The 113,387-nt window shown below is 35.5% G+C and overlaps 6 protein-coding genes across 16 annotated transcripts in view; 3 read left to right on the top strand and 3 right to left on the bottom strand.

The window, feature by feature from the left end:
- Window positions 1-11,382: 11,382 nt before the first annotated feature.
- LOC130221235 (uncharacterized) lies at window positions 11,383-40,781 on the top strand. Of its 11 annotated transcripts, none has more exons than XM_056453616.1 (26): window positions 11,383-11,531; window positions 17,994-18,038; window positions 18,159-18,185; window positions 18,271-18,324; window positions 18,821-18,838; window positions 20,734-20,799; window positions 20,908-21,072; window positions 21,152-21,184; window positions 21,463-21,498; window positions 23,934-23,990; window positions 25,996-26,046; window positions 26,626-26,673; window positions 26,881-26,931; window positions 28,268-28,312; window positions 28,853-28,912; window positions 29,025-29,075; window positions 32,432-32,491; window positions 32,592-32,645; window positions 34,791-34,871; window positions 36,526-36,675; window positions 36,897-36,929; window positions 37,005-37,061; window positions 37,143-37,217; window positions 40,209-40,262; window positions 40,354-40,404; window positions 40,488-40,781. In XM_056453616.1, exons 1-26 carry the CDS (start codon window positions 11,465-11,467, stop codon window positions 40,490-40,492), a joined length of 1,494 nt encoding a protein of 497 aa, XP_056309591.1. In that variant the 5' UTR covers window positions 11,383-11,464; the 3' UTR covers window positions 40,493-40,781. The 11 variants fall into 11 exon arrangements, with proteins under 11 accessions (XP_056309591.1, XP_056309588.1, XP_056309590.1 ...); XM_056453613.1 differs by having other exon boundaries at window positions 20,728-20,799; XM_056453615.1 differs by having other exon boundaries at window positions 18,271-18,327; window positions 20,734-20,796.
- A 561-nt stretch (window positions 40,782-41,342) lies between these two features.
- On the bottom strand, window positions 41,343-52,912 carry prf1.1 (perforin 1.1). Its single transcript, XM_056453608.1, has 5 exons — window positions 52,891-52,912; window positions 49,072-49,627; window positions 45,798-45,936; window positions 45,472-45,689; window positions 41,343-43,797 (listed from the first exon to the last, which is right to left on the bottom strand). Exons 2-5 carry the CDS (start codon window positions 49,581-49,583, stop codon window positions 42,930-42,932), a joined length of 1,737 nt encoding a protein of 578 aa, XP_056309583.1. The 5' UTR covers window positions 49,584-49,627; window positions 52,891-52,912; the 3' UTR covers window positions 41,343-42,929.
- Window positions 52,913-55,186: 2,274 nt separating this feature from the next.
- prf1.9 (perforin 1.9) lies at window positions 55,187-65,704 on the bottom strand. The gene is made up of 4 exons (XM_056451204.1): window positions 65,119-65,704; window positions 64,683-64,821; window positions 62,092-62,309; window positions 55,187-56,801 (listed from the first exon to the last, which is right to left on the bottom strand). Exons 1-4 carry the CDS (start codon window positions 65,646-65,648, stop codon window positions 55,922-55,924), a joined length of 1,767 nt encoding a protein of 588 aa, XP_056307179.1. The 5' UTR covers window positions 65,649-65,704; the 3' UTR covers window positions 55,187-55,921.
- A 4,431-nt stretch (window positions 65,705-70,135) lies between these two features.
- Window positions 70,136-90,941, top strand: paqr4a (progestin and adipoQ receptor family member IVa). The gene is made up of 3 exons (XM_056453607.1): window positions 70,136-71,829; window positions 79,642-79,860; window positions 85,782-90,941. The coding sequence occupies exons 1-3, from the start codon at window positions 71,664-71,666 to the stop codon at window positions 86,213-86,215; spliced, it is 819 nt and encodes a 272-aa protein (XP_056309582.1). The 5' UTR covers window positions 70,136-71,663; the 3' UTR covers window positions 86,216-90,941.
- Window positions 90,942-92,779: 1,838 nt separating this feature from the next.
- Window positions 92,780-110,406, top strand: coro1a (coronin, actin binding protein, 1A). The gene is made up of 11 exons (XM_056453605.1): window positions 92,780-92,900; window positions 96,295-96,498; window positions 99,925-100,047; window positions 104,466-104,595; window positions 105,184-105,365; window positions 107,214-107,333; window positions 107,420-107,524; window positions 107,609-107,754; window positions 107,856-107,913; window positions 109,739-109,954; window positions 110,053-110,406. The coding sequence occupies exons 2-11, from the start codon at window positions 96,301-96,303 to the stop codon at window positions 110,140-110,142; spliced, it is 1,368 nt and encodes a 455-aa protein (XP_056309580.1). The 5' UTR covers window positions 92,780-92,900; window positions 96,295-96,300; the 3' UTR covers window positions 110,143-110,406.
- Window positions 110,407-110,446: 40 nt separating this feature from the next.
- The window catches only part of cldni (claudin i), a 4,462-nt gene continuing 1,521 nt past the window's right edge, over window positions 110,447-113,387 (bottom strand). Inside the window, exons 2-3 of the mRNA XM_056453606.1 lie at window positions 113,133-113,265; window positions 110,447-111,841 (exon numbers count right to left, since the gene is read on the bottom strand). Of these exons, the coding sequence (XP_056309581.1) occupies window positions 111,338-111,841; window positions 113,133-113,264 (636 nt within the window). The 5' untranslated portion in view covers window position 113,265 and the 3' untranslated portion in view covers window positions 110,447-111,337. The remainder of the gene's footprint in view (window positions 111,842-113,132; window positions 113,266-113,387) is intronic.

Raw genomic sequence — 113,387 nt, 5'->3', positions numbered from 1 at the left:
GGTAGCTTAAATAACATATCTGTGCTCTTTGAGCAAGAGATTCATCAGAATAAACAGCAAAAATCAGTCCAAGGCACTCTTGAGATGTGGAAATAATATTAAAAAGCCTTTATTCACATGGCTTATCCTTAAAAAACCTACATGTTTCGACAGAGAGCTGCTTCATGCGTAACCACACATATTTGCTGATTAGGAACAATGTCAGTGTCAGTATAGGGAACAACAATTATACCAATAATCTCTCCTTTTTGGCAAAAATGTCATTCGTGTAACAAAACACTGTGATTTTGTTTAACAGATGTATTTATTTAAAAAAATATTTTCACAAAAGTGTCAAAGCAGCTTAATTACACTTCAGTGGGTATCTTATGTGAGGCATGGTAAAAAAAAGAAACAAGGTATTTTCTAATTAGGGCTGTGCAATATTGTAAAAACCAGTGTTACAAGTAATGCAAGTTACGTAATTTATAGAAAACCAATTACTTTTAAAAAAATAAGTAATAATATTTAAGTAACTTTTTTTTGAAAATTTAACGCAAATTACTTTTTAAGTTTTAATTCCCTTTAAAAAAAAAATAAATAGTGCGTAAAATATACAGTGCGTTGGTTTTAATTGCAGAGCTCCTTTTAAAAAAGGAAAGAAAAAAAGTTCTGAAAGAGATCAAGCCTCAGCTAGGTAATAAAATGCAGAGTTACTCAAAAGTAATGTAACTTTGCATTACTTATCATAAAAAAGTAACTAAGTAAGTCAGCTAGTTACTTTTTTAGGGAGTAACTCAATATTGTAATGCATTACTTTCAGAAGCAACATTTCCCAACACTGCTAAAAACTGGCATTATTTTGTACTTTTCTGGGGTGCCTAACAGTATTCAGGTACAGAACTTTAGTAAAACTTTAAATTTCACTGCATAGGCTTCACTTTATACATTGTAATTACAATTATCCTTTTTAGAGCTATACACATTTAAATCTGCACATTTCAATACACACATTGCAATTTTGATGCCATAGCAATATACTTGCAGTCCTAATTCTTATGGTTGTAAAAAAACTAAAGCTCTTATTTTAAAATCATGCTTAAAAGAAAAATCTGTTCTTCTTTGACCCATAACAAAATCATTTAACACACTCCCGTTCTTTCTCTGTGTGAAAAAGAAATGTCTTTTGGCCTCCATTTCCATTTCGTGCTGTCTCATTTCACTGTATGTCTTGGAGCAGGGCAGGACTGCACTTGTCTGTTTTTAGTAAAGGCATCTTGCTGTAGACTCTTGAGCAAATCTTTGACATGGTAAAACACACCACCAATATTGTCTCTGTCTGACTGTGTCAGCAGGACACTGGAAAGAAGAAATATCACTGCATGAAGATTATTTCTAAGGAAAAATCGGTCTGTCTGTCTTTCTTTCTACTGTTTCTGTCTGCATGCCCATCTGTTTTTATCTATCAATGCGTCCATCCATGTGGCAGATCAAATAAGAATAGTAGTATTGTAAAATATATATAAATATTAAAATATTAAATATAAATATTATATATAAATATTTAAAATGCTTTGATATATTCTAAAACGTGGTTTATTTTTCAGTCATGTGAAATCTGAATGATCAAAATCATTATAATATACTGATTTGCTGCTCAAGAATACATAATCAATAATCAAAACAGTCTGCCCAAAAGCAAATCCAAACTTCTTTTGGGTAATTACACTATATTCACCTGTTTGTAAAAAAAAATCCTTAAATTTTGATAAACAAGCCAGAATTACTTTGTAAGTTAATGTGAAAGTCAAAGTGTATTAGACATCACTATGTTTCTGTGGTTCAGTGTGTGTTCCCACAGTTTATGATACACTCCGTGGAGCGAAACGCCAACACAGCACCAGCACAGGTGCAGCAGTGAGACTGCCATACCCAAAAACATGGAGGGCTGTGCCACAGAAATACTAGGTGTGTATGTGTGTGTGGAGTTACATTGCAATAGTTTATTATGCAACATGAGCGCAGAAGACTCATAAACACTCGTAAGTTTGTCAATTACACTAAAACGCACACATTCCTCTGCGCACCTCAGCTTTCAGAGAGAGTAAATGTGCTGGTGATTATTTATCTTCACATTTTCTGTAGCGGTAGCACACGGTCCAACTCCTGTGTGCCTCAAACTGCGTGTGAGGTATATTTAGAAATGGAAAATTTGCTTATTAATGGCTCTGACACCAGATATCAGGTAATATGCTGCGGTACAGTATGTGTTCATTTCTGCTCCAAGCTTCTGGGTGGCTTGTGGTTAATTTCTGGGTGTCCATTTAAGTGGACAATAGAGGCCACAGATTCCCTGCTACATCAGACGTGTCCGTCTCTAGGTCTATATTAAGGTTGTGAGCAAATAATCTCAGCGCCTCCATCTTAATCTTCCGTTGTTTGTAACTTTAACAACTTAACAGTGTTTTTATCAGGATTTACTGGAATTTTAGATCATTCACTGTTGATTACGTATGTAATGATGACGTTTAGTCATTTAATGATGGCATTTTACATAAAGAATAAGTTCACTAACATATTAAAACATTTGCGGTTACATTAATCATCCTCATGTCAGCTGTTTTTGTTCTTTGGACAGTGGTGATTTATAAAATGCAAGTCAAAGGCTAATAGCACTTTGAGAGTCTAAAAAAAAACCCAAATATCAAAATGAAAGGTGTCGTTTAAGTTCAAAAGTTCTCCAGAAGTAGTTTTGTATGCTCAATTATAACCATAGGAATTATACCAAAATAAAAAACAACTTTGTTTTGACCATATTTAGAATTTGTGATCGACGCTCACAAATACACACACATGTATTTATGGTTTACGAGGACTGTCAGTAGTCCTCAAAAAACCATTTGCCATATGGTCTTACTCTACCCCTAAACCCATCCCTCACAGGTAACCTGTGGCAAAATTTGAATGTCAAAAGACCCCGTTAGGTATAATATTTAAGCATTTTTAGTTACTTATACTAGGTCAAACCCATGTCATTATACAAGTATAAGTCCTCATAAACCACATAAACACCCACACAGCGTGATTCACTCTAAAATGCACGTGCAATCAAATCATTTTAGCTAGAATTGGGTGTATGAAATGAAGTTAAAGTTTTTTTCAGAGTTTTGTTGTTGATGAATTATAAGTTTATTAAAACAGAGGCAGAAAATAATATCAACCTCCTCCTAAACAGATGAGTTTTTAAAGTTTATTGGCCTCCTAAGCTGAGACTAGATTTGTTTGTTGCTTCATTATAAATATGTGTCAAATTTCACAATATACACATTAAACTAACAGAAGATACAGTTAAACAGACCTTATGTCTCTTTGGAGGGCATTATAAATTTATAATCCATATATTCTGGATTTTGAGATGCTCCGTGCCTGGTTGCATTCACTGAGAGCTTTATAATGCCAGTCTCACTTTTACAATAAGTGTCTCGCATACAAAGTATAATGTAAGCTTAGATAAACTTAAAAATAGGGAGGAAAATTATCATTGTGTGGCTGGTGTGATGGTGCAGTGGGTAGTGCTGTCGCCTCATAGCAAGAAGGTCACTGTTTCGAGGCTCGGCTGGGTCAATTGGCATTTTTGTGCGGAGTTTGCATGTTCTCTTGTGTTCACGTGGGTTTCCTCCAGGTGCTCCGGTTTCCCCCACAGTCCAAAGACATGCGGTACAGGTGAAATTGTCTAAATTGTCCGTAGTGTTTGAGTGTGTGTGTTTGATAAGTTGGCGGTTCATTCCGCTGTGGTGACCCCAGATTAATAAAGGGACTAAGCCGACAAGAAAATCAATGAATGAAATTGTCATTGTTGTAATCTCCTTATAAGCATTGTGGCCAATCAAACACTGAACGGGGCATGCATATTAATGATCCCCAGTGGATCGCAAGAATCTTTTATATTCTGATTGGACTGTTTTTCCACTGGAGGATTTTTTATTTATTTATTTATTTTTACTGCGGACTGTTTTACAGTCATGGGATTTACATGTGAACGAAAAAACAATGTTGTTCGAAGCTCATGGTATGTCATTTCATATACTGAACTTGATACATTGAGGTGTAATGAACTGAACCGATCATTCTGTGAACATTGTTTCAACGTAAAAATTACTTTTAATCAACTTAAGTGTGAGCTTTCTATTGTGTAATGAAATATATTTTGATTTAAACTCTCACGTAAGCTGATGATGTTAGTTGATGACCTTTCTATTTTACATCTTTGCAGCATCCGAGAAAAGCTCAAAACCATTAAGATAAACAATACCAAAATCATCTAATGTTCTACTGAAGAATAAAACGTCGCTGACGTCTTTGATGGCTTGAGGGTGAGTAAACTGACAACAAGCAGACTCTGTTAACTTTTTGCTCTGACCTTATTGCAAATGTATTTGTTGTTTTTCTTTCACGCACAAAATTATTAGGAGAAGAGTGTTTGAGAGGAAAACTGAATTACACAATGGTAACACTTTACAATAAGGTTCCATTAAGTTAATGTCAGGCATGCATTTATAAAAATGAACAAACAATTTATTCATTTTTGTTGACTAAAATAAAGTCGTTCATTGTTAGTTCTTGGTAACCCAATTTAGTTTAATGCATTTAAAACATTGACAAGCACAACTTGAGATTTTAATTATCCATTATTACATGTTGAACTATATGATTCATTAATGCTGTATAAGTCTTGTTCATGCTTAATTCATGTAATTAAATGCATTGACTAGGGATGCAAGACACAGTGCATCCGGAAAGTATTCATAACGCTTCACTTTTTCCATATTTGTTTGTTACAGCCTTATTCCAAAATGGATTCTATTCATTTATTTCCTCAAAATTCTACACACAATACCCCATAATGACAATGTGAAAAAAGATTTTTTGAAATTGTTGCAAATTTATTAAAAAATAAAAAAGCTGAAAAATCACATGTACATAAGTATTCACAGCCTTTGCTCAATACTTTGTTGATGCACCTTTGGCAGCAATTACAGCCTCTAGTCTTTTTGAATATGATGCCACAAGCTTGGCACACCTGTCTTTGAGAATTCTTGCCCATTCCTCTTTGCAGTACCTCTCAAGCTCTATCATGTTGGATGGGGAGTGAAGTTGTATAGCTATTTTCAGATCTCTCCAGAGATGTTCAATAGGATTTAGGTCTAGGCTCTGGCTGGGCCACTCAAGAACATTTGCCGAGTTGTTGTGAAGCCACTCCATTGATATTTTGGCGGTGTGCTTTGGGTCATTGTCCTGCTGGAAGATGAACCGTCGCCTCAGTCTGAGGTCAAGAGCACTGAAGTAGGTTTTCACTCAGGATGTCTCTGTACATTTCTGCATTTATCTTTCCCTCTGTCCTGACTAGTCTTTCAGTTCCTGCTGCTGAAAAACATCCCCACAGCATGATGCTGACACCACCATGCTTTACTGTAGGAATGGTATTAGCCTGGTGATGAGCAGTGTCTGGTTTTCTCCAAAAGTAACGCCTGGCATTCACTCCAAAGAGTTCAATTTTAGTCTCATCAGATCAGAGAATGTTGCTACTTATGGTCTGAGAGTCCTTCAGATGCCTTTTGACAAATTCCAGGCAGGGAATGGCTTCCATCTGGCCACTCTACCATACAGACCTGATTGGAGGATTGCTGCACAGATGGTTGTCCTTCTTTAAGGTTCTCCTCTCCCCACAGAAGAACACTGAAGCTCAGACAGAGTGACCATCAGGTTATTGATCACCTCCCTGACTAAAGCCCTTCTCCCCTGATCACTCAGCTTAGATGTCTGAGATATCTTTTAAGCCGATAGATTATGTAATTGTACAGAACTGCCTGCCTTGCGCATGCGTGGGTTGAACTTGTTCAGCTTTTTTCAGTGCACTATAATGGAGCTTACCTCACATTGTTTATTTTTTTCAAAGTCCGTCCTTTCTTTGTATTGCTGTGCGTTAATAACTCTGTAAGTTACCATATTCCTTATCATTGTTGATATGTTTAATAGAGTGTAAAGTTGTTCATTGTATAAAAATGTAACATTTTGAAACATTTATATTTATCAGCTAATATATCGATTATTAGCCTCCAAATCTTAAGTGTTATCGATATCAACCAAAAAAAAAAACATATTGGTGCATCCCTAGCATTAACCAATGAAAAATTTTTGTAAGTGTTACCCAATTATTACATTTTGAATAGCCAATTTACTGCTATTAGTAACACCCTAAAAGATGTGCTGTTAATAGATTAATTTAATTTAACAGTTAATTATGTCCAATTCTTCTGCTTCTTCTGCTTCTGCGTCTTTTGATTATTACTATTATTAATATTATTATTTATTAGTTTTGTATAGAATTAAAAGTACATAATTTATAATATTGACTATGCCATTGCTTTATGCTTCTTTTTATTTACGCATTCTGAAATTGCATTACATTGCTGTCTTAGAACTGGAAAGATTAGGAGGCTGCACAAATAAGGATTTCTAGCTTTTTAAAACAGGACTACAGTCTACATTTGTTAAAAATACACATTAAAAAATAAATAATATTAAATGTCAGTTAATAAAGCGTCAAACAAGAATATGCCTGTACAAAATTAACTGTGTGAAAGCATATTCCTGAGGGAAAATATTTTCCAAACAAACACATTGAGAGTTTAATGAGCATATTCATCATTCATCACACTTGAAGTCGGCACAAACACACAGACACCCATGAGACAGGACACTCGCACAAACAGATTGAAGATGGATGGATGGTTAAAAAGTCATTAGTCTAGTCTTACCTTGTAATGTGTGCATTCTGTGTGAAGGGTGTCTGTGTTTGTATTGAGTGGATGTGCTGGGAGTTGCTCAGTGCAGGTTCTGTGTTTGGTGCACAAAGGTTTGTCGTGCTAACAAAAAAGCCGGAAAATGCCAAAAGTCCCAATAAACCGCAGATGACGTAGTGCTGAAGGCTTTAAATTGCTGTTCAAATATGATTCACTAGACTGATTTTTTTGCCAGCGACTGTCCTCCTTGAGAAAAACAAACTTTTATAAATGCCTAATGTGGAACTTTGCATCACTACATCCTACACTGGTTTGTATCATTCAGAATGGTATATTTACAGATTTTAGCTAGAAGGACACGGTTTGTAAATAAAACAAAGTTGCACAAAGGTTAATAGCAGGACCTGTCTGGACTTTTTAAACCTTGGGCTCTTTTTATCACAATATACATACTGTCCTAAATCATTCAAGCAAACTCATTAGTCTGCTTAAAGGGACAGTTCACCCAAAAATTTATATTTCCTCACCATTTCCTCACACTCAAGTGGTTCTAAACTTTTATGCATTTCTTCTATTTACCAAAAAAAAAAAAGAAGAATGTTATAATAAAAAGTCTAATGATTTCCATTTTTTCCCCCCTTTTTTCCCTCCTACACTACCTGACAAAAGTCTTGTCGCCTATCCCATCTTTAGGAACAACAAATAATAACTTGACTTCAAGTTGATCATTTGGTATCAGAAGTGGCTTATATGAAAGGCAAAGTCCTCTAGATTATACTTATTATACTAAAATAAAATATGATCATGCCTTGATTTTTAATTATTTAATTAGGACACTGACATCTGACTCTGACTTAACAGAAATATTGTACAGTATAGAATATGAAGTCCTGGTGCAGTGGAAAAAAATTTAATATTGTGTCCAACTTCCATGAGTTTGGAGGACTGCATCCATACATCTCTGCAATGATTAATAAAGTCATTCTGAAATGGCAAAGAAAGCTGTCTTGCAGGACTCCCAGACTCTTTAGATTCATATTCAATGCCTCTCCCTTCATCTTACCACAGACATGCTCAATAATGTTCATGTCTGGTGACTGGGCTGGCCAATCCAGGAGCACCTTGACCTTCTTTGCTTTCAGGAACTTTGATGTGGAGGGTAAAGTATGAGAAGGAGCGCTATCCTGCTGAAGAATTTGTCCTCTGCTGAGGTTTGTTTTGTAATGGGCACCACAAATGTCGTGATACCTCAGGCTGTTGATGTTACCATCCACTCTGCAAAGTTCTCGCACGCTTCCATACTGAATGTAACCCCAAACCATGATTTTTCCTTTACCAAACTTCATGCGGGTTCCAATAGGTGGTCTTCAGTATTTGTGATGATTGTGATGCAGTGCAAAATTTGATTCCTCAAATAAATCTACCTTCTGCCACTTTTCCAAATGATCAACTAGAAGTCAAGTTATTATTTGTTGCTCTTACAACTGAGGTCGATGACGAGACTTTTGTTAATATATGTCAGTGGTAATATTCTTCAGAATACCTTGTTTTGTCTTCCTAACAAATTCCTTAAAGGTTACAAACACTTAAGTGTGATAAAAAGATCAAGAAACATATCCATATGAAACTCATAACTAGGGGCGGATTTTACCAATAAGTGAAGTTAGCAGCCGTTTAGGGCCCCAGGAAATTTTGGGCCCCCAATAAATACCTAGAAGTATAAATTATACCTACAATGTTGTTTTCTATCATATTTTGTATGGTGAGGGTCTAACAAATAAAATTTTTATATAATTATTACATCTACGCAAATTCGTCTTACATCCCCAATCATGGAGCAGTCCAGCACTCAAATCAAGATAAGATTTCGTTTTAAAAACATTTATTATTTTTTATTATATATTCTGCATTAAGATAAAACATAGAAAAGCACATTGAGTGATTTAAAAGAAAAAAAAAAAACATTTTTTTAAATGATTAAATGTAGAAAGGGTGCATTTTAGGACTGTTTGGCCCTCAAATCACCAAATCAGCCCCTGCTCATAACCGTATGAAATTCATCGTAACTGAAATGTATGTTTTTTTTCTTCACAAAAGTGTGTGCTTTTATATCCTCCAGAGCATTTTGAATGCTTCTAAATAACATATTTACACATGATGTCTATCAGTAAACATTTGAATTTATTAGGTCTTTCGGGCTAGCTAGAGTATTTTGAGGTCTCATAGGGCAAGTGGTGGAACATCTGAGGACAAGATTTATTCAAACAAAAGGAAAGCCTGTATTTTTTTCTGAATCATTGAAAACGGGAGCGACTGCAGTGACTCACGTTGTGTTTTCACTGCTATAAATCATGCCACTCGATTCTTAGTGTGAGGTAAGGGCCTCATCTCCAGTGCCATGTGTGAAAGCAGACCCGCCTAAAGTAATATTTTTAGACCAATGCTTAGTCCCTATAAATAAATATATGTGTAGATGTTTCATATTGTAATAATAATTGAATATCCCGTCTGTTATCAATAGGCTAGCACATGTTATTTATGCGATCAGTGTAGTAATGTAATATGTATTATTGTGATATTGCTACATAAAAATATCTTTTAATACACTATTTTTATGTATTATATATTTTTCATTTATGTACATGAAGAGCTGATGGCAGGGCATTTAATAATTAGAATAATACACACCCTAAATAGTGATACTTTTTTTTTTTTTCGAACAATTCAATGGAAAGGAGTCAATATTACACTTGTATAGTTACGGCTCTGCAGGACGTTGTTCAAATGATTTAGTTAAAGACATACAGTTTAAGTCAGAATTATTAGCCCCACTGCTTATTTTTTTCCCCCCAATTTCTGTTTAACAGAGAGATTTTTTTTCAACATATTTTTTTGTCATAATAGTTTTAATAACTCATTTGTAATAACTGATTTATTTTATATTTGCCATGATGACAGTAAATAATATTTGACTATTTACATATTTCAAGACACTAATATACAGCTTAAAGTGACATTTAAAGGTTTAACAAGGTTAATTAGGTTAACTAGGCAGGATAGGGTAATTAGGCAAATTATTGTATAATAATGGATTGTTTTTTAGACTATCAAAAAAAAAAAATTGCGTAAAAGGGGCTAATAATTTTGACCTTAATGTTTTTTTAAATATTAAAAGCTGCTTTTATTCTAGCCGAAATAAAAAAATAAGACTTTCTCCAGAAGAAAAAAATATTATCAGACATACTGTGAACATTTCCTTGCTCTGTTAAACATAATATTTAAAAAAGAAAAAAAAAAAATTCAAAGGGTGGCGAATAATTATGACTTAAACCGTATGTCAGGTGTTGGCTCTTAAAACACCTAACTGAACAAATTGTGGCTAATTCTACATCACATTAGACATTGGAGACTAGAATCATTGGTAGTAGAATACACAGTAAAATGAGGTTACTTAAGAAAGTGGGTAAACTCAGTGCCTTAAAAGCAAAATTGAGTGAGTAAATTGCTTGTAACTTAGAACGGTTAAGTTGACTTAACTTTCATAATTATGTGCATAGTTCATTAATTTAATTTTAAGGCAATGGAATTACTCTCTTTTTTTTTTTAAGCAAAGGCAACTAATCGCTTTAAAAGCAATGTTTTTTTTTTTTCTTTTTTTAGAAAGGTTTACATTTGTACTTTTATATTGGTACCTCAAAGCTTCTACTATTGCCTAAAATGTCAACTTTTGTACTTTATAGGTACTAAAATGTTCCACTGAGGTACCAAAACAGACCCTTTAGGTACAAATGGGTACTAAAAGGCACTGCCCCAGTGACCGCTCATGTACCTTTATTACTGAGACTGTGTATGTGCCAGTGTCGATCTTGTGTGTATATGAGAGAGAAAGAGCAATACAAAAAGAATTTTTGTATTGAAATGTAATCTCATTGTAAAAGGACAGAAATAGTTACCCTGAAAACAGCTTCATGTTAAAACATTCATCAACCAATCAGAATCGAGTATTCAGCAGACCTGTTAGAATGGCAGAGACTAGTAGTCATTGACTTCCAAAGTATTTTTTGTTCCCTGCTATGCATGTCAGTGGTTACCTGTTTCCAACATTTTTTAAAATATCTTCTTTTGAGGTTAACAGAAAAAGTCAGAAAACTCACTCAACAGCTTGAGTGTTAAGAGTGAATGAGTAATTTTCCAATATCTCTTTAAGCAAATTAATGCAGTGTATTATGTTAAAAAAAGTTTTGTAAAAAAGAAAAGACCACTGCAAAGTACAAAAGAAATGTGCCAAAAACATCAAATAAATAGTTTCTACAATTAGTTTCACTACAATGAAAATCAGTTACTCAGATTACCCAGCATTGCCATGTGTGATGATCAGTATTATTAAATCTCTGTCCATCAGAGTCACCGTCTACAGGAGAAAATCAGAAAACTCTGGATGAAGTTGGCTGTGGTCTTCAGGCTTGTTAGAGCATGAGGAAAGGAGGTGTAGACTGGGATGAGGAGCAAGAGAATGGGCAGGTGATCAGGTGCCCAATAGCACAGCAGAGGGAAGGGCCGCTCACAAAACACATGGACGTCCAGCAAATAAATAAAGGCCAGCAGGCAGATTGACCAGTGGTGCTGCTTGACTCTCACTTCACCTGTTTGCTGCCACTAAAACTGTCTGTCTGTTGGTCAACATGCTGGTCCAGGCACTCCTGCAGACCTCTCTGGTCCTGTGGCTGGTACAGAGCACCATACAGGGAGGTAAGACACATGTTCTTCTGAAGGACTTGCTGAGGAGGTTTTATGGTGGATGGAAAAAAAAAAAAAAGAGGAGACTTTGTGGATGCTGGAGAGGAGCAAAATCATTGTAATTATGATTAAAAAAACAAAATTAAACCAGATGCACAAACCTTGTAATCAGTGTTAAGTACAAAGTAATTGAATTCTTTTCCACTGAAAATGTAAATTAACTTTTAGGTCATTTAATTAGTTACTTAATATATACTTGCCTAAAATACTGCATTTCTGTATAAATCAAGAGAAGCAGAGTAATTGTAAATAAATATAATATGTATTCTACAAATACACTACCGGTCAAAAGTTTTTTTTTTAAAGAAAATTATTTTGTTCATCAAGGCAGCATTTGTTAAATGTAAAAAAAATAGTTAAATTGTTAAACATTTATTTAAATTTTAAATAACTGCTTATTGTATTTATAGTTTCAAATGAAATTATTACTCCAGTCATTATTGCTTTGATTACTATTACCATAATAATAATATTAATAATAACAATAATAATTAATATTAGAGTGATTTCTGATCATGTGCCTCTGAAGACTGGAGTAATGAAGCTGAGAAAAAAAATCTATGGAATAAATGATTAAATTAGATGATAAACTACTTTTGAACAGTTATTTTATAGTGCAATAACATTTCACAATTTTACATTTTTTACTGTATTTTTGATGAGATAAATGCCGCCTTGGTGAGAAGGATAAGCTTATTTTAAAACATTTAAAAAAACCTACTGACCTCAAACTTTTGACCGGTAGACTGGTGGACTTAATATCTAATAGTAACTTTATTAATCAATTTAAAAACAGATGAATAAACATGCTTTAGGAACAATAAATTGAGTAGAAAAGTAAATGTCAACATATCGTATGTCTAAAATTTGGTGTCATTATTACTTTATAAGATTTTTTGATTTGATATATACAGTTGAAGTCATAATTATTAGCCCCCCTTTTAATTTTTTTTCTTTTTTGAAAATTTCCCAAATGATGTTTAACAGAGCAAGGACATTTTCACAGTATGTCTTTTTTTAATGAAACCGTATTGTTTCATTTCGGCTAGAAAAGCAGTTTTTATTTTTTTAAATACAATTTTAAAGTCAAAATTATTAGCTCCTTTAAGCAAATTTTTTCCGATAGTCTAAAGAACAGACACACAATAACTCGCCTAATTACCCTAACCTGCCTAGTTAACCTAGTTAAGCCTTTAAATGTCACTTTAAACTGTATAGAAGTGTCTTGAAAAATATCTGGTAAAATATTTATTTAGTTAGCGTTAAATGACTTATTGAGTAATTGTTACTTTTCAAAGTAATTTAAATACAGTTTTAATTATGTAATTAGTAATAAATTACTCTTTTGAAGTAAGTTACCCAACCCTCAACACTGCTTGTAATACTTGTAATGCGGTCTTAAAAGTTTTGTCTTTGAATTATTATAACCAAGACGCACAAAACTCAGTTGCACAAAATGGTCAAGGCGGTGGCTCAGAATCTCACTGGTATAAGTCGAGACTGGGTCAGTCAGTTGGCATTTCTGTGTGGAGTTAGCATGTTCTACTTATGTTCATGTGGGTTTCCTCCGGTTGCCCCCTAAAGACATGTGCTATAGGTGAATTGAAGAAACTAAATTGTATGAGTGTGTATGGGTGTTTCCCAGTACTGGGTTGCAGTTGGAAGGGCATCCACTGCGTAAAACAAATGCTGGATAAGTTGGCAGTTTATTCCACTGTGGTGACCCTTGATGAATAAAGAGACTAAGCTGAAGGAAAATGAATGAAAATTTTAGACTGGAGCAGTTTGAACCAGAAAAGACTACCTGGTTAATTAAGCTAGCTCTTAAGGCAGACTCTTAACATTGTGTTTTTGCAATTGACACCATATTAACTTAAAACTGGACTAATTATGATGGAAAAAAGTATCAGTGTGATGATGCAGAGGTTTTGAGGGTAATTCCAGGTTGGTCTGGCCCATGTACTCAAGCCCTTGAGGGAAGCCCTCGGGTTCAGCTTTGTGGTCTTGGCTGCTTAGAAAATTACTTTTTTATTTAAACTGGCACTAAAACTAGAGCACAGAGTAGCGTGAATTTATTATAAAATCAGAGAAAATAAAAAATGGTACAATCTCTTTCTTGATAAAGCACTTTGTGTTGGTTAAAATGAAATAAAGAATGAATCCTGAAAATGTAAGCTTTCTTAGAAAACAAAGAAAAACATCTATTTGAAAATATTTAATGATTTGTTTGTTAACCTGCAGTCCACCAATAACAAAACTTAGGAATTCTCTATCTCTCTCTTTTTATTGTATTTTAATTAAATATTGAAAGCTCATATGGGTTCAGTTGTTGGGTTCAAGTTTTGTTGTGAAGCATACTGAGATAACATGTATTATACGGTATGTAACTGAGAATTAAAATAAAAGAAATCTTTTTCTCATTAGATTTTACTGTTATTTTATATTATACGACTTTGATTAAATGCTCTGTTTTATGCTGTCATAGTGCAGAGCTGACCTGAGATCTGTTTGCATTTGTTGCATGAGTTGGTTTTCTGAACTGAGGCTTTTTTGTTGCTAAAGTTAATAGAATATTTTAAGCAAATCTAGCCTCTAAGTGTTTATTTAGATTTATTTATGCTGCTGAAACATGTATATATATTTTATATCACACAAAGTTATGTTCTGAATCTTTAATAGTGCACTCAGGTTTAAGTGGGTTTAATCACACAATGGTATACATTTTCAGAAGAACATTTTAACTAACAATTATTAAAATAGCAATATTCTGTAAGTGTGAAGGACATTTTAATAATTCAAAGCACTTTTTTTCTATTATTAACAACAGACTTTTGTTTTTTTTTTAATAAAATTTTATATGGATTAATATGGTAAAATGTTCTTCATGGAGTCTCTGATGACAATGAAAGACCTTTACCTATAAGAGTGTAGGGTTATTTGGGATTTTACATGTTTTAACCAAATTTAGTTTCATTTCTGTGTATATTTATAACTAATAATTATATAGACATACAAATTCTACATTTATAACGTGTATTATTAATTTAAAATAAGAAATCAATTTAATTTCAACTGAGTAATTAAGAGATAAAAATCATGAGGAAATATGAGTAACTACATTTTGGTGCTTTGACAAATAATAATGAGTGAAGCCAAACAGTTAAGATAACAGGGATATTTTGGAATAAAAGAAAAGCCATTATTTCTGATCATTTTAATATTAGGCTAATATCAACCTATTTCCTACAGTAAGTTCTGATATAATACGCCACAAAACCGATTGCAAGTCTACAAATTTCTTAATGCTGCATATTTTACGTTTTTATATGTCTTAACGTGCATATATTTTGCCTACGTTTGAACTCTTTAAAAAAATATACAGTCAAGCCCAAAATTATTTATGTCAGGTGTATATACAGTTAATGTCAGAATTATTAGCCCCCGTTTTTTCTTTTTTAAATATTTCCCAAATGATGTTTAACAGAGCAAGGAAATTTTCACAGTATGTCTGATAATATTTTTTCTTCTGGAGAAAGTCTTGTTTTATTTTGGCTAGAATAAAAGCAGGATTTAATTTTTTAAAAACCATTTTAAGGTCAATTTAAGGGTCATTATTAGCCCCTTTTAAGCTTCCAGATAGTCTACAGAACAAACCATCACCTATACCAGTGTTTCCCAACCCTGTTCCTGGAGGCACACCAACAGTACATATTTTGGATGTCTCCCTTTTCTGACCCATTCATTTCAGGTTTTGGAGTCTCTTCTGATGTTATAAGATGATTCAGGTGTGTTTGATTAGGGAGAGGTTGAAAATGTGGACTGTTGGTGTGCCTTCAGGAACAGGGTTGGGAAACACTGACCTATACAATAACTTTAGATTAGATTCGACTCAACTTTATTGTCATTACACATGTACAAGTACAAGGCAACGAAATGCAGTTACGGTCTAACCAGCAGTGCAATAGCAGCAAGTGCAGGATACAGGTATAAGTTATAAAGTGCAGTTATAGAAAAACTATGGTAATATTTACAGATGGATGTACTATCAACATTATATACAGGTTGTATTAGCTATGAACAGATTTACAATAAATGAATATATGTACAGGATGCTATTAATAATCAGGAGTGGCAGATAGATAAACAATTACAAATGTCCATGTGCAGGGGGTATGTACAGTTCAGATAAGTGAATCAGTGCAATGTAGTGCAATGAATATGTGCAAACTTTAAATGTGCAAATGTTAAATAGTGCAGTGATTGTGAGGAGAACTTGCCAAATTACCCTAACCTGCCTAGTTAACCTAATTAACCTAGTTAAACCTTTAAATGTCACTTTAAGCTGTATAGAAATGTCTTGAAAAATATCTAGTCAAATATTATTTACTGTCATCATGGCAAAGATAAAATAAATCAGTTATTAGAAATGAGTTATTAAAACTATTATGTTTAGAATGTGCTGATAAAATCTGCTCTCCTTTAAACAGAAATTGGGGAAAAAATAAAGAGGGGGGCTAAAAATTTTGACTTCAACTGTATAACTTTGTGCTTGATTTGTTTATTAAAAAAATTAAAACCTTAAGTTATTAAACCGGTCTTTATTATTCATTGTTATGTTCACCAAGACAGCTGGTTCTTGTGGAAATGCGACACTGAAATGTGATGAGAGTTTGTGGTGAAGCAAAGCACTGAAGTGTGCCATTTTCTCCCTCAAGTTTGTGCCAGGAAGGACAAATCAATACGATGAGAAAAGTAACAGTGAGGCTGACAGATATGAATCATAGTTTCCTGTGCTGTCCATATCAGACACAGTCTACTGTATAGACAATCAAAAGTCTCCTTGGTGCTCCATGGTAAAAGATTTCATTTAGCTTAGCACTGTCTGTATGATGGGATTGCGTCATTTAAATGTTCAGCCAACAGTATCTAGAGTACATCTAGAGAATTACGCAACAAGATGCACATAACGACTCTACGTTAAATACCTGACAGCTCTGCTAAATGGAGAATAAACACCTCTAGTTGTGAGTCATGTCTGAATTTGCCTGGATCTGCTCCAGCCTCTGTAACCCTGACCACAGTTTTAACACTCCTATTTCATGTCCGAAGATCAAAACCTGCGGCCCATAGGTGACAGGAGAGCTCAAAATCTGTCAGCTTTCTGTCAGTGCTGATTTCATTAAACCGCTATACAGTCTGTCCGTCCAGAATCAATGGAAGCCTGTTCCAAGTGTGTGGAGGTGGCGGTTAGTTTGACAAAATCCACACTGCTAAACTTTTATTACATCAGCTCAGCTGTGTGGCTTCTCAACCATGGATGCGGATTTTTAAGAATTCATTCATGAGGAGTCTGAAAGAAAAAATAAATCCAGCAGATTTGGATTCACCCATTGGAAAGTGACAGTTTATTACAGTATTTTGTTTTTGTTTGTTTGTCAATACATGACAGCTGATATTAAAATAAATCTACTGTAATTTAATCAGGTAATGTTACATTAACCAAAATATGAATGAAATCTTTTTTCTTTTTTTTTCAAAACTGCATTGTATAAGCATAATGAAGCAATTTTAGAGCACTTCGGTTAGTGTGCTTTCACGAAGTAGGACATGTTTCTGGATTCTAGAACATCTGTGTTGATCCTGGAACAACAATCCAGTCACATCCAAGGAATAAATTTATAGTTATACACATCATTGTTATCTGACTATTAATCGCCTTTGATTATGGGAATAATTTACAGTTATGGTTAGGGGTAGGGCTAGGGATTAGGTATGGATTAAAACTCTGAACAGGAATGATGTTCCAGGATCAACATGTTAATCATTACAGTTGCATCCATATTTGGAAATTACTTCATGAGAGTTTTGTAAATATATGATATGAAATTTCTATAATATGAAACTGTATATAAATTGTGTACAACATTCACCACCTTTTAACTGTCATGTGACCTGTAGCCCTGTAATCTAAAAAGTTTATAGCCAAATATTTTGAATGCCCCCTGATAGCTGGCTGGACTAGGTATTAAACTCTCCTCTCTTAATTTAGCAGTGAGACGTAAACTAAAAGATGAAATGACGAACTTTCATATAAATCTGTTGAAAATTTGTCTAAGAAGTTTACAATCAGTTAGTTAGTTGATGCTGTAAAATTAGGGTGAGGTGTGATGATTGTGTTCACATTGGCCTTTTGCGTGAGCTGAGGCGTGCCGTATGGGTTGCTGAGACCTTGTGGACAAACTAGTGTTATGTTACATACATTGTACATGAGGTTAGATCTGCATGCTTACAGTGGGCTTGTAGTGTGTTCAGGACAAAATAAGCATGTGAAAAGTATGGGTATAGGCTATTGTTTCTTACTATGTTCTTTTATGCTGAATGAATTCATGCATGTTTGTTTGCCCTGTTTTAAAGGAGTTAGGCCACAGACTGGAGCTCTTGGAAGATTGGCAAGTCGAGGTATATTCTACTTATTAATATTTTGTATCTGAAGTGTATTTCTGAAATATTTATGACAGTTAGCGCTGATAACAATCATATATTTCATCACCAGTTCTGCTTTTATGTTTATTTCAATAGGGCCTGGTATTGGTGCAAAAACTGGAGGTAAGTGTGATGGATGCTGTGGAATGCAGTTTACTTAATTATTGTACATCCTCTTACTTTCATTTCTGTGCTGTCCTGTGTTCAGTGGCTGGAATTCTCGGAGCTCGTGGTTATGGTGCAGGCAAGCCAGGGAAGACGAGTGGTAAGTTTCAACTGATAAATAAAGGTTCATAATTAAGCGTTTATTAAACCAGAGCTGTGGCGAAAAATAGTTAGAAATGTCCACTGCATCGATTTGGAGATTTTCCAAATGCATAGCTATTCTTTCTTGTATAGATTTTGAGTTTAGTTTTTAACAGCAGATGGCGCTGTAAGCTTTACAAACAGCAGAAAGCTGCTTGCATCTAATGTCTTATACATACCACGTAAACCAAAATAATCATTACTAAATTTAGGTTTAAATAAATTACAAATATATTCAAAGTGAGCTGCATTTAAATTAATCTCATGAAATAAAATCCAGATTACATGACTCGAATGGTTAATCTGAATCGATTCAAGAGAGAATAGCGATGCATTTTGGAAATCTTGGTATCAATTCCTTAAATGATTTTTCACCACAGCTCTAAATTAAACTTCATATTAATCTAACATATTGTGGACTATCTAATTTTTTTTCTTCTTCTTCTAAACAGCGGGCCGTTACCTTGGAGGTGAGTTTATCTGCTTTTAAATGTTAAGCTTTTTATTTTGTGTCTACCACCACTCAAACGTTTGGGATCTAAAAGCTTTTTCATATTTTTGAAAATTCTTAATGTTTCCCTTGCTCACCAACACAGCATTTGTTTGATTGAAAATACAGTGGTAATCCCCCCTTTTGCACGTGTTTGTTGTTTATAACGAAGTGAAATTAAATAACTCCGCAAACGGAGATAAACCAACTCTGCCTTCACAGTTCAGTCTGCGGCTGCTTGTGTAAGTTCACTACACCGCTGGTGTACAAATCACAAATGATCAGTGTTTTTAATCACAGGAGACTTATTGTAGGTCTCAAATGGCAAAATACACATTAGTAGTAGCAGAACAACGCTTTACAGTTCATGAAATACACCACGGTTGTCTGTGAAAAGAGTAATAATCATAAGCATGATCTGACAACGTGCTTGCTTCACACAGTATACACACTGTGTGCGTAATTAGACATTTTGTGCTGTCCGTATCTGTACTTTTGCACATACGGGTCAGTTTAGGAACAGGATCTGTTCACACTGCAAATCTGATATTGGCCACATCAGCAGTGAACAGCCATGCAAAAAAAAAAAATCAGATCTGAGAAAACATCAGATTTCAGCATTAAGCCTCGCAGTGTGAACGTAGCCTTTTTCTTTGTATTTGACTCGTTTTATATAATAAATATTCAGACATTCTAAAGTAACATATAGATTTACTTGTGAAGTAAAATGAGTTAATGTATTGATTTCAAAAACATCAAGCGAAGTACCTGTTTTAAGCCTCAAAATATGAGCATTTTGTGTGACAAACCGCCAATCTTAAAATATATAAAGGCATCTGTATATTTTTTTTTTACATCTATATGTTTTTATTTTTATTTTTAAAAATCCAATTTGTAATGAGAAAATGTATATAATAAATGTATTTAAAATATTTTGGAAAATATTTAGTTTTATATACGATTTTATAGCCTTTATAGTTCTGACCCTTTTATATGTTCTAATAATTTTTATAGCATTTTTGTATAATATTGCTCATTATTTTGCAGTTGTCTTTGTTTTGCATACATATTAATGTGGGATTATTTATACATCTGAATACAATAAGATTTTTAAAAATGTTTTTGTTAATTATTACAATATGCAACAATTAGTTTAATGTATTTTTAGATATTTTACTCTCTTCAATCATTTCCATTAATTATATTATATTATATTATATTATATTATATTATATTATATTATATTATATTATATTATATTATATTATATTATATTATATTATAACATGTCAGCTGAATACACAAATCTGCAGCACAAAAATGTAAAATAACTCTATGTTCATTGTAATGACTTTATTCATCAAGTATATAAAGAAAACATACAAATTTAACATAAATACATAATAAGATTATTATCTTGTAAAAAGCAGCTAGCTTTATTTAAAACGATCGAAAGCAATTTTTTTCAGTCGTTGTCTGCAGTACCTCAATTTGCCACTGAAAGGCGCTACAGGAGAGCGTACTCCTTCAGGAGAAGATCCTCAACTCCTCAACGGCTTCAGCAGTTATTACTCCAATATTCAGCGTTACATGATCCTTCCTAAATCCATTTCTTATGCTGATTTGGATCTCAAGAAACATGTATTAAATATCAACACTGAAAACAGTTGTGCTGCTCAAGCTTGTTGTTGAAATTGATACATTTTTTTATTTGTAACATTATAAATCTCTTTTGACACATGCCATAATTTATCTTCACTAAAAATAATCTGCCCAAACTTTTGAACAGTGGTGTGAACGATATGTGCGAGTGTCTGCATGCATTAGTACGTGTTCTCAAAGCTGTTTCATGAGTATGATATCTGTCAGGAGCAGCATACAGACCCACTGCCATGAGAGGAGGCCTGAAACAAGGATATGGGACACTGGGTTACGGAGGGGGTAAACCTGTCTTTCATAAATAACCATAATAGTCAATCATTTTTAATATCTGATGGTTTCATTATTCTTGTATTCAATGCCACGTTCTCCTGCTATTTTGCTCCCCAGCTGCAAACCTGGGTGCTGGTCTTGGTGCTGGCCTTGGTGCTGGTCTTGGGACTGGCCTTGGGACTGGTCTTGGGCCAGCTGGACTGGGACTTGGAGCAGCCTATGGTTTAGGCAACGGGCTGGGAGCAGCTTTGGGTTATCCCGGTGGAAAGCTTGGAGCTAGAGGTGAGAGCTGCTCACTTGCTTTTCATTCAGTATGAATAACGAGAAGATGTGTTCACTGTTTGATTGTCACCTTTTCTAGGTTACACTGGTAATGGCTATGGAGCTCAGCTAGGTGAGTGTGCTCATTACAGCCACACAGAAATCATTACACTTTATATGACACAATGCAACGTCTGTCCTCTCTGAAGGTTGTGTAGCAGATTGGATCTGATCTAACCAATCAAAGTTTGACCTTGTGCTGTGATTAAAATCTTTCACATGTAGTGATATATGCTACCCATTGGCCATGATTAGGTGTCATATTTTTGATGAAGCGGTGTGGGATTGACTATGAGAGTGGTTTATTTCTTCATCCCTGTAGCCTTGACATCTCTCTTGTGTTGTTGGCAGGTTATGGTGCTGGTGGATACCCTGGCGTTGGACGCGGTATGTAACCTGTCCCCGCTCAAGCTTTAACTAATGTGTGTGTGTAAATGTAAGCGTTTTGTCATTTATTCAGGTTGCTGCAGCAGCTGTAACTGACCATCTACAGTATATATACTTCATTTCAGAAAGTGGTTGGAGCATTTTATTGTCATTATTTTTTTTTTTTTCAGATTTCCAGTGTAATGATGCTCTAGAGATACAGCACTTTATACAGCGGTGATGTTTTGATATACTTTAGAGGACAGATGAGGACACATGACCACTATCATCTACCACTACCATCTACCCATCCTCAAATTCAATTTCATCAGCCCACAAGATAGCAGTCTTAAGTAAAATGTGTACATGGCTGCTTCTGAGGTTAGATACACAGTAGTGGTAGGAAGTTCAGATCTTCAACGCGAGCCAGGGCTTTTGTGACCATCCTACCATGTTAGGAGTCAACACACCAAAAATGTGGTCAGCAATCATAATTTCAGTCAGTTTAAAACCGTAATCTGAAAAGTTTGTTAAGCACGATTCGCTTATTTAAATTTCATTGCAACTTTCTGTTATGAAATACATTTAAGTTTTGCCAGATCCTCTCATTTAAGCCCTCGGTTTACCCACGCTGAGGTTTATTTCAGTCACAGCAGGCTGTCATGTACTTTTTTTCCAGTAACTGAATCACGCATACGCAGTGTTATCGGTTCACCGCTTCTCAAATCTGATCTCAGTGTACTGTTCTAATAACTGAATAACTCAGTAGATATTGATTTATTTCGAATCAGAGGGGGAGCATGTTAAAAAACAAGTAGTTTGTGGATAAGAGTGCTTACTGGAGACGCAAATCGTTTTAAAAGATTCAGTTCAATTTGGTGAACTAGTTCGATTCGAAGAACGAGAAGAACGATTCAATCACGATCACTAATACAGAAATAAAACCCACTATTGGGCACAAATGTGTTAAATGAATCATTTTAAGTCTCTGTATTTAATGCTGTCAGCTGCTGTCATGTCCATTCGTTGTTTTTGTCACGGGAGCAAAAGGAAGGATGACTGGAGGGAGGACTGGCTTGATCTTGCAAATGGCATCAGGATTACAGACTCTGAAGTCCCATACGGGCAAACACCGGGCAGCGCAAAGTAAATAGGTTTACTTTTAAATAGGTTAATGTACAGTGTGTATTAAATAGATTTACAAAGACAAAACAAAAGACATTTTTGCTATAATTTTAATTAATTTCAGTTAGTTTTGTATGTACACAATACAGTTTCAGTTCTAGTTTTTTTTTTAAAAAAACTTGTTTTTATTTCAGTTAATGGAAATTATTTTAAATTTTAGATATACCATTTATACCTTTATGGTTCTGACCCTTTTATTTATGTTCTAATTGTATAATATTGTTTATTATTTTACAGTTATATTTGTTTTTTTCTTCGTAAATATTAATGTGTGATTATTTATCTTAATGCAGTAGGAATAATTTTCTTTATTATTTCTAAGAAATTTTACTCTCTTACTCCAAACATTTCCACCAACTTACTGTACTTCTGGTCTGAAACCCTGACTTGTGATGGAATAATTATATTATATTATATTATATTATATTATTTGAAAAATATCAAAGATTCTGACTGACTACATAAATCTGCAATACAAAAAACTCAGTGAAATGATCAAGTATATAGATAAAACATACAAATTTAACGTAAACAAATATTAAGATTACTATCTTGTAAAAAGCTGCTAGCTTTTTGTTTTAGTTGTTGTCTGCAGTATTTCAATTTGCCACTGATAGGCGCTGCAGCTGCACTCCTGCAGGAGAAGCTCTTCAACCCGGTAAAATCTACTCACTCAGATCTTTGCTGCGCGTTCATCCAATAGTATCTGCGCCTAATAATTGTTTGTAGAAACATGCTTTTCCTCTTGTTTTTGCATGTCCATGTTTTCAAATCCCCTTTAGACTGCAAACAGTGACATTGGTCACGTGATTTATTGTTGTGGAAATGTTAGCGACTGTTGTCTATATGGTGCTTTCAGTTTCATATTTGTGGATGTGGACGCTAGTTTTTACATGTACACATATTTATCATGGGTGCAGTCGGTCTGGAAGTGATATGTGTGCTCTCTTAAGTTAAATGTTTACTTTAAGCAGACATTAAAGTACTGCTGGATAAACTGAGTCTTTTGTTTGCTGTTGAGTTTGAAGGCGTTTTAAGTTTGCTTAGCATCTGTAACCTAATTAGCATTCTGGGTCACATTACTAGATTTTCATGATATGGCTTAGGAGAAGCAGGTGTTTCTGTCGGACAGTAGTGAATTGTTTGCTGTTATTGGGATAATTAGCTACCGTGATGTGCTTGTGCTCACAGAACATGTCCAAAAGGCTCTTCCTCTTCCAGATTTAAAAGCTGTGAATCTGACATTAACTAAGTGATTTTGTGGTCTTCAGGATATGGTGTACCAGCTGGCACATTCACAGGGCAAGGCTCAAAACCAGCAAAACTGGGTAAACCCTGCAATCTTCAGTTGCTAACTCATTCTTCCTTCATTTCTTTTAGGAAAAATTCTCATTTGCAGAAAACATTGAGACATTGATGCATGAATGACTACACTGATCTCATGAGAGTTATAATGAGAAATTTTAACTGAATCAACAGATTAAAATATTAATATGTACTTGAAAACACACACACACACACACACACACACACACACACACACACACACACACACACAAAACACGTTCTTCTTCAGCATTTGTATTGTTTACACTGCAAATATCTAAACAATATTAATTTAATCTGACATTTTATAGTGATTTTGTACTAAAAATAGGATAAAACTGAAGTTGCAGGGGAAAGAAGTTTTTTTTACTCGATTGGCTTATTGCTTTTAAATGTAAAGTCACTTCATTTTGATCACTTTTTCAGAAAACTAATACTGTTAGTTGGCATGTTGTTACTTCTAGATCAGGGGTGTCCAAACTTTTTCTTATGAAGGGCCAAAAACCTAACTTGATTGAGGGGGTGGGCAGAAGGTAAATATACTAAACTATTACATTTAAAGCTGCCAATTTGCTAATTTATTAATATAGAAAAATACATAGAAAAAATACTTTATTCCAGAAAAATGCTTTACAAGATAAACATAAACAAACACATTTATAACACAGTGGTGTCCAATGAACCTGCCTTACCTTGATTTGTTCGTTGATGTCTTGTGTATTATCCTCTATCTTCGAGTGACAGTATTTACATTTTTTAAAATTTGATTCATGCACAACATTTAATTGAAACATTTTATTTTCAGTTGACTTTTGTAACTCAACAATTAAACAAACAAACAAACAAACAAACAAACAAAAGGTTACGTTAAATAAGAAATTACAATTTCTATTGACGTTTTTACCGCAACCTTCATCTCTTAGATGGGATGGCGGGCCAAATCAAAGGTATCAACTTTGGGCATCTCTGTTATAGATGGTATAAAATAGTCTAACAGTGACATTCAAAATACATTTTAATACAGTTTGATTAAGAAAAACTTAAATAGTGGTTTAAGTTTTTATAATGTTCCTAAAAAACACTGTGTGAAATCTAAATTTACAATGCTAATTTTGCTAGAGCACCATGTTAATCTTTAGGTGAAAATTAATCTGTTTATCCACTGAAAAAAAAATTTTGGTAACCAATCAAAGTCTGACCATTTGCTTCTGCATTTGGATTGGCTGCTGTCTTACACTATTGACGTCAGTTTGACGACTTCAGCCACGATATTCTTAATCACACCCCTCTTACCGTTAGTTTGGTATGATGCTCAAAAGCAAAGCTCTGCCTCTACTAAATATTTTGTTTCAGTTGTAAGTACATCAACATACTGAAATAATAGTCTCAGCAACTTCCATTTCTCACAGACTTTAAATTGATCTCAGATACTCATCATAAAAAAGTTAGAGGTCATTTATGTTTGTATAATTCAATAGAATCAGTGATTTATTATTTGTACAAAAGGTTTCAGAAGTGGGTTTCAGATTTCAGAAGTGTTGATCTTGAAGTGAAAGTTTTTATTCAGAAAGGTAGCATTCTGTTAGCATAGGTGTAACGATTTGTTTGTCTTATTTTTTAACAATTTCCTACAAATGTGCACGACTACTCTTTTATTATCTTTTATTGATAAATTATTGTCTATTATTGTCTGTCCGCCTTCAAGGTTCTGTTGTACTATTCCTTTGTTGTTAGCTGAGACATACAGTAATTAATTATACATACAGTTATTAAATAACAGTAATTAAGAGTTATCAATTTGTTGTTGCGTGTTAGATATTTGTTGTGCTTTATAAATCACTATCATAAGCAAGTTAATGTGTTTGAAAAATCTGGATGCATGCTGCTGCAATATTCAGTCATGATCATGTTAACAATCTTATACATGTAATATGCTATTATGTTGCTTTCCCCCCTTTTTCTCACAATTGAAATCATTGCTTCCAGCTGATGTGTCTGTATTCACAGGTGTTGGGCCTAGAGGTGGCCAGCCCATGTCACAGGGACAGACGGGTGATGGTAAACCTCACATCCTCCATGTGTGGCTTTCATGCTTTCTTTTTTTTTAATCTTCTGAATTTACTTTTTTTACAGCATTTAAAGTCCGTGTTAAGCCAAAATGTACTAAATTATTTTGCTAGCGCACATTGTTATTCTTTAGGTGAAATATTGATCCTGACAAATAATCCACTGAAAAAAAAAATGTTTAGGTAATTTTCAGTCAAAGGCTGACCATTTGCTTCTGCGTTTGGAGACGTCAGACACAATTTTTAGACCATGCCCCTCCTACCGTTAGTTTGCTATGAGGGAATGATGCAAAAACAAAAACAAAGCCCCCTACTAAATATTCAGTCTGGTCCACACGGACTTTAAACCATTTGCATTGCATGAAGCAACTAATGTCACACAAAACCATGCAATTACATGAAAAGAAGAACAAATTGCTGCTTTGGTGACATATTGATCTCTGTAAGCTCATTATTCATGACTTTACAGATTTTATTTCTTTGCATTCCATCTCTGAGAATCATCTCTTATGCTCTTGTGCCATTGGCAGACACTGCTGTTACTATCTTTAACTGGTGTTGTGATGTTTAGGTTACGGTCCTGGATCATTCCCTAATGGGCAGAGTCCTATAGGCAATGGTAAACTTTATCCTAATGTTTGTGACTAAGTGATATTTGTTGTAAATGGTCAGTTGTATGTTGTAAATATATAGTTGTAAATATATAGTTAGTGAACAGTCATGTGGTTTCTAATGGCGCAGGCTAAGATTCATTTTAGGTAGTTTTAAGTAATAGTCATTGTTTTCTGTGGGACTGGTGCATAGTAACTGTAGCTGCGGTTGATAGGTTTCCCATCGGGACCAGGATTGACCAATGGAATGAAGGCTCAAACTAAGGGTAAACAAACTCCCCAGCTTTACAGTCTGTTGATTTACCAGAGTCAGAATTGTTGAAAATGTTATATATGCAGTTTTAAATTATTTAGTTTGTTCTCATGCACAATAACATTCAAGTGTAATTTATAATATTACTGTGTCTGATGTTCAAGCTCATTATATTTATATTTTTACAGAAGCAATGATATATTTCATAAATGGATTCTATGATAAGTTCAAAAGAACTTTTTTCCAAAGTAAAAAAAAAACCCAATCCTTTTGAATAAAAATGTATTTCCAGCCACTATTGATAAACTTAATCAGCTCAGGCTCTTTGGAAATGTGTGCCTACGTTTTTGCAAAACATAAAATATGTTGCTTCAAGTACATTTTATTGCATGTTTCAGATTACAAATCTACTAGAGGGCGCTTAGGATATTTTTGCAAATCTGAAATGCATTGCTTAGAGTGCATTTTGTTTACATTTCGGATGTACGTTCTTCTTGTACACGTCCATGCAAAGGCAGGGTTTGTTATACAGACCACCTAATCCACTGATCTAAAACCTTCCCTAAACCCAACCAATAGTGTTAAAAGCACTTTTAAAAGCAACGGTAAGATACGTGCGCTTCAACCACATAGTTTTACCTTAATTTCACATTGCTTTTATTTCTTTTGTGAATTCATGCTTCAACAGACTCAAACCAAAGCATCTCAGGTACAACACCGTACAATGTAAGCTACTGAGCAAACTGACCATACCAGAAAAGTTATCATATGGAGATAGACAGGTGAGGCAAATTTATTTGATTGGTTTTGTATAGTTGGTGTGGTACAAAGAACAGCATGAAAATAATTCTTAATTCGTCAATAATATGTCTCTGTAAATATCAGTAGTGAGACAAGGATCAAAAGTTGTTGGAATCATATTGCTGCACAGCGTTCATTTAATCTAGAGAACCTGCAGGTATGTTCAAGTATGTTTTTGTGGTTTCACAAAAAAGTAGGCTGAAGCATGCATTTCTAATGAGCCTTTATTTTAGCTAATAGTTAATTGCTAAATAATAGTGTATAAATATAAATGTTTTCTCTGAAATAAATTACTTGATAACCCAAAACGTTGGAAGCATGAATGCATGAGTGTCTAAGTTTAGGATACAAAATCCAGCACTTTATGTAGGTCACTATTGTTGTGTCTGTTTTGGGGACAGAGCACCTGTAGTTAATCTTACTGTTTACTATGTGCATTGGAGAGTGAAAGTGAAAGTCTATGATTGCTAAAATACATACAGAATAGGTTATGGGAACTATAATGGCCTCTCAATGTTCATATAAACCACTGTTGTGATACAATACAGGAGCTGTCTTGCCCAGAAGACAGGGCACCAAACCATCCAATACGGGTAAACGTCTTCTGTATGAAGCTGTCATTGGTTTTGCATGTCACGAGGTGGTGTTTTCCCCAGTCTGAAATCAATATAGTTCTCCAACCGTCATCAAACGAAACTATTATGTGGCACATTCGAGTGTTAGTGATTGTGGACTGGAAAAATCCACCCCTCATCATGGACTTGCTGCAGCTGCAGGTCTATGAATAAATGCTGTTCTCTAGCACAGCTGTTCAGATGGGTGTCTATGTGTGTGTGTTTGTACCAGACTAATGCCTCATTTGTTTCTTGGGGCTGTTCTCTTTTCTTTTTGTGTGCTCCACCTGAGCCTTTGTCTTTGTTTCTATCTAGCTCTGTGCTCAATGCATGCTGCGTTGTTTTTCTCCTACAGGCCACATGTATGGAGCAGTCACACACTGTCTTGCATGATCACTTTGACCCACAGGCCATTGAACAGTCATATCGTTCTGTGATGACTGTTCATTTTGTTACCCAAAGGAGAGAAAGAAATGCTATAGTGGCCATAGTTTAACAGTTAGCATGCTTTGTTCACAGGGTATGGGCTTGGAGCTGCTGGATATCTTGGAACTGGGCTTGCTGATGGTTATGGAGCAGGTACAATAAATTGATTCAATATTGCTTATTTCCCAAATGCATGTAATTGTTATGATGAATGCATGCTATAGTGTAGACTATTCAAATACCATTTTTTTTTTTGCTGATGCAGGTCTGGGGGCAGGCTTATATCCACAAGGAGTTCGAGCAGGAAAGCAGATTGGTAAATAATGTTTATTTTGTAATCTTTTTTTAGGAGGCTGAGGCCTGGAAGGGTTTGAGTTGAAAGTCTAATTACATATATGTTGGTTTTCTCTAACAAGTGGTTTTGTTTAGGGATTTAAGTAAGTCTATCAAATGTTTCAAATTTGTTGAGGATGCACTTAATTCATTAAATGTGACAGCATTTGTGATGATGTTATAAAAGGTTTTTATTTTTCAATAAATGCAGTTACACTGTAGAAAATGCTGGGTTGCACACAATTCAATCATGTTTCTTTTTTTTACAAATTTAAGTGGATTGAACATAAAACAATTTTATTGTTCACAAAAAACTCAAAGATTGTGTTGATTCAGCTCATTTTAAATAATTAGTTTAAACAAGCAGTAAAAACCCTTTTTTAGTGTATTTTGAAATTTCATTAAACAGTCCTGGAGAATTGATTACTTATGTTATTTTCTCACTAAATTTATTGTTTGGTTTCCAAACATTAATAGTAATAAGTTCAATTAAATCATATTAGATTGATTTCTGAGAAATGTAAAGAAAACTGAATAGTAAAGATGCAGAAAGTTTAGGTTTACCATCAGATGAACAAATGAAAAGTATTTTAAATGTCAATTAAGGACTGCACGGTGGCTCAGTGGTTAGCACTGTCGCCTCACAGCAAGAAGGTCGCTGGTTAGAGTCCCGGCTGGGCCAGTTGGCATTTCCATCTGGAGTTTGCATGTTCTCCCCGTGTTGGCGTGGGTTTCCTCCGTGTGCTCCCGTTTCCCCCACAGTCCAAAGACATGCGCTATAGATGAATTGAATAAACTAAATTGGCCATAGTGTGTGTGAATATTTGGCGGTTCATTCCACGGTGGCGACCACTGAAATAGAGACTAAGCCTAAGGAAAATGAATGAATGAAATTTCTATTTCATTTCAATGTTTTACTGTATTCATATAAATGAATTGTGGTAAAATAAAAAAACGGGCTCAAATAACTGTCAATTTTTCGATATTGAGATTTCTGGATTACATGAAAACGGAATAAATTGCTTTAAAAATGTGTTCGTTTTGGTCAATATTTGCGAACAATTTGAAAATATGACATCTGAACATAAAAAAAAAATCATGAGTTTTGAAATATTTACACAAGGACATTTACACAATGTCGTCATGAAACATGATCTTTACTTGACATTCAAATGATTTTTGGCATAAAAGAAAAATGTAGGGATGCACTATATATCAGCAGCCATATTGATATTGGCCAATAAACGCTATTTTTAATGTCATCTTTATCGGTCTGGTAAATTAGCCAGATTTATTAAGTTATCAAAAATTATCAAAAATGATGTATTATTTCAGGTGTTTGAAGCTGCTTTTTTTTACTGTTTTACTGATTTTGATTAATCTTCAGTGACTTGGTTTCTTCATGGGTGCATAATTTTTTTTTTTTGTCAGAAAAAATGTGATTTTATTTAAAGGGGTGGTCCACTATGATATAATGTTAATCTTTAGCTGATGTGTAATGTAGATGTGTGAGCATAAACAACATCTCTAAATATAAGACGGTCAAAGTTCAATGCAAAGGGAGACATTGGCTTTTACAGAGTTAGCTTAGCAAAGCCTACAGCGAACGAAGTTTGGGGACTACAAAAAAAAGACACATCCGGGTTAATGATGTCACAAACCCTTCAAATTGCGAGCATACACTCTACGCAGTGAAGGGCGTGGCCAGATACGGTGTAATGTTATAGCAGAGACATTTCCTGGTGACATGGAGCCGATCTGTGAACCACAGCACATTAGCACATGTTAGCTGACCAATTGGAGCCTCTTGAGGGCGGGCTTTTGGAGGAACTAGGAAATATGACAGTCGTTTTCATGTTAGCTGAGTAGCTGTATATCAAGATATATGGAAAAGCAACGTGATTTTTCACAAGTGAGGCATGAGCACACATTGCTTTGCATCTTATCAACACAACCAAGCCTTAAAAATACTCTTTGGACCGCCCCTTTAAAGAAAAGCGCATTGGTTCTAGAAAAGAGGGTCACACTTTATTTTGATGGTCCATTTGTTGAATTTAAGTTACGTTGCATCTACATGCCAACTAATTCTCATTAGATAAGTAGACTGTTAGGTTGGGATTAGGGTTGGGGTTAGGGTTGGTGTAAATTGACATGTACTTGCAAAGTTTGTAGCAGCGGTATCAACAGATATTAAGCAGACTGTCTACTAATACTCAAATTCAAATAAATTCAAGTTAAGAGATCAGATTTTTTTTTTAAAGTTTTAAAATGAAATCAGATGTTCACTATATACTATATTATTGGTATCTGTCAAAAAAAAATCCATATCAGTGCGTCCCTAGAAAAATGCATTGTTTTGATCCATGCAATGTGTTTAATATATTAAATATATTAATGCAACATTATACTGATGTTGTAATCCAGGGTCAAAAGTGGTAGTTTCTAATTTTATGATAATTAAAAACAGAGTCTTCAAGCAAATAATTCAGCATCACATTTTTTTCACTTTATTTTGATTGTCCATTTGTTGAATTTAAGTTACACTGCATCTACATGCCAACTCATTCTCATTAGATTAGAAGTAAACTGTTAGGTTAGGGTTGAGGTTGGGGTTATGGTTAGTGTAAGTTGACATGTACTTGCAAAGTTTCTTATAGTCAGTTAAATGTCTGTTGAAGGAGCGTATCAACAGATATTAAGCAGTCTACTAATACTCAAATAGACCATCAAAATAAAGTGTTACATATTTTTCTACAGCTGTTGAATAAACAACACATCAGAATTTAATTGGTATTATGTAATGTATTAATTAAATTATGTGATGCATTAGTATGTTTTTACAGGGAGCTTCTATTTGTTGCAGCTTGTAGGTGTGACATTTGTGTTGATACAGAAAATGAGTTTCAGAAACACACCCTTAAAAACGATTCACTGTGACACATAATCGACCTTTTTGTCCTCATATAGATAATTAAAACAATATCCAAGTGTTTCTTCAGATAATCAGTTCTTGCCTCTGTTATTAGTGAAGTGAAACCTTTTGTAATATCACAATATTAGTGCAGCGTAATGGATTAAGCACAGAGTGTGGTCAGCACAAATCAAGAGCCCCTCCTGCAGCAATGTGATCCTCTAAGACCTCTGCTTGCTCGAAGATGTGCGTGCTTACTAATGCAAGAAACACCCAAAATTCACACATATGCTCATTTTTTCTCGAATCAGCTTGGTTGCAACCTTGGTGGGCAACCTTGAGTGTGAAAACAAAGAGGTGCTTCCTGTGGTACTTTTATGCATCACTATTGTTTTCCATTGCTCAATGGTGACTTGTTGTCTTCACAGCAGGCTACAGTAATGGATACGGCAGTGAGGTTTACGGCACAGCAGATGCTTATGGAGCAGGTGAGTCAGAGTGTATTGTTCTGAATTGTTCTGTCCTTATGCCACACTAACATACAGGCATAATTATAATTAAGTGATGATGATTATTATTATGTTACAGGACCTGCCTTCCCCTCAGTATTGGCTGATAATGTTGGCCTGAACGGTATAGCGGGTAAGGTTATGAGTGTAACCCACAAAATCACATTTATACTAAAAAGACACTTCAAACTGTGTTTAATACACTTTGTCTTGTGATTATACACACTAATATTCAACTCAAGATTGTGGAAATGTCCTTATTAAGCTTAAAAGGCTCCAAAAATTAGATTAGACTTTTTTTTTTTTTTCTTCAGCTGAAAATAAAAGACTTTAGAAATCTTTACAGGCAGAACAAAAATCATACCCAACTATCGTTCAGACAGAAGCTATGTTTTCATCCACCTATTTTTATGTGCATTTTGGAATATTGCATAAAAACGGCATGATGAGACATCAAGTTGTCCTGAAATTTTGAAAATGTGTGTAAAATTCTGAGCAAGTAGGATAAACTTTTTAGCTGATAAGAAAAAGTATGCATAAAAGTATACTTAAAATAGGTGGAATGACATAAATAGACAAATCAGCTGACCAACCACATTGTAGAATATCTAAAATGTTGTTTTGGTCATTACCTCTCAGAAATGTCTCCAAAAATCATCTAATCATCCTAAAGTAATTTATATTGTCTATTATGTAAGAAAAAGTCTCACACTTTTATCACCGCAAATTACATTGTTTTTTTAGATTTTTGAAGCCAGTTTATCAGGAAGTGACAATTTTGGTCTCTTTGACTGGATGAAAACAGTGTTTTATTTGCTAATCTTTTATGCATAAATCCAATGCACATATTTGAATGAATAAATATAACTTTGAAATATATTGAGATCCTATAAAACAAAACAAGAACTTTCTTTTCTTTTTGTTGTAAAACACTGTATGCTCCCATGTGAGTGTGTATCTGCTCATGCATCATATTTAAATTATAGACTTGCGCACTTTACTTTCACAAACACACTTTGCATGGTTTAGATAAGCTGTAGATAAAATTAACTGTAATAATGTTGTAAATAACATTTGACTTCTTGCACATGATTGATCGATAATCTTCATTAGGCCTCATCATATCATCAGGAGCCATAGGTTTTAGTTTTGTGTTTCCTGTATTTCTTTATTTGACTTTCAACGTGTCTATAGCTATTGACATTGGGTTAAATGACATTTTATGAACCACCAAGGACCACAGTTACTGCTAAATGATGAAAAAAGTCTACTACACCTTATATGGGCCAAGGATATGAAAATTGACAGCTCATTTTTATGAGAACTATTATCTAATCTTGATAATAGCTGTTGCCTTTGCTAATGGTTTTTATTTTTTGCTAATACTTTTTACTAGAATTATATGATTGTTTTTGCACATATTAACTAGAAGAAGATCATTTATTTGTATTGTTTGTATTTGTATTTATTTGTTTGTTTTTATTTGTATTTGTATCATTTATTATGTAATGTTGTAAGTAGCATTTGATGTCTTGCACATGACCAATCGATTATCCTAATTAGGCCTCATTATATTATCAGGAGCCATGGGTTTTAATTTTGTGTTGTCTATATTTCTTTATTTGACATACAAAGTGTCTAGTCATTGACATTGTGTTATATGACATTTTATGAACCACCAAGGACCACAGTTACAGCTAAATTATATGGACAGAGGATACGGAAATTGACAGCTAATTATCATTTTTTAGGAGACCTCTTACTCCATTCATGGTAAGAGCTGTTGACTTTGCTACACTGTAAAACCTAAAAAGTTGCAACAAACCATTTAAGTTCAAAAACTAATCCTAACGAGTACTGTGAACTTAATCCATTTAAGTAAATGAAGCAATTTGAGCACAGTAAAAACCAATAAATAAAGACAACTTAAACCAACTGAGAACTGTAAAACCCAATAAGTTAAGGCAACTCAAACCATTTGAGGAAACTGATTGCTACAAACCTTTTGAGTTAAACTAATCTATACGAGTACTCTGAACTTACTACATTTAAGTTAAAGTAATGAGGTATTTAATGAATTCGTTTCCTTCAACGCTGAGGTCAAAACTCTTTTCAAATGAGTAGAATTAACTTTCAGTAAATTTTGAGTTAACTACACTTATTTCATTTGATAAAGTTGACTGTTAGGTTTTACAGTGTAATGGTGTTTATTTTTCGCCAATACTTTAACTAGAAAAAGCATAAGTGACATCACCGAGTTAAATATGTTCTCCTACAGGCCTTGGAGCTGGTGGTCTTGGGGGTGCAGGGCTGGTAATGAACCCTGGTCTGGGTGTTGATGCCAAGTCTAGAAAGTATGGTAAGAAACAAACAAACAAAAAAAACTCTTAAAACTGAAACTCAACAAATGTGAATAAAAATAAGCTTCATCATATTGTTAAATGAGACTTTCATATTTATTAAATAACGAAGAATCACCTAAATGTAATAACTGCCTGACTGCTCTTACCATTAAACATACTTTGTTGGAATGTAGAAGTTGAAATTCCATTAGACAAAATTTTTATAAGGAGACTTTGATGGACATTTTTAAAAAGGTACCACCAGGAAGAGTTTTACATTTTTTTTAAATCAAAAATAGAACAGAAAAATCATATTTAACTTTGAATCAATTTTTTTGTGAATTTTATCTATTTATATTTTATATATTTGTCTAAGTAACTTTTTAAATATAATACGAATTTGTTTTTATCATGTAATATTTTAATGTATATCCATTTGGCCACGAAATAGCCATAAGTTGCTGATGTGGCAATAAATATGTAATAATAAATAAATATTGTTAAATGAGATTAATTGTATTATTTTTTGAGATTATTTTATTATTAATTGAGATTATTGTTATTTGAGATTTATTCATTCAGTTTCATTTCGAGTGTTGCATAAATCAAGGCTTCAGTAGTTATTTTTAAATGTTTTGGACCGTTCTTTTGACCAGATTGCTTTTAGCTGTTTTAAATTGTCTTTAACTCCAGGTTAAAGGCATAGTTCACTCAAAACTGAAAATTCTGTAATTTACTAACCCTTCACTTGTCACAAACCTGTTTGAGTTTCTTTTTTTTCCTGTTGAACACAAAATAATTTATTAGAAAAATGTTGGAAACATTTGAAACATTGGCTATGGAAGTCAACGGTTACACATTTCTAACATTCTTCAAAATATCTTCCTTTGTGTTTACCAGAAAAAAGAAACTCCTATAGCTTTGGAACCACTTGAGAGAGAGAGAGTAAATAGTGAGTAGTTTTTACCCACAAATCATTCCGAGAGGCCTAAGGGGAAAACGTGGTGCTATTTTTCACACAGTGCATGCCACAAACTCAAACTGCTCAACAGTTTGTTTTCAAGTGGGCCAATATCACCTTTTTCAGGCAGTCCCAGACTGATTGCTTTGGTGCAGATATGATTACCGTGTTCAGAAACAGCAAACCATGTGTGAAAGCACCCTAATAAATACCCATTTGTGAAAGCACCCTATCAAGCAGACAACAATAAATGCAGGTGTAATTGTGGTCAATGTTTTGAGCTTGTCCACTTTCAACCACTTCCAAAGATGAGACCAAATTGTTTTCATAGTGTAAACACTCATGTGGTCAAACACATTGAAACAGGCCCAAAAGATGCTCTCTGCATACCGATGAAACGTGTGAGCATTATGGGATATGCGAGAATTCACACGAAAACAAAGCATTCAATTGACCAAAATGCAGATCCTGATCAAAATCATAGTTACCATCCACTTGCTTCGCTTGCTAATTCCCTCAGCGTGTTCGTTCATTCTGTAGTACTCGTTTGCAAAAGTGGTGTAGAGAGCGTGACAGAATAAGAGGGAAGGGTCTGAACAAAATCCCAACACAAGTGGTCACAAGAGACTTATTTGAACATTTGTTAATAGCATTTGGAAGCAGGGTCTTAGTGTTGGCCTGATCCTGTAATCCGTCTGCTTTGTGCAAAGGGGTTGGTGGAGTCCTCGGAGCTACCGGATCCTTGCCTTATGGAGGTCAGCCTGTGGTTTCAGCTGGACTCGGCCCTCAGGGCAAGACCGGTGGTTATGGCGGAGCTACATATGGAGGATTACCAACCCTTGGGCCAGACGCTGGTTTGGGTATGTGCATCGCATGTGTTTGTTATTCAAATACAGTATGCAAATCCCAGCTTTGCTGATGCTTTGCCTGAGGATTTGACTTGAACGTGAATGTCCCCTGTGAGGACAAAAAAGAAGACGATTCAAACATGGCAATGAAGTATCCAAATAAACTAACAATTTGATTAAGATCAGACTATTATGTATTAGAAAGAAAGTAAAGATGATCTGTCTCCTGTCAGGTGGTACAGGTGGCGTAATGGAGCCTTTAGCAGGTAAAATTGTGGAGTTTTTGTGAATATTCCTACAGTATTTCATTCTTTTCTGACAACAATATTGTACTTGTGCAGGTGGAGCTATAGGCCAGATTCCTTACAACTCACCAGTCATTGCAGCTGGACTTGATGGTAAGTTGGTTAGAAAAAGCAAGAAACAAACAATTCTGGAGTGTCTGATGGTGACTCTGCTGTAAATGTGTTGACCCGCAGGTGAGGCTGGTTATCCTTTTGGTGCTGAGCAGCTCAGTCTGGGCGCTGATGTTTCTAAGACAGCTGCCAAATATGGTGAGAATGCGAGCATTTTTAATAGTCCTGTTTTATAGTGAGCTCTATTAACAAATCCAAGACTTCCTTAAAATTGTAGGCCTTTATGGCATTTCATTATTATATACTGGATAGTGGCTAGATAAATGATCAGTGGTTAAAAGATTAACGTTGATGTAAATTAGAAGTATCTATTAATGATAATCCTGATTGGGAAGTTTCGTTTTTTCTAGGAAATACATACTTTTATACCACAGAAATGTTACATTGATGTTATTATTAAGAAGTAGCATTACAAGAGATTTATTTTTCCAAAAATCCTAATGTGTATATATTCAGAAGAAAAAATTTAATTGTTTTCATAAAAACATTGAGTAGATACATACATATATATATATATATATATATATATATATATATATATATATATATATATATATATATATATATATATATATATACATATATACATATATATATATATATATATATACATATATACATATATATATACACACACATGCATGCATGCATACATACAGGCATATACAGTCAAGGGTTATGAATATTTCGGGCTTGACTGTACATGCATAAATAAACAAATCAAAGAAAAAGACAAACAAATCCTGCATTTAATGAATAATTTTGTCTGTATAAAAATGGAAATTTAATTAAAATCTATTGACATGCAATGTTGATTTTTTTCTTACGGTATGTAAAAGCAGGGTTCCCATGGGTCATGGAATTTCTGAAATAAAACTATTTTAATATTATTAATATAATGTTATTTTAACATTATTTTAACATTAATTAAATATATGGATTTATGGTGATAGGACAAAGAGAGAGACAACGTGAAAAGTTTTGCAAGATTCGAACTTGGGATGCCCACAAGGCCATTGAGGCCAACTTTTAACATATTTTTGATATACACTCACCGGTCACTTTATTAGGTACACCTTACTAGTACCAGGTTGGACCCACTTGTACCTTCAGAACTGTCTTAATCCTTCGTGGCATAGATTCAGCAAGGTACTGAAAATATTCCTCAGAGATTTTGGTCCATATTGACATGATAGCATCACGCAGTTGCTGCAGATTTGTCGGCTGCACATCCATGATGTGAATTTCCCGTTCCACCGCATCCCAAAGGTGCTCTATTGTATTGAGATCTGATGACTGTGGAGGCCATTTGAGTACAGTGAACTTATTGTCATGTTTAAGAAACCAGTCTGAGATGATTCGCGCTTTATCACTTTTATTATATTATATTATGTTAAATTATATTATATTATTTTATTTTTTATATATTCATCCTGCTGGAAGTAGCCATCAGAAGATGGGTACACTGTGGTCATAAAGGCTCAATTGGAACTAACGAGCCCAAAGTGTGCCAAAAAATATCCCCCACACCCTTACACCACCACTAGCAGCCTGAACCATTTATACAGGGCAGGATGAATCCATGCTTTCATGTTGTTGATGCCAAATTCTGATGCTACCATACAAATGTCGCCACAGAAATCGGGACTCATCAGACCAGGCAACGTTTTTTTCACCAATTTTGGTGAGCTTGTGCTAATTATAGCCCCAGTTTCCTGTTTTTAGCTGACAGGAGTGGCACCCGGTGTGGTCTTCTGTTGCTGTAGCCCAAGGTTGGATGTGTTGTGCGTTCAGAGATGCTCTTCTGCATACCTCAGTTGTAAAGAGTGGTTATTATAGTTACTGTTGCCTTTTTATCAGCTGGAACAAGTCTGGCCGTTCTTCTCTGACCTCTGGCATCAACAATGCATTTGCACCAACAGAACTGCCACTAACTGGATATTTTCTTTTTTTCAGCCCATTCTCTGTAAACCCTAGAGATGGTTGCCCATGAAAATCAAAGTAGATCAGCAATTTCTGAAATACACAGACCAGTCTGTCTCGCACAAACCATGCCATGTTCAAAGTCACTTAAATCACTTTTCAGGATTTTTTAAATTACTGAATAATAATTATAAATACAGAAAAAATGAGAAGAAAGCCTTTCGTATAGTTTTTCAAAAACCTTAACCTTCTATGGCTTGAGTCCACATATATGGACATAATTTTACTCTAAAAGTAAATCGTATCAAAGATGATACTTAGGTTTTTATTGTAATTAGGTTCTAAAAATCCCAAATAGCAAAGAGAAATAAAAAAATGCATTTAAAAAACACCTTTGGCCTTAACAGGTTAACAGTGTTTTCTAAATTTTGCCAAGTTTCCCAGAGAAGATCTTTCTTGAATTCCTTCAATGTGCAAGGAAGATGCAAATCTTGTTAACCAATCAGAAAAAAGAGGACAATTTTTTTTTCGTTAAAAAACAAGGAATTTTTAGCAGCTTTGCCATTGCATGAATAAATTGCATTTTAAAATATTCTCAACTCAAACATAATTTCACAACATTGTACTATATTTTAAATAAAATAAATGCAGCCTTGATGACTGTAATAGCAAACTTAAACATTTGAATGTTATTAATATGCATAAAATGCAAAAAACGTCTAATATCAGCCATTAAATAAACAAAAATTCTCTAATAGCAACTCATAACTTATATGGCACATTCAGATACATCATGCATGCCAAATGACCACCTCCTTTATTTTCAGTCATTTCCCCTCTGTCATGTAAAAGGGATAGTTCACCTGAAAATAACCAATTACTCATCATTTACTCACCCTCAGGTGATTCCAAAGCTATAGGAGTTTCTTTTTTCTGTTAAACGCAAAATAAGATACTTTGAAGAATGTTGGAAACCGGGAACCATTGACAAAAAAAGTCAGTGACTACCAACTTCCAACATTTTCAAAATATCGTCTTTGGTGTTCAACAAGGAAAGAAACTCAATCATGTTTGGAACACAGGAGGGATGAGTAAATCATGGCTTAATGTTCATTTGTTAGGTGAACTATCTCTTTAACAGCATGGTGAAATTAAACACATAAATGCCTTTGACTAATAATACGTTTTAAAACTGATTATTTCCAGGCACAGGAAGCTACGCAGCTGCACTAAGCACTGGAGCTCAAGCTCTCTCTGGTAGTAAGTACTCAAACCACTGAAACCACATCAGTAGAAATAAATTAGTTCAATTTATTAAATAAATTCACTATATTTAATATTTCACCTGCAGCACAGAAAGATGGAAGCAAGCTTAGTGGCCTTTATGGCAACGGGTACAAAGGTAGATGGCATTTTAGAACATCTAAATCTATATTTGTTTACTTTTTTTACATCTATCTTTTCTAATCTTCTCTTTCTTTCCAGGTTGATTTCTGAAGCCGTGCTGTAAACATCGTCAAACTTATGGACCCTTTTTTCCCTAGTGTTTCTCACTGTTATGCAGTTTTGTGGCATGTTTTGTGTTTGCTTTATGTTTTGTGTCTCTTTAGGTGGATTTTGTATGTACATGTTGTTTTGATGTTCCCCCAGTCTGTCGTTTGTCTTGTCCAGTGGAGTGTTTCGTGTCCTTGTGTGTCTCTGTATCTAACTAAAACATGCTAAGCACTTCAATGGCTGTTATGTTAATTCTTATGAAAAACTAAACATTCCACCTTCTGACACGAGTCTTAGTGTTTGTTTGATCATCAGTGAGGATGACATGAAAATGGGGGGCTATTAGAATCAAAGCAACCCAATAGATGGTTGTAATTTGCTGTATGACTGCATTTCTTTTTGTGTTATCGAGTTAACCATTATATAAAGGCTTAAAGCGAGATGGTAACAGTATGACAGAGTATAGCATAACAGTCATAATCTTGTGAGCTCATAAGTGTTGTGTTTATTCTGCTCTCGATTCTCATCTGTCTACAGGAAACCACACAACTAGCATCCTGTGTCACACTGGTGAGGCATCATTTAGGAGAAAAATACGAATCAGAGCCATTGTTAAAGGGATTGTTCATTTACAAATACAGATTGCATATATCTTTTACTTGGAGTTATGTTAGTTCTATAGTGAGCTATGGAAAATTAATATTAGTAATAAAACATTAGTGTTGTTTTGTACAATATGAGACTTATTATATAGACAAAAGCAGTTTAAACAGTGTTCAAAATATCTTTTGGGTTCTGCAGAAAAAAAAAGAGTAATGTGGGTAGCAAATATTTATTTATGGGTGAATTATTTTATGAACAAAACAGATTGATCAGGAAAAAAGATACACATTTGTTTAAAACAATATAATTAATTATCAACTTGAACATTGTTACTTTCTTTAAACATGAAAGTGATTCGTAATAATGCAGATTAAAGAAGCATTATTACAACAGCACAGTTACAAAAGATGTGGCATGTTATTGAGAAAATGTTAGTGCAAGCATGGAAATCATGCAGTATAGATAGATACACTTTTTGAACTTTCATATTTTGCCGACCAGAATAAACTTTGCAACTACATATCAGTTACAGTCATTCTAACATTGTATTAGCGGACATTAGCGGACAAATAATTACATTAATGTAAAGGCAAACTGTTGTATGGTAACATAATTGGCGAACAATTTATTGGTACATTTATGTAAAGTTATTCTAAAACTATTTCATGTTGTAGAACAATGTGAAGAAAATTACAATTATGAAAAAAAGCTCCCCCCGGGTGACAGAGCCCCTAACCCTATCTATAAGGGTGCGCCCTGCTACCCAGTGAAGGAAACTCATTTCGGCCGCTTGTATCGGAGATCTTGTCCTTTCGGTCATGACCCAAAGCTCATGAATATAGCTTTCAGCTCAGCTCCTTTACTGCTGCTTTTGCACCGATCCGCTTGTCAATCTCACATTCCATCCTTCCCTCACTTGTGAACAAAACCCCAAGATACTTGAACTCCTCCACCTAGGGTAAGTACTTTCCTCCAACCTGGAGATGGCAAACCACCTTTTTCCGGTGGAGCACCATGGCCTCGGCTCAGACTAAGAGGTGCTGATTCTCATCACAGCTGAGTCACACTTGTGAACCTCTGTACTCCTTCATGAACCTTCACCTTATCGCGGTGGAGTGGTTTTAGTGCCTGAGTACTTATGTTGTCGGGGACTAATGCCCCTGGTAGAGTCTCCCAATGCAAAAAGGTCTTAGGTGACAGGTCAGACTAAGTGTGGTTCAAACACCCCTGATGAGTTTAGTAACATCATGGGCCGTCACGTCGCCCAATATGGCACAGTCGGGGCCCCACCCTGGAGCCAGGCATGGGGTTGGGGCTTATATGCATGCGCCTCGTGGCTGGTTTTTTCCCCACGAAACCCTGCTGGGCTTAGCCCGAAGGAGCAATCCTCCTACAGGCCCACCACCTGCAGGGGGAGCCGTAAGGGGCCGGTGCATTGTGGAACGGGTGGTGGTCGAAGGTTAGGACCACGACAACTCTATCGTCGGGCACAAATTTGTGATAAGTGACAAATTATTTTTAAAAATGACTAAATATGACCAAAAAACCCTTGAGATCTATAACAAGTGACAAAGTTTATATTAATTTCAAAATATAACTGAAAAAAACAAGTCACGGACTATTGTAGAATTACTGCAATTGTAGAATCATCCAGACATATGCAAAAATGGCATATAAAAATGGTATAGCCTAAATATATATTATGCAAGGTTTTGAAATAAAAGAAACATAAAGAATTGGATAAAATATAATATTCTTATAGTAATAAATACAAGCAAGAATCAGGATATATTGCAAATAGCCACATAATCTCATCCAGAGCCAAAGTATCTACAGAACTGTAGAATTGTAATTTGCCTTGTGATATACGTAAAGTCTGTCCAGAAGCACTCCATGGCTTAAAAGTATTTCTGGTGGCACAGGTCGTGCATTTCGAGACACGTAAACCTTCTCCAGGTGAAAGTTCATGGGGGAACCCACATACTTTTCACAATAGGTGCCAGCCAAACCTGGGGCGCATGTCACTATTGTATTGTAATAGAGCAAACCATGATTCAGCCTGCAGAGATCGCTGTTCTGACCTACTTTTATGGCTACTTGACAGGTTCCCAACAAATCATCATCCCATTTACTGTCTTCATCCCACACCTCCAGTTTAATCCTGTCATTCTCTGCCAGGACGACGTCACCCAGATCGAAGGTTTGCCCCCAGTTGGGTGAGTTGTTATTCAGTATCATATTCGTGGATCCAACCTTCACGTTATGTTTGTCGAACACTTTAACATAGCCATCGGTCGCTGTGGTCGTGTCACCCCAAAGATCTTGAGCCCTCAAGACCGTGACCTGCACCCGAGAAAGCCCACGTTTGGACGGGCAGCAGTCTGGTGTGATTCCAGGTTTGTTGTGGCAAGTGCAGACACATGGATTGTTTGGGTTGGTTTTGACGCCATTAGTGCAGGGGTCGGTGCAGTTCCTCCAAAGGGAATATTCAAGGATGTAGTCGTGGATGGCTTGGCGCACGTGTTTGCGCACTGGGTTTTTGGTGGGGATCAGCTCATGCAGGGACTCCAGGGAGTAAGAAATCACATCTGGGTTTTGAGGCAGGGACGCCAGCCATTCTTTATAAGCCGATGGGTCTTTCCCACCTGAAAAAAGGAGCTCGGGCTCAGTGGTGTGACCTCCGGTGACCTCGGTCAGCCTTTGGAGACATAAAAGTCATTTAGGAAGTGTTAGATATGAAATCACTGATAATAAAATCCTGTCTACATTTCTTTTTTTTTAATTTAAATAAAATAATGGTATGTAATGGTATGTAATAATGGTTCAGTACAAACAGCTATATGATTCAGAAGCTCTTGCTATTAGTGAGCGTTTTGCTATTGACGAGGTGGCTGTAATCATAAAATCTGGATTTCACCATTTCCAGATGTGAAAAGCTCTCGGGTAAAAAAATGTTTCTTATAAACATATTTTTGAGCAGTGTTCTAATCGTGGGGAAATGCAAACAAAACTTTTGATCAGCACATTTATAAACGCAACACTGCTTACACTCCAGTTTGTCACATCATCGTTAAATGAGCTAGTTAAAATTGTTGCATCTTTTTGATTTATTTTTTTCCCTGTCAAAAATGTTTATGTAAATATCTGTCTACAGGCTACAAGCTTGGAGGTCAGGGATTGTAAGTAGTTTACACATTGACAATAAAATGACATCAATACATGACAATTACATATTAAGTCTCAATAAAGTGCTTTTATACTTCAGTTACAAAAGTGAAAGAACATAAACAAAACATTTATTGTTAGATATTAAGCAATGTTAAAGCATACTAACCTAAATGGTATTGTAGTAAATGGCATTTCTAATTAAACTAAGTATATAAACGGGGGTCAGTATGCAGAAAACCAAATAATTCCTGCAATTTTAATTTAGTAAACATCAATAAGAAGAGCAAAAACATGGCTAACGATGGAGCAGAAAAGTAAAGGTTTTAATAAAATGTTTCATTTTAAAATATATATAAAAACCTTTTTTTAAATTTTAAAAAATAAACTTCTTATACATGAAGTACAGTTTATTGATTTAAGAATGTTAACATCTTGAATGGAAAACAAGTTTAAAACACATTTTTTTTTAGGATGAACACTAATATTTAAACTTCTTGCAGTGTTTTGCAGATATCATACAAACAGCTGCTAATGCAATGTTGTACCATTTTGTCCAAAATACTTGAATGCAGTGTTTTTCAGATTAAACTATAGCTTTGCCATTATCTTATGCTTACTAATCCCTGCTATTGATCAGTTTCACTTAAGCATGGACAAAATATGTAAGACGAGTCATACAGTTGAAGTCAGAATTATTAGCCCCCCTGTTTATTTTTTCCCCCAATTTCTGTTTAACAAAGAGAATATTTTTTTTTCAACACATTTCTAATCATAAGAGTTTCTAATAACTGATTTATTTGATCTTTGCCATGATGACAGTAAATAATATTTGATTAGATATTTTTCAAGACACTTCTATATAGCTTAAAGGGACATTTAAAGGCTTAACTAGGTTAATTAGGTTAACTAGGCAGGTTAGGCTAATTAGTCTACAGAACAAACCATCATTGTACAATAACTTGCCTATCGAAAAAATATAGCTTAAAGGGGCTAATAATTTTGTCCTTAAAATGGCTTTTAAAAATTAAAAACTGCTTTTATTCTAGCCAAAATAAAACAAATAAGACTTTCTTCTGAAGAAAAAATATTATCAGACATACTGTGGAAATTTCCTTGCTCTGTTAAACATCATTTGGGAAATATTTAAAAAATAAATCAAAGGGGGCTACTAATTCTGACTTCAACTATACATGAATGAACTCACCTGTCATTAAAGCGGCTGGAGAAGCTGGTTTTGCTCTCTGTTTTATCCTGGTTTTCACTACAGTGTTTTGATTCGGCTTTCATGTCCGCTTTGCCGAGAATGCTGAGATTTGCCTCCAAATCCAAACAGGCCTTCACTTCCTCTGTGCTTAAGCCCTGAAGAGCGGTTTCACACTGTCTGATACTGGTCACTGAGTGCACGGTTCCACCAAGAGTTACCTGGCAAAATAAATCTGATCACTGATTTGGCTTGTTGAAGTATTTTGGCCTTTGTAATCCATTCAGTGCAAGTGTCGTAAATTATAATGAGGTTGACCCTTGAATTACCTTTGTGATGTAATGGGTTCCAAAGGTGTTAATGAACTTGTAGAAACGCGGCTTGAATTGAAGGTTGTATGTCTTGGGAAGCTCCTTCACAGAGCGTCTGAACTCAGGATGGAGAACAGGCTTGCTGGAAACTCGATAGCTGTAGAAATACATGGGAAACTTGTGTTAGGCAAGAAATATAGGAGAAGACCACATGATAATAGACTTTTATGACAGCAGTTCTCAAAAAGAAGGACCGCAAGATGACTTAAATTTATAAATGTGCCAAAAAAAGAAATACAATCAGCAAAAACATTTCAGCATCAAGATCCTTTTTTTTGCTTTTTTTCACCTCTTAAAATACTGACTAAATTGTATGGCACCAGTCTTGGAAATATAGAAGTGATAACGTATGAAGCGAACTCTATAAGAAATTAGTACTGACATTGCTTGTCTTTTTTTTTTAAAGATTTATTTTTGACCTTTTTGCCTTTATTACCCACATTGCAAAACTTCTCTGGCCCACACAATCAGCTTTTGTTTTACCCATATGCCACAATGAATTACGGTGCATGAGTTGACCAAGTCAAACTTCCAGACAAGGACCAAACATGGACCATATCTGGGCCAAGTTAATAACCCATAACTGGGCCAAACATGTTGGTGTGTCATAACTGCAATGAAATTGATAAAACCATTAAGCTTTATGAATCTCATTGTGCTATGGGCGTACTTTTTTTCGAAGTGACCTCACTAGTAGAACTTTTATTTTTGTTTTTGGTTACTCAAAAATGATTTAAATGTATTTTAAATGTGGGTCAAGATAGCCCAAACTTATGTGGCCCGCATATCAATTTTAACATCTGGGCCTAGCACTACATTTTACATCTGGCCCAAGTCTTGTGAGCTGATCCAACTAATCAAGGTTTTCAAGACTACTAGAGACTATTTAGCAGGTGTGAGTTATTTAGCAGGTGGCTGGAGCTAAACTATGCAGAGCTGCGGCCCTCCAGGAATTGAAGTTAAGGGTGCACTCACACTATGCTATCTGAGCCGTGCCCAGACATGTTTCCCGGTTCTTTTGAGAAGTGTGAGTGTTCTGAATTGGGCTCAGGCACAGTTAAGTTGGCCGGCCCTGGCCCTGTTGGAAGAGGTTTGCCGGAGCGCGGTTCACTTGGGCGGTACGCTTGTGGTGTGAGTGCAAAGCGCACATGAGCCAGAAACTGAAGACGAGACGTGACTTTAATGGGACTGTTTCAAATTTCAACTCAACTCAGGCCCGAATGCGATGTAAAGGCGGGCCGACGGGGGAGAAGGGAGGGGGACAAGCGTGCTTCAGCCCGGTTCAAGGCAACTGTACATAGTGTGAGTACGCCAGTGCCACCTCTACTAACCCTTTGGCCCAAATGCTGTATGCCAGTGCCGGATGAATGCCTGCTGTGCCAGCTTTATGCCAAATCTGGGCCAGAATATTTTGCTACCTGGGTAGATAGGAGAGTATATAGAAGGAAAGCGAAGTGGGAAAGAGAGAGAGCGGGTAGGTTTGGGAAATGTGCTACCGATATGTCAGCGTGCTAATCACTATGCTATTGCGCCGACTGCTTGTCTTTTCAACATGGAAATTTATAACCCAAAAATCAAGATCCATACAGCAACGTAAAGCATGAATATATGGAAAAACACCTGTGAATCACGTGCTTTGGACATTTTTTGATATAAAGTATACAGTTATATGACTTTATTAAAAAAATATTATTTGCTCTGTAGTATTATTCAAAAGTGATATTTTTAGACAATCTTAAAACTCTTAAGACTAAATACTCACTTTTGTAGTTATACCTTGCTCCAAAATATTTTACATTGACTACGTTTACATGGACATCAGTAATTGAATTATTTTCCTTAATCTGAATATTTACATGAGATGCTTTTTGAATGTTCCTTTCATGATCTCGTTTTATATGTCATCACATAATTCGATTAACATCATTGCGTCATCACTCAGGTGTAATTTCAGGTGTTTGTCAACTTTAACTGCAGTTTAGCACTTTCCCTTTGATTCAGGAACATTTTATGCATGCTCCCCATGACAAACGAGATATTGGATGTGAGTATGAACTGGTGAAAGAGTGTTGTTTAATGGATTTTGATACCATATGCCATATGGCAGAAAAAAAAAAACACATTTCGCAGTGTATGTGTCTGTGGACTTCACTGACTCGGTAGGTGCAGAGACTAGTGTCAAACAGCCGTGTGTGTATAAAATATTCTGTTGAAAATGTGGCGTAAATCCTACACAACAGTAATAGATTGAATGCAGTGTTTACATGTCAATATACTGCACTTTAATAATGCGACTAGAATCGACATACTCCACACGTCTTAATTCGATTTCTGTTTAGTTCGATTATGACCTTAATCAGATTAAATTAATAAATAAAAAAAATCTGTTTAATTGCTAGACTCTTAATCAGACTATTGTCTTAATTGTATTAAAATTGGATTATTGGTGTCAAACATATTCATTGAGTCATTTAGCAGATGCTTTTGTCCAAAGCAACTTACTACTGAGGAAGGCATTTTTTGACTTTGATTATTAGTTAACTACTTTTAGTATTAGTTACTAACATAAGTACATTTTTCTTAAACTTCCAAAATGCATTATGGGAGACCGATCTCTGCTCTGACATTAATATTTTGTATAAATTGACATATTTATGGTTTCAAACTATTAATTAAAGCCAGTTTGGTAAATTGCAGAGTTACTAATTATTGTTAATTACAAATTATGTATGAAAGAATTCTTATCCAGTTAACCAGGAAATGTACAATCATGTAAAAAACACTGAAGAAGTTTTAAGAGTTCACACTTTGATATTGCTTGATGCTATTAGCAGGTTTGGCATGCTTTCCTGGGAGAGAACCCTGAGCTCAGAGATAATTGAGCCCAGGGCTCCCGCCTGGTCAATAAGCATATAAGGGGGTCCGAGATTAGGTAGCTCTCGAGAGCTCCCCCTGGTAAAGGGATTAAAAGGAGGAGATGGGGTGGAAGGGGGGATTCTTCCAAAATGAAGATAAGGCAGCAGGGTGAAATCTGTCTATTTCTTATAAACTAGAATCAATCTGACTGCATTATTGTGAATTACGCATGAGAGGCCAGCCGTGATCAATCATATCACATGCTCCTCTCTGAATTTGTTTGTAAAACTTCACTCGGGTCTTAAATTAATTTGTGGAGGGGGGGTGACTTTGGGAAATTAGAAGTGCATGCCGTAATGTTAGTCAAGAATCCCACCTGTAATAAGCACAGGAAATACTTTGACTTGCGAAGTTGAACTTGTCTTTTTTGGTCTTCTCCATCGAGTACTCTGCAAGCTTTGACTTGGTTCCTGCCAAAACTATTGAGCCTGTAGTTTTTTTAGCCTCTATCCCCAAACTTGCACCCCAGTTGTTCTCAATAGAGGAGGCGCAGGAGCTCACCAGGTCCTCGCTGGACTGGTACAGAGAACTGGAGACTTTCACAGTGCATTTTTGGCTGGTTCTCCAGTCCACCACTGACAGAGGAAGCTTTTGTAATGCCCCGTCCATATAGGGGTTCTTGCAGAGGGTGCAGGATTTGTCCTTTTTCCTCCAGACGTCTGTGTTGATGACGAAAGCTCCCTTGCGCTGCATCTTGATCACGTCGTATCCTTCTCCGGCCAGGTTGGACCCGGGTGCAAAGCTTGCTTCTTCACACTCTTTGGGTTTACCTTTAGTGCAGGACTGCACAAAGGGCAAGAGAAGGTAAAAAACCAATCCGGCCCACATCTCTGTCAATGAGTGGAGGAAATTTGAATGGATGCTCTTCTTTTCTGGAAAAAGACGAGACATTTTGAGTCTTAGCCCATTTAAGCCCATCAGCTTTTTATAAGTTCTAAATGTTATCCACCTTTATTTTCTCATTGACATGCAAGAAAACTACCAGATAAAAGATTTCAAGATAGGAAAAAAAAGGTATTGATTTACTTCCTGTCATGAGTGGTTTTCGGCTTCCTACCCCTAATTCCAGGATGCAAAACTAGTTGCCGGTGGGCAAATACAAATATATAAGTATAAATCATTGGGGAATAATGTGTTAAGTTTATAAATCAAGGTTATTGGTCTTGTTTAATGATTTTAGCTTTCATAATATTCCATCTAAAAATAAGTCTTTAACTGATATCTTTACTTAAAAATAGACTTGTTCGATACACAGCTAAACCCTCAGAGTGAAATGAACTTTCCCACTTGGAAATATCACTGAATTTTTTTAATTGATCTTTTTGACAAACAGTAGTCTGTTGGAGAAACTAGTGTGTGTTTCATGACTTTTAGACAACTGGATTAGTTCTTTGTGTTTTCATACCCATGAAATTATATGACAGATCATTTTTGGGGGTTCATATCAAATGGTTTTCTAATTTTAATCATAAAAATATGTTTATAAATATTAATGAATCTGTTAAAAACAGTTGTTTTGAGTTGGAATGCCAAATGTTCTCCCATTCAAATTTTACATTGAAGGGTTCTTACAACATATTTGCCCACCAACAACTAGTAGTCGCATGTTCAAATACTATGTTTTTTTTTTTTTTATCTAAAACCTGGAGCAAATAAATGCAAAACATGTTAATATAGGACATTATTAACAAGGCTACATGCATGAAACCATTAAAAATTTAGACACAAATGGGTTAATTGTTGCAGTTTAACAAACGGGTTTATCCAACTGCAATTTCTAACTTGTATTTATAAAATTTTTTTTTTTTTTCTTCTCAAAATGTGTTTTTTCCTCTAGTAGATGCGGCGCATGTAACACACACACACACACACACACACATACACACACACACACACGCTATATTGCCAAAGGTTGCCCAGTCTTAATCCATTGGGTTTAAAATAGAGTAGGTCCAGCTTTTACAGCTATAACAGCTTCAACTCTTCTGGGAATGCTTTCCACAAGATTTAGGAGTGTTTATGGGAATATTTGCCCATTCTTCTAGAAGTGCATTTATGATGTCTAATTGGACTTATTGTGGCAACCTGTCACTGTGCCATGCTTTAATTCACTGAGCTCCTGAGAGCAATTCTTTTACAAATGTTTGTTGAAGCAGTCTGCACACCTAGAAGTTTGATTTTATATGCCTCAGGCCAGTGAAGTGATTGGAACGCCTGAATTTATGATGCTGAGTGGAGATGCTCAAACTAGGGCCAGTAGGCCAAAGTTGGCCCATGGTAACCTTTGATTTGCCCCGCCATCCTATCTGGGAAGAGAAGGAGAATTATGGGGATGGTTTAGAGATTGTCATTTCAAATATAATTTACCCTTTTGTTTATTTTGTTGCTAAAAGCTAACTGAAATGTTTCAATTAAATATTGTAAATAAATCCAATTTAGTTTAGATGTACACACTGTTACCCGATGAACAGAGGACAATGCAGAGACATTGGTGAGCAAATCAAGGGAAAGGCAGACATTCTGTGAAAATGTCCTTGCTCTGTTAAACATAATTTGGGAATATTTACCAAAGAAAACAAAGTTCAAAAGGGGGCTAATAATTCTGACTTCAACTGTATACACACACACACACACACACACACACACACATGCCCACGCAGATGCAAAAAATGACTTGTTTACCAGTTCTACACTTTAAGCTTTAAAAATATTCTTATTCTGAGCTACAGTTTTTAATTAACAGTGTATTGTGTATGAAGAGGAAGGAAAAAGGAATACTTTGTTTGGTTAATACTATTATGGGCAATTTAATGCTTGTCTACAAAGATAATAGACCTCATATTCAATTATATAGAAATGCTTTTAAAATATCATTACCAAATAGAACTCTAAAGCTTCTAAAACAACAAATTTTGTAATATTAACATTGCTTTCATAACTAGATGGATGCCTTGTACTCCGGAAAGTTAAATAAAAGTGTGTTACTTTGTATAAATACAGTGGGAAAATGGTATGTATGTATATCAGTTAATAATATTATTATTTACTTTTTATCTACTTCATCATAAATTATATTTTTAAACTATTAGGTATGGCTATTAATACAGTGCTCAGCATATATAAGTACACCCCCTCACAAATCTTTTAAATTCATATTTTAATAGGAAGCTATACAATATTATATTTGTGCATATAAATTAGATTAGTCAGCCAAATCAGGAGCTTATCTAACAAACTTTCGGTCCAAAAAGTAGTACACCCAAATTTATATGGGTCGCACTTTAGTTTGATGGTCTGTTTGTTGAATTTAAAGTACATTCCATCTACATGCCAACTAATTCTCATTAGATTATGTGTAGACTGTTAGGTTGGGGTTAAGGTTAGTGTAAGTTGACATGTACTTGCAAAGTTTTTTGTAGTCAGTTACATTTCTGTTGAGCAGTATAAGCAGACAGTGTACTAATACTCAAATGGAAAATTAGAATAAAGTATTACCTTTATATGTTATACAAAAATATTAAATACACATTTTAAAAAGAGGAAAAATCAAGAGAAGCAAAAAGATTGTAGTACAATTGTCACAATTTTGTGGTTTGTAATTTGTAATAAATATATCTGTTTAATAAATCTGTTTTGTTTAAATGCAGTAAAATACATTGCCTATATTCACTGAGAAATAGAGAAAAAAATGTTCATTTTCAACATGGGGTGTACTCAATATGCTGAGCACTGTATAATGAATTATGATATTATAGTTTGAAGGTCCAAAACTTAATATAAAAATGAGTTGTGAAGTGTAACTGACAGTTCTGAAGTAAAACAATGACTTTTAAAACCTTAATATTACTGTCATACAAGATGAATGCCTTGTGCTGCATGTTTTTATAACAGTCTGTAACTTACTACATAAAAATGATAGGGAGACAATATTATCATATTGTATAGTAGTTATGATTATAAACTTTGTAAGGCAGTTTAGTGGATCTTTCCCACAGGGAATAAAAGGCATAATATTAAACACAGAACAGACTTCAGTTTCTTTGTTTCCTTTGCCTTGCATCACCAAAAATAACAAGCTTATCTAGAGAAAGAAAAGGCACGGTGTTATTTTGAAGGTGTGAAATGATGTTCTTACCTCAAGCTGCTCTGCTGCATCTGGGGCTTTTGTCAGTAATGTGCGAGTGGGGCTGTGTGATAAATAAACCTAAACTTGTGGGTGGGCTTTACCGTTATACACTACCAATGAAAAAAATCATATGGGTTGGGGTAAGTGCTGGGACCCTTTTCACTTCAGAGGAACCAGTTATGTGGTCTTAAACGGCCACTGCAGGGCTGAATGTGGTGAAACACAACCTATATAATGTGACAATGGAAGATGTGAGCATTATTCATGTTGACCTGTCAATTGTTCAAATATGAAGCATGGAGAGCCTGACGGGGACCGCTGAACTAGTCAAATCAAAACTTTAGTAAACGTTACACATGCTTAAGTGTTGCTGTTAGTCACCAGCTCCTCTCGTAGTGTTAAACGGAACTTTAACCTCCTACATGCTTTTTGAACTTCCAAAACTTAATATGTACAAATGACAAGCACTTCCCAGCAAATAATGTTGTGTTTAATAGACACCTAATAGACATCTAAAGAAAGTCATCTTCGCTAAAACAAGGCTTAACTCGGGTTGTCAGTAAAAATCCAATAGACATTTAAGAATAGCCTAAACCTAGACTAGTCATCAAATAGACAGATTAGACAGACTTTATACGTGTAGTCATTCATTTCTGTTTTTTTGATGACTAGTCTAGACGTCTATTCGATTTTCACTGACAGCTCAAATTTAGCCTCGCTTTAGCCAAGACGACTATGTTTAGACATTTATTAGACATTTATTAGACATCTTTTCAAAACAAAAAATGCTTGCTGATTAGCTGATTGCTGACTTGCTACAAATTAGGATATTGATACTGGCTTGCCTATTATTAAAAGATTAATTGTTCATTTGTAGTTAAGGAGTATGATCTTATTCTGCAATCCTAATCCTACCCCAAGCCTAAACCCAACTTCTATCTTACTGACTTTTATTAAACAGCTATTTAGTAGTTTATTAAGTTAATGGTTTGTTAATACCGTGAATTGTGACCTAAACTAAAGTGTTACCAATGACAGTAATCATTTATAAGAATCACTGAAGCTGCTGTGCTTCTAATTATTTTATTAGCCAAAAAAATCTGAAAGCAATGGACAGATAACAATCTGCAAGCATAGAATATATCAAAAATCAAAGCAAATCTGTAAATCAAAGCAAAATTGATACAAATAAAATGCAATGCTGAGATACAAAATACAAAACTGCATGTTCAATCCAAGTTGAAATTATTAGCCATCCTGTAAAATTTCTTTACATTTCAAACATTTTCTCAAGGGAACAGAGCAATGAAATTTTCACAGTATTTCCTATAATATATTTTTTCTTCTGAAGAAAGTCTTATTTGAATTATTTTGGCTAGAATAAAAGCAGTTTTTTAAAACCATTTTAAGGTCAATATTATTAGCCCTTTAAGTATAATTTTTTTTCGATTGTCTACAGAACAAATCATGTTACACAATGACTTGGCTAATTACCGTAACTTGCCTAATTAACATAGTTAAAGAGCCCCTATTAAGGGTTTTTGAAAATGCCCTTCCATGCAGTGTGCAACACAGCACTAAGTGAATGGAAACATCCAGCTGAGGTTTAAATCCGAAAGTGCACCATGTTTAAAACTATTAATTCTTTAATGAAATAGTCGACTCAGTGTCGAATAAATAATTTGTGTTTGGTTCGGATCTTTTATTGAACGTGTCAACGTTGATAAGCTACATCAACAAATATTTAGTGCCTCATCCGGTAAAACATGAACGCGCCTTTCTCTTCAGTCACTAGCAGATTGCATGGGATCACGGGACTGATCCTGACATGAAGATGACGATCACTGACAGATGGAGATTTGGCTGTGGGGAATAAAGGGTGAAACAACAATACCACAGTATAGCCAACCCAGTGCTGTGTTTGTTTCTATAATTTTTCATTATAGATTTTTGATACAGTAACCTACACTGCAACATGGATTAAAATTGTTGCTTTGTTTTGTGTAGTTTGCAAATATGTGTTTAATTGTGTGTTGTAACTTGTAATGGCTCAGCGCGGCTTGTAATGATTTATCTATTATAGATCAGTGCTTGTACTGTATCTCTCAGGTCAAGTCTTTATGGGGCTGTTCACATATTGCGTTCAAAACCACGTTAAAAACGTGACGCGTGCTTCTTCCTTTACTGATTTAAATGCGTTTCTGAACTTACAATGCTCTGCCATTTGTCTTTGCTATGGCCACCATCAGCTGTTCCCTACAGGTGTGGCACGGTCAATTTTCGAAATTAATTAACTTATGCCACTGTGTGGATTAATACTAAATGTGTGTCTTTGTTATTACTTGAGTTTAGTTTTAAGAGTAGAGTATATGCTGGTGTTTAACTGCTTTAATGCACTCCTGCATTGGGCTCTCACATACTCTCTGCTATTTCATAGCTGTGGTGGGCGTTTCTCTCTGTCTCGCGCTGAACACAGTCGACCAATCACAACAGAGTGGGTCATCAGACCAATCACAGCAGATTAGTTTAGTCGCTAATGAGGGGTTTGGGAGCAAATTAATCGCTGAACGAATCATATGGGAGTTGTTGGGATAATTAGGTAAAAATAAATGCAGATTATAAGGCAATGAAAGTGTTTTTGAACTTGCATGCATATCAGCCTGCTGTTGGAGACCCCAACCCAAAATATGACCTTTTATAAGGCAAAATAGGGACTCTTTAAGCCTTTAAATAGGACTTTCAGCTGAATACTAGTATCTTGAAAAATAACTAGTAATAAATTAAATCAGCTATTAGAGATAAGTTATTAAAACTATTATGTTTAGAAATGTGTTGAAAAAAATCTTATTTACGTTAAACAGAAATTGGGGAAAAATTATTTAGAGGGGCTAATAATACAGGAGGGCTAATAATTCTGATTTCAACTGTATATGTATGTTTATAAGTGTATGCTAATATATATCTGCTAAATGAATTAAACGTAAATGCTTCTTGCTACATCAAAGTAACGAGTTTTACATGAGGCTAGCCTTCTTGTTGTTTACAAATTCTGCCTTTTGCTTTCAGCCTCACTGGCCTGACCCAACAGGGCTCGACGCTCCTTGAAGAGCACCCCCATTTTCACCAGCATATCTTTCGGGACGGGTCTTGCATGTCTCGACACGTAGAGCTTCTCCAGATGGGACGCCATTGGAGATCCCACATACTCAGTGCACGAGGAGCCCGCCAAACTAGGCCCACATGTCACAGATGTGTTAAAATACAGCAAACCATGATTGAGTCGACAGATATCGCTTTTTACACCGGCCTTCAGCTGAATGTTGCACGTGCCCAAAAGATCATCATCCCACTTATTATCCCTATCCCAAACCTCCAATTTCAATCCCCCAAACTGAGAAACAACAAAGCTCCCAAGATCAAACCGCCAGTTCCACGTGGGTGAGTTCTGGTTCCAGATCACTGGCGTTTCCCCTAAAAAGAGCTTCTGATTTCTGAAGACCTTGACGTAGCCATCAGTCTGGGAAAAATAGTCGCCGAACAGACCTGTGGCTCTCATTACAGTCACTGTAATTTGGGCAATTCCTCGTTGTGCAGGACAGCAGTTGGCTTTGACCGCAGGATTGTTGTGGCAGCTGCAAGCACAGGGTTCTTTGCGGTTTGTCGCGATGCCGGTTTTGCAGGGTGAAGAGCAATTCTTCAAGAGGGCCTTCTGCAGGACGTAATCATGAATGGCACGGCGTAGTTGGTCGCGTTTGGGGTTTTTGCCTGGCATGAGCATGTGGAGGGGCTTTAATGAGAAGGAGATCACGTCTGGCTGTTGGGGCACTGAGGAGAGCCACTGTTTATAAGCACCAGGGTCATTGTTGGCTGAGAAGAGAAGAGCGCTGTCTTGAGTATGGCCACCGGTGATTTCTGTTAACCTAGTGGAACATTAAAGAAAATAATAAGTGAAAAGGGGCACATAATAATAATATTCATAATTAAAATAAACTGTTATTTTAATAAAATTTGTTCTTTAATTATTATAAATTATAATAATAATAATATTATAATAAATTAGTTTTATACAGTGTAATACATTTTTAATATGATAGGATCAATTAGTATGATTTAGCTACGTTTACACTCAAGATTAGAGTTAGGTTGAGGATTTGAGAGTTATTTCATTTTCATAATCTATTATATCACATATTAGATTTTAAACATGTAAAGAAAAATATCTGTATCTACTAATTACGGTGAAAGTTAATAATAATAATATTTATTATTATAATAATAAATATTATTATTATTATTATTATTATTACTATTTTATGTATTTATTTATTTATTTGGCAGAGACAGTGTACATTAATTAGCATTGCTGCAATTACACCAGAATTAGTTTGAAAAGTATTCATAGCGCTTCACTTTTTCCACATTTTTTTATGTTACAGCCTTATTCCAAAATGGATTCAATAAATGTATTTCCTCAAAATTCTACACACAATACCCCATAATGACATTGTTGTAAATTTATTAAAAATAAAAAACCTGAAAAATCACATGTACATAAGTATTCACAGCCTTTGCTGTGAAGCTTTAAACTGAGCTCAGGTACATTCTGTTTCCACTGATCATTCTTGTGATGTTTCAGCAGCTTAATTGGAGTTCACCTGTGATAAATTCAGTTGATTGGACATGATTTGAAAAGGCATACACCTGTCTATATGAGGTCCCAGGGTTGACGGTGCATGTCAAAGCACAAACCAAGCATGAAGACAAAGGAATTGTCTATAGAGCTCAGAGACAGTATTGTCTTGAGGCACAAAGCTGGGGAAGGTTACAGAAACATTTCTGCTGCTCTGAAAGTTCCAAGGAGCACAGTGGCCTCATACTTAAGTGGAAGATGTTTGGAACCACCAGGACTCTTCCTAGAGTTGGCTGGCCATCTAAGCTGAGTAATCGGGGTAGAAGGGCCTTAGTCAGGGAGGTGATCAATAACCCGATGGTCACTCTGTCTGAGCTCCAGCATTCTTCTGTGGAGAGAGGAGAAACTTACAGAAAGACAACCATCTGTGCAGCAATCCACCAATCAGGCATGTATGGTAGAGTGGCTAGACGGAAGCCTGAAATTTGCCAAAAGGCATCTGAAGGACTCTCAGACCATAAGAAACTAAATTATCTGGTCTGATGAGGTTAAAATCGAACTCTTTGGAGAGAATGCCAGGCGTTACGTTTGGAGAAAACCAGGCACCGCTCATCAGGCTAATACCATCCCTACAGTGAAGCATGGTGGTGGCAGTATCATGCTGTGGGGATGTTTTTCAGCAGCAGGAACTGAAAGACTAGTCAGGATAGAGGGAAAGATGAATGCAGCAATGTACAGAGACATCCTAAATGAAAACCTGCTTCAGAGTGCTCTTGACCTCAGACTGGGGCGACGGTTCATCTTCCAGCAGGACAATGACCCTAAGCACACTGCCAAAATATAAATGAAGTGGCTTCAGAACAACTCGGTGAATGTCCTTGAGTGGCCCAGCCAGCCAGAGCCCAGACCTAAATCCTATTTAACATCTCTGAGAGATCTGAAAATGGCTGTACACCGTCACTTCCCATCCAACCTGATAGAGCTTGAGAGGTACTGCAAAGAGGAATGGGCAAAAACTCCCAAAGACAGGTGACTTGTGGCATCATATTAAAAGACTAGAGGCTCTAATTGCTGCTAAAGGTGCATCAACAAAGTATTGAGCAAAGGCTGTGAATACTTATGTACATGTGATTTTTCAGCTTTTTTATTGTTTAATAAATTTGCAACAAATTCAAAAAATCTTTTTTCACATTGTCATTATGGGGTATTGTAAGTAGAATTTTGAGGAAATAAATGAATTGAATCCATTTTGGAATAAGGCTATAACATAAAAATGTGGAAAAAGTGAAGCGCTATGAATACTTTCCGGATGAACTGTATGTTAAAATTGTCACCCTAAAAACAATCCAACAATTAAATAATCAATCAAGCATAGTTAAGAAGCACTAAAATAGACATAGTTAAGTAGATCTTAATAAAAAAGGATATGTACAAAATGAACTAAAAACACCAACATTATGTAAGAGAAATAAGATTATTTAAAACATATTTAAACAACAAATCATTAAGATGGCTTACACAAATGGTAACATGATAGGTAGGTACAAGCTAATACGAATGATGAAACGTCTAATGTTCTATAAACCAGATTTTTAAATGTATTTTGAACATATTGTAAGTGGTTATTATTATTATAATTATAATTATTGCTTCCGTTATCGTTCCTATTATTCTTCTTCCTCCGCTTCTTCTTCCACCGGATTTGAATGGCAGCCCATATAACCGTACGTGGAAAAGTTGTATAATTTGGCACAATGATAGAGGGCAGTGTCAACATGAACCACAGCAAACCTGAAGTCTCTAACTCAAACTCTCTAGCATCACCACTTGTCCAAATTTTCACTCATTTATCGTTATAACTTTTGAACCGAATGGGCTACAGTCAAAATTCCTCAGATTTCCTCTGAATCATTGGCTCAAGCCGATTCAAACGCACCCTATGATGTCATTTTGCGTCATTAAAATTTTTTCGCAAAACCGATCGAACTCGTCCCAGACCATTTATCCAATTTTCACATGATCTACAGACCATGCTGACCAAAAGTTATGGAATTCAAGGTGATTCAACCAACCGTTTTTGTTTAAATTGCGAACAAATAGAGCTTGTGAAAATCGTCTTGAAGCGATATCTCCGTAACACATTGACGTATTCACACCAAACTTGGTGTGTGTTATGAAAACCATGGCCTGAGATAATCTGCAGCGTTTCAGTGCACTGCCCCCTAGTGGTCCGGAGATACAGAAAATAGTTTTTTTTGCTTATATCTTCCCAGCCCTTCGTCCAAAACTCATAAAACTCGTCTCTTCACATCCGACAGAGCATGCCGAGTCGAATAATTTCCTAGGTCAGCCATTTTGGACATCGCCCATTTAGGTTTTTGTCAAAAAATGCTATGTTTCACAAACGTATTCACGTATCATTACAAAACATGGTATGCATCTTCGACACCATGCCCTAAAGGTACTTAAACATTTCTGGAGCAGCGCCACCTTGTGGCCAAACGTTATAAGCAATTTTTGAAAAATGCTAATAACTTTTACTAAACATTCCTTATTGACATGACATGTCTTGTTATATTCCCTGGATCATGCCGAGACCATTGATACCAAATATGCCAAAATGAACTCAACTACTTGTCCGCCATTTTGTTTTTGTTTGAAAACCTTTTTTTTTTAACTCCTCCTAGACCGTTTTTCAGATTTTCACCAAATTTGACTCCGATGTTCTTCAGACCATGCTGGCAAAAAGTTATGGACTTCATGTTGATATGTTGTTGATATGAGACATGTTTTCGTTTACGCCACAGACAAATGTGCTGGCATGATGTCAAAGATCGTCTGAGGCTGTAATTCTGCAGTGTTTGAACATATTGATGCTGAACTTTAGGTGTGTCATTGGCACCTCACAATAACCACCACACTTAAATTTGGCAACAACGCCACCTAGTGGTCGTGCGTTATAAACCCTTAACTAACCGGCTTAACAAATTTGCTAAAAATGTGGATTGCATAGGTTTAATGTGGTAAAACCGACATCGAATTATTCCTTGGGTCATGCCAAGAACATGGGCTGCGTCCGAAACCGCATACTTCCATACTATACAGTACGCTAAAATCAGTATGCGAGCCGAGTAGTATGTCAGAATTCATAGAATTCAAAAATCAGTATGCGAGAAGTACCCGGATGACTTACTACTTCCGGCGAGATTCTGGTGTGTGCATCCCATGCATGCTGAGCTATCCCATGATGCCCCGCGAGCAAATTCATGAATGGGAGTAAAGCGACACAACTGATGCAGGTAGGTCACGTGACCATGACAAAATGGAGGATGTAGTACATCCGAATACCATTCATACTTTTCGCATTCATGCTGTATAGAACGTACTTTTCTAATGGCCGAGTAGTACGTTTAAATTCAAATGCAGTACCTACTGAGTAGTAGGTGGTTTCGGACGCCGCCATGGATACCAAACATGCCATATTACGGGAAAACTTCCTGTCTGCCATATTGATTTTGTTCAAAAACGTTTTTTTGCGAATTCCTCCTCGACCGTTGATTCAATTTTCACCAAATTTGACTCGGATCATCTTCAGACCATGCTGACTAAAAGTTATGGAAATCATATCAATTAGCGAAACGGTTGTCGTTTACGGCATCAACAAATGTGTTAGCACGATGTCAATGTGCATATGAGGCTGCGACTCTGCAATACTTAAACACATTGACACAGATCTTTAGCTCTGTCATTGGCAACTCACAATGACTTTAACACATAAATTTGGGAACGGCGCCACCTAGTGGTCACGAGTTATAAACTGTTCACTAACCATCAATAATGATTCATAAATTTGCTAATAACTTTAGTCTGCATATGTTTATTGTCATAAAAAATGATCTCAACTTATTCCTTGGGTCATGCCGAGAACATTGATACCAAATATGGCCTATTTGGCTTAACTTCCTGTCCGCCATATTAATTTTGTTAAAAAAAAACTCTTTTGCAAACTCCTGACCGTATACCGAAATATCAGTGTTGTGAAATTCATGTCAATAGGCAAAATGGTTTTTGTTTACAGCATCGACAAATGTGCTGGTATACTTTCAAATGGCATCTGAGGCTGTCTCTCTGCAATGCTTAATTATATTGACATATTCTTATATATTGAATATTCTTCATTACCACCTAACACTGACACTGCCACTGTTTTTGGCCTCTGGACTGCTTTGCTCATTCTGGCTTGTAAAATGCTTGGCCCCTTAATGGCTGCTTGCAGCTATATTTATAATTATTAATATTATTATTAACTCCACGTAAATGGGAATTTCTAAATTTGATAGATATTTGAATTATATAGAAGAAAACATATATAGAAATTTCATTATTTTTATACAAAATATAAAGGAAAATGCCTTAATCTCTAAATAATATGAACGAAATAATGAAATAATGATGAATATTGTAATTAATATCAAATAATACTTCTTACATTGTTTTATTATTGTTATTATTTACAGAAGTCTCTAATGTTTAGTCATTTCAACCTCTGTCTTAACAGTTTAAAAAGTCAAAGTACAAACCTATCACTGAAACTGTTAGCAAAGCTGTGTGCGCTCAGTTTTTTGTCTTTGCTCTGTTTACAGTGACGATAAGCTGTGTCTACACTGATCCTCCCCATTACACTTGCAGATGCTTCGACGTCCAAGCATGTTTTGACCTCATCTACACTGAGGTCCTGTAGAGTCGCCATGCATTGTTTGACACTGGTCACAGACCGCACACCTCCACCCAGTTTCACCTGAACAACACATAACAAACACACTCGTGACAGACTCAATACACGTGACAGAAACAATACTGCACAATAGAGATCAAATTCAGAGAACAACTCCTATCTTCCTCAATTTTAAGTCACTGCCTAGTAAAGTTATGCTAATAGGTGAATTGTACACAATCCAAAGCACAGTATAAATACTTAAACAACATATTTGAAAAAGATGAAGATCAAAAGGAAGTGAAGTAAGAGAGGCTGGTTATCCCGATTTTTGATTTCTAAAATAATGCATCTTAAAAATGTCACTAGCTCATTCAAGTTAATCTAAAACTCTGGCCATCCATCCAAAGCACAAAATGATAATGAAGAATCTTAATGATAATCAGTTTAACAATGCAGCTGAATAAGCCATCTCAGCAGTGAAGGATCTGAAGTTCCTGCAGTGACCAAACGTTTATCAGCAGAAATAATCAAATGACTAGACTTACCTTTCCTGAAGGTTGAATCAGGTTGAACGTGTCCAAAGTTCACTTTCGAGCATAATTTTAAAGTATACATTTTAATTAATTTGACCATGATGGGAAACATTTTGTTAGTCAGTAGACTAAGAAAAGACTGAACCTAAAATATGTGCAGAAGTCAGTGAAAGGTGGAGGAGGAAGTGACATGGTTTGGGGGATGTTTTCTGTAGCAAAGGTTTATCAAAAGTTCCTTCAGTAACCTTCGGTTCCTGTTCTGCATTCATCACCCAAAAAGACAGCATTTTTTATAGAGGACAATGAGTAAAGCTGAAAGCCTTTAGCTGAAAATCTTAAAATAATAAAATGGCCAGCCAAGAGTCCAGACCTTAACTTGAATGAACATCTTAGGTGACTACCATGACTAACTACAGTGATGTCCTGGTACATATGTGCTCAACTTATTCAAAGAAAAACCATGGTCATACTGCAATTTTTGCCCCAATGACTTCCGTTTATATGCATATGAATGCAGCAGACAAAGCTTGGTAATCTCTGACCTGTGAATTTGCTTCACATAAATGTCTAAGTCCAATGGAAGATCTGTGCACTGAAAAAATGTCTGATTGCAAATTGTTGCAAACAGTTTAAATAAACTCAATTTAAACAAACAGATTAAGTTGAACATTAATAAATGTAACTTGTTTAAATTCAGCACATATAAATTATTTGCAACTACTTGCCTTAAAACAATTTTGCAAATCCAATGAATCATTTTTTAATCATTTTTTTCAGTGTACAGTAATTAAAAATACAGAAAGCAATCTGTCTCACGTCATCTTTTTACCCCCACACTTTTGTGCATGTGCTACAGAATTTCGCATGCACAAACTCATAATGTTAACATGGCTTAAAAGGATAGTTCACCCAAAAAATTTACCCACCCTCAAGAAATTGCAAACCTTGAGTTCTTTTATTCTGCTGGAGAAAAACGAAGATAGAAAGCCTAAAACCTGTAACTATTTGCTATGTGCATACAGACTTTTAATTTTCAGCCAGGCAAACCAGGGGTTTCCGGTGAACTGTCTTTTTGTTACAAAATTGTCATGTTTAAGGTCAGATTTCTTTAAAAATCAGCGATCTTCACTGCCTGATTGATTTACCATATGAAGTTGGTCAGACCGTACAAGAAGCACTGCATTAAAATCTATTTCCCCCTGCCATGTCTTTAAAATATGATAGTTTATTTTACCCCAGTATTTTCAATCGAGTTTCTGCGCTAGCCTGTTGCTGCTGAGAGCTTTCATCTCGTTTTACGCTTGAACAACTAAATAAATGCTTAAGTCTATTCAAACGAATGTATTGTAATTACATTACAACATCGATGCTGTAAAAACAACCTTGTGAAATTGAAAATAGTCACAATAAGCTTTCACCGGAAGTTTATCATTGGCTTTAAAACTCTAGCTGTGCATAGAGCCCATTGACATCCATAGAAAAAAAATATTATGGATGTCAATGGTTACAGGTTTCCAGCATTCAGTAAAATATCTTCCTTTGGGTTGAACAGAAGAAATTCAAATAGGTTTGGAACAAGTAAAGGATGAGTAAATGATGACAGACAGATAAAATTAATATTTTAGGTCAACTGTCCCTTGAAGCGCCTTCAAACTTTCTACTCATTTCTGACTCCTGTCAGTAACCTTCTGAAATTTTACTTGATTTTTTTGCTACAGTGATTTTTACAAAATAAAAAGATTTTAAGGGACTATTGTAAGAGACTTTTCTTCCATTTGCATGGTATTGCCACACCTAAAATTCCTTTCATTTTTGAACAAGGTAAATTACAGTATTTGTTGTTCTCTAAATATGATTTTCACAATCAAAAATAACTTGTATTTATCTGTATAAGCATATTAGTGGTGAGTTTTTTGATTACCTGGATAATGTAATGTGTGCCAAACTTTTCAATGAGTGACAGGTAGCTCTCTTTTGTCTGGTTGTCATACGTTGCTGGAAGGTTATTGAAGTCATCGCTTAGTTCATGGTGAAGAGGAGCACGGCTGGCAATCCTGTAGCTGAAGACAGTAGTTTATAGAGCTGTGCTTTAATATCGGCATACAGTAACCAATAGCCTGTGCAATTCAAGGGATAGTTTACCCAAAGCACAAAAGAAGATATTTTGAAGAAAGCTGAAAACCTGTAACCATTGACTTGCATTGGAAAAACAAATACTTATAAGTCAATGGTTACAGGTTTTCAGCTTTCTTCAAAATATCTTCTTTTGTGTTTAACGCAAAAGATTCATGTTTAAAATATGACATCATTTAGATTTTTGGGTGAATTATCCCTTTAACTAACATATTAAGCCTTACCTATAGTACGAGCAGGATGCAGACTGCTTGATGAAGCTGAATTTGTCCTTTTTGGTCTTGCTCATTGAATAGTCAGAAAGCCTTGAGTTAGTTCCAGCAACCATCAGAGACACCTTACTTAACATATTTCCTATTCCCAGACCAGCTTTCCAGTTGTTCTCTATGGAAGAGGTGCTGGAACTGACCAGGGACTCGCTGGACTCATAAACAGAGCTGGATAGGGACATGGTGCACTTTTGAGTGGCCCTCCAGTAGACCACTGACACCGGGAGCTTCTGCTTTTTGTTCTGCATGAATGGGTTTTTGCACAGATTACACGTGTTGTTATTGAGATCCCACTTACTCATGTCGAAGACAAAGGTCCCCAGGCGTTGCATCTTAGTAATGTCGAATCCCTCCCCAGCCAAGTCAGATCCTGGCACAAAACTGGCATCTTGACACTCTGCTTGTTTTCCCAGAAAGCATGCTGGGCTGGTTGGTGGAGGAAGGTATAGAAGAAGCACAGAGCACAGTAGAGCTAGAGGAACCATTGTGAGCTTCCTAGAGAAAATAAGTTTGCATTAAAACATGCAATTAGCCCCTTCAATATGCAGTGATCTGATGACTATAAAATACATTATATTTTAATAATTAAATGTTTTATAAAAGCATGGAATATTTCAGCATGTGAATTTTTACCTAAATGCCAGTTTTCTGAACTGGAGCAGAGGTCAGTTTAAAAACAAAACAGCATGTTCACAATGAAATGAGTTTAAGATTTTTCTAACTTACCCAGGGGGTCTTCAGAATCATACGTGTAAGAGTGTCCCACATGCAGAGTGAAATCAAGTATCTGTGCTGTGTTCATATTTATACACCACAGTTTACATCTCCCCCCTGGTCAGACTTGAGAACATTCACACCTTTATGGTCAATGTGTATGAAGGATGCACAGGGTTGTTAATGGGTGTTAATTGGCATAAAAGGATGTGGTTTTAGTTCAGCAAAGCCATGAGTAAAGGTGTGATTTAGACCATTATGTTAAACACAAATTAATGGTTTCATCATATTTACTGCAATTATTTCTGCATTTTACTAGGAGCTGAAGTCAGTCAGGCGTAATTTAGTCAAAATTTTATGAAGCACTTCTGAAGTGGCATTTATGTCATTGTTTAATACTGAGGTGGCATGAATGGATTTCCACGGCGGGCATAATTAATCAGGCATTTATGCAGTGTTATCTTTAAATATAATTTTGATTAGACAGAGCAGACTTGCTCAGCTTTGTAAATATTACTTAAGAAAATAAGCTGAACGAAATCAAACATTGGTGTTTGACACCTATGACACCCTTTAAAAAAAGTTTTACAGCTCTTGTTTTTAAAACCACTGGCTCAGACCAGCAAACAAAGCAAGAAATATAAGTTCATGCATGCGTGCATTACTTTTTATCTAATTTGATTTCGAAATCAAAATTAAGGGTCAAGGCAAACTGCATATCTTTATGTAACTGATCTCCAGTGGTGTTTCACCATTTGAATTACCCTGTCCACACTAACTGACTTTGTTTTAAATAAGTAATAAGTAATAAAATGTTTCATTTGAATGTCGCCTAATGCTGATGAATAGACTCATCGTGGGGCTGTGGTCTGCATGGTTTACACATCTACAAAACATCTACGTGACTCATCTACAAAAAAAAAGTTCATCATAGTGGTTGGAAATTTTCTAATTAGCCTTGTGGTGCATGTGTTACCCTTCATGAGTGTGGGATTTTGTCTCTAAAATGATCACTGAGAAAAGAACAATAATTTGTGAACGCTCTGTTGCATCAGTCCAATAGACGTTAATATGCTAAAGAAATTGAGAGGTTTTGATTTGCATATTGAGATATTTTTTGAAATGCAGGGCCATATTGTTAAGGTAATGTAACAGGTCATGCTTGTATATGTAAAAGGCAGTACACTATTACAGTATTCTTCATGAATAAAAAATTAAATATATTGTGCCACATGGAAAAATGCAAAACATGCAAAAAATAATAAGCCGTAAAGCAATTTCTTTGAGAGTTGTGCTCAGGGATGGGCAAAAATACATTGAAATGTATTTTAAAATACCTCAATTTTACATGTATTAAAATAAAATACTGTATTTTGTATTTGAAAATATTGCAAAATACTTTTACATGGGAGTATGACATTTCTTTGCAAACCTATCAACAGGCATATTTGATCAATCGCTTCACCATTAAACTGACCTAATGAAGTAAACAATGTTTGATAACAACAGTTTTTTTTCTGAGCAAGATTAAGTCAGCCACTGTAGGACTTGTTTTATTGTTGTTTGTCTTATTTTCTTGGCATCTACATCAGCAGTTCATCCAAAACTACTATTATATGTGCAGTTTACTCATTCTCAGTTTACCCCCTTAGTGAACACTACACAATCTTTAGGTGTTTTATTATTCTAAAGTTCGTCTGAATTTCCACCTGCAGCACTGAGACTGAGAATGATTATGTGCTGTAGGCTCCACATTCTGTTCTTAAGGACTGATATTTTATTCTATCTCATTTCTTAAGCAAAGATGCATAACTTCCATCCATATTACATTGAGTTGACCACCTTCATAATCAATTTTCCGTTCTGACCTCAAGCTTAGGCAAATACCAGAAAGCATCAATCTGAGGCTGCATTTTTAAGATCATGTAGATCATGTGTCATCATGTAGACTTCTTACAAAGTATTTTGCAGTATTTTAAAAATACAAAAATACAAGGCACTGAAGTATTTTTATACAAAGTATTCACCTATTTTCATAAACCCTATCAAATACAAATTACAAAATACTGTTTTGTATTTGAAATATGTATTTGAAATACTTGTATCATAAATACTGCCCATCCCTGGTTGTGCTTGTTGGCATGCTGGCATTGTCATTCTATGCAGGCTGGTGCAATCAAATTTCATGTGTTTCATTTAAAGACCGTTGATCTGGATCGTGCCACCTGAAAAGCTAAACGTTTAATTCAGTCATATGTAGGACTAGATTGCTAATTAACCAACATTATCTGGAGTATTAGTATTAATAGCATTAGTATTAATTCAGTTTAATTCAATTCATGTTTATTTCTATAGAGCTTTTACAATTTAGAATGTGTAAAAGCCGCTTAACATAGTTCTAGTAAAGTCCATTAGTAGTATTAGTATTAATTATTAAGTATTAATTTAATGTGTCCCAGTTGCAGTCATGATTCGGTTCTTAAAAGTTGGCATGAAATGTAAGTTACAGTAGTATTTGGGGCGACATAGTGGTGCAATAGGTAGTGCTGCCGCAAGAAGGTCGCTGGTTCGAGCCTTGGCTAGGTCAGTTTGCGTTCTGTGTGGAGTTTGCATGTTCTCCCTGCTTTTGCGTGGGTTTCCTCCGGGTATTCCAGTTTCCCCCACAGTCCAAAGACATGCGGTTCAGGTGAATTGGGTAGGCTAAATTTTCCATAGTGTACGAGTGTATGGATGAGACGGGTTGCGGCTGAAAGGGCATCCGCTGCGTAAAACATGCTGGATAAGTGGGCGGTTCATTCCGCTGTGGGTACCCCGATTAATAAGGGGACTAAGCCAAAAAGAAAATGAATGAATGAGTAGTATTTGGTCCAATCTCAAATAGCAGCCCCAATGGGAGGGGGCATTCATGAGCCTCCTTTTGAAAGCTAAATTGATGAATAGTATTGTATTGGCTATTGTAAGTCTAGAAGGACACAGATGCACATAAAGTTTAATATTTGAGATTTAGTATTTATTACTTGTGACATAATTGTTCAAGGCAAAATGACTTTCGTAAACTTCAAAAATGTGGGGCTGAATTTATATTTCATCCTTCAGAAATATTTGGATGCAAGAATTGGTCTTTGTTGTTGGTTTACATGTAAACTTGAACAGTGGGTTGTTTAAAAGCTGAATTTTAGTGTGTAGCAGGTACGTAATTTATATTTTAAGTGAAGTTATTGATTTGCATATACAGTAAAACAGGTTTTTCAATAATTTCATTGTAGTTTTTTTTGTTGGGGTCATAGTAACGGGCGTCATGGTGGCACAGTGGGTAGTACTATCATCACACAGCAAGAAGGTTGCTGGTTTGAGCCCCGGCTGGGTCAGTTGGCATTTCTGTGTGGAGTTTGCATGTTCTTCCCGTGTTCACATTTGTTTCCTCTGAATACTCCGGTTTCCTCCCCCACACCTCAAAGACATGCGCTATCGGTGAATTGAATAAACTAAATTGGCCATAGTGTATGTGTGTTTCCCAGTTATGGGTTGCAGCTAAAAGGGCATCCGCTGCGTAAAACATATGCTGGATAAGTTAGCAGTTCATTCTGCTGTGGTGACCCCTGATTAATAAAGGAACTAAGCCGAAAAGAAAATGAATGAATGAATGAATGAATGGGTTATTGTAACTTTGACACAATTGTCAAATCCTTATTAAAACCTCAAATCATCTCACTTTGAATAGAAAAATAGCTAGATCTCTAGCTGACTATTTCCCAACTAAGGGAAAAATTATACATGTATGACAAAAGAAGAATTACTGAAAAGTAGTCAAAAAGTACCAACTGTATATTGAAAAGTGTTACAGAATGTGGTAAGCCTAAGTCCAGGTTCCATTCATACCTCACACATTCATTAGCATGGATTCAAATAGGCTACTTAATCAAACGAGCAGGCGATGCAATCTTGGGTGGCTCATTCCAATGATTGGAATCGTTTAGACCGATTCGCCAACGAATCGTTCAGACCCAGCTTTGTTCAACCAATTCAGTGAAAAGAGACTCGGACAACGCTATTTTGAGCTATCGTTAATGTATAGCCTAAATAAATAAAAATAATATCAAATACAACATGCGAACCAGTTTATAATTTCAGGTTGTGACATATTTAAAATGTATTTTTAATGGTCAAATATCTTTTAATAAACGAAAATTGAATGCATCCTGTCCTCGCGCCACCCCCGGCTCGTCCCAGTTGGTCCAGACTGGATTATAGCGCTGCAGCATCAGCGGATGAGAAGAGTGAAGGCCGGGCCGCTGCGCCCCTCCACCAGCCGCATGTTTCCGCACACCGGTATCACACAGCCCACAAGAAATGCGCCGGACGAATGTCGCGGATATTAACCTTTCTTTGATAAAGCCGCCTATCAGAAACGGATTTCCTCTCCAAATCTCTCGTTTATAACTCTGCTGGATGAAATCACTGCAAGCTAGCAGCAACATCACTTGGCACCGTAGAGGAGACGTGTTTCTGTGAGCCGAGCACCACGAACATTCCTCCGTCTGCTGGATGACAAATGCCAAGCCTACGGATAGGGATATTTTAGTCGGAGTAGGGGGCTTGCAGGAATGCATGTGCAGCTGTTTGGGGAAACCGGCTGTGATGTGTGACCACCGCTAAACCAGTGACTGTGGAGCTCGTGTGTTTTTGCAGTCAGCACAATCAAGGTGACGGCAGCTAGCCCGTTAGCTCTTCAGCTATCCGGGTAGTGCGAGACAGGGAACAGGCAACGCGTTTGATATCTGAAGATTTCTATTGTTAAACTAAAAGAAGAAAGCACATGAAGCATGTGTTCTTTTTATTTATGTATTTATTTATTTATTGTGGACGGTGCACTTATTACGTAGGTAATGCCAGGGGAGGCTCGTATCCGAGGGGGGATGAACTTGACATATCTATAAGAATTTGATAATCTTTGTTTTTATGTTAGCTGAATACCTCAAATTTAAGCCCCTAAACCCCTTGGGATGTCTTATCGATTCTGGCACTGTACACTGTATGATTTCATACTTACGATTTGGTGCCAAGCAATATTGTCTTATCAGCATTATATTGAACCGGTATTTGTTTACCGCAAACACACGCCTATTCGTGCGCCGTTGGGGTCGACATGTCCCGTTGATGAGTTTCGTATCAGTTTTTTGGCAAAACACACGAGTGTCACAGAGCGCTGGTAGCTGAAATCAGAGTGAATGCCAACGCTGGTGATGATGATGATGATGAAGATTCACTCTACGGGAATATGAGGAAGTTACTCTGAATCGAGCGAGCCTTCACGAAACCCCTGCGGTTCCCGATGGTGAAATTAACCAGCGGCTGTTTGATGAGCTGCAAAGGAAAGCCGGCTCTCCTCTGGTCGCCTCTGAAGTCGAGCTGACAGAAGCTGGTGGGGTTTGTTTTAAAGGCTCGGGCAGGGTGTGACCGCACTTCGTTTAAATGTTACATGCAGCACTGTATATATCAGCGAAGCTCACTATGAACGCAGCCTGGATCTTCTACGTCAACCCGTGTGGATGACGCCGCCGCTAGCGTCCAAACACAAACCGTCGCGGAGGCAAAAGTTGATTTTTAAAATTATTTCGGCTAAAGAGGAGCTGTGCTAGTCATGTAGCTGGCTGCACATGACCGGACTGGACTTCTCCGACTAATGTCTAGGGTGTCAGATCTTTTTTTAGTCTGTGTTGTACTTGTACGTGTAGATGTATAGCGTAGTTATTTTAGCGTCGTCGTCGTGACTGTTTCTGGTTGCTATGGCATTTTTAAACGGGCCCAGACTGCTGGACTGGGCAAACTCTCCTCCACATTTACAGTTCAACAAATACGTCCTGACTGGTTATAGACCCATCTCCACCGTCCAGGAGTGTATCAAGAGCCTCTTCTATCTGCACAATGAGCTGGGGAATATCTATACACATGGTGAGTGAGTATTACTTCAGGACAGGAAGCTCACAGTGCCCTCTCTCTTCACGTGCTTATTACATGTCATCAGCTTCATCTTTTTTGGGGTGTGATTTTAAATGAAGTGCATTACATAAATGGATAGTTCACCCTTGCCCTTAAGTGGTTCCTGACATTTATAAGACTCCATTTTCTGTTAAATATCACAGATATTTTGAAGAATGTTGGAAACTTCTAATCACTCACTTACATAAATACTATGGAAGTCCATAGTTACTAGGTTCCAACTTGTTTTTGGTGATTTATCCCTTTATCATATCAGTATGAGCTGGCATCTGATACTGGCTGCTTAGGTCTTACCAGTATTTGCATTTGAATTACCCATTCGTAGCTATAGTCTTAACCCTATTTAAATGTTGCTATATCGCCAGAGACAGGAAATGGTCTCTGCTTCCTATTCAAGCTATGTGTTTTGTAAACCACAACTTAGTGGCTTTTAATGAAAGTACACATTAATGGAATAGTAAACCCAAAATTAAGTGTTATTACATATTTATACACAAGTTGGCCAAAAACCTGTATGGCTTTCCCTTTTAGAACATGGAGAAATGTTGAAACATGTCCTGATCTGTCTTATTCATGCAGTGACATTTTGGCCCCATTCATGAAGCCCTAAAAATTGTGTAAAAATGTGCATGTTTATGCGCGCTGCTGAGAAATTCTTTTGTCATTTTGTTGTGTGTTTACTTTCTAGTTGAGACAAAACTGCACAGCACATTTTTCATTACAATCTAAATGGCACTTTCAGCAGTGTGATGACTGGATGTTTTTATAATATATCCCTGCAAAGATATTTTTAAATTCATTTACTAGAATGCGGAAAAGTGTGATTGAATCAGAAGTTCGGGATATTGAATCACATTGAGTTTCTTGTGCAATACATGTGCACAAGTGCAAGCATGAGCAAGTTGCTGCCTGCAGTTAATGAACATAATTGAAAACATAACCTCTACGTTAAGGTCAAATTGGTGAAAAAAAAGACAAACAAAATAGGTATTTTTCTAAAAAAGGTAAATGTAACCGAGCAATTTTATAACTCTGCCTTGTGTTTTCACCAAAATAGCGAAATTATTTCTAGGTTTTTTGTGTAGGCTTGAATTTTACAGTACTGTAAAATACTCATCAATGCTTCTGTCAATGTTTTCAAACAATTATATATAATTTACCAAATTCACACAAGTGCCAATTTCACACCTGTCACATCCATAACGGAGAGACATCACATCCATAACATGTTTTCTTTATAAATACAAGAATGCTAAATAAAATATAATCAATTGTTTTTGTTCTATAGAGAGACAACTTTTATCCTTTTGATTAGCATTAATTCTTTTTGGTTGTGCAGTTTCATTCACAGAATTTCTACAAAGCATGTTGTATACTGTAAACTCGCTAACTCGCATGTTTATTTTCCTAATTTAAAATGTAAAAAATGTTTACAGATTGAGATTTTTCTGCTCTCATAACTACGTGGTTAGTTGTTTTGGAAAATAATATAAACAGATGTTTCAATATAATGTTATCATATACTTTCTCTGTAAATTTATGTTTTGAATTTGTACTGCAAATGTCACACCCATAACCCTGGAATTGCTCAGCCACATCATAATAATATAGTTTTTAAACAGATTAAAATGTAATCTGTTATTCTTTAATAATGACCTTTAGTCAGTTGAAGTTCATTGTTTTGTAAACTGTCAAAATCAACTTATTCACTGAAAATACTCAAATGAATCACGTGCTCATTGAGCAAATTGTCTACTTCTTTCATCAAATTGAAAGACTTGAAATATAGGGCATAGAACTCTTAAGGCCAATTCACACCACACAGACAAACAAGTCTGTTGGAGTTTGGATCAGTGTGTTACCCCTGTCGGCGTCTGTTGCCATCGGTCAGAGTTTGTTTTACCCCTGACTGAACATGTTTAATCTGCATTTGTTGCATCGTGGAACGTCAGAGCAGTGTGATACAGGGCTGCATAATATTGGAAAAAATCTGATATTGCAATATTTTATTATTCTGCAATATATATTACAATACGAATAAATTTTCACCAGATGGTTTGAATAGTTCAAGTTAACGTTTTTTCTGGAGAGTCTAAAAGTATTTAGGCAGGGTGTGAATTACAATTTGAGGGAGGATTGACCGCTCTAATAAATGCTTGATCCCCCTGAAGGACGTCAAAACAAGATGTTTAAGGGGGTCAGCCCTTTAATACAGTTGAAGTCAAAATTATTAGCCACCCTGAGTTATTAGACCCCTGTTTATTTTTTCCCCAATTTCTGTTTAATGGAGAGAAGATTTTTTTCAGCAAATTTTTAAACATAATAGTTTTAATAACTCATTTCTAATAACTGATTTATTTTAGCTTTGCCATGATGACAGTAAATAATATTTTACTAGATATTTTTCAAGACACTTCTATACAGCTTAAAGTGACACGTAAAGGCTTAACTAGGCTAATTAGGTTAACTAGGCAGGTTAGGGTAATAGGCAAGTTATTATATAACGATGGTTTGTTCTTTAGACTATCGAAAAAAAAATAGCTTAAAGGAAGTAATAATTTTGACCTTAAAATGATTTTTTTAAAAATTAAAAACTGCTTTTATTCTAGCCGAAATAAAACAAATAAGACTTTCTCCAGCGGAAAAAATATTATCAGACATACTGTGGAAATTTCCTCGCTCTGTTAAACATCATTTGGGAAATATTTAAAAAAAAAAAAAAATTTAAGGGGGTTTAATAATTCTGATTTCAACTGTAGATAATATAAATGTACATTTGACCATCCTATAACAGTTCATACTATTGTAAATATAAAATCGCGCCAATCAGTCTATGCAAGACTGAAAATTTTATTTAACAGTCTGAAACTGGGAGATCTAAAGAACAGATAGACATCGTAAGTGTTCACAAGATTTCAAAACCCAGATAGACATCGTAAGTGTTCACAAGCTGTCAAAACATACAATAGGTGTTTGTATCTATACATATAACCTGAAAGTAAAGTCAAATTAGATGCAGTTTGTATAGTTTGACCTACAGTATTTGTTGAAATCACAGGACACTGTAGGTCAGAATATACTTAATATCCGTCAAAACACTGAAAACATAAATACATTTTATTAATAAACTAGATGTAATTAAAAATTAATACATAAATGAATGAAGCATGTATTACACAAACTAACCAAAAACGTTGACCCCTCTGATCATCAGTGTATAATTCTCACACTGTATTTAGGTACAGAAATTGAATAATCACAATGCAAAAAAAATTCTTTGCTTGCTTTTTTTTGTGTCTCATTTCTAGTTTAAATAACTAAAAATTCTTAAATCAAGTAACACATTTGGTTTTTACTTTCAGAAGTAATAAGTCAAAAGTACATTACTTAAAACAAGTTAAATAATCTCCCAATAGCTTAAGTAAAATAATCTTGTTTTCGCTTTAAAATGTAGATTTTTGGACTAGAAACAAGATAAAAATTCTCAGATATACACTACCGGTCAAACGTTTGGGGTCAGTAGGATTTTTAAATGTTTTAAAAATAAGCTTTTTAAAATTTCTTTCATCAAAATACAGTACAAATGGTAAAATTATGAAATGTTATTGCACTATAAAATAGCTGCTCAAAAGTAGTTTATCATTTAATTGAACAATTTATTCCAGTGATTTTAAAGTTGAATATTCAGCTTCATTACTCCAATCTTCAAAGTCACATGATCCTTCAGAAATCACTCTAGTATTAATTATTATTGTTATTATTATTGTTAATGGTAATAGTAATAACAGCAATGATGACTAGACTATTAATTTCATTTAAAATACATACAATAAGTAATAAATAAATATTTAATAAGTTTTTAGCAATTTAACTTTTTTTTTTTTACATTTAATAAATGCCGCCTTGATAAACAGAAATATTTTCTTTAAAAAACATTTTAAAAAAAAACCCAGCCCCAAACTTTTGACCGGTAGTGTAATTCTGACTATTGTGAATGCGCACATGGTGATTTCGATGCTGAAATGATTTTGAAACAAACTCAGACCCAATCTGACCACGGACCAGATAGGCTTCAAGTAAATGTTTTTTTAGCCCTGAGATGGATCATTATTTAATGAATGAATGAATAATTGTGTGTGTGGTAATTTTTGGTTCAGTATGAACATGACAGTAATTTTCATAACAATCTAAATCCAACTTGTTTGCTGGCATTCGTGTATGCGGTGTGAATTGGTCTTAACCTTGACATATTCAGTCACCACTGTTTATGGAAAAAGACTGGCCTGTGCATTTTTCAGAGCATCTCTTTTTATGTCTTTTAAGATTAAATTTAAAAAGTTCATTTTGTGTGAACTGCTCCTTTTAATGACTGTACAACACCACGAAGTGCAAAGATCGGCATCTTTGACCAAGCTCTCCATCCCACTCTTTTGCTGTGTGCATCACTATATGCTGCAGTTACCTATACATAATTAATTCTTTGTCAATGACAAAATGGTTGTTTTGTTAAATAATTTGTGCTGTACTTTTGTATTGGAGCTGCAGTAATTACTTCTAGATACACTTTTTAAGTGTATTGGTATACATAGTGTATTGGTAAATATAACATATTTCTCAGGCATAAAGGTCAACTCCAAAGGAATTTCTGCTTGTAAACATGTAGGCTTAATTGCAGTTCTGTGCGGAACCATTAAGTTTGGTCATGTGGTTGCCTCCAGGTGCTGTCAAACTACACTTCCCTTCCAAGAATCTGCCTTGTTGACTGGTAAAACCTTCTTTAGATTGTTTAATTGTTTTATGGCGACAAATGACACATTCACACCATTGAGGGAAAACTGCATCTATGTGCATTCTCAAAGTGACTGTGTGTTTAGTCAGCACTGTGGTTTAGAGTATATTTGAGAGTGTTCTGGCCTTCTGTTACAGTAAGTAAGCAGAAATTAGAGGTTTAAATTGAGCGACACAGCTTAACTTGACCCAAAAGATGACTTTGCTGTATAAAGTTGCACCTACTTGTCCTTTTCAAATCTGAAATATAGAGGCATTTGTTTTGTGTCTGCCTTTTGTGCACTGGTGAAATGAAGTTTGTAACAATTCAAGGAAACTCTAGTGAAGTAGACTGAGGGACGGAGCTTTCTTTTAGAATTGTTTTTACATAAGGATTTCCATTCTTGCATTTAAAGCCAGCCGAGGTGCATGCTCCTTAACTGTGTTTGCTTTGTGTTGAAGTATTTGTGTTTTACTTTGCATGATGTGTATGCACAATCTCATCCATGTCTGCATGGCATGCTTTGACAGAACACTTGATGTTGTTCACATATTTCCAGTAGTAACATCTGCTTTAAGTCATCTCCAGTCTGACACTTGATAGTGAATATTAATCATTTCTGATCAGTTCATGGTCTAACCACTTTTGCTGATGTCTGTGTGTGTGGACGCGTTATTTTTTTCCTTTTTTTCTTTCTTTTATGGTCTGTGGTCTCCACTAACTTTGTATTGACCAAAGATGGGTTTTATAATCTGATAGCTGATGTTTGCACAAATTGATTGACAATGACGTTTACACAGCACAAAAAAAGGTTCACTCAAAAAAGTGGTTATTATTTTATTCCTGTGTTCTATGAAACTTATAAAATAAGAAAGGTATTTCTTATTCTCACTGAACACAACATTATTTCTTTTGAAAAATAGATGCCCATTTTTTTATTATTATTATTGTGTGCTGAGCCAGGAAAAGTGTTCGTGTACACACGAGTGAGTACATATCTTTAAACCTCATTATACATTTACGTTTGTTTTGACAGTTAAAAAAAGTTCTGAAAAAGTTTTTATTAAGGGTAAAAAGGGTATTTTTAAGTGCTTAAAATACCACCCTCAAAATACAAATAGTTTTTTTTTCCAGAATTTAATGTAATTTATGAGACTATGAGATTATTAATTTAATACGATCATTAAAAGATGCTGCATTTGTGTTCTGGTATTTTGGAAGTATAATCACTTGTAAAAATATCTGTAAAGTTCTATTTGTCATTATGACAAATATAACCTTATAGATTTTTAATGTATATAACTTTTTTAGTACTTGTCAAATAAGTAATAATAAATAAAGAATAGTATATATATATACACATACATACACACACACACACACACATACATTTATATACACATACATACAATTATTTTTTTATGTAAAAAAAATTATTTATTAAATTAAAAAAACTGCTGTCATTATTGTTTAATTACTATTACCATTAATAATAATAGTAGTAGTAGTAATAATAATTATTAATATTAGAGTGATTTCTGAAGCATCGTGTGACTGTGGAGTAATGAAGACTCAATAATGAAGCTAAAAAATAATTTTTAAAATCACTGGAATAAATTGTTAAATAAAATGATAAACTAATTTTGAACAGTTATTTTATACTGCAATAATATTTCACAATTTTACAATTTGTACTGTATTTTTGATAGTTTAGATAAAAAAAAAAAAACGTCTGAAATGTATATGGAAAATGCCTTCTCAGCCTTCTGTTTTATATTAAGTTATTTCACTTTAAAGACCATGAAAAGAACTTATTAAAAAGTGAAAATTTCTGAATCTATACATGGCAGCCTGGTAAAAATGCTAATTTTAGAAGAAAATTTCAGACGACGTTTAGAGGTTCATATATATATATATATATATATATATATATATATATATATATATATATATATATATATATATATATATATAGTGAATAAAGCATTAGTAAATGTTAAACCATGGTTAATAAATGTGCTGTACAAGTTTCTTAGTTTGTGTTAGTAACTGATATTGATTAATGGAACATTATTGTAAAGTGTTGTTAAGTGGGAGTTTATGAAAGTAAAACTAATCTCTTTAGTTTGACTACTTTCAACCATGAGAGAAAGCAAAATAATTAAATTCCATGAATGTTTTAGTAAACAACCATTCTTTTAATCAAATGGACCTAGAGCATTAACCGCCAGATTTCCATTCTTCATTTTGTCATCATTATGATTTACCAAAGTATCATTTTTATGTGGCAGAAACTGGCTTCCACAAGCTACTGCTTTTTAAACTAAAGTTGTGATTTACAGTATTACCTATCATTAATATGTCAGTGAAACATTTTAATTAATGTACACATTTAAGTACAAAGATGTGTGTGCCACTCAAACGCATGTACTTTTTTTAGGGTATAGGGCATGTTCTCTATCAATAGTGTGAGAGCAAGAGTTAAGCCAACAGAGATAACTCACTCAAAATAGATGTGCTAGAAGGCATTGGTGCTTTTACCTGACCAGGGTAAATCATTTGATGCTGGGGGAATGACAGAGAGAAAAAGCGATTCACAAATAGCCATAAAATTGTTCAGCAGTCATGCACTTGGAGTTCCTAATATAAAGCCACTGAGTGTCATTCAGCCCTAAAGACATTTAAAGGTCTTTGTTTTAGCTCGTAGTTAGCATTTTGGCAGCTGCTGCTAAAATTAGCCCAGCAAAGCCTGCTGAGACCCTCATTGTACTGGACTGTACCCTGGGCCTCCATAAATCCACTTGTTGTTTAGGCTGCAGCATTCAACTCAAGGGACACGATAAAACACTGCAGGGCTTGTCTGAGCGTAATGCCCAATAACGACCGTCTCGATCTCTTCACAGGCCCTGCGTGTTTCGACAGCACTTTATGCATCTTCTGTACACAATGACTCTCCTGAGCCTCTTTGTCTGCTTGTTTTCTCTTTCTCCACTCAGGAATCCCTCTGCTCTGCTTCCTGGTGCTGCTCCCGCTCAACATCCCCTGGTCTCAGATCAGCGTGACGTGGCTCGGTGTGGTGCACTTCCTGGCCTGCTTGTCGCCGCAGCTGGGATCAGTGGTCTACCACCTCTTCATGAACCACGAGGGTGGCGAACCGGTCTACAAAACCCTGCTCACTCTAGATATGTGCGGAATCTGCATGATCAACACGCTAGGTCAGCATCTCGCACTGGATCACTGTCTGATCAATCCCAGCACTCCATCACATTATCTATTAGTGCATCTTTCCAATTTGGTTCCCATGCTGATTCAGGTTCTTCCTCCAGCACCATACATTTAATCTTTTTGTATAGGTTGTTCATGAGGTCAGTGGTATGATAGACTCTGATGGTATGATATAGGAATGTGCGATATGGGCAAAAAAAAACTATCACGATTTTCTTGAAAAATGTTGCGATTTCGATTTTAATCACAATTTTATCACAGACAGACTGAATCTGTGTTTACAGTGTGATTCTGAAACATATTTCACAAGAAAAATAATTAGATCTTTATCAAAGACCTGAAACATGTCTCTAAAACAGACATAAAATAAAATAAAAATCACCTAGTAAAGATGTAACAAATTGTCTCTTGAGTCTCGTAACAACAACTGACCTATCAGCTTCATACTTTGCATGGACTATACACATTTCGATTACCTTGGATAAACGCAAGACACCCGAATACCAAGTGCTTTTTAATTCTCTCCATACATAAAACTTGTATTGGAACTGCAGCAATTTTTTATCTGTTTTTTCCAAGGGCGTAGAATTGGCATGGACGGAGGGGACGTGTCTCCACCCATATCCACCAACTACTGAAATGTCCCTACCAATAATTTAATCCACTTCAAAATACAGCAATGCTGTGTCAACTCTTAACCTACATGTGCACCAAGGAAAGTTCGCTACTAGTTCACCGTAATACTATTAACCAAGGCAGTGCAGTTAATTAAAATTCAGTTTAGATTTTTGCCTCCATGAGGCAAAATTACTCTACATTCATACCTTCTCAAAGCCGGACTGCAGTAAAATCATGTAAATTCAGTCTCCTGTTCTCACGCTCTGTTTAGGCGCGCTGCTTTATGATTGGTTCAAACCACATACTGCGGGAAAATCATGTTGTATGGCGATTTAGAATTCGCGCATGTCCAAATTGCTATTTCGATATGATGTATACTATTAAAAACAAGGACTAAGCCAAAGGAAAGTGAAAGTGATAAACTCTTATTAACGATTGTTTGATTTTTTTTTTTTTTTCAGGGTGGAATGTTAAAGTATATTAGGCTACTTAATTCAACTAGACCTAATATTTTTACTAGCAGTTTATTTATCATGTTGGATTAAAGAGTCTACTAAATTACAGGAAATTTTATAATCTGTAGACACAAGAGAACTAACCGAGTTAGTGGCGCCATCTAGCAGCCGCGTGTGGATCTGTCCCGACATTGAGGTACAAAGTATAAACCTATTAAATATTACCTGAGTCACTATTAAACTGCTAAACATTTAAACAGATAAAACAAAAAAATAAACTTAAATTGTAAATATTTATATATAAAATATTATTATTGTTATTTTAGAATTATTATTCCTAATCTTTAAACAAACAAACAAACAAACACACACACACACACACACACACACACACACATATATATATATATATATATATATATATATATATATATATATATATATTTATATATATATATACAGTATATATATATACAGTATATGTATGTGTGTGTGTGTATGTGTATGTGTATGTGTGTGTGTTGGGGCAGAGTCTCGTCTTTCTTCCTTTTTTGTCCTCGGTTGATCACATGCCTGAAACATGTCAGGCTAAATAATTAAAATAAATCATTGACTTCTGCTTTCTTCATTAGTTTTAAAAACACAGGTTTCTTTATAACTTCAAAAGGCATCTTTATCTTACTTTTCTTTGGAAATGAAGTAAGCCACTGCACTGTTCAGGTCTATACCATGCTTGGATGTTGGTGTAAAAGTGATTTGTTTTTTAGATGTTTCCTGAATCGTGGGTTGACCAGTAACTTTTGATGTGGAGGGCCCTTTTCTGCTGGAGATACTGTTGCCCTAAAATACTCAATTAAATAGTTGTAAAAAAACATAGGAACGGTATAACAAAAAAAATTGAGGTTTTAAAACTTTGACTTCTCGTCCCATGCCCAGTCAGTGACTATGACATCAGGTCACATTTAAATGAGATCGCCAAACCTGCTGGCTGTGTACTGTTGCGTTTAAAGACAGTGAATGAGTAATAGGACTTATTCTCGCTTATCAGCGTCTATAGCCTTAGTTCAAGCTGTTGCAACATTTAACTAAAGGAGAAGGGTTGCTGAAGAAAATGTTGTAACACAGAGGAAATAAAGAAGCAAAGAGAGAACAAAGGAGACATGAAGTGCTTTACAACAAGAGTTTTTTCTCTGTTGTCACATGAAAAGCAGCAGTGACAAAGCTGTTGCTCAGCACTTCCATTATATCTTGTTCATCTTTGGATTTTAAAGTGTCTTTACTTAGTTTTTTTAATTATGTTGTTGAAAGTAAAAAAAAATTAAGCTATTTTAAGTCATTTGATTCACTGAAGAGTAAATTATGCTTGAAGAGGAAGAAATGTTTTTTCAGGATAGCATTGATTAATTACATAGTGAAAAGTTAGTTAGGCTACTGTTTTGATACTATAGTTTTTGAATATATCCTGTGCAATTGGTGAAATTATTCTTGCAAGAATGGTCATAACGTCTGTACGTCAGACAACCATTTACAGCCAATAGATTTAAAGGCACTTTACAAATTATACTTTAAAAGTAAACGATTTAAAAAAACAAAACATATTCCTTGTTTGAAGATATTTACTATTACTATTATTGTTATTATTTTAAGAAGGTAGAGTCAGCCTGTAGTTTACAATGAACAAAAAGAAAAAATTCCTACAGAACAGAAACATTCTCTCTTAATAAGTTCTTTTATTTATCAGTTCTGTGCATTAGGATGTTTTATTTTACATTGCTATCTAGTTCATGTTTCATATTATTCATATTATTCATGTAGTTTATCTTTATGAACCTTTAAAATGTATGAGTTGACATGATTTATGTGGACTTCAGTGTTTCTAACTTTTCTTCGTTTGGTCATTTATACATGTTGATACATTATCAACCTGCTTATATCACGTTGTACAAGACATCTAAAAAACCTTACATAAAATTCTAAAGTTTGTTCTAAAAAGCCATCCAGAAATTAAATCCCGTTTTAACAGTACATTTCTTGCAACCACATTTGTTTTGTACAGTGTACAGAGGGAAGCAGGTGTTAAATGTGCTAGATATTTATCTATGATTGAATTATGTGCATATTATGCCACCCAAACACTGCATGAATTTCAAAGCCATCAGAACGTGTGTGGTTTTTTTTTTTTTTTTTTGAAACGCATGAAATTATAAAGGAAACAACTTAAGCTGTATGAGACTGGAACACTTCCAAATTAAAATGGTGCTCTGCAGGAAGCTTGTGATCAAGGTTGTTTGTGCATTGATTTGCAGCAGAAGAGTCTATCAAATTGAATCAGGAAAATTCAGGAAAATTTGTTATATGTAACAGTGGGAGAAACCACTGAACTACTGAAATTTATTTAATACTTTGTATAAAAGGCTTTTTTTTTTTTTTTTAAATAATAATAGCCTCAAGATGCCTCTTGTATGGAATGGAGAATGGAGTGTTCAATACTTTATCCCTGAGTCATTTCTTTTTATTACACATCACTTCATTTCTAAACTAATTAGTTTTGTTTTCTTGGTATGTATCAATTACTTGGTTGCTACTGACATCTGGTGAAAGTTTCAAGTAAACAGCACCTTTTTCTGAGGAAATGGTGACGTGTTCAATGCCTATTTTGTATGTACACTACCAGTCAAAAGTCAGTTTTTTTTTTTCTTCATGTTTTTTTTAATCATTTTCATTTCTGTTCATCAAGGCATTTATTAAATATAAAAAAAAGTTAAGTTGTTAAATACTTATTAAATGTTTATTAATTACTTTATTATGTATGTAGTTTTAAATGAAATTATTACTCCAGTCATTATAGATTTTGTTATTACCATTGTTAATAATAATAATAATAACAACAACAATAATAATGAATATTAGAGTGATTTCTGAAGGCTCATGTGACTCTGAAGACTGAAGTAATGAAGCTGAAACTTCATCATTAAAATCACTGGAATAAATGATTAAATTAAATGATAAACTACTTTTGAGCAGTTATTTTATAGTGCAATAACATTTCACAATTTTACCATTTGTACTGTATTTTTGACTAAATAAAGGCAGCCTTGGTGAGCAGAATAAGCTTATTTAGAAATCCTACTGACCCCAAACTTTTGATTGGTAGTGTATGTGTTTATTATATATAATTATAATAATAAAATATATTTATATAGTAGTCAACATTAGAAGTGGATCAAAAAATTGTTCAAAACTGTCCTAAGACGAGAATGGCTATTCTTTAATAGTTTTAGTTCGATTTTAACACTCGACATAATTTACACTTTCACCTTTTGAACTTGCCTTCCTCTGTATCTTGCGCTCTCTCATTGGCAATAATTTATCACTATGTTTTCAGTATATTTTCCAATTAAAAAAGCAAGACTCAGGTGGCAGACAGTCAGCTAAATAATTATTTTTCTAAATATTTTGAGACACTTCAGATCGTGTCTTTGATAACCAGTGGCGGAAAGAGTACTGAAAAATCATACTCAAGTAAAAGCACCATTACTTGCCAAAAAATGCAGTGCAAGTAGATTAAAAGTCTCTGTTGTAAATATTAGTATGAGTAAAAAGTAGACCTTTCAAAAGTACTCGAGAGTAGTGAGTAGTGAGTGTTACGCTGTAAAAAGCTGATACATTTACATGTAATTTGTGAATGTGTGTAAACGTAACATTCTGTAGTACATTTAGTAATTGTCCAGCAGACACACAACGTCATGAGACATTAATATCAGGTTAGATTTAGGTCGTGACGTCAGTTCACCAAAATTCAATGTCTCGCTAGCGTCTAATGGCAACAATATTTTGACATCCAATAACGAGGTGAAATGACGCTGATATTTGGTTGATTTTAACTTGTGTTAGAAAGTGACCAAAATTCAACGTTGAGTCAATATCTTAAACCAACGTCATATTGACGTCAAATACTGACATTTATTCGTCAGGTATGGCAACTAAAATCCAATGTCTGATAAACGTTATAGTGGTAACGTCCACACAACGTCAAGCTGTAACATCATTAGATTTGGTTTATTTTAGGTTAGACATTCACATCGGCCTAACATTGGGTTCTGATATCAACCCGATTTTCATTTCCAAACAAAATGTAACATCCCCATTATGTTGGGGTACAACATCAATCTGATGTCATGTTGACGTCTTGTGCCTGCTGGGTGTTTAAGTCCATTTTGGTCCTCATACAGTAAACATCCACCATCTTCTCATCAGTAACATGCATCTAAACAGTCTCTGGGTCATAGTGTGTAAAGATTTTGGACATATTCTTGGACACTTTTAATGCTTCAAAACAGTTTGCTGCAATTATAAATCGCCCATATCTTAAGGTAGTTCATTTTAATGTGATTTACCTCTTTACTTCTGTGTGATCTGATTTGACTAGAATCACAGGACTAACTTTTCTAATCCCCATAGACAAGAAAAAATAAAGTAGTGACAGCAGGTTGAAGGAAATTACAGTAAAAGTACAAATTTAGCACTAAAAATTTATTCAAGTGAAAGTAAAAGTACACTTTTTAAAACTACTTAATAAATTACAATTCCTGAGGAAAAACTACTAAATTACACTAGTTTGAGTATTTGTAATTTGTTACTTTACACCACTGATGATAACTCACTATGCGATTTTTATGACAACCATTCCTTTGCTTTTGGTTTGCGTTTTTGTCAGCGACCTCCCACAAACATCTTGACAAGTGAAAATGGGGCATAATATCATGTAGTGGAATATATCCATCATCAGATAACAGAGCTTTTTGTCGTAGTAACACTATGTGTGTTTGGTTTTACAGGAGCTCTGCCCATCGTGTACAGCACTCTTCTATGCTACCCCTTCACCCGCACAGTGGCTCTGCTGATGTACATCCTGCTATCCAGTTACGCCATCTACTGTGCCATCACAGCACGCAGCAGAGTGCGGCGTCTGCGTTCCTTCGCCTGGCAAGCACTTTTCCGCTTCTCCTTTTTCCTTCTGCGCTGGGTAGGTGTGGGCGGAGGGAGTCCCACCTCACTGCGTCACTTTCTGACCATGGATGCACTAGCGGTGTTGGGTGGGGTCATCAATATCACCCGAATCCCCGAACGCTTCCGGCCAGGCCTCTTTGACTACTGGTGCAACAGCCATCAGATCATGCATGTGCTGGTGGTGGTCTCCATACTGTACCTACACTGGGGGGTGCTGGACGATTTACTGTGGATAAACACCTATCACTGTCCCTCAGACTGACGGTGGCCCCTGCTAGTATTCGTGGGTAATAGGGCGTGAGGACCTCTTTTAGTAATGAGATGTTTGGGAATGCAGCGTTAATTGGGCAAAGAATGGTTGGGGTTGGGGGGGAGGCTGTTGTGCTTTGTATATAAATGTGTGCACGAGAAGTCCATAAGAAGTGTTTTAAATGTTTTTTTAGGAGACACCAGTGCCAGCTTCGACACACATGCTTGTTTGTGCCGTCAGTAGCCAGAATGTACATATCCGTGTTTGCATAAACATTGTCTGTGCATGGCACTGTTTAGACCTACTAGCCCAAAAAAAGGCAGATTTTTCTTTTGGTTCAAGATCTACACATTCTACAGGAATACACACACACGCACATACGCACACACATAGGGTCTGACATTACTGGATGTGATGTATTCACCAGCGTTTAAAGCATTTTTTAAAAAACCTCTAAATTTAGTTTTCGCTATATAAAGACAGACAGAATCGAGGCCGTAAATAATTGGCTCTCGAAAAGCAAGATGTAACATATCACATTATCTAAAACTCTTTGCTCAAAATAGCATGGCTTTCGTGAGAACTAATTACAGTTTGTCTCTATTTCTCAATTTTTGCTGGTGACACCAACAAATCGCCGGTGCAGAAATGGCGTATGCACCTCGAACTTACTGTATTGCAGACTATGCAGCATATCAGATGTTACATCAATGCTCACACTACAATACACACTACACAAACACACTCACAAAATGTACTGTATGCCCGAACTCACAGCAACATTTACTGGAAATACTTGAGTTGATTTCACTTGTTTTATCACTTTTTTGTGTGTCATTTCTCTGTTCAGATCCATATACTCACAATCGTAAGGTTGAAAGGGTCACTCCTTGGTTTGTTGCCTTGCCGTTTATATGTTTACTGAGTGATTGAAGTTGCTGAGAGGGCGTTTTATATTTTGAGTGCCCTTGGTGGCTTTGATCGTGTTTAATAGCATCTAAGGGGCATTTAGTTAATGCCGTTTTTTTGCAGGAGCATGATTTTAATAATGCCTTGGGAAACATTTAACGTTACCTGCAAAAGATACTTCCTCTGCTGGGCTGCTGAAGAGTCCGTTCAAGCTTGTACACTTGTGGTTTTAATATCTTAATCTGTAGTTTGGAAGATTGGATTTTGTACAGCTCTAAATTAGATTTCATTTCTTTCTGACCTTTAACCTCAATTATCCATGTAACCTTGGATTTTAAGACAAGGAATATTATTTTCTTGATGGCGTGCTGTTTGCACGAAGGCTTTAATTCTCTGCTGGCTCTCCTCCACTACTGTACACCTGATGTTCCCGCTCATCAGATGTGGCAGAGGAATATTAGACTCCAGAATGGAGCTGCATTACACTATTAATTCCTAAAGGATGACTAAGGGAATATTGGTACGGCTTACATGTGCCAAATTAATGCTATAAATATATATAAGGTTATTCTTATTTGTAAGAAGCATAAAGACTTAATAAGTTGTCCATGTTCTACGACGGTCCATGTCCTTGAAACGCAATTTTGTCAACTTTCTTTACCGGGTACAGACTAAATTTTCTGTCTGTACAGACGATGCACTTATAACAGCAGAGATATGAACGGTGAAACATAAATGTTCACCAGGTGGTCCTATGCATGTGTTGAACACATCAATTCATGCTCATCTGCGGCTGAGGATACTTTGAAAGCTGTGCAGAGCAAATGAAGCATTTAATCTCGAGAAATTTTATTTATTTTAAGTTAATGCACTGAATGTATATATTTTTCAAAATGGACCCTCTGATTTCAGATAAGTTGCCAGAAGACTAAAGCTAAACAGTCTTCTTCTTCAGAAAGTCGAATTTCAAAAGGTCAATTCACACTTCATTGGGTTTTGTAGGATTAGTCGATGTGTGTTTGGATCTGTCAGAGCTCGTTTTCGCCAGTTGAACATGCTGAATCTGTGTTTGTCGGGTCATAGATTGTCTGAACAGTGATGTGCATCATCTGGTCTGCATTTGTTGGTGCAGTGTGAATTGGCCTAAATAAATCACTTCCTATGGCTGATTGCACTATGGAAACGTTGACATTGTTCTAAATAAGTTGTATTAAGGAACCTGATTTTTTTGCACATTTGGATTTATCATGGCACACTTATGCGTTACAATGTGAAACAAACCAAGGATGACTCTTTTTACCCTTGCAACCTCTATAGCTTGTGACAAACAAATGACACAATGTGATAGATTGGGCAACACTATCGCAATGTAGCTTTCAGAATGAACATCAGTGAGATCATTTCAGTTCACTTGACATTATATTTAAGATGTTGTTGGAAATGTTTGATTTTATTTTGTTGTTTTTTGAGTGCATCTACTACTGTTTTTATTTTATTATTATTATTATTATTATTTTAACCAGTTGGGGATCACATATCCTTACACAACCACAGCACTCTGATAATCCTATAGCAGAAGTCAGACCTATTAGTGTAGAACCAGTGCATGTTAGGTAGAATGTTGTTCCGATATATCTGACAAACACCAATATACTCTATGCCAAATTAGCTGTTTTGGGGCCTCAGGTGTCAACAAAGCAGTCCCGATCTTAGCAGCCACAAATACAGTCCCTCACCTTTAATGCTATTAATTGACAGCTCTGAAATGAAGCGGTGCATGTAAATACCAGTAAACCAATCCCCTGAAAACACAACGTACGATTTGTAATGCTTGCGCAATGCAACCACTGACGTGTGCTTAATGTGCAGTAACAAAGCTAATGCTTCAAAGCACGTCCGTCTATAGAAAGGGAATGAAATCAGGAGGGCAGCCCAGAGGCAATACAACCATATCAAGTAATTAACTGCACTGTTTATTTTTTTACCAAAAGGGCTTTGGATCAAAGTGAAAAACCAATTAGAAGTCCATATGGGTAAGGTAAATACCTATATGTAGACTGTATATGCATAAAATGCAAGCGGCATACAAACTGACATTTTTATATATTCATATTAATATATAAAGCAACAACGTTCTAAGAGAATATATTGAATGTTTATGTATTTCATCTCAGAGGGGGCGACACTTGATACGAATTGTCCGATTTCATTTCAAAAACAGCAGCGATTTGATCATCCTGTACCAGTGGAATGCTCAAATTGTGACACCACAATGACAGGCCTTGAGGGGAGCTAACAATGCTGTTGCATTATTTAGTAGGGTTAATGTCATAATGATATGTCTGTACTACTATGATGTCATAACGTCAACACGGTCTTTGGTTTTTAAACAGTTTAGAAGCGATTGTAACAGTTCGGTTGGCAAAATCTCTTTTTTTACATTAGAAAAAGTAAGGAGAGGCTGCAATACAGTTGTTTTGGGTTAAAAAAAAGAAAAAACCTGGGGTCCTGATATGTTATTACCTCTGAAACCCACTGGATAACTATGCATAATTGAAATATGTACATATATATACATACGCAAACATGTTTGTACATGTGAATTCCAAAAAAACGATGTTTTACCAGTCCTGAAAAGAAAGATCTGTGTATTCACACTAACATGTTTAGCTCAGACCATGCCATCCTGGGGTTTCCTCTTCTCAGGGTGCCCTGTCAGTGCTCACTTGTATTGAGTGACCTCAACTACTGATTTCGGGCCAGTTTTTCTTTTCATCCTGTCATGTCTTCTTTGCTTGTTCTGGTTAAGAACGAAGACTGAAAAACCAGTGATGCCAGTGGTGTGTTTTTAAAGGGCAAAGGTCACGATGGCTTTTATCAGTCATCAGGCATTTGGACCATGCATCTTTCTTGATGCGTATTGCCTTTGATGGGCCGAATGTGTCCATAAATGCTGATCAAGAATGTGTTTATTCATGTAGTTAGTTAGGTGATGTGAGAATGTGCAGAGCATGTTACATTGAGCCCTAAAGGAAGTGGATTGCATCAGAACTCACGTTTTGGAGGTGGAACGAGGATGATGTTCTCATGGATGATGTTCTCCTGTCTGTATATTCTAACGTCCTGTGGTTGAAAAAAAAGAGAAAATAATGACATGATGTATGAAACTATAATACCTTTTTTTTCTTAGTATGCAGGTGCTGGATAGCCTGTTACTGATAATTTAAAAGCGACTCCTCATTAGTTACATTTTGCATTATTATGATAATGGATATATTGTTATTACTATTATACTGAAATGGATTACCACTATTAATGATAATCTTAATTTAAGTACAAAGGCTGAGAAACTAATGCACATAGGATGGCAGGAGGTCTCTGAAAGATCTGTCTCGTTTCTGTTTGTTTTTTTCACTCTTTGCTTGAATGTTTCTTTTGAATTTGATTGTTGTCTGGCACCATCTGGTGGTCAAAGCGCTCTGCTGGCTCTGCAACAGCGTAATTGAAGCTTTGGTTGAACCTTGTTGACCTTGTGGATGAAGTTCACCCGATGAGCCCTGTTAGCACTTATTTTTCTTTCTTGTTGTTTTATTAGGTCTCCTAAACAAATTTATTACAAACATTGTTATAACTTTGGTTTCATGTAAACATGTCTTGTTGTAAATGGTTTCATCTACAAGAGTGTCTCTTTGTTGGTTTATTTTTTGGGCCTATATTTCTCTCTCAGTCTATTTGTATGTCCACGGTTACATTTGTTCACACAGACAGATCTTCCAAACCCCACGGTCTCCTGCAGCGATTGTGCAATAAACTGAGGTTTATATTTTTACATCGTCTCTTTTGCCTGTCTTTTTTTCTTGATGAATTGAAACAGGATTGTTCGTTCATTTTCTTTTCGGCTTAATCTCTTTATTACTCAGATGTCGCCACAGCGGAATGAACCGCCAACTTATCCAGCATATGTTTTACGCAGCGGATGCCCTTCTTGCTGCAACCCATCACTGAGAAACACCCATACACTCTCATTCCCACACATACACTATGGCCAATATTAGCTTACCCAATTCTCCTATAGCGCATGTCTTTAGACTTGTTGGGGAAATCGGAGCACTTCGAGGAAACCCCCACGAAAACGGGGAAGCATGCAAACTCCACACAGAAATGTCAACTGACCCGGCCGAGGCTCGAACCAGTGACCTTCTTCCTGTGAGGCGATCGTGCTACCGACTGCGCCACTGTGATGCCCGAAACAGGATTGTTTAACTGGTTAAATGAATGCTTTATATGTTCTCCCCGTGTTCACGTGGGTTTCCTCTGGGTGCTCTGGTTTTCTCCACAAGTCCAAAGACAAGCTAAATTGTCCATAGTGTGTGTGAATGATGCATGGGTGAATGGTGAATGGGTGCTTCCCAGTGTTGGGTTGCGGCTGGAAGGGCATCCACTGCGTAAAAAAACATATGCTGGATAAGTTGGTGGTTCATTCCACTGTGGCGACCCCTGATTAATAAAGGGACCAAGCTGAAAAGAAAATGAATGAATGAATGCTTTATATTCACCATGTTAAAAAAAAAAGAAAATTCTGTCATCACCTGTTGGAGTTTTTTTTTAATTCTGTTAAATACAAAGGAAAATACTGAGTTATGCTGGATAAAATGCCCATCAACTTCAACAGTGTCTTTTGTTCCTACTATGGATGCTAGCTGCTTTTCCCCCAAATGTTCAGAATATCTTGGTTTGGCGTAAATTCAAAAGTTTAACACCGATTGAGTGTGAGTAAATGGTGAGGAGGGTGACACAATGGATAGCACTGTCGCCTCACAGCAAGAAGGTTGCTGGTTCAGGCCCCGGCTGGGTCAGTTGGTATTTCTGTGTGGAGTTTGCATGTTCTCCCTGTATTGGCGTGGGTTTCCTCCGAGTGCTCCGGTTTCCCCCATAGTCCAAAGACATGCGCTATAATAGGTGAATTGGATAAACTAAATTTGCCGTAGTGTATGTGTGTGAATGAGTGTGTATGGGTGTTTCTCAGTACTAGGTTGCATCTGGAAAGGCATTCACTGTGTGAAACATATGCTGGATAAGTTGGCGACCCTTGATAAATAAAGGCATTAAGCTAAAGGAGAATGAATAAATAGTGAGGAATTGTTTGGGTGAACTGACCCTTTAATTTGTTTCATTATATTGTCTTAAAGTATAAAAAGGTCAAAATGGATATAACAAACAATTTTAAATTGTAACAAAACCCTTTTTTTGCTATGTACTTTATATGTAGTGTTGCTGTCATGTTCATACTGAAAAGTGGGCAAACAGATTATTTTATTATTGTTATCTTTAAATTGGTTTTGCCAGTTCAACAAAATGTTGACCCACATGATGCAATAATAAGCCTAACTGCAGAAATGGTCGCCATGGTGCTTTCTTAAGTAAAGTTATTTACTGTAAATTTACATCTTACTACTTATTGTTATCTATTGTTTCAAAGAAAAGCGTATAAGAAGAGCGATAACGACATAAACGAGTGGACAAAACCGCGCGCGCGCGTCACGTTTGTGTTGCTGACAAGTCACCAAGATTAAAGGATGTGCAGTTTCATACACGTAAATCACTTTAAAAGGAAACATAAAGCGAGGACACCTCCCATCCTCATCTACATCTAAAACTCTCACTTCCTCCATGATTTAGAGCGAGCTCCAGCCACAACCGCTGGCATTCACCCACTTCTCTCCATCTGTCAAGACTTCGGCGCTTCATCCTCTCGCCTCAGGAGTCCCTCCCCAGCCACAGTTCTCAGGTACAGTCCCCCATCCCGGTATAATCTGTGTTTCTTTGTCCGCCGTTATTGGAAACCGTGCAAAATTTAGCATCTTTGGCTGCGTCTCAAAACCTAGTGAGCTGACTAGGTAGCGTTTTGGGCGCGCCTAAACGCCTCCACACCGCCTAACGTTAAATCCTGTGGAGATGAGTAGCTAGCTTTTTAAACTCTGCTAATATGTCACTCGTTCCTAATAAATTAATCGGATTGTAAATTGTTGGTTGATTTTATTGATTTGTTAACTAGTTTTTTCAAACTGTGCCTTTTTAACTGTGGTGAGGCACAGTTAAATATTTAAGGAAGTTAAGTAAGAGAACTAAACAGGCAATGATATGGCTGATAAAGTAATGAACTCACTTCATTCATACAGTATACATATAGAGATGCTGAAAACTGTGTTGAGTTTGCTCAGTTTGTCTTAAAGTAGCTTGGAGGAGGTAAAACAAAACAAATATTTCTTCCTGCCAGAGATAATTGTGAGTTAAACCCCTTATACATTGAATTGCTTTAATGTACTTGTTTTAAGCTTGCATAGCTTTTCATCCGGTGAACACTATAAAGTTAGGCTGAATGACAGCATCACAGTCACAAAAATGGATGAAGGAAACTAAACGGTTAGCTGACCAGTGTTGACAGTAACTCATTTTACTATTGTGCTCAGAAGCAAAAATCAAGAAGTCATGCAGTATTATAGAGTGTGTACGTTTATTTGGATATAATAACTGCTGTGGTAAGTTAAATGGGTGTAAATTCATGGTAATGATCACAAAGAAATCATTCTGAAAAATCTTTGATTGAAATAACTCAGTGCTTTCCATGTTTGTGTGGAAGGATGTGGTGTAACTGAACATCTCATGCACTCCCGCATTTACGCCAGCTACGATGTTTTCTTTGCATATTGCTCAGTTGTCTTTTTTGTCAATTATACAGTTGGTTTGACTGAATGTGGTAATCTGACTGCAAATTAATACACATTTGTAGTCACAAAAGTCAGTATATGCACAAGATTGTACTTGGTATAGCATTGAGGGAAAAAAACAGACTGTAAAAACATTCGTGCAGTCTTATTTTTTGTTGTTGTATGTTTTTGTTGTTGTATAAAATAAGTTAAAGCAACATAAAAGTATTCATCATTAAAAAATTTTTACAGTGTAAGAGGGTCATGCAGTAAAATGCTTTATTACTAAAACCTGCAAACAACGTGGCATCAGACTTGGAGAAGTAGAGGCCGAGCATTTCCTTCTCTGTCACTTCATGCTAGTTTCCGCCTTCCTTCCTCTTTCTCAGTGCATATTGCCTAAATTCAGTTTTAAAGATAGAAAGATGAAAAAGATTTAAAATCTTTATGCTCTGTCTGGAGCATCTGTAACAGTTCGTTCAAAAGAATTAAACTAAAAATTCAAGTGAATTTAAGAAAGTATGAAACCAACTTGGGTGTGAACATACACAAACCACAGCAGAGTTTCTTTAGATTGTCATCAAATCCAGGAATTACAGTCAGCTAGTCTCACCACGAATCACAAATAACTAAACAGCTTCAAATCAGTGGATCATGCTGATTGTATTAAGATGCAAATTTCAAAAGAGCAAAGTTGAGACAATGGAATTGAGTGGAAATATCATTTGGCAGCTTATGTTGCAACCAGTGGTGTAGTCCTAAAAATAGGTGGTGTACTATTACCCACCCAACCCAAATTTTAAAAAGTATAGGCAAAGAAACAACGAAAGTCGATGTTTCTTTGATTCATTAGCAATATATATTTATTTAACATAAGTTACCTGTAACAATTGACTTCCATTGAAAGAAAAATAAATACTATGGAAGTCAACGGTTACAGGATTCCAACTTTCTTCAAAATACTTATTTTGTGTTCAACGGAACAAAAAAAAAAAAAACCAAAGCAGTTTGGAACAAGTAAAAGTTGAGTAAATGATGACAATTTTCATTTTTTTGGGGTGAACTATCCATTTAAAAAGGAAAAGTATTAAGAGAGATGCTAATAGTCTAATCCTATTCAATGATTTATGCTTAGCTAATAGTGCCCCCAGCAGACCCAGAGATAGGCTGAGTATATTAAGCTGGGGTAAAACCCAACTGTTTAACTCTAAAGGGTCTTAGCCTATTTTAGAAAAAGTTTTTTATTTTAATACTGTACAAGAACTCACGTTTCAAGACAGCTATATCAAGTATTGGATGTTGTTAACAAACTGTAAATTTAAAAAAAAAAAGTTAAATAATGAAAATAAAAGCAATGCACACCTCTTCAAAAACCCAAATACTAGCCTATATTTTTTTCCAAATGCACAAATTGCAACAAATTAGGGTGCAAGTTAAAAAAGCAATTGGTATACAGTTGAAGGGGACGCGAAAACACATAAAGTAGGGAAGTTTAATCAGCAAAACAAGTGAGTATACTGAGGGTATATGCAATTATTGATCATCAGAAGTTGTAATACCCAAACAGCTCGTGGAAAAAAGTAGGTATACTGAGTATATGTGCGTATGGCCCTGACTACACCCCTGGTTGCAACGTATGTTTCATTGAATGTACAAAACTGTTTCAGTTTCCTGGGAATTGAACCTATAATTTATGGTGCCATGCTTTATTGTTTGAAAATAATGATACAACACATAATGTGTATATTTTTTCATTCATTACTTATGTTTAAATGGGTAGTTAACCAACAAAAATGGAAATTCTGTCACCATTGACTCACCATCCACTTGATCTAAACTGAGTTTCCTGTCACACTTTATTTTGATGGTCTGTTTGTTGAATTGAAGTTACATTGCAACTACATGACAACTAATTCTCATTAGATTATAAGTAGACTGATAGGTTGGGGTTGGGGTTATGGTTAGTGTAAGTTGACATGTACTTGCAAAGTTTCTTATAGTCAGTTAAATGTCTGTTGAAGGAGCAGCATTAACAGATATTAAACAGATGGACCATCAAAATAAAGTGTTACTGAGTTTCCTCCTTGTACTGAAAACAAAAGAAGGTTTGAAGATAGCTGGCAACCTGTTGCCACCAACATCCATAGTACACTGTTAACAATTTCCGGTAGAATCTAGCAGTTCACCAGTAACTTACTTACATTTAGTATATGTATTTATAGTATTGAGATTTATCTTACCTGTAAAATAAAGTTATTTTCACAATACAACTTTAAAACACAGTAACATACTGCATAACTGTCCTACAGTAAAATACAGTTCATATTACAGTTAAATACTGTGTCATTTACTAAAATCATTGAGTGTAGGAAACACTATAGAGGTCAATGGCTAAACATTTGAGTAAATGGTGTGTACAATTTGATTAGTTTGTTGATGGGAGGTGATCTATCCCTGTTATCTGTCTTTCCTTAGGTCATCATGTCTAGGAAGGTGGTCAGGTCCAGTAAGTTTCGCCACGTCTTTGGCCAGGCGGTGAAGGCGGACCAGTGCTATGATGACATCAGGATCTCCCAGATGACCTGGGACAGCAACTTCTGCTCCGTCAACCCCAAGTTTGTGTCCATGATTGTGGATGCCAGCGGTGGAGGAGCCTTCATCGTCCTGCCCCTGAGCAAGGTGCATCCAGACAGCAAGTCAGACTCGTAAAACTTCAGCTAACTCACCTCTTTTTAAAGCTAGAGTCAAATAATTAAGATAGCGTTTTATTAAAATATTAAGAGTAACGTTTAGATTAGTAGTTTTAGGCCTGTTTGTACTTTTAACCGCTTACCTGATGGAAATGTTCTGCTATAGTCTTTACATTTTGAACACTAGACGTATCATGCAGATTTTGTCTAAATAAGGAAGTTCAAGGTTGAGTTTCGTATGTACGTGTCACCAGATCGAGCATCTCTTCTCTTTATGCTCTCTTGCATCTTGTTTTTGCCATATTTGGAGTGCATTGCTGTCAGCGCTGCACAGGATGTGGTGACAGCTTGCAGATTGAGTGAGTGACAAAAACTGTGAGAAAAGGACAGCTGCCACTTAAACTTCAACTTGACGTGCCCGCTTTCTTCAAAGTGATCAAACTAAATTTGAATGTATAGTTTGCACTTCATTAAGCATTATAGCTATGAAAAAATTTGCAGCATGGGAAGTTTTCTGTCTTCCTCTTTTCATCATTTGTTTTGTTTCATCTTCTCGATGCATCATCTCTGCTCATCTGTTTTTATATTTCTCTTTCTGCACTTGTGAGTTTTATGCTGGCGAGTCAATGGGAGTTCTGTCATGTTCAATCTGCTGTGCGTCTTAAACTCAATGGCTGCCATTGTTTTCCCAATGAACACGAGAATTCGAGTCAAGCCCTTTCATTTCGTTTTGGGTGGCTTGAGGAAGTTTTGAAAGCCTAGTTTTGAGACTCGTAATGCCATTATCTGGTTTTACACAAACTTGCGGAGTTCACACGTATCATTAAAGGCAGCATTGTACAGAAAATGCACATCTTTTTCTCCTTCTTTCTAATTTTCGATTGAAGGGAGAGTTCACTCAAAAAACAGGAATTTCATCATCACTTACTCGCACTCAAGTTGTTATAAACTTTGGTAAATTTCTTTCTTCTGTTGAACACAAAGGAAGATATTCTAAAGAATGATGTAAACCAGCAGCCATTGACATCCTTAGATAAATATACTAATAGAAGTCAATGGCTGCTGCTTACCAACATTCTTCAGAATATCTTCCTTTGTGTTTGACAGAAGGAAGAAACTCAAACATGTTTGAAACAAGTGAAGGATGAGTAAATGATGACAGAACTTTCGTTTTGGGTGAACTATCCCTTTAAATTATTTGTTGGTAATTTAATTTGTAATTAATGTTTTGTTTTCAGTTATATGTTAATGTAGAACTATGTTTTAATCTTTCAGATACTTTTTAGACAGGTTTTGACATTAAAATATTTGACACTAGCTTAGATAGTCATTGAATGTGAACATGGTCTGATGTTATTTTATTATTATTTGTTTAGTAATATTAATTTTATTTATTTATTCATTCATTTTTTTTTCAGCTTAATCCCTTTATTAATCTGGGGTCGCCAGAGCGGAACAAACTGCCAACTTATCCAACATATGTTTTACACAGCAGATGCCCTTCCAGCTACAACCCATCACTGGGAAACATCCGTACGCACTCATTCACACACATACACTACGGACAATACCACATGTCTTTGGACTGGGGAAAACCGGAGCACCCGGAGGAAACCCACGTGAATACGGGGAGAACATGCAAACTCCACACAGAAATGTCAACTGACCCAGCCGAGGCTCGAACCATCAACCTTCTTACTGTGAGGCGACAGTGCTACCCACTGCGCCACCATGTCGCCCTTATTTATTTATTTATTTGACATAGACATCATAATTACACTGGACAACCAAATGCATTTGTTAAAATGTTTTGGCAGACTTGCTAATTCTCAACACCTGTCCATGGGAGGCTTTACATAAAATGAAATAAAATAGACACATATACACCATATGATCAACAAACTAATAGTAAACTATTTGTGTAAACACTGCTGGTTTGTTTTTAACCACTTCTTAAGAACACTATTAAAACATTTAAATTACTTTCTAATTTTCGGCTAACAGGTAAATCATTCCACAATTTAGTTCCCTTAACAGAAAACATAATAATTTAATATAAATATATAATGTATAGAATATAATATATCATGAATATTACATGTTATTAATGTTTTAAATCAGCATTTAATATAGTAGTTTTATTTAAATTTTAGTAATTTTATGTGTATTGTTATATATATATATATATATATACACACACACAGTTGAAGTCAGAATTATTAGCCCCCCTGTTTATTTTTTCCCCCAATTTCTGTTTAACGGAGAGAAGATTTCTTCAGCACATTTCTAAACATAATAGTTTTAATAACTCATTTCTAATAACTGATTTATTTTATCTTTGCCATGATGACAGTAAATAATATTTGACTAGATATTTTTCAAGACACTTCTATACAGCTTAAAGTCACATTTAAAGGCTTAACTAGGTTAATTAGGTTAACTAGGCAGGTTAGGGTAATTAGGCGAGTTATTGTATAATGATGGTTTGTTCTGTAGACTATTGAAAAAATATATTGCTTAAAGGGGCTAATAATTTTGACCTTAAAATGGTTATTAAAAATTAAAGTTGCTTCTGTTCTAGCTGAAATAAAACAAATAAGACTTTCTCCAGAAGAACAAATATTATCAGACATACTGTGAAAATAACCTTGCTCTGTTAAAAATCATTTATGAAATGTTTAAAAAAGAAAAAAAAAATTAAAAGGGGGCTAATAATTCTGACTTCAACTGTATATGGAATAATATATTCCAGCAAAATAAAATTCACTGCTTACTGTGTTTAATAATTAAATTTAATACAATTTATAAAGTAGTGGATACAATTTGAGGTTTGTATCTCAAAAAGGAAAATGTCAGAAGAATTTGTTTGTGTGCAATTCCCTGTTGATGAAATCATTTTACCAGTCATATCCAGTCATTTTTAATCATTAATTCTTTTTTAAGCTTCAACTTTTCTGTTTTCATTCTGATAAAGTAAAAAATTCAAAAAAGAGAGTTTCTTCTAGTATTTTCATATGATTTCATTTCAGCATTATTTCACGTAACGTAAGAGCAGTTTTCAATATTTGCTTAACATAGATTTCAGTCATTTTTCAAGTTCTTAAATTAGTGCGTCCCCTGTGTAGGAGCAATAAATCATAAACCATTCCTCTACATAGACTTGCGCAGAACTCTAAGATCTAACAATAAGAGTGAATGTGCTCTCCAGAAACTCCTGCAAGGTTCTGTCCTCTCTAAACGGGTTGGTAGTTATTAGGCGTAATTGAAGGCATAGCTGTAAAATTGAGATCAGCTGACACAGCCTTCTCATCTGTCTGAGATCTCTCGTGCTCTTTCTGCTCTGTTTGTCAGCAATACAGCTTTCATATTCTACATTCCTGTGCTTTCCCCTGTAACCCTTTGTTTTGTGTTTTAGACGGGTCGTATTGACATGTCCCAACCCACTGTCTGTGGCCATACTGGACCCGTGCTGGACATTGAGTTTTGCCCACATAATGACAACATCATTGCCAGCGGCTCTGAAGACTGTAGTGTCATGGTGAGTGATGTGGACTTCATGGTTTGTTCACATGACATTTGTGACCAGAGACCACAAAACCAGACTCAAAGGGTCATTTTTTTTAATTGAGCTGTTTATATAATACAAACACCTATTAAATAAGCTTTCCATTGATGTGTGGTTTGTTATGATAGGATTGCATTTTTTATATTATTTATTTGTGACTTTTATGACAAATTACAGTAAAAAAAAAAAGACAAAACAAAATTATATTTCAAAAAGTATAGATAGTATCAACTTAAGCACAAACAACGAGAAAAAACAAACAAACATAAAAAAACATACCAACAAATAAAAAGGTAAATAATAATGTGGCGGAAAAACAACAGTTGTACAAATCACACAATAGACTCGACTTTGCACTTAGCAAAGAAAAAGAATCAGTTTGCTGGAACAATGACTTGGTCTGTAGTTGACAATAAAATATGTTCTTAGATAAATTCCCTAAATGGGTCCCAAATTTTCTAAAACTGGAACTGGTTAGATGAACCTCTAGACCAGGCATGGGCAAACTTGATCCTGGAGGGCCGGTGTCCCTGCAGAGTTTTGCTCAAACGCTAATCAAACACACCTGAACACCCTAATTAGTGTCTTTAAGATCACTAGAAAGCTACAAGCAGGTGTGTTTGATTAGGTTTGGAGCAAAACTATGCAGGGACACCGGCCCTCCAGGATCGAGTTTGCCCATCCCTGCTCTGGACAGTCAAATTTTTTCCAACTTTACAAAGAAGAGGACTTCACGGATCCACTGTGTTGGGGTTGGAGGTTTTTGATCCTTCCACCTAAGCAATATTAGTCGTTTGGCCAGGAGCACAATTAAAGCTATGCAATCAGATTGTATTTATGTAAATATGACGTGGGCAATATTCCAAAAATGGAAATCAGTGGACAAGAGAAGATAGATATACCCCCAAAAAACAGATATATTTTTTAAATATATGTGTCCCAAAAGCAATTAAGCTTTATACAAGACCAAAACATATGTGCATGAGCGGCTGGGTGGAATTGCAGCGATTACAGGCAGGATCTATATGCTGAAAGTGCTTTGAGAGCTTTAGGTTTGTCCAGTGTACACGATGCACAATTTTGCACTGCTGAAGTCCATGTCCTGCACAGACAGAGGACTTGTGAATTCTGTTTAAAACTGATTCACAATCCTCATCTGAAATTGTAATTCCCAGATCGTCTTCCCACACAGATTTTATTTGGGAATGGGATGTATCAGTTGGTGCCATAATTTTATTGTAGAGTGATGATATAATCTCTTTCCAAATTGTGGGCCTCTCCAGAAAATTATCATATGAGGCGCGAGGAGGCGATGCCCGAAAATGAGGGAACATTTTACGCACAAAATCGCGAATTTGGAGAGAACGGAAAAAGTTGTTATTTTGAATATTAAACTTTTCACATACCTGCTGAAATGAAGAGAAAATTCCCTCATGGTATAAGTCTGTTATTTCCTTAACTCCTCTAGTATGCCAGGATGCAAATGATTTATCAATTATTGATGGACTAAAAACCGGATTAGAATAAATGGGAGATTTTGAAGATATGGTTTGCCAACCAAAATGACGTCTAATTTGTTTCCAAATTTTAAGTGTGGATCTTACCAGCAAATTTTTTGTACATTTGTCATAAGGGAAGAAAAGAGAAGCATAAACTAAGGCTGCTAGTGAAGAGGGCAAGCATGAGGTAGACTCGATGGCTATCCATGATAAAGCATTAACCCCAGGATCTTCGTAAAGCCAGTGAAGTAAAGGACGAATATTTGAAGCCCAGTAGTAACATCTAAAACTAGATAAAGACATTCCACCCATAGACTTGGGATGTTGCAAAAGACTTTTACGCATTCTAGCAGGTTTACCATTCCATATAAATGAAGTGAGAGCACTGTCCAGCCTACAAAAAAAGGAATTAGGGATAAACACTGGGATACATTGAAATAAATAGATTAACTTAGGTAGCACATTCATTTTAATAGAGTTTATTCGACCTGTGACTGATAATGGAAGAGAGGCCCAACGCTTTATATCTTGTTCAACTCGCTCCAATAGGGAGATAAAGTTTTCAGCAAAGAGCTTAAAATAAGCGTTAGATAAACATATGCCGAGGTATATAAATGAATTTGATATCTTGAATGGGAAAAGATTTAAAGGAAAACTCAGGGACAGCATTATTGATGGGAAATATTAAACTTTTCTGTAAATTCAATTTATAGCCAGATATAGCCAGATAGCCTGCCAAAATTATTGTGATGAATCGTCTGCATATAGAGATAGTTTATGCTCTCGTCTGCCTCTTATTATACCAGCTATATTTCTGTTTTGATGCAAAGCAATGGCCAAAGGCTCTATTGCAACTGCAAATAAAAGAGGCGAGAGAGGGCAGCCCTGCCTTGTGCCTCGATTAATCTGAAAATATGCCGAAGAAATGTTATTGGTACGAACAGAGGCAAGTGGGGCTTTGTACAATAACCTGATCCAAGAAATAAAACTTGCTCCAAAGCCAAAACTCTTAAGAGCATAAATTAAATAATCCCACTGCACTCTATGATAGGATTGTATTTAGATGACATATAACTATTTGAAAATCTGGAATTTGAGAATAATGAGAAAATCATCTTTAAATATGTCTAAATAAAGTGCTTAGTAATGCACTTGACTACTCAGAAATAAAGCTTTCATGACTTATGGTAAGGACATCTACAACATATCTTCTGATCTTTACATAATATTTAATGATTTTTGTCGTCAACCACACAATGTATTTTTGGTTATTCCCAAACATAAACCTATTCAACATAAAACTAGAGTTTTGTAGTCCAGGGTTACATTTATGCACCAAAATTATTAAAAATATGCTATATGATTTATAATTTTTGACCATTGACATCTACATTTACTTGTCATAAGCATCAAATATATTAATGAACATGAAAAAAACAAATTGATAAAATGGTGTGTAAATACACCTCAGACTAGGCTTGTTAATGTACAGTAATACTGGTTATGAGGGACAGCGCAGGTTCGATATTGTTTCACAGTCTAAAAGCGGAACATTAAGAATAAAATCTGCTTGTCGAGAACGGATCCTATTCAGTTTGATTTAAATGTTAATCTATTTACATGTATTAATTTAGCAGCCATTTTTATTCAAACCAACTTACTGAAGCAATCAGACCAACAAAATAGCAACAATTTGGAAGTACTAGCTTATTTAACACCGTATTTCATAAAACAGTTTTTTACTATAATAAAAATAATGGTAATGCATTAGTTTGTCACAATTCACCCCTTCTAGCTTATTACCTGTCTATTAATATTATATTAACTGTGTTTTAGTACTTATAAAGTATGATATTATACTACATCCCTAGTCCTATCCAATACCTACAGTTCTCAGCATATATGAGTACACCCCCCACAAATCTCCCATTTAAATTGAATATTTTCTAGAGGATGCTTTACAATATTATATTTGTGCATATACATAGCCCAATTTTTTGTGTTAGAGAAAAATATTAAATAACATTTTCAAAAATCAAGAAAATCAAAAAATTGTTTTATACAATTTTGTTGAAATATTGTATTTTGTACTTTTTTGGCTATATTTTTCATTAATTTAAATGTATTATCTTTCAATTTCTAATTTCTATGTTTGGTGACTAAAATATTTTTTTTTATATAAATATATCTGTTTAATAAATCTGTTTTGTTCAAATGCACCAATATATAGTACCCATATTCACAGAGAAATTGATAAAAATATTTTCAAAAAAGGGGTACTCATATATGCTGAGCACTGTAAACCCAACTACTACCTTAATAACTATTCATAAGCAGCTAATTAATATTTTACCAAGCTAATAGCCTTAGTTAATGCTTTGTTAATGGTGTGTATGTTCAAATATAGTGTTACTAAATAATAAACTGATTTTATCAAAAATATTTTATTTTGTTAAAAATTACAGTTAATTAAAAACAAACTGAATTGCTTTTTAAGGCCACAAAAATAAAAGCTGGGAAATTATCTATGAAATTAACACCACCTAAGAGTAATACATGCTTTACACATGCTTTTCATCAGTTAATTATTTGATTAATATCATAATTAATATTAACCTTTTTCACAATAGCAAGGCAAGGCAAGTTTATTTCATACACAATTGTAAATCAAAGTGCTTTACATAAACAGCAATAAAAGAGACAAGTATAAGTAAATAAAAACAAAGAATAAAATGATTAAAAACACAATAGTGATGTGTTTGTCATACTAGTTTTCATCCATGCTGTGAATAGACCTTTACCTCAGTGTCCAACCAACACTAATGCATGCTTGAATGTGGATATTGCTCATACTGCCTAATCTAACAGAAGGTCAATGTTGATAAATTATAGATCTGGGAGATTCCAGAGGGAGGCCTCGTAACACCACTGAGGGACCCAGTCGTAAAGCTGGAAGGGCACTCGAAACGTGTGGGCCTTGTCAGCTGGCACCCTACTGCCCACAATGTGCTAATGAGTGCAGGTAAACCATATCAGAAAATATCTGACCATGGACCACAAAAACAATAATAAGTGTCGACATTTTGAAAATGAGATTCTTACATCATCTGAAATTTGAATAAATGAGCTTTTTGTTAATATATGGTTTGTTGGGATAGTATTAGTCAAGATACAACTATTATGAGGGTTCAAAAAATCTAAATATTGACAAAAATTACTTTCAAAGTTGTCCATATTAAGTTCTTAGAAATGCATATGTTGAGTTTTGATGCATTCACAGGAGGAAATTACAAAAAATCTTCATGGAACATGATCCTTAGATAATATTCTAATGATTTTCTTGCATAAAAAAAGTCATAATTTTGCCAAAAATATCCCTATACAACATAGGAATTTTGTGATCCAGTGTGACGTGTTTATATCCACCAATATACACTATTAATGGAAGTGTATAATACACAAACCACTTTTAGGATTGAAATGGAATGATGGCGCCCTCTGCTGATTCTGAACACACACTTCAACATGCTTTCTTTTTTTTTTGTCTTCCACCTCCATTTCGCTCTGCAGTCTTGCTTCATCTTGTCTACGTTGTTTGGTGTGTGTGCAGGCTGTGATAATGTGGTGATCCTCTGGAACGTGGCTCGTGGGGAATCAGTGGTGCGCATTGACTCTGTGCACACGGATCTGATCTACAGCGCCTGCTGGAACAGAAATGGCTCGCAGATCCTCACCGCCTGCAAGGACAAGAAACTACGAGTGATCGACCCCCGCAAGGGCACTGTTATCTGTGTGCGTTATCCTCTTTGCTGTGAAGAAATGCTATTTTAAGGCTTAACAAAGTGATTGATGCCCAAAAAAGAGAGGAATATATGCGGTGTAATGAATGTAGCCAAACTGAGGGCCTAAAAGTTAAAAATTTGTTCCCCATTATCCACTGACCAAGGATTGATTTGAGAAAAATGCAGGGCATAACAATTTTGGTTTCTAATAAAATTTAATTTGTTAGCATTAGTTACTTCTTTAGTAAATATAAACTGTCAATGAACAATGCTGATAAAGCCTTTTACAATTTAGTCTGTTTAATTGAACTAAACCCTCAAAGAAAGATTAAAAGATTTCAACATAATGTGAGCAAACTGTGAAAAGTTATATTTTTTACCATCTAAAATTAACAAAATAAAGTGCTTTAGGTTTTGTTTGCCAATATATGACATCATTTTAAGTGTTACCAGTGAAAATGTGTGTGCAGTAACTCTGTAGAAAGTAGAACAAATTGTTGTTATTATTATAAATATAATTATTATAATTCAATTAAATAATGAAACTTTAAAAATATAAATTAATCATACCTATTAATTGTATACTACTCATTATATATAATTATACTTGTTATAAAAGCTTAATTGTCAATATAAATAGTAAATCTTTGGCGATTTGAGGATTGTCACTTCTCACTTCTCATATATTGTTTGAATATGTTTTAGTGCATTGGGTTTTAAAAAGCTAATTATTAAAAAAATAAATGTATTAGAATACATATTTCATATACTTGACAATTCCTACTCCGTTTTGGTGCTTTATGAGTGTTCATTTAAGGCTCCAGTTGTATTGTTTAATCTTCACCACATTGATTCTGGTGTTGTCTTTTGCTGTCAGATTGCATTGTTTACAATACATCATAGGTTAGTTAGTCTGGATCATTTTTTGTTGAAATGTCAATGCATGTTTTGTGTTGAAACGTGAGATAGAATTCCACTAAATAACTTGAAAGTTCATTTTAATTTAATGTTTTTTTAAGGTGTAATCAAAGGTTGTCTATTGTCAATAGTTTAATGTTTCGAATCACAGGTTACACTGAAATAATTTTCTATAGCAAGCCTTTTTCTACTGAACCTGTTGTGAAACGTACAGGGAAACATAGTCACTTTTTAAATGACTGTTTTTCCCATACAAAAAATACTACAAGCCTCAGCAAACATGACTACACTTTAGGTCTTAACTAAAGGGATAGTTCACCCTAAAATAAATACTCATTTACTCATCCTCCACTTGTTTCAAACCTAATCGAGTTTCTTTTCTTCTGTTAAACACAAAGGAAAATACTGTGATGAATGTTGGGAAAAAAAGCCATTGACTTCATCTGTATTTTTTGTTTCTACTTTGGATTTCAGTGTCTTTTTTTCCAACATTCCTCAGAATATCTTGTATTGTGTTTAGCAGAAGGAAGGAATACATAAAAGCTTTAAACCACTTAAGTGTGAGTAAATGGCAAGGAATTTTTCATTTTTGGTTGGGTGAACTCTCCCTTTAAATGCATTTATCGAATACATTATTTTATGTACTTAAAGGGATACTTCATACAAAAAATGTAATTTACTCACCCTCAGTTTGTTTCATACATTGTTTGATGAACACAAAACTCAATATCCGGTGAAATGTTGGTAACCAAATGTTGATGGTCCCCATAGACTTCCATTGTAGAAAAAATTATTTCAATAGGGACCAACAATATTCTTTTTTTTTTAAAGATTTTTTAAAATATCCTTTTCGGGTGAAATATCCCTTTAAGAGCTCAATGTTAAGATAAAACATGTAACTCTAAAAATGTCTTGATTTTGTTTGTGTGTGTGTGTTCAGGAGAAGGACAAGCCTCATGAAGGCTCAAGGCCAGTAAGAGCTGTGTTTGTGTCCGACGGGAAGATCCTGACCACTGGTTTCAGCCGCATGAGTGAGCGACAAGTGGCCCTGTGGGATCCTGTGAGTACAGCATCTGAGCATCAGAGTCGCTCTTCTTCAGTTTTACCTACAAAAAATGACTCACAAAAGTGTGTTTGTTGTTGCAGAACAACTTCGCTGAGCCCTTGACTCTGCAGGAGCTGGACACCAGCAGTGGAGTGCTGTTACCCTTCTTTGACCCTGACACGGGTATAGTCTACCTCTGTGGCAAGGCAAGAATCGAACACAAGTTCAGATGTTGCAGTGTTTTTAGTGTATGAAGTTGCATGTTTTAACCAGTGTTAATGGTCTGGCAGGGTGATAGCAGCATCAGATACTTTGAGGTGACCGACGAGGCTCCATACGTCCACTATCTGTCCATGTACAGCAGTAAGGAAAGCCAGAAGGGCATGGGATACATGCCCAAGAGAGGCCTGGAGGTCAACAAGTGTGAGATTGCAAGGTCAGCTTATACATCCATACTTGATTTCACAAATGTGCATCCTAAAAGATTTTTATGCAGTTCAGCGTTTTAAAATCTACACTATGTCACGTTTATTTCAGATTCTATAAACTTCATGAGAGGAAATGTGAACCTGTTGTGATGACTGTGCCTCGTAAGGTAAATATAGATTCAAGGTTTAAGAACAGCTTAGCTCTTTCTTTACCATTGACCAGATAACTTGTTAATTGAGGGACAACATTCCCCTACCCTCCATGTTTTAGGTGTACTATGGTAAGGAAAGCCCTAGTGCATTTACAGAATACATTATGGGACCTCTGGGTTTCCAGGGTGTGATAAACAAAGAGAAAGTGTACATCAAGTTGCATGTAAAATGATACGTAATCAGGGTGAAATGATCAGCCCCTGTCAATCTGGACAAAGTTATAAGTGTGCCTATTTTTTTACACACACCACACACATGTCGAGAATATTATGATTATCTAATTTAGGTCAAAATCATCAAAAAATGTTCACAGTGGCTGGCTTTTTATGCTGGCAGAGAAAGTTATGTGTCAACAGTTTGTAAAAAGACAGGTTTGTATTTTTTGGGGTTGAATGAAATTAATCATTTTGTTCCACAAGGTGTGTTAAACTGATCAAAGGTGACAGGAGAGATATTTATAATTATCATAAAAAATAATTTTAGTTTAAATAAATGTTCAACATTTTTATTAATAAAGGAGTGCCGAGAATATTGACACAGTTTCATTATGATTACAAGACAACATAATCCTAAAAATTACAACGTAAAATATTTTTTAGGCGTCAAAAGATACATTTTATTGGGTAATTTAATAGATAGCATAAATAATAATAACTGTTTTTACATTACTGTGATGGTTGGGGAGGAGGTAGACGTTAATAAAATACAATATATGGGAAATTTAATAAATAATATAAATAATTCTTGTTGACTTCTGGCCGCAGCCATATCAGTTCTAGCAACAACCTTGATTTGGTTGTCAAATACTCATGTGTATAGACTAAGCATGTAATACACATATATATGAGCATGCGAGTTGCAGTGTAATATGGCTGTAAACCGGCACTGGTGGGAGGTGTGCGTTGGCTGAAATTTATGCTGAGAAAATGTTTTTTTCCTCCCCTAAGGACTTAGTTTGCAGTCTCTGTCACCATCTTGTGGCGGAACGCCAACCGTCACTTTCTTTGGTCTGCTCAGACAGGCTGATTCCGGCCGATGCACTTAATCCAATGCTCTGAAATTATAAATCTTTAAAATAGGCACTATCCTAATAAATAAACTACATATTTGCTATCTAAACAACTACATTCTGGACGAAAAAGCCTCAATACTACATTATGTTGTCCATCAGCAGCAATATTTGTCAAACTGTAGAGTGTCCTCTGCTTGTCACTGTATGTGGGTGGAGTAATACACAAGTAAACCACACTATCAGCCAATCAGATTCAAGAACCAGACAGAACTGTTGTGTGTGTGTGTGTGTGTTAGATGTCAAAGCTTTCTCAAAATCCACTTTACACAGTAAACAATATTATTATTAATATTATTACATTAAAATTGTTTCCAAAAGATTTATTATGTAACATTTGCATTAGGCCTGGGTAAATTTCAGTTTTTATCAGGTTTTTATTTGAAAACTGTCAATGAATGTACCCCTGGGATGATTTGTGGGGGATCATTTGACATTGAATGCTGTCAAACGGCTGCTGAAAAGTCAGAGTGCTGAGTAAACTACATTTTTAAAAAGTGTTACTGTAAAACAGTATTTTAAATTGTAATGATATTTCATGGTATTCGTTTTTACTATATTTGGATCAAATTAATGCAATCTTGGTGAGCGTAAGAGACTACAGTTCAGAAAACATTTAACCGACCCCAAACTCTTGTATGGCTGTGTATTAATGTCACACTGTTGTTGACCTGTGGTCTAAATCCAGCATTATCTTTTGCTTGCTTTAGTCTGACTTGTTTCAAGAAGATCTTTACCCCAACACGATTGGTCCAGAGCCATCGGTGGAGGCTGATGACTGGTTTGCTGGCAAAGATGGAGAACCAATCCTGATCTCCTTGAAAGATGGTTTTGTGGCTACAACCAAAAACAAAGAGTTTAAAGTCATCAAGAGCTTGATGGCCACCACATCATCATCCTCATGCAACCGACAGTCGGACAGTGCGGTAAGAGTCCTGAAGTACTTTATTCAACCCCAAACACAGCAAACTGAACTTCTGCTACCATTAAACTCATTGTGCCCTCCTTTCTATGTCCTGTACAGGACGTTCAGGCCTTGCAGAATGAGGTGAAGAAGCTGAAGGAGATAGTCGAGGATTTGACCAAGCGAGTGAGTGAACTGGAGAGCAAGTAGATGAAGACAGAGCCCAGATGAATGAAAGATGAATTTTAAAAATGCAAATGGCCATGAGAAAGATGTGAGGATAATGAAAACGTAAAAGGTGCAGGATTTCTAGGTTCATGTGAAAAAGATTTCATCAGATGTCATTTTATTGTCCATTGCACAGCAAATATTGCTTTTCAGGGATTTAACTTTTTTTTAAATTGTGATCAGTTTGATTTGGACCCCATTTTAATATGTTTTATAGGAATTGAAATAAAGTGTTATTTTATCAAAGCTTTATTCATGTGTCAACAATTGATCGCACATACAAATGTCTGAATCAGTCAATTTTATTGAACATGAAGACAGTGGAAATGATTATGACCTAATGCACAAAAAGCACTAAATTATACAGTATTAAAAACTAAATTAAACAGTATTTCCCACATCCTAAATACGTTCTTGAAAAGTACCAGTGACTTAAACTGCTTAGTCTGGTCTCACAACATACATTTTTTTAAAGACAACATTGTCTATAACATAATAAAGTAAATTGGTCTGATTTAAACCCAAAAAGTAAACTGATTACACACTGAGTAAACGCTTGTTAGTCAGACTACCTCTGAGACACAGTCTAGTACTAGCTGTTACGCAACATTAATACTCAAAAGAAATGAGTGCAGTCATGGCTTTGAAATGATAAGGACTGGCACACATGCGGTATACAATGACCTGAACGAAAGTATTTTGGACACAAGCTCGGTCCCATCCCTGAAGTTGTGTTTATTAGCAGCTCTAAGAAAAAGCAGTAGTAAATTATAATTAAAAAAGATACAAAACTGATTAATTAAAAAGCTTAAAAGGCAGTATTTCTAGGACAGTTCAGTGACTCCAAACATGTAATATTTACATCTTTCTCGATTTTGACCTTTTCCAGTTTCACCCTCACCAAAATTAGCCATGGTTTTGCCACAAATAAAATAACACATGAAACAAAACAAATTCCTGTGGTAACCATATCCAACACGCAGCTTAACCACAGCATTTGTCATAACATTTTTGCTTAAATAAAAAATGATTAATATAGGCTACTGTAATTTAAACCACGGTTAAGTTTCATGAGGGCGATTTTCCTACAAACTACAGACTAACTTGCTAACTTAGACGAGTTATTTAGTACGCACTACACCTAGAATGACCGTAAGTGCTACTCTTCTGCATTTATTTACACGTAATTTTTGCTGGGCGCTGAGGCGCTGTTGCTATAGTATTTGGCGGTTCCGCTGGAACCACTGGAACGAGGTCTGCTGAAGCAGCATAGCAGACCCCCGGCCAGTATGAGCAGCACTCCTGCGGCCCAGCCTATGAAAATACATGGGCCCAGCTCCCTCTTCTGTGCCTCGGCAACCAGCGGGTTGTTAAAGTCGCGCACAACGTTGTTGGCAGCCCAACTGACCGGGATGATGACCAGCAGGCCCGCCAGGATCAGGCCGATGGCGGAAACCAGGGTCACCTTGGGCTTGACGTCTTCGTTGTCGATGCAGGTGGTGAAGTCTGCGCCGGCGCACAGGATGAGCAGGGACAGGACGGCCAGCATGGTGCTGATGATGGTCATGGCTCGAGCCGCCTGCAGGTCCGAGCTCAGGATGAGCAACGAGTCATAGCTTTTACACTGCTGCTGACCGGTGCTCTGGACCACACACTGCATCCACAGACCCTCCTCCGAGACCTGAGGTGAGGCGAGAAGAATGAAAGAAAAAAAAAAAGCTCAGTTATGGTAAATAGGGAAGTTAACAAATTGTGAATTTGAATAATAGTAATAATAACAATAATTACTACTTTTATGTTATTTATAATGGTATTTTTTTCGTATGTTGGAATCTTGTTAATTCATGTTAGAAACATGCTAACAACATGCTAATTCATGCTAGAAACAAGGCATGGGCCGTTATAAGATTCTGACGGTATGATAACCTTGGATAAAAATATCACGGTTTAACAGTATTGTGATTACTGCTCTAAAATATATATATAAATATTTTTAAACAACACCCCCCCCCCCTCCTTAAACACAATATATTTCATTTTAAAACATATTTATAACATTTTGGAGAAGTAAACATGTCAGGCGAAATAATTTAAATGAATCATTGATTTCTGCATTAGTTTCAAAAACACAGATTTCTTTACAATTTAAAACGGCATCTTTGTATATCTTTTCTGCTGTAGATGCTGTTGTGTTAAAAAAACAAACAAACAAAAAATCTTACATATATAGAAGGAACGGTATAACAGAAAGAGTTGGCGGTTTTAAAACGGTGACTTTTCCAAACCTTATAAAACGATTATCGTCCTCATGCCTACTAGAAACTTGCTAGCAACATGCTAATTCATATCAGAAACATGCTAGTAACATACTAATTCATGTTAGAATAATGCTAGTTACATGTTAATTCATACAATAAGCATGCTAACGCCATGTTTATTTGTGTTAGAAACATGCTAGTTCATGTTGGAACCATACTAACAACATGCTAATTCATGTAAGAAACATGCTAGCAACTTGCTTATTTATGCTAGAAACATGCTAATTCGTGCTAATAACATGCTAACTTGTTATAATTATGCTAATTCATGCTAGTATCATGCTATTAACAACCACAGACACAGGATTTATTTTTGCGTTTAAACTTGTTTGGTTGTCAAAATTTCTCATTGTAGATTTTCTTATTTAATTACATTTTATTGTATTTCACTTGATGGAAATGTTATTTATTCATTTAAATTTTTTTTTAAATTGTTTTAGCTAATGCCAGGTCAAACCATTTATGATGAAAATGACAAGTTTGTCCATACGGTTTTGGGTTCATGAGATTCAGAATATTTCAAACAAATACACCAATTTTGGTGCTTGATGAGACCTAATTAACTAGTTAACATCATGTTATTGCCTTAGAATAATTATTTTAATAATAATAATAATAAAAACATAGGTCTTTAAAACTGTAGTAATTGTTTACCTGTGCAGTGATAATGTTCTGACCAATAAAGGCAGAAGTCTTCCATTGTGGAATAGCAATGGTCACGACTGTAGCAATGAGCCCTAAAATTCCCAGAGCCACACACACAATCTGCACACCAGCGGAGCCCATCCTGAAACAATGAAAACAAAGAATGACATCAAATCAAGTACACTTCACAGTCGAGTTAGTGCTCTTAAAGTGATAGTTCACCCCCCAACAATTTCCTCACACTCAAGTGGGTCCAAACCATTT

Source organism: Danio aesculapii, chromosome 3 (assembly GCF_903798145.1).
Source record: "Danio aesculapii chromosome 3, fDanAes4.1, whole genome shotgun sequence".
In the NCBI taxonomy this organism is placed as follows: Eukaryota; Metazoa; Chordata; class Actinopteri; order Cypriniformes; family Danionidae; genus Danio; species Danio aesculapii.
Note: the sequence above shows the minus strand (reverse complement) of the source record. Positions and strands in the feature narration are given on the sequence as shown.

What these genes read in the sequence shown, in the direction of transcription:
- prf1.1 (XM_056453608.1), bottom strand. Translation starts at nt 49,583, where the DNA reads ATGTGGGCCGGATTGGTTTTTTACCTTCTCTTGCCCTTTGTGCAGTCC. An exon ending in GAACCCATTACATCACAAAG is followed by an intron (nt 45,690 to 45,797) that starts GTAATTCAAGGG and finishes TTATTTTGCCAG; the next exon opens with GTAACTCTTGGTGGAACCGT. An exon ending in TCCAGCCGCTTTAATGACAG is followed by an intron (nt 43,798 to 45,471) that starts GTGAGTTCATTC and finishes ATGTCTCCAAAG; the next exon opens with GCTGACCGAGGTCACCGGAG.
- paqr4a (XM_056453607.1), top strand. Translation starts at nt 71,664, where the DNA reads ATGGCATTTTTAAACGGGCCCAGACTGCTGGACTGGGCAAACTCTCCT. An exon ending in GGGGAATATCTATACACATG is followed by an intron (nt 71,830 to 79,641) that starts GTGAGTGAGTAT and finishes TTCTCCACTCAG; the next exon opens with GAATCCCTCTGCTCTGCTTC. An exon ending in CTGCATGATCAACACGCTAG is followed by an intron (nt 79,861 to 85,781) that starts GTCAGCATCTCG and finishes TTGGTTTTACAG; the next exon opens with GAGCTCTGCCCATCGTGTAC.
- LOC130221235 (XM_056453610.1), top strand. Translation starts at nt 11,465, where the DNA reads ATGCTGGTCCAGGCACTCCTGCAGACCTCTCTGGTCCTGTGGCTGGTA. An exon ending in TGGCTATGGAGCTCAGCTAG is followed by an intron (nt 21,185 to 21,462) that starts GTGAGTGTGCTC and finishes TGTTGTTGGCAG; the next exon opens with GTTATGGTGCTGGTGGATAC. An exon ending in ATACCCTGGCGTTGGACGCG is followed by an intron (nt 21,499 to 23,933) that starts GTATGTAACCTG and finishes TGTGGTCTTCAG; the next exon opens with GATATGGTGTACCAGCTGGC.
- coro1a (XM_056453605.1), top strand. Translation starts at nt 96,301, where the DNA reads ATGTCTAGGAAGGTGGTCAGGTCCAGTAAGTTTCGCCACGTCTTTGGC. An exon ending in TCGTCCTGCCCCTGAGCAAG is followed by an intron (nt 96,499 to 99,924) that starts GTGCATCCAGAC and finishes TTTGTGTTTTAG; the next exon opens with ACGGGTCGTATTGACATGTC. An exon ending in CAATGTGCTAATGAGTGCAG is followed by an intron (nt 104,596 to 105,183) that starts GTAAACCATATC and finishes GTGTGTGTGCAG; the next exon opens with GCTGTGATAATGTGGTGATC.
- prf1.9 (XM_056451204.1), bottom strand. Translation starts at nt 65,648, where the DNA reads ATGGTTCCTCTAGCTCTACTGTGCTCTGTGCTTCTTCTATACCTTCCT. An exon ending in GCATCCTGCTCGTACTATAG is followed by an intron (nt 64,822 to 65,118) that starts GTAAGGCTTAAT and finishes TACTGTCTTCAG; the next exon opens with CTACAGGATTGCCAGCCGTG. An exon ending in GCACACATTACATTATCCAG is followed by an intron (nt 62,310 to 64,682) that starts GTAATCAAAAAA and finishes TGTGTTGTTCAG; the next exon opens with GTGAAACTGGGTGGAGGTGT.